Source organism: Sus scrofa, chromosome 2 (genome assembly GCF_054392235.1).
Source record: "Sus scrofa isolate SSC_HxYL_T2T_F1_AM1 chromosome 2, Sscrofa_HxYL_maternal_Yorkshire_Landrace_v2.0, whole genome shotgun sequence".
Classification (NCBI taxonomy): Eukaryota; Metazoa; Chordata; class Mammalia; order Artiodactyla; family Suidae; genus Sus; species Sus scrofa.
The window spans coordinates 52,840,474-52,984,652 of record NC_139384.1 but is presented as its reverse complement, the minus strand read 5'-3'; the positions used below and the strand labels follow the sequence as shown (position 1 = coordinate 52,984,652).

General features: G+C 42.6%; 1 protein-coding gene, 2 long non-coding RNA genes, 2 other non-coding genes and 2 pseudogenes across 7 annotated transcripts; 4 read left to right on the top strand and 3 right to left on the bottom strand.

The window, feature by feature from the left end:
- Window positions 1-6,047: 6,047 nt before the first annotated feature.
- LOC106509418 (uncharacterized) lies at window positions 6,048-33,054 on the top strand. The gene is made up of 4 exons (XR_014837304.1): window positions 6,048-6,336; window positions 17,297-18,156; window positions 20,742-20,881; window positions 32,776-33,054. It is a non-coding gene; the product is annotated as an uncharacterized LOC106509418 (transcript).
- On the bottom strand, window positions 6,179-7,316 carry LOC106509420 (uncharacterized). The gene is made up of 3 exons (XR_001306964.3): window positions 7,200-7,316; window positions 6,650-6,735; window positions 6,179-6,312 (listed from the first exon to the last, which is right to left on the bottom strand). It is a non-coding gene; the product is annotated as an uncharacterized LOC106509420 (long non-coding RNA).
- LOC110259567 (histone H3.3C-like) lies at window positions 15,564-17,213 on the bottom strand (annotated as a pseudogene).
- An 11,136-nt stretch (window positions 33,055-44,190) lies between the features above and the next one.
- On the top strand, window positions 44,191-49,045 carry LOC146405389 (small ribosomal subunit protein eS4, X isoform-like; annotated as a pseudogene). The gene has a single exon (XR_014837302.1). The product of XR_014837302.1 is annotated as a small ribosomal subunit protein eS4, X isoform-like (transcript).
- Window positions 49,046-58,758: 9,713 nt separating this feature from the next.
- SWAP70 (switching B cell complex subunit SWAP70) lies at window positions 58,759-141,892 on the top strand. 2 transcript variants are annotated; one of them, XR_014837301.1, is made up of 12 exons: window positions 58,759-58,932; window positions 82,966-83,106; window positions 103,042-103,215; window positions 115,651-115,878; window positions 117,666-117,812; window positions 119,589-119,697; window positions 122,610-122,791; window positions 129,819-129,926; window positions 132,103-132,905; window positions 138,080-138,837; window positions 140,095-140,191; window positions 140,714-141,892. XR_014837301.1 is itself a non-coding variant. In XM_003122981.7 (12 exons), exons 1-12 carry the CDS (start codon window positions 58,834-58,836, stop codon window positions 140,818-140,820), a joined length of 1,758 nt encoding a protein of 585 aa, XP_003123029.2. In that variant the 5' UTR covers window positions 58,759-58,833; the 3' UTR covers window positions 140,821-141,892. The 2 variants fall into 2 exon arrangements, 1 of the variants encoding a protein (XP_003123029.2); XM_003122981.7 differs by having other exon boundaries at window positions 132,103-132,269; window positions 138,639-138,837.
- LOC146405388 (uncharacterized) lies at window positions 63,928-69,323 on the top strand. Its single transcript, XR_014837308.1, has 2 exons — window positions 63,928-65,425; window positions 65,690-69,323. It is a non-coding gene; the product is annotated as an uncharacterized LOC146405388 (long non-coding RNA).
- On the bottom strand, window positions 99,136-99,242 carry LOC146405387 (U6 spliceosomal RNA). The gene has a single exon (XR_014839275.1). It is a non-coding gene; the product is annotated as a U6 spliceosomal RNA (small nuclear RNA).
- Window positions 141,893-144,179: the final 2,287 nt, after the last annotated feature.

Here is a 144,179-nt window from a genome sequence, read left to right as displayed (position 1 = left end):
TTTAAATTTATTTTTTTTAATTTTGTGTGTGTGTGAATTATTTTTTCTTTTTTGGCTGCCTGTAGCATATGGAGTTCCCAGGCCAGGGATCAAATCAGATCCCAGGCCAGGCTGGGGATTGAACCCTGGTCCCTGTGCTCCAGAGACAACCCCAATCCCATTGCACCACAGTAGACACTCCCACACCTGTATTCTTTTTTTTTTTTTTTTTTTTTTTTTTTTGCTTTTTTAGGGCCACACCCATGGCATATGGAGATTCCCAGGCCAGGAGTCCAACCAGAGCTACAGCCACCAGCCTATGCTACAGCCACCAGCCTATGCCACAGCCACAGAAACACAGGATCCGAGCCGCGTCTGTGACCCACACCACAGCTCATGGCAACACCAGATCCAACCCACTGAGCGAGGCCAGGGATAGAACCCACAACCTCATGGTTCCTAGCCAGATTCTTTTCTGCTGCGCCACGGCAGGAACTCCATCCCACACCTGTATTCTTAACCATGTCCCTAAGCTAGTTTTCTGTTAATGAGACTGTTTCCTCCTATCTCTGATCGTTACCACATTGTATTACCTGCTTTTCCTTCCAATTCTCCCTGTTTATTCAGTGAATATTTACCCACTGCCACCGGATCCAGGTGGCAGGCACTGTTCCTGGCACTGGGGATAAGTCAGTGAACAAAACGACTACCTCTGTCCTCAGAGGCTTACATTCTAAGGAAATATAGATAGTAAACAAAACACACAAATGAAAGAAATACAGAGATCTAGATCTAAATAGCGCTTAAAGTAGAAAATCCAAAGCAGGGAATTTTTGGTGTGTTTGCCTAGGAAAGTTGTTTTGGCTTCTGAGTAAAGATCTGACAGACGTGAGGCATGTACTACAAGTGAGTACAGAGGGGAAAACATTCCAGGAGGAGGAAACTGGTCCTTCAGGTGCGCATGTGCCTGGGTGTTTGAGGAACAGCAAGGAGGCCAGCCTGACCAAGAGGAGTGATGGAAAGGCAGAGCAGGGAGTTCCCGTGGCGCAACAGAAACGAATCCGACTAGGAATCATGAGGTTGTGGGTTCGGTCCTGGGCCTGGCTCAGGGGGTTAAGGATCCTGCGTTGCGGTGAACCGTGGTATAGGCCGCAGACTCGGGTCAGATCCTGTGTTGCTGTGGCTGTGGCATAGGCCAGTGGCTACAGCTCCATTTCAACCTCTAGCCTGGGAACCTCCATATGCTGCAGGTGTGTCCCTAAAAAGCAAAAAAAAAAAAAAAAAAGATAAATAAAAGATCAGAGAGGTGCTGGGGTCTTCAGGGGATGGCAATTACTTCAACTTTTATAGCTGATGATAGGTGGAGAGACAAGGGTAGGTTTTGGTTTTTTTTTCCATGATTTTTATATTTTTTCCATTATTGTTGATTTACAGCATTCTGTCAATTTCTGCTGTTACAGCAAAGTGACCCAGTCACACATATATACACACATTATCCTCCATCATGTTCCCATTGCAAGTAACTGGATATAGTTCTGTGCTATACAGCAGGATCTCATGGCTTATCCACTCCAAATGCCATAGTCTGCATCTATTAACCCCAGACTCCCAGTCCATCCCACTCCCTCTTCCTTCCCCTTGGCAACCGCAAGTCTGTTCTCCAAGTCCTTGAGTTTCTTTTCTGTGGAAAGATTCGTTTGTGCTGCATATTGGATTCCAGATACACGGGATATCATATGGTATTTATCTTTCTCTTTCTGAAACAAGGGTAGGTTTTAAGTAGAGGACTGATGTAGCCTGACTCGGTTTTTAAAGAAAAGAGAGGATTCAAGTGTGACTCCAAGTTTGGGGCTTGAGCAAACAGAAGAATTAACTTGTTTATTAACTGATATGGTGTCTGTTAGAGAAATTACTTTGTGCATGGGGTGTGTGTGTGTGTGTATGTGTGTGTGTGTTTGGGGTGGGGAGGGATGGAGAAGAGTTGGTCAGTGTTGGACATTTGTTTTTTGTTTGGGGGGTTTTTTTTGGCCACACCCAAAACATGTGGAAGTTCCCTGGCCAGGGACTGAATCTAAATCTTGGCTGTGTCCTGTGCAACAGCTGTGGCAACGCTGGATATTTCACCCACTGCCCTGGCTGGGGATCAGCAGCTTCCCCAGCAATCCAAGCCACTGCAGTCTGATCCTTAACCCACACCTTATCCTGCACCACAGCAGAAACACCTGGACTTTTCTATTTGCCATCCCTTTGCACTGGTCAGATGGACAGACAAATGTTTGAGTCTGGAGCTCAGGGCAGAGGTTCAGGTTAGGGATCTGTTTGAGAATCATTGCAGTGATGGTATTTAAAACCACAAGCCTGGAAAAACTCTCTCAAGACCCTATTTTGCTTGTACTTTGAAGATCCTTTCCCCAAAGTGTGGCAGTACTTTAATTTGTATCTTGAAATATTTTATTTTGGAAGTTCCTGTCATGGTTCAGTAGTTAACGAACCCGACTAGTAACCATGAGGTTGCAGGTTTGATCCCTGGCCTCGCTCAGTGGGTTAAAGATCCAGCGTTGCTGTGGCTGTGGCGTAGGCCGGCAGCTACAGCTCCAATTGGACCCCTAGCCTGAGAACCCCCATATGCAGCAGGCCCTAAAAAGACAAAAGACAAAAAAAAAAAAAAAAGAAAGAAAGAAAGAAAGAAAAAGAAATATTTTATTTTGAAACCAATTGAATGTACTGAAAATGAAGAAGTGGCATTTTATGTCTGGTTAACTCCAGCTCTGGGAGAAGGACGGGGTGAAGCAGTCTTTGCAATGTCACCATCCATAGAAGTTAAGGTTTTGTTGGTTTACTAAAGAAAAAAATAGCATACATTTGACTAGATCACTTTAGCTTAGTTTATCATTGTATTAATATATAAAATAAATCATTTTTAAAATATTCAAAATGTTGGAGTTCCCATCGTGGTGCAGTGGTTAACGAATCCAACTAGGAACCATGAGGTTGCAGGTTCAGGCCCTGGCCTTGCTCAGTGGGTTAAGGATCCAGCATTGCCATGAGCTGTGGTGTAGGTCACAGATGCAGCTTGGTTCCCATGCTGCTGTGGCTCTGGAGTAGGCTGGCGGCTGTAGCTCCGATTAGACCCCTAGTCTGGGAACCTCCATATACTACGGGAAGCGGTCCTAGAAAAGGCAAAAAGACGAAAAAATAAAAATAAAAAAATAAAATATTCAAAATATTATGGTATGGGAGAAAAGGAATCAAGTGTTACTCCCCTCCCCACATGCTTTTGCCTCAGGGTCACCTTACTTTCTGTTCCATCTAAACTGGAGCAGTCTCCCACAGATATGAACAAGATTTGTTCATGTCTCTCTGCTCAGATGTTTTCTTATTAGAGAGGCAGACACTAACCAAATGTAAATAGCACATCCCATCACTTCCTGCTCTATTTATTTTTCCTTTTAGCATCTTGTACTGTGTATATCTGTTTATTATCTGCTCCTCTCCATTACAATAAACTCAATAGCTATTTGTGGAAGGAATGAAGATCATAATATTCCTGTTGGAAAGTTGTATGAAGCAATAGTGACTATTATTTTATTGATTTGGTAACTTTATGCATTACAATTTTATTTTTTATGATTTTTATTTTTTCCATTATAACTGGCTTACAGTGTTCTGTCAGTTTTCCATTGCACAGCAAGGTGACCCAGCCACACATTCATGTACATATTCTCTTTTCTCATATTATCATGCTCCATCACAAGTGACCAGACATCACAAGTAACCATACAAGTGACCCAGTGCTATACAGCAGGATCCCATTGCTTATCCATTCCAAAGGCAATAGTTTGCATCTATTAACCCCAAATTCCCAGTCATGCACTACAATTTTAAAACGGTTTTGGGAGTTCCCGTTGTGGCGCAGTGGTTAACAAATCCGACTAGGAACCATGAAGTTGCGGGTTCGGTCCCTGCCCTTGCTCAGTGGGTTAACGATCTGGCGTTGCCCTGAGCTGTGGTGTTGGTTGCAGATGCGGCTCAGATCCCGCGTTGCTGTGGCTCTAGTGTAGGCTGGTGGCTACAGCTCCGATTCGACTCCTAGCCTGGGAACCTCCATATGCCACAGGAGCGGCCCAGGAAATAGCAAAAAGACAAAAAATAAATAAATAAAAACAGTTTTGCAACTTTAGTAGACATGAGGTGCTATGTCAAGGTTTTTTTTTTTTAATTAAAGTATAATTGATTTACACTAGTATATTAATTTCAGATGTACAACATACTGATTCAATATTTTTCAAGGTTGTTTTAAAAAGTTTCAGTATTGAAAGAGACAATGAACATTTCCCCATGTACTCATGTACTAATTTTTTTCTCCTTGTGAGTTGCATACTTAACTTCTTTGTCTATTTAGCTGTTAGCATCTTACTTGTTTTAATTTTAAATTTTAAAAAATTTTATGGCCACCCCCCAACATATGGAAATTCCCTGGCCAGTGACTGAATCTGAGCCACAGCTGTGACTTACGCAGCAACCATGGCAACGCCCGGGATCCTTTAACCCACAGCACACAGGCCAACGATGGAACCCACACCTCTACAAAGACCCAAGCTGCTGCAGTTGGATTCTTAACCCACTGCGCCTTGAGGGAACTCCTCTTGCTTGTTTTTATGTATTCAAACAAGCTTTTATATGTTTGAAGTATTTTCTGCTTGTTATTTGGTGCATTTTCCTTCTTAAAATCTTGTCCAGTTTTTACATTTTTGAATGTTAGTCTTCCTCTGCAGTGTCTTCTATTGTTTCAAAGCTTTGCGAATGTTGACATTTAGCCATAAATCTCTCTTATACTTATTAATATAGTGTTTCTATGACTGTTCTTTAAAATATGTAGAATTTTAATCCACATGGAGTTTATTTTGATGTATAAGTGGAATTTACATTTTTCCCTCCAAATTTTCATTCATTTATCCAAGCATTCCTTACTAAGTAATCCTACCTTAAACCTGTGTTTGGAAATACTACTTTACTGTGTGTCCCATCAGGATTTTAGGGGCATACGTATATTTATTCAGCTTCATTCCTTTCAGTTGACCTCAGCTTCTATTTTTGGCTCTGGTTTCAGCCGTAGCCCTAATAGTACAAAGAGACATTTCGCCCCCTGCAGGCTGCCAGTGGTCTCACAGGACCAGGAAAGCTTGCGGCAGGGCGGAGGGGCGCTCGCTACCTAACACTAGGCCGGATTCGAGGGAGAGAGCTGGAATGGATGTGTTGCTCTGTCTTTGCAGGAGGATTTCGGACCCTTTTGACCGGCTTCCTTCTGTCCAGGTCTCCTGAGGCTTCCAGCTTCCGGGATCGCATGTCTCTAGTACCCAGTAGAGCTGAGCCTTTATGTAGCTGTCACGTGGAGACAGTCTCCTTCGGGTTCTCCCTTTAGCGTCTCTCTTTCCAATTACGTGACCCATGGCCCATGACTCGTGGTTCTGGCCTCCTGCGAGGAATTCGGCGGCACCCAGGCACTGTGCCCTGGTCGTTTCTGGGCGCTGACTTTCCAGCTCACTCAGAAGCTGCTCGCTGGGCCCACGTATTCCCCCCATCCCCCACTTCCCCGACCGTCCCCCCATCCTTCTCAGCACATCAGTGACTGTACCCACTCCTAACAAGCTCACTATTGAAGTATTGTTGAAGCAGACACAGTTCAAATATTTTATTTATTCAACAGATGCACACATACCTACTGTGTGCCAGATACTGTTGTTATATGAGTCAACAGCCCCTGGACTGAGCCAGCCCAGGCCTCCTAGAACCCACCAAATTTGGATGTTAAAGTGGAAATCAGGTCTTTGAGCATCTCAGGGAATGAATAAGGAGCCGGGAAGGGGATCGTCCTGGAGTCGTCAGGGATGGGGAATGGGCTGGGCTGTGCGCCCCTCTCGCCACTGTCTCGGCTTCAATCCTCCAGCCACTGTGGAAGGGGAGGGTGTCCGGGAATCCCACGGCCTCCAGCCTGGCGCCACCCCGCCGGAGCCCGGGGCGGGTTGAGAGCGCGACCCGACAGCGCCACCGCCATCGCGGCGCCGGGTACTACGCCCACCCGCCCCCGGGCAGGAAGACGGCGCGGTCCCCGGTCCCCGCCAGGCTTCCATCGCGTCCAGGCGAGGGAGCTCACAGGCAGGACATTCCGCGGCTCGCCGCGGCGGTGACGGCCGCCTACGCCCGGGCCCCTCGGAACTCCACCCAGGGGCGCTCACCCTGAGAGACCTCAAGGGCTTCGCCGCGCCCTCGGGCCCGCCCCGGTTATTCTTTAGTCACGGGCTGACAGTCCACGTCCGGAAAACCCGGCGATAACTGGAGAATAAAACGTAAATACAGGTGAGCCAAGCAGCGGTTGCAACATTTCCGTGAGAAAACCCCCCGAAAAGCAGGGGTGGGCTTCCCGGTCCGGAGCCCTGCGCCCTCCAGTGCATGGGCCCTGGGGCGGAGGGAGAGGCAGCAGGGTCCACTCCCTTGTAGCCACTTGGGGGACAGCCTTGCTGCAGTTATAGGGGACCCCTGGGACATAAGACCCCTTTTCACGTGCTCCTGGACCGGCAGGACATTTGCCGCCTCTCTAGAGAATATACAGAGCAACAAGTCTTTGAATTAGTATTTCTTTTAAATTAGTTTGTATTTATTTATCACAAACCTGTCAGCAGATGAAAAACAGCATCCACGTTGTCCATCTGGTATGTAAGGCATTGTATTTATTCAGGTCCAGCAGGGGTTCTTAATCTAGGGGTTCAGGGCCAAGTAGGACTTAGGGGTCCATGAAAACCTTGAAATTGTTTCCACTTGGGGGGCTGATGTGCCTTTTTTTCTGGTGGTAAGTTCCTTAGCTTTTATGATTCCCGTTGTTTGGAATCTTAGTTTGATTAAGAAAAACTGGTCTAAAGTTAACATTCAGGTGGGTTTCTAGATTGAGAAGTCCTGATACTAACAGGAGGCCAGAGACCCATGAATCTGGACTCCCCCATGGAAGAGTTGGTCATTAGAGCCTGGACTTGACTCTCCTTAAGACAAGCCCCTTACCCCCCACCCCCCAAAAAAAAACCCTTTGGGGCACAGTTGGTTTCATTTTAAGGCCAAGTTAGGTTCAAGCAGATTTACTTCTGCATTTCTCTTCGCTTAAATAGAAATATCTCTCTGGTGGGTTTTTTCCCCCAGTTAGTCATGCAAACGCTCTATGCATCACTTACCACTGGGTTTCAGCCTCTGGGGCAGCCCTCTGCACAGGCAGGCCTGGGACCCCTCTGCCTTTGCAAAGGAGTGTCTGGGGGAACTTGGGTGCTGACCTCACTGTGCTGGGATTTTCCTCAGGCAATGTGCCCAGGGAGTTAACACGTGTTCCTTTTAAGGAAAAAAGTATACAAGATTTGTTTTTTTTTAATTGTGAAGGAAAAAAAAAAAAAAAAAAGATCGCAAAACCACCCATAATCCCACTAATAGGCCTAATAATAATTTGTTTTGCTTTAAATGTCGGCTCACTTAATGTGCACACATTTTGCATTGCCGTGATTATGGCAACACAGTAATTACATATTGAGAGCTGCTCTGTTTCACAGTCTACTATTTTCCTTTAACATACCATTAACATTTTACTATCTTCATAATTAGTGTTTTTAATGGCTGTATACTTTTTCACCCCACAGGTACATTTCATCATCTCCCTTTGTTGTATGTTTTTGTGGGTTTCAGGTTATTGGGGCAGGGTGGTTATGCCGTGAACTTTTGTTCAGAGAGTTCATGCTGAGGTCTTTTTTCTCCAGCCCTTTTTATCGTGTCTTGATGAACCTGTAAGCTCCAAAGAAATCATCTTTCCCTCCTTCTTTTCTTCCTTCTCTCCTTCCTTCATCCAGAAAATATTTAGTGGATGTCTATTACATGCTAGGCACTGGTCCAATCACTGAGGAATAGAGAAGTAAACAAAACAAAGTCTGGGAGTTCCCAACATGGCTCAGTGGTTAACGAATCCCACTAGGAACCATGAGGTTGTGGGTTCGATCCCTGGGCTTGCTCAGTGGTTAAGGATCCAGCGTTGCCATGAGCTGTGGTGTAGGTCACAGACGTGGCTTGGGGATCTGGCATTGCCATGGCTATGGTGTAGGCTGGCAGCTACAGCTCTGATTGGACCCCTAGCCAGTGCTACCATGGAACTCATATTCTAGTTAGAGGAAGTAGACAGTAAACATACTTTTTGTGTGTGTGTATGTGTGTGTTTAGGGCCGTACCCTCGACATATGGAGGTTCCCAGGCTAGGGGTTGAATCAGGAGCTGTAGCCGCTGGCCACAGCAACACCAGATCCAAGCCACGTCTGCGACCTACTTGCTCACAGCAATACCGGATCCTTAACCCACTGAGCGAGGCCAGGGATCAAACCTACATCCTCATAGATGCTAGTCAGATTCATTTCCGCTGAGCCACGATGGGAACTCCATAAATGTACATATTAAATATTCAGCATTGTATATAAATATTGTCAAATTAATTATAAGTGCAACAGAGAGAAATGAAGTCAGTTATGGGAGATCAGATGTATTCTTTTTTGGGGGAGTAATTAGGACAGATTTTTTTTTTTTTGATAAAGTAACATTTGAGCAGAGATATGAAGGAGCAGTCCTTTTGCACATCCGGTAATGAGTTTCTAGGCAGAAGAAACACAAGTGCAAAGGTCCTGAGGCAGAGGCACGTGCTTGGCAGTTGAGAGAGGTCACTGTGATGGAAGTGATTAGGAAGAATGAAAGAGGATGTGAGCAGAAAGTTGGATTGTACCTGTAGGAGACCATATTCTGTGAGAATAATGGAGCCATTAGAGGATTTGGGCCAGAGGCATGAGATGCTTTAATTTACCATTTAAAAGAATCAATTTGGTAGTTGTGGAGAACAGACTGTCAGCCTTTGGAGGTTGTTAATCCAGGCAAGAGATGATCCAGTGCTTTGTTGTGAGCCACAAGGGAAGTCCGGGATGATACAGTACTTTGGACTGAGGCTGCAGTGGTAAAGGCGATACAGATAGCCTGGGGATGGATCCAGCAGGATTTGATGATGGTTTGAACATGAAGTTGAAAGAGGAGTCAGTGATGACTTAAAAGTTTTAGCAAGAATGGAATTGCCAGTTTTTTTGTTTCATTTTGTTGTTTATTCATTTGTTTGTCTTTTGTAGAGGGAGGCAGGGAATTGGGAACTTAGTTTTGGACCTGTGAAAATTGAGATGTCTGTTACAAAGCTAAATGAATAAGTCAAGTTGAATATAAGAGCTTGCCGCTTAGGGGAGGAGTCAGAGCTGATTTTGGAGATGTCAGTGAACTCATAATATTTAAAGCAGAAGAAGCCTTCAGCCCAGACTTCTCTCCCCAGCCTTTTATCTAGGTGTATCCTTGACATCTCCATTTAAATGTCTAAAAGATAAGAGTTCCCTGTGGTACAGCAGGTTAAGGATCTGGCATTGTCACTGCAGCAGTGACTTGGGTTGCTGTAGTGGCACAGGTTCGCTCCCCAGCCCGGGAACTTCCGCATGCCAAGGGCACAACCAAAAAAAAAAAAAAAAAAAAAAAAAAAGCCTAAAAGACAACCCAAGGTCAGTGTGTCCATACAAAGACATCTGATCTTACCTGCTAAACTGGTCTACCCGCAGCCTCCTTTGTCTCGTCCATGAGGATGCCATTCTTCATTGCTCAGACTAAAGCCTGAACTTTTACTTTTTTTTTCTTTCACCTCCCACATGCAGCCCATCAGGAAATCCTGTTGGCTCTGACTTCCAAGTCTATCCAGGATCGATTCCAAAAACTTCTCACCACCTGCACGGCTACTATCCTGGTCCGAACCACTTAGTTATTTCTTGCCTGGGTTACGGCCGTAGACTCCTACAATTTCCTCTGCTCCACACCCACCCCCAGCCCCAGCAGGCTGTTCTCAGCACAGGATCCCAAGGGAGACTTTTAAAACATGTCAGAGCAAGTCCCTCCTCTGCTCAAAACCCTCCAAAAAGTGCTTATAATAACCCTCCAGGCCCTGTGTGACCTGACCCCAAGGAGTGCCCCTGTTTCTCCTGTTTCCCTCATCATTCATTTTGGTCCAGCAACACAGGGCTCCTTATTGTGTCGCCAACATGCCTGACACACTCCCACCTCACTTCTCTCTACTCAGAACGCTCTTCTGTCAGCTACCCTTGACTTGTTCCCTTATCTTTTTTTTTTTTTTGCAGTTTTTTGTTTTGTTTTGTTTTTGTTTTTGTTTTTGTTTTTGCTTTTTTAGAGCCACACCCGAGGCATGTGGAAGTTCCCAGGCTAGGGGTCCAATCAGAGCTACAGCCACCAGCCTATACCACAGCCACAGCAGTGTGGGATCCGAGCTGCATCTGCAATCTACACAATAGTTCATGGCAACACCAGATCCTTAACCCACTGAGCGAGGCCAGGGATCAAACCCGCATCCTCAGGAATCCTAGTCGGGTTCGTTAACCACTGAGCCATGAAGGGAACTCCTCCCTCACCTTAAGATTTTTGCTTGCTTCACTTTCTCAGCAAGCGTCTTTCACCCTGCCCTCTGATCCTGCTTTCCCTGCTCTTTTTCTTTTTTCATCTAACTTTTTACCTTATAACATATGATTTAATGTATTTATTCAAATATGAGCCCTTGCAGAGCGGGAATCTTTGTCTTCTTTTATTTGCCGCTGTGTCCCAGAGTTCCCAGAACAGTGCCTGGAACAAGGCAGATGCTCAATACATGTTTGTTGAATGAATCAGTGATTGAATGTAGAGTGTAATGATATGAGTCTGATGGCCTCCAAGGCAGATTGTGATGGTGAAGCTGGAATGTGGGAGTGATGGAGCATGTCAAGAGGAGGTATAGGTATAATGCTGAGACTCCTTCTGGGCTAGGTAAAGGGCACAGGTAAAAGATTATGAGGACCTGAACCAAGACAGGGAGTAGAAGTGTGTGTGTGTGTGTGTGTGTGTGTGTGTGTGTATTTTAAAGTATAGTTCATTTACAGTCTTAGACCACAGAAGCATATTTAAAAAGCGACAGGCTGAAAAACTGGAAGTTACATGAGTTCCTTTTGTGGTTCAGTGGTTAATGAACCCAACTAGCATCCGTAACAATTCGGGTTCAATCCCTGGCCTTGATCAGTGGGTTAAGGATCTAGTGTTGGCGTGAGCTGTGGTGCAGATGCGGCTCGGATCTGACGTAGCTGTGGTGTAGGCCAGCAGCTACAGCTCTGATTGGACCCCTAGACTGGGAACCTCCATATGCAGCGAGTGGGGCCCTAAAAAGACACACACATGAAAAAATGGAAGTTACAGAAACCACATAGTTATTTGTTCATTCATTCATTTACTCGGTCATTCATCAAATGTTTTCTCTGTTCCTACAATGTAGAAAATATGAGAAATATCAATGCTGTACCCAGTCAGAGCCTTCCTGAGTTAAGAGGTAAAGTGTCCAAGTGGATGAACGAGGTAGTATATTTCTTGAGCAGAGTATTTGTCTCAGCCTCACAGGGTTACTCACCCAGTACATGAGCTGCCAAGCATCTCATAGGTGGGAAAAATGAAAGCAGAGAGTACTGAATTGGCTGGTAGTTCTCTGGCAAATCCACTTGCTCTTTTGCTACTCAGGGTCTCTGGGTTTGCCTCTGGTCAAGGAGACACAAATTTGGAACGGAGCCCTAAAGCTTCCCAGATAGGAGTTCCCATCATGGCTCAGTGGTTAACGAACCCGACCAGTATCCCTGAGGACTCGGGTTCAGTCCCTGCCTCGCTCAGTGGGCTAAGCATCCGGCATTGTCCTGAGCTGTGGTGTAGGTTGCAGACTCAGCTTGGATCCTGCGTTGCTGTGGCTGTGGCGTAGACCCGTGGCTACAGCTCCAGTAGGACCCCTAGCCAGGGAACCTCCATATGCCATGGGCATGGCCCTAAAAAGACAAAATAATAATAATAAATGTTCCCAGATAGCTGTATTGGGAAGCTGTGTAGGCTGAGACCCTGCTTACTAACCTGCTCTCTCCCTTACTGCTGTGAACTGTCTACGGCGGTCAACTCCTGGGGCAGTGGAGGGAGTGATGGAAAGACCAACCAATTAGATAATTTTGAGAAGCATCTCAGTTAACCAGCAAATCACTGAAAGGACTGAGATGAATGGAAACTGGGATGAATGAGAACTGGGGTTAGCAGAACCCCAGGCTGGGGAATCTGCCCGCAGGGGCTACACGCAGGCAAATTCACAGGACCCTGGAGTCCAGAGGCAGCTGGACGTGTGCAGTTTCATCCTTTACAGTCCTGAGTGTATGTGTGTTTGCATAACTTGTCACGTTACTTTAGACCTTCAAGGCAAGCAAAGAGCTGGATCCTGGCCAGCGTGATGCAGGAGTCTGGCACCCTCACCTTTGACTCCTGTCCATGTCTTCTCCCACTTGGAGGTCTGGTATCATAAAAAGCATCCTGTTTTGCAACTGCAGTTGCTTTATGGAAATGAGATTGGATCGGACGGAGAGACTCACTTTTCACTTTTACATCTTAGTGTTAGCTGAATTCTTAAAATGAGTCAGTTTTGTTATTTAAAAAGTGTTGGTGGTGGCTGTGGCCTGGGAAATAAAGTCACCGATGGCTACAGCTCCAATTGTACACCTAGCCTGGGGACCTCCATATGCCACGTGTGAGGCAAGGAGGCCCTGTAATTGAGTCCTTAGTATTTGGACTTAGACTTTTAGCAAGTTACTTATATTTATTTATTTTTATGGACACACCCGAAACATGGAATTTCCCTGGTCAGGGGTCAAATCCAAGCTTCACCTGTGACTGATTGCTGCAGCTGTGGCAGCGCTGGGTCCTTTAACCCACTGTGCTGGGTGGGGATCCAACCTGAACCTCAGCAGAAACCTGATCTGCTGCAGTCAGTTTCTTAACCCACTGTGCCACAGTGGGAACTCCCAAGTTTTATTTTTTTAAAAAGGAAGCTATGTGGAGTTTTCTGGTGGCTCAGCAAATTAAGAATCTGGTGTTGTCACTGCTTTGGTTCAAGTGACTGCTGTGGTGATCGATCCGCTGCTCTGGCCCAGGAACTTCTGCATGCTCAGGCATGATGGGAAAAAAAAAGGGAATGGACTTTGGCCACAATCTCCTCTTGGTCTCCCTGCCTCTAGCCTTAGATTTGCAGCTAATTAAATTCAACAAAGAATTCATTGATACCCATACTATGGGCAGACAATTCCTGCTGTTGTCTTTGGCCAGCAGTCTTCAAACTTTTGAGCATCCATATTCCCCACAATCATTTTTAGAATTTGTATTATAAGTTGAAATAACTTCAAATGATGTAATTTCTGGCTTATTACATGTATTGACAGTTAAACTGGTATAAAACCTTAAAAATGTATTAATAGAATCATTTTGATGCCCACCATTATTCATTAAAAAAAAAAAATAGGCGAGGTCTTTTTTTTTCCTCACCTTTTTCTATTTTTGTTTTTGGCTATCCCAAAACATATGGAGTTCCTAGGCCATGGGGTCAGAGCTGAGCTGCAGTTGGGACCTACACCAGAGCTGCAGCAACACCAGATTCTTTAAGCCACTGTGCTGGGCTGGGAATCGAACCTGCATCCTAGTGCTGCAAAGAAGCCACTGATCCCATTGCATCACAGCAGGAACTCCAAACAAGATCTTCTTTAAAGCTGGAATTTTATCTTGTCTCTTCATCTTTTTAACTTGTAAAATCTGTTGCATTTCTCCTCAAGGAACTTTATCCTGATGTAACATTTTTATCCTTGAAAGTCTTTTATTAATTACCTTATTATTCTTTTCTGTAACCAAAAAATATATATGAATTTAAATTTTAAAAATATTTCCTATGATTATCAGATTATAGATGTTAAATTTCTTTTGGACTGAATTATTATAATTATTAGTAGCACATAGTTGGTCAAAACAATATAAATGTTATAAATTATGATAATTATTACACATGAAAAAATTTAGTAAGAAAATTTTTTTTCGCTTTTGGCTGACCCATGGCATATGGAGCTCCTGGGCCAGGGATCAGAGCCAAGCCATAGTCATGACCCAAGTTGCAGCCATGGCAACACCAGATCCTTAATCCACTGTGCCAGGCTAGGGATCAAACCCATGTCCCAGCACTCCTAAGAGGCCGCTGATCCCATTGTACCACAGTGGGAATTCCTTAAAAAAAAATTTTTTTTTTTTTTGGCTTTTTAGGGACGCACCCACAACACATGAAGATTCCCAGGCTAGGGTTGAATCGAAGCTGTAGCCACTGGCTTATGCCACAGGCACAGCAATGCCAGAACCTTAACCTACTGAGCAAGGTCAGGAATTGAACCTGTGTCCTCATGGATACTAGTCAGATTCGTTTCCACTGAGCCATGATGAAAATGTTTTAATGAGATAATTGGGCCTATGTTTTATTTTATTTGTTTTTATTTTTTGCAGTCAACGAGAAATTTACTTGCTCTAAAAAAATCTGAGGAGTGTCCATTGTGGATCAGTGGATTATGAACCCGACTAGTATCCACGAGGATGCAGGTTTGATCCCTAGCCTCGCTCAGTGGGTTAAGGATCCGGTGTTGCTGTGAGCCTTGGTGTAGGTTGCAGACACAGCTCAGATCCTGTGTTGCTGTGGCTGTGGCATGGGCTGGCAGCTCATCTCCAATGGGAACCCTAGCCTGGGAATATTGCTGTGCCACAGGTGTGGCTCTAAAAAGCAAAATCAACCAATCAATCAATCAATCCAACATTTGGCATTGTCCAGAAAATTTTAACAAGTTTATACCTAATTTTTATAGCGTTGAACTGCTGAAACTTGTTCACTGAAACATTTTTACTTTATTAATGCTTTACGTCCCTATATTTATATTAAAAATTCCCACACAGGGAGTTCCTGTTGTGGCTCAGTGGAAATGAATCCAACTGGTATCCATGAGAATGCAGGTTTGATCTCTGGCCTCGGTCAGTGGTTTGGGGATCTGTCATTGCCATGAGCTATGGTGGAGGTCACAGACATGGCTCAGATCCCGTGTGGCTGTGGTGTAGGCTGGCAGCTGTAGCTCTGATTTGATTTGACCCCTAGCCTAGAAACTTTCATATGCCATGGGTGTGGCCCTAAAAAGAAAAAAAATAAAATAAAGAATAAAAATTCCCACATAAATGAAAATGGAAAACACTGCCAATACCAGGCATGTGGAAATTCCTGGACCAGGGCTTCAATCTGATACACAGTAGGGACCCAAGCTGCTTCAGTCAGAACACTGGATCCTTAACCAGCTGCACCACAAGGAAACTCCTGTGACAATTTTTTTTTCTTCTTTTTAGGGCCACAACTTTGGCGTAAGGAAGTTCCCAGGCTAGGGGTGAAATTGTAGCTGTAGCTGCTGGCCTGCACCACAGCCACAGCTACTCAGGATCCCAGCCTTGTCTTCAACCTACACCACAGCTCACAGCAACACTGGATCCTTAACCCACTGAGTGAGCCCAGGGATTGAACCTGAGGCCTCACGGATACTAGTTGGGTTTGTTAACCGCTGAGCCATAACAGGAACTCCTACAGTGGATTCTTAAGCACATTCCTGACCTATGCAGCATGCTAGCTGGATGGCTTTTGGCATAATCATTTCTCGTTTGGTATGGATAGCACACAGGCTGTTGTCTTTACCAAGGCCAGCCAGATAGGCCTTTCTTGCCTCCTGCAAAACACCAGTAGTTGCACTCTGGAAGCACAGATTTGTTTTGAAGTCCTGAGCAATTTCTGGCACCAAACCCTCAAAGAAAAGTTTGCAAATCAGAAGTTCAGTGGACTGCTGACGATGTCTAATTTCACCGTACCACGTCTGTAATGATGAGGTTTCTTCACCCCTCCAGGAGAGGGCGCACTCTTGCAAGTGGCTTTTGTAGCCAGCGGCTTCCTTAGGGCTTTACCACCCTTTGATTTGTGGACAGTCTGCTTTGCACAAGCCAGGGTATAGAGACCTCCCTACTTACCTGCCTTGTCCTTGTTCTGGAGCTTCACAAGCTAGAGGCAGCGCTAGCATTCACTTTTCAATTTCTGGGAAGCATACCAAGAAAGGCTTTATCAAGACTTAACAAATTAATAGTACTTATATCTTGTATTCTGTCAGATAGGGGCCACTTATTTAACCCAGTGTACTCAGAAAGAATTAGGAACATAAAAATATTAATTTTTAAGTTCCATAGAGCTCGATGGGTTAAAGATCTGGTGTTGTCACTGCTGTGTCATGGGCTTGATCCCTGGCCCAGGAACTTCCACAGATGTGGCCAAATAAAAATATTAACTTTAATATACCTTGCCAAAACAGCTCACTCTTTTTTTTTTTTCAAAATCTCTTTTATTTTTTTAATATAATGAATTTTTTTCCATTATACCTGGTTTACAGTGTTCTGTCAATTTTCTGCTGTACAGCATGGTGACCCAGTTACACAAACATGTATACATTCTTTTTTCTCACATCATCATGCTCCATCATAAGTGACCAGACATAGTTCCCAGTGCTACACAGCAGGACCTCATTGCTGCAGATCACTCTTGAACAACATGTCTTTGAATTGTGTGGGTCCTCTTACACGCAGATTTTTTCAATAAATATTTGCAAACATTTTTGGAGTTATGAGAAAATTTGAAAAATGTCTCAAACCGCATAGTCTAGAAATATTGAAACATTTTTCAAAAGATAGCTATGTCATGAATGCATAAAAGATATGTAGGTACTAGTCTACTTTACCATTTATTACCATAAAATTTATACAAGTCTGTTATAACTAGTTACAATTTATCAAAACTTAGGTCCATAAACCCTTACAGACCATACCTGGCGCCACACACAGTCCAGAGAAATGTAACAAATGTAAAGATGCAGTATTAAATCACAACTGGAAGTTCCTGTTGTGGTGCAACAGAAATGAATCCAACTAGGAACTATGAGGTTGTGGGTTCGATCTCTGGCCTTGCTCAGTGGTTTAAGGATCTGGCATTGCCGTGAACTGCGGTGTAGGTCACAGACTTGACTTGGATCCAGCATTGCTGTGGCTGTGGTGTAGGCGGGCAGCTGTAGTTCTGATTCGACCTCTAACCTGGGAACCTCCATGTGCAGCGAATGGGACCCTAAAAGGCCAAAAAAAAAAAAAAGTCATAACTGCATAAAATTAATCAGAGTACACACTGCACTACTGTAATAATTTTGTAGCCACATCCTGTTGCTGTTGCAGGGAGCTCAAGAGTTGTATCTGCTTAAAAGCTTTGTGAGGCTAATCACATGTTTTTCATTGTGTTTAGTGCAAAGTGAAGCTTGAGTAACAGCATAGGACTCATACAAAGTATGCTGTGATGCTGGAAGTGCTCTCAAGAAGCAAAGTCATGACATCACAAGAAAAAGTTGAATTTCTTGAAACATACCATAGATTGAGGTCTGCAGCTGCAGTTGCCCACCATTTCAAGACAAATGAATCTTGTGTAAGGACCGTTGTAAGAAAAAAAAAAGCGATTTCTTTTCTGTGAAGCTCATCACTGCAATAACTCCAGTAGGAGCGAAAACCCTGCACTTTTTGCAAGGTTTTATCTTGTATTGAAGATACAGCTCTTACATGGGTGCAAGATTACTATAAGAAAATCATACCTAAAAACTCAAATATGATTCAAGAAAAAGCAGTCATTACATGACAATTTAAAGCAAAAGGAGGAGTTCCCATCATGGCGCAGAGGAAATAAATCTGACTAGGAACCATGAGGTTGCAGGTTCAATCCCTGGCCTCGCTCAGTGGGTTAAAGACCCGGTGTTGCCGTGAGCTGTGGTGTATATCCCAGACGAGGCTTGGGTCTGGAGTTGCTGTGGCTGTGGTGTAGGCTGGCAGCTAGAGCTCTGATTAGGCCCCTAGCCTGGGAACCTCCATATGCTGCGGGGGCAGCCCTAAAAGACAAAAGACAAAAAATAAATAAATAAAGCAAAAGGAAGGTGAAGGATCCAAGGCTGGAGAATTTAAAGCCAGCAAAGGATGGTTTGATAAATGTAGAAAGCTATTTGGCTTTAAAAATGCCAAGACATCGGGAGAAGCATCTTCTGGCAACAAGAGGCAGCAGATGAATTCCCAGATGCATTAAGAAAATCACTGAGGAAAAAGGATATCCATGAGAAACAGGTTTGTTTTATTTTTAAAAATAGTTGATTTACAATGTTTCAGGTATACAGCAAAGTGATTCAGTTTTATGTATTTATCTTCTTTTTCCAATTCTCTTCCAATGTAGGTTATTAGAAGATACTAGATATAGTTCCCATGCTATAAAGTAGGTCCTTGTTATTTATCTATTTTATATGCAGTAGTGTGAATCTATTAATCCCAAAATTCCAATTTTACCCCTGTCCCCTTTGGTAACCATAAGTTTGTTTTCTATGTCTGTGAGTCTATCCTGTTTTGTAATTAAGTTCATTTGCATCACTTTTTTAGATTCCACATATAAGTGATATCATATGATATTTGTCTTTATCTGTCTTTCTTCACTTAGTATGATAATCCTTAGTCCATCCATATTCCTGTCCATGGCATTATTTCATCCTTTTTTAGGTTCCATTGTAATATAAACCACATCTTCTTTATCCATTGCTCTGTTGATGGACATTTAAGTTGCTTTCATGTTTTGGCTGTTGTAAACAGTGCTGCTATGAATATTGGGGTGCATGTATCTTTTCAAATTAACGTATTTGCCTTTTCCAGATAGCTGCCCAGGAGTGGGATTGCTAAATCACATGGGAGATTTCTTTTTAGATGGTTTGCTTTTCTTTTTTTGGCATTTTAGGGCCATGCCTACAGCACGTGGAAATTCCCAGGCTAAGGGTCGAATCAGAGCTGCAGCTGCTGGCCTACACCACAGCCACAGGAACACCAGATCCAAGCCACATCTGTGACCTACACCACAGGTCACGGCAATGCCAGATCCTTAACCCACTGAGAGAGGCTAGGGATCAAACCTGTGTCCTCATGGATACTAGTCAGATTCCTTTCCACAGAGCCACGATGGGAACTCCTATTTTTAGTTTTTAAAGGAAACTCCATACTGCTCTCCATGTGGCTGCACCAATTTACCTTCCTACCAGCTGTGTTGGAGGTGAACAGTTTTTTAATGCAGATGAAATTGCTCTATTCTGGGGTGGGGGGGGGAGAATGCCACAAAGGACTGTTAGTAAGGAATAGAAGTGAGCACCAGAATTTAAGGCAGGAAGAGACAGGCTGACTCTTGAGCCGGTCTCTTTTGTGCAAATCCAGTGAGGATTATAACCAGGACAGCCATTATCTATGGTGATACTACTCCCTGAGCTTTGAAGGGAAAAGATAAACACCAGCTGCCAGTTGTTTGCTTGTACAACAAGATCTTGATGAGAACACCTTTTCTGAATTGGTTCCATTGATGCCTTGTCTCTGAAGTCAGGAAGTATCTTGCCAGTAAGGGATTGCCTTTTCAAGTTATCTTGATATTGGACAATGCCCTAGGCCACCCAAAACTCCATGAGTTCAACACTCGTGGAAGGCATCAAAGCAGTCTACTTGCTCTCAAACACAGCGTGTCTAATTCAGCCTCTAGATCAAGGGGCCAGAAAGACCTTTGAGGCTCATTATGCATGGTGTTCTGTGGGAAGGATTGTCGACACTATGGAAGAAAACCCAAGTAGGACATCATAAAAGTCTGGAAGGATTATACCATTGAAGATGCCGTTGTTATTATAGAAAAAACTGTGAAAGCCATCAAAGCTTGAAACAATAAATTTTTGCTGGAGAAAACTATGCCCAGATGTTGTGTATGACTTCACAGATTTATGACAGGGCCAATCAAGGAAATCATGAAAGAGATTGTGGATATGGCAAAAAAAAAAAAGGGTGAGGGAGGAGTGAAGGGTATCAGGTTATGGATCTTGGAGAAATTGAAGAGCTAATAGAGGGAGTTCTCTTCGTGGCTCAGAGGTTAACGAACTCGACTAGGATCCAAGAGAATGCAGGTTTGATCGCTGCCCTTGCTCAGTGGGTTAAGGATCTGGCATTGCCATGAGCTGTGGTGTAGATCACAGATGTGGCTGGGATCCCACAGTTGCTGTGGCTGTGGTGTAGGCCAGCACGTGTAGCTTCGATTTGACCCCTAGCCTGAGAACTTCCACATGCTGTGGTGCAGCCCTAAAAAGAAAAAAAAAAAAAAAATGGAGCTAATAGACATCACACTAGAGGAATTGATAGAAGATGACTTGATGGAGATTGTTTCTAAACCAGCATCAGATGGTGTGAAGACAAAATAGAACAAGCAGTGCCAGAAAACAAATTGACGTTAGATAATCTGGCAGAAGGGTTCTGATTAATTGACTGCTTCTGACTTCTTTTTTTGACCCTTGTATGACAGAAGCCTGAAACTAGAGCAACTGGTGAAAAAAGGATTGGTACCATATAGAAACATTTTTAGAGAAATGAGAAAACAAAAATATCAGACAAATACATTGTATTTCCATAAAGTTACACGGAGTGCCTGCCTCCCCTTACACCTCTTCTACTTCCTCTACCTCCTCCACTTCTGCCACCCCTGAGGCAGCAAAACCAACCCCTTCTCTTCCTCCTCCTCCTCGGCCGACTCAATGGGAAGATGATGAAAACCTTTATGATGATCCACTTCCACTTAATGAATAGTAAATAATCATCATGCTGTACAGTTAATAAGCATTATCTGCTGTGTATGTGTGTCTTTGTAGGAAAATCTAAAAGCTGCACAGCAAGAACTGTTGGAGATGTTTTTTGTGTCATCGTCCTCATCGCCTATGTGTCCATCACATAGAACATCGTGGGCAAGACCTGTACTGAAGAGGACAGCCTGTCCTTACGTAGGCATAAGGTGAGTTAACATTTCATATAAAAGTCATAAGGTGTTAGTTTTCTTACTGTTTTATAGCTGCTTTCAAAGAGTCACTTCCCTGTATAGTGTGTCTCTCTCATAATTGTAGAACCTGGATATCAGCATATCATCCTAGGTTAGTGGTTTTTTTTTTTTTAAGTAACAATGTTTCCAGTACTGTATTATGAATGTGACTGTAATACACTATGCCATAGAAACTTTATAATGATTCATTCATTACTGTATAAGCTAGACTACTGTGAAGCAATTGTAGCAATTACATTGGGCTACCATAAAGCAATCATATTGCTGCTTCTCTATATATTTATATTATATATAGAGAGAGACACACACACACATATATGTATATATCACACCTCATTTATCCACTTACCTATTAATGGACACTTAAGTGGCTCACATTATATTGCCTATTGTAAATGATGCTGCAGAGAACATAGGGGTGCATATATCTTTTCAAATTAGTGTTTTTGTTTTCTTTGAAAAAATACTTAGAAATGGAATTGCTGGAGTACATGGCAGTTCTATTTTTTTTTTTTTTTTTTTTTTGGAAGTTCCCTGGCTAGGGCTCGAATCAGAGGTACTACAGCTGCTGGCCTGTGCCACAGCCACAGCAATGAGGGATCCGAGCCACATCTGTGACCAACACCACAGCTCACGGCAACACCAGATCCTTCTACCCACCGAGCGAGGCCAGGAATTGAACCCGAATCCTCGTGGATCCTAGTCAGGGTTTGTTAACCACTGAGCCACGAAGGGAACTCCAGTAGTTATATTTTTAATTTTTTTTGAGGAAACTTCATACTGTTTTCCATAGGGCTATACCATTTTATATTCCCACCAACAATGCACAAGTGTTCCCTTTTCTCAGTATCTATCCTTACCAATACCTGTTATCTGTTATCTTTTTGATAATAGCCATTCTGACAGGTGTGAAGTGATATCTTCTTGTGGTTTTGATTTGCATTTTCCTGATGATCAGTGATGTTGAGCGTCTTTACATGTGTCTTTTGGCCACCTATATGTCTTCTTTGGGAAAATGTCTGTACGTGCCTCTAGATCCAACCATTTTTTAACTGGATTTTTAAAAAATATTGAGTTGTAGGAGTTTGATATATATTTTATTTTATTTTATTTCTCTTTTCTAGACCTGCACTTGCAGCATATGGAAGTTCCCAAGCCAGGGATTGAATGGGAGCTACAGCCACTCGCCTACACCACAGCAACAGCAATGCAGGATCCAGCAGTGTCCGAGACCCACACCACAGCTCACGGCAATGCCAGATCCCCAATCCACTGAGTGAGGCCAGGGATCGAACTTGAATTCTCATGGATCCCAGTCAAGTTGGTTAACCATTGAGCCATGAAGGGAACACCCATTATATATTTTAGATATTAACCCCTTAGAGGATATATCATTTGCAGGTATCCTCTGCCATTCAAGTCTGTCTTTTCATTTTGCCAATAGTTTCCTTCACTGTGCACAGCTTTTTTGTAGTCTTTTTTTTTTTTTTTTTTTTGTCTTTTTAGGGCCATACCTGGGCATATAGACGTTCCCAGGCTAGGGGTTGAATCGGAGCTGCAGCTGCCAGCCTATACCACAGCCATAGCAACTTGGGATCCCAGCCGTGTCTGAGACCTACACCCCAGCTCACAGCAACACCAGATCCTTAACCCACTGAGCAGGGCCAAGGATCAAACCCATGTCCTCATGGATACTAGTCAGGTTTGTTACTGCTGAGCTACAACAGGAATTCCTAGTTTGATGTAGTCTTGTTTGCTTTAGTCTATTTTTGCTTTAGTTTCTCTTGCCTGAGGGGATATAGCCCAAAAAAATTGCTACAATTTATATCAAAGAAACTACTGACTATGTTTTCTTTTCAGTTTTACAAAAGTTTCAGTTCTTACATTTAAGCCTTTATTTTGAATTTATTTTTGTGCATGGTATGAGAGAGTAGTCTAGTTTGATACTTTTGCATGTAGCTGTCCAGTTTCCCAGCACCACATATTGAAGAGACTGTCTTTTCCCATTGAATACCCTGTGTTGTAGATGAATTGCTATTTTACTGAATTCATTTATTAGCTCTAACAGTTTTTTTTTTGGTGGAATCTAGGGTTTTCTATATATAGTATTATATCATCTACAAACAGTGACAGTTTCCTTATTGATTTTCTGTCTGGATAATCTGTCCATTGATGTAAGTGGGGGTGTTAAAGTCTCTTACTAGTATTGTTTTACTGTCAGTTTTTTCTTATATTCTCCCAATTTTTGCTGTATGTATTTGGTGCTCCTATGTTGGGCACATATATATTTACAATGGTTACATCTTATTGGATCTGTCTCTTTATCATAATGTCATGTCCTTCTTTATCTCTCCTTACAGTCTTTGTTTTAAAGTCTATTTTGTCTGATATAAGTGTTGCTACCCTAGCATTTTTTTTTGTTTCTTTTCATTTGCATGGAATACCTTTTCCCAGTCACTTTGATTTCAGTCTGTACATATCTCTAGATCCAAAGTGAGTATCTTATAAGCAGTATATATGTGTTTTTATCTATTCAGCCACTCTGTGTCTTTTGATTGGAGTGTAGTCTATCTACATTTAAAGTAATTATTGATAGGTATGTACTTGTACATTTTATTAATTGTTTTCTGACTGTATTTGTAGCTCTTTTCTGTTTCTTCTTCTTTTGCTCTCTTCCCTTGTGATTTGATGACCTTCTTTAGTGTCATATTTGGATTCCTTTCTTTTTTTCTGTATGTGTATCTATTATAGGCTTTTGGCTTGTGGTTACCATGAGGTTCATATATAATGACCTATGAATATATGTGATTATTTAAAGTTAATAATCTATGTGTGAACACATTTTAACAACCCTGCATTTTTACACACATCTCCTATGTTTAATGTTTTCAACATATTTTACGTCTTTTTCTTTTGCATATCTTTTAATTATAATTTGTGGATATAGGTGATTTTACTACTTTTGTCTTTTACTCTTCCTACTAGCTTTATAAGTGATTGATCTACTACTTTTACTATATGTCTGCTTTTACCAATGAGGTTGTCTTTTTACAATTTTCATAATTCTGTTTGTGATCTTTTTTTCCCACTTAGAGAAGTCCCTTTCATATTTCTTGTAAAGCCAGTTTAGTGGTGCTGAACTCTTAGCTTTTGCTTGTCTGTAAAATTCTTTATCTCTGCTTCAAATCTGAATGATAGCCTTACCCAGTAGAGTATTCTTGTAGTTTTTATCTTTCATCACTTTGAATATATGAAGCAGCTCCCTCCTGGCCTGCAGAGTGTCTGCTGAAAAGTCAGCTGAAAGCTTTATGGGAGTTCTTTTTAGACAACTAGTTACTTTTCTATTACTCCCTTTAAGAGTCTTGCTTGGAGTTCCCGTCGTGGCGCAGTGGTCAACGAATCCGACTAGGAACCATGAGATTGCGGGTTTGGTCCCTGCCCTTGCTCAGTGGGTTAATGATCCGGCGTTGCCGTGAGCTGTGGTGTAGGTTGCAGACATGGCTCGGATCCCCCGCTGCTGTGGCTCTGACGTAGGCTGGTGGCTACAGCTCTGACTCGACCCCTAGCCTGGGAACCTCCATATGCCCCAGGAGCGGCCCAAGAAATAGCAAAAAGACAAAAAAAAAAAAAAAAAAAAAAAAAAAAGATTCTTGCTTTATCTTTTTTTTCTTTCTTTATCTTTAATTTTTGCCATTTTAACTGTAATGTGTCTTGGTGTAAACCTCCTAGGGTTCATCTTATTTGAGACTCTCTCTGTTTCCTGGATCCTGTTTTCTTCCCTGGGTTAGGAAAATTTTCAGCTATTATGTCTTCAAATAAGTTCTCTGCCCCTTTCTTTCTCTCTTCTCTTTCTGGTACCCCTAAATACAAACGTCAGTACACTTGATACAGTTGATGTTATCTCAGAGGTTTCTTAAACTATCCTCATTTTTAAAAATTCTTTTTTTTTTTTTTTCTGTTCAGCTTGGGTGATCTTTACTACTCTTCCATTGCTGATCCATTTCTCTGTGTCATCTAATCTGTGTTGATTTTTTTTCTAGTGTATTTTAAATTTTTCAGTTATTATATTCTTCAGCTCTGTTTGTTTCTTCTTTATATTTTCTTTTTAGGGCCACACTCATGGCATATGGAGGTTCCCAGGCTGTGAGTCGAATTGAAGCTGTAGCTGCCAGCCTACATCTTCTTTATATTTTCTAAGTCTTTGTTAAACTTCTCATTGTGTTCATCCACTCTTCTCCAAGTTCACTGAGCATCTTTTTTTTTTGGCTTTTCTAGGGCCATACCTGCAGCATATGGAGCTTCCCAGGCTAGGGGTCTAATCAGAGCTATAGCGTCTGGCCTACGCCACAGCCACAGCAACACAGGATCCATGCCGCAGCCACGTCTTCGACCTACACCATGGCTCATGGCAACGCTCAATCCTTAACCCACTGAACGAGGCCAGGGATCAAACCCGCAACCTCACGGTTCCTAGTTGGACTCATTAACCACTGAGCCACGACGGGAACTTCCATTGAGCATCTTTATTGTAATTACCTTGAACTCTTTATCTACCCAGATTGCTTAATCTCAGTTTCAGTTAGTAGTTCTCTGGAATTTTGTCTTATTCCTTAGCTTGGAACATATTCTTCTGTATCCTCATTTTGCCTAATTCTCTGTGTTTATTTCTATGTTGTAGGTAGGTTGGTACATTTGTCAATCTTGGAGAAGTGGCCTTTTGTTGGAGATGTTTTATGGGACCCAGTAGCACACTACCCTCTGGTCACCTAAGTTATATGCTCTAGGGGTGCTCTCTGTGTGAGCTGTGTCAGCACACTGGTAGGAGGGGATGGGTCCTTGTGTGACTGGTGACAGCCTGCTGGTTGGCAGACCAGCCCTGGTGGGGCAGGCTCTGTGGCTCAGGGGTTCCAGGACTGGTCCTGGCCAGCTAGTGGGCAGGTAAGTTCATAGGGCTAATAAGATAGAGAGGGGACTCCAAATAGTCACCTGCCAGAACCAGTGTCCTTGCGATAGAACAAGCTCCCCAAATTGATTGTGGCCAGCATCCGTGTCCCCAGGGGAAGTTCCATTTGCTTCCTGCTTCTCCAGGAGGCTCTTCAAGGTTGGCAAGTAGTCTGACCCAGGATCCTTTAAAAGTACTGCATGTGAGATTTTGCACGTGTCCTTTAAGAGTGGAATCTCTGTTTCCCACATCCTTCTGGCTCTCTGTACCCAAGCCTTGCTGGCCTTCAAGGCCAGATGTTCTAAAGGCTCATCTTCCAGTACAGGACCTCTGGGCTGGGGACCCCGACGTGTGGCTCAGACCTTTCACTCCTTAGGGAGAATGTCTGCATTTGTGATGATCCTGTCGTTTGTGGGTCTCCTCCCTGGGAGCATGGGTCTTGCTACACTGTGTCTCCACCCTCCCCACCCATCTCATTGTAGTTCCTCCTTTATATCTTTAGTTGTGGAAAATCTTTTCTACTTGTCTTCAGCTCATTGCTCTGTCAACAGTTGTGTGCCTGTGGGTGGGATTGAGCTCAGGGTTTTCCTCCTTAGCCATTCACACCTCCTACCTGAATTTGGTTAACAACCTGATGGTCTCAGGAGATTTATCCCTAGACTTTCCTGAAAGGAACACAGTCATGGATTTCAGCCTTTAGGAGACTCTAAGCAGAAGACCCAGTTGAGCCCCATTGTACCTGTACTTTTGACCTACAGAACTGTGAGATAATCAATGGGTGTTGTTTCAAGTTGTTTCAAGTTTGTGGTGATTTGTTATGGCAACAATAGAAAATGAATACATTGTACTACAATGATTTACATTATATTCAAAGACATTGATCTCCACCACTTTGTCACTATGGGTCAGTCTCTCATGTCTTTACTTCCTGTCTTTTCCAGTTTAGACTCTTTGGTCTGCCATTATATTTATTCCCTTAGAAGCACTCTCAGCTCTCTTGTTCTTTCCCTCTGTTGTGGTGCTGCTCAGATTTGACGGGGCGTAGCCTCACAGTCACCTGAAGGGCCTGTTAAAACGCAGACACCTGGGCCCTACCTGCAGAGTTTCTGATTCAAGAGGTCTGCCATGAGGCCCAAGATTTTACATTTCTTGCCAGTTTTTAGTGATTCTGTTGCTGCTGGTCTGGAGACCACACATTGAGAACCATTGCTTTGCTACGATCTCCCTGATTGAACTCAACCCTCTTTTCTGCACCTGCAACCAAGTAGCTGTATGTTGCTGAAGAGAGAAATCACCATCTGGACTTACTGCTTTACCTTAAATCTGTGATTACAGATGCCCGATGGGCTCTTAACAACTGTCTGGCTGTCCTTTCACATTTCCCTAAGAAGGTCTCTAACTTTCCTCTCTTCTCAATCCTCCAATATGCCCTCATCCCTTAGTTTCAACAGATAACCTCAACCTTTTATACTTCATTGAGGAAGTAGAAGCCAGGAGATGGGAACTCCCTCATCTTCCCACTAATAAAGCTCTAACTCTGCTGGAGGCTGCTTCTTCTCTTCTCTTGTATAGAAAGATAGGTCTCCACCTATCACCAGCAAACCTCTCCTACTCAGCATCCTCTTGCCCTCACCTCTCCAAGACCTCTGCTTCTTTAATCTCCTCCTTTCCCCTATGCTAGGGATTGTGTCAATCTGGTGATTCCCTGTATCCCCATTTTTATTTTTTTATTTTTCATTTTCTTTCTTCGGGCTGCACCTGCAGCCTGTGGAAGTTCCCAGGCAAGGGGTCAGATTGAAGCTGCAGCTGCAGGCCTATGCCGCGACCACAGCAACACCAGATCCGAACCACATCTGTGACCTGCGCTGCAGTTTGCAGCAACACTGGATCATTAACCTACGGAGCAAGCTCAGGGATGGAACCTACATCCTCGTGGATACTAGTCAGATTCTTAACCTGCTGAGCCACAGTGGGAACGCCTCTCCTAATCTCCATTTTTAGCCCTCCCTTGATCCTGTATGTCTCCTGGCCACTATCACATTTCTCCTCTCCCATTCACAGCAGAAGTTTTGTAAGTAAAAGAAACCGTAGTAAGTGTTTCTTCTTCCTCACTTCCCATTCACTTTTTGAAAAGATGCATAGGAAATGTATTTGTTTGTTGACTGACTATTACATTGCATACTTGACATCTGTTGAGCGTTACTTGGTGGTCCCCATTCTCATGAGTTCATGGACAAATCCCTAAACATGGCATTTAGAGCTAGTGACAAGAGCTATACAAAAAAAAAAAAAAAAGCAAAGTGGTGGTTTTCATGACTCATAAGGACATTCAATAAGTACATATTGAGCACCTATAGTGCATCAGGAACTGAGGATACATCAGCGAAAAAGCTAAAGTTCCTTTCCACATGGAGTTTACATTCTAGCTGGAGAATATAGAAAATAAACAAGGACAATAAGAAGGAAAAAATATATATAATGGGAGCTGCTCCCATTGTAGTTGAGCTGGTTAAGGACTCAATGGAATCTCCATAAAGATGTGGGTTCGATCTCTGATCTCACTCAGTGGGTTAAGGATCTGGCATTGCCACAAGGTGCAGCATAGCTAGCAGACACAGTTCAGATCCAGCATTGCTATGGCTGTGGCGTGGGCCCAGCTGCAGCTCCAATTTGACCCCTAGCCTGGCACTTCCATATGCCACAAGTGCAGCCTAAAAATAAAAAAATATATATATGTATATCTATAAATGATACGTGATATAAGGAAAAATAAAGCAGAGAGAGTTAGGGAGTATATCCAGGAGGGTTGTAATTGCAAATAAGATGGTTAGATAAGGCCCCACTGAGAAGGTTATTTGAGTGAAGACTTGAGGAAGAGAGAGGAGCTAGCTGGGCAAATATCCGGGAAAGGACATTCCAGGCAGAGAAAAGAGTAGGAGTAAAGGCCTCGGGGCATGAGCATGCCTGGCTGGTTGAAGTAACTGCAAGAAACTGCAAAGAATGAAAAGGAGTTGGCCTGGAGCTAGGTGAGCAAAGGGAATGACCAAGAGTCATCAAGGAGCCAAATTGTGAAGGACAGAATTTGGTAAACTTTTCTATAAAGTACCAGATAGAGAATATTTTACGCTTTGCAGGCCACCCATGGTCTCTGATACCTATTCTTCCTTTAAAAAAAAAATTTTTTTTTTGCTTTTTTAGGGCCGCACCTGTGGCATATGTAAGTTTCCAGGCTAGGGGTTGAACTGAAGCTGCAGCTGCCAACCACAGCCACAGAAACACGGCAATCCGAGCTGCATCTGTGATCCACACAGCATCTCATGGCAACGCCAGATCCTTCACCCACTGGGTGAGGCCAGGGATCGAATCTGCATCCTCATGGATACTAGTCAGATTCATTTTTGCCACAACAGGAACTCCCCCTTTTTTTTTTTTTGGTCTTTTCTAGGGCCGCACCCACAGCATGCTAGGGATCTAATCAGAGCTGTAGCTGCCAGCCTACGCCAGAGCCACAGCAACGCCAGAGCCAAGCTGCATCTGTGACCTACACCACAGCTCACGGCAATGCCAAATCCTTAACCCACTGAGCGAGGCCAGGGATCAAACCTATGTCCTCATGGATGTTAGTCGGGTTCATTTCTGCTGAGCCACAATGGGAACTCCCCATTTATTTATTTATATTCAATTTTATTTTGGCTGTCCCTGCAACACGTGGAAGTTCCCGGGCCAGGGATCAAACCTTTGCCACAGACCCAGACCACTGCAGCAACTCTCCTGGACACTTAACCTGCTACTCCACAAGGGAATTTCATGGGCCTCTTTTAGATTTTTTTTTTTTAAACCTTTTTAAATTTTTATTTATTTATTTATTTATTTATTTATTTTTGTTGTTGTTGTTGTTGTTGTTGGTATTTCTTGGGCCGCTCCCGCGGCATATGGAGGTTCCCAGGCTAGGGGTCCAATCGGAGCTGTAGCCACCGGCCTACGCCAGAGCCACGGCAACGCCGGATCGTTAACCCACTGAGCAAGGGCAGGGACCGAACCCGCAACCTCATGGTTCCTAGTCGGATTCGTTAACCACTGCGCCACGACGGGAACTCCTCTTTTAGATTTTAAAAAGAATCTCTCCTCCTGTTGTGTGGCCAATAGGCTGATGAGGCAGGGAGGGGTGTTGTATGTGACAGAGTAATCAGGGACACAAGAATTTAGGTTATAATGGGGCAAAATAAACTACCATATAACTTAAAGTCTTAAACAACAAACTTTTATTGTTACTCATCTTCTGTGGGTCGGGGGTTTGGACAAAGCATAGCAGGGCTAACAGTCTCTTCTGGGCCTAGAATGTCCCATATGGCTCCTTCACTCACATGTGTTCACAAATAGCCAGAGTTCGGCTGCAACAGCCACGCTGGGGTCATACACCTGGCAGCTTGGCTCTTGCTGTTGGCTGGATTTCTTGATTCACCTCCAGGTGGTCTTATAGCCTCTCCCTCTTCATGTGGCCTGTCTAACAGAGTAGCCAGACTTCTTACATGGCAGGGAAGGGTTTCCAAAATTGTAGAAGCAGGAGTTTCCTTTGTGGCTCAGTGGTTAACGAATCCAACTAGGAACCATGAGGTTTCGGGCTTGATCCCTGGCCTCGCTCAGTGGGTTAAGGATCTAGCATTGCTGTGAGATGTGGTGTGGGTTGCAGACATGGCTCGGATCCCGAGTTGCCGTGGCTGTGGCGTAGGGCCGCGGCTACAGCTACAATTAGACCCCTAGCCTGGGAACCTGCATATGCCGTGGGTGTGGCCCTAAAAAAGACAAAAAAAAAAAATGTAGAAGCAAAAGTTGGCAGGCCTTCTGAAAGGTTAGGCCCAACACTGGCATCCACTGTGCCATGTTCTCCTATTGAAAGATTCAAGGGGAGAAGCCATTCAAGGGCATGCATATAGGAGCTCTCGTTCCCTAAAGGCCCCAAAAGGATGGACCAGCAACACTGAACAGAAAGTAAGAAATGTGTTAGCAATGGAGATGGTAAGAATTCACTGGCTTCTGGGTATGTTTTTTTTTTTTTTCTTTCTTTTTATGGCTCACCTGAAGCATATGGAAGTACCTATGCTGCAGCTTATGGCAACGCCATGGAACCGACATCCTCACAGAGTCTATGTCTGGTTCTTAACCTGCTGAGGCACGCGGGAACTCCTGGTTTGTGGATATGTTGTGAGAGGATTTGATGACATTGTATGCAAGTGTGAGAAAGAATGGAGTATCACTCTGAGGTTTTCAGGTTGAGCAACTGGAAGGATGCCTTTTACTGAGAAGACTGAGGGAGGGGCAGGGTTAAAGAGATTGTCAGGAGTTCCGACCTGTCATTTTTTTTTTTTTTTTTTTTTTTTGTCTTTTTTGTCTTTTGTTGTTGTTGTTGTTGCTATTTCTTGGGCCGCTCCCGCGGCACATGGAGGTTCCCAGGCTAGGGGTTGAATCGGAGCTGTAGCCACCGGCCTATGCCAGAGCCACAGCAGCGGGGGATCCGAGCCGCGTCTGCAACCTACACCACAGCTCACGGCAACGCCGGATCGTTAACCCACTGAGCAAAGGCAGGGACCGAACCCGCAACCTCATGGTTCCCAGTCGGATTCGTTAACCACTGCACCACGACGGGAACTCCCAACCTGTCATTTTTGAATTTGAGATTTCTATTGAATATACAAGTGAGATATCAAGGAGCAGTTCAATATATGGGTTTGGAGAAGCCTGGTGTGGATATATAATTTTTAAGTCAGTGTATAGATTGTATTTAAGGCTATGAGACAGCTTAAAAGCAAGAAAGGGACATTTCCAGGAGGCAGAAATCAAAAATGAGCCCAATGCTAGTATGGTGAGCAGAATTCAAAGCTGGGACAGGAGGAGTTCCTGTCGTGGCTCAGTGGTTAACAAATCCGACTGGGAACCATGAGATTTCGGGTTTGATCCCTGCGCTTTCTCAGTGGGTTAAGGATCTGGCGTTGCTGTGAGCTGTAGTGTAGGTTGAAGATGTGGCTTGGATCCCACATTGCTGTGGCTCTGGCATAGACTGTTGGCTACAGCTCTGATCCGACCCCTAGCCTGGGAACCTCCATATGCCATGGTAGCAGCCCTAGAAAAGGCAAAAAGACAAAAAAAAAAAAAAAAAAAAAACAAAAAACAACGACAACCAACAACAAAGCTGGGACAGGATAGGTTTCAGGTACCAAGATGCGAATGTTAATGTTGTTATGGCAACAGGAGATGAGGCTTTGGACTTAGAGCTGGAATGAAGGTCCCATGATAAAGTATGAAAGAGCCCACTAAAAGTTTAGCAGAGTCAATAAAAATTAGTACTCTATGGACAAATTTCACAGCAGTGTGGACAAGGAAATATTCCTAAAATTTTTCAGAGAGAAAGAACAGTTTTCTACAAGCCTCAAAAAATCAGAAGTCATCTAGGAATTTGCATTATGGCTTAGTGGTAAATGAACCAACTAGTATCCATGAGGATTCCGGTTCGATCCCTGGCCTCACTCACTGGGTTAAGGATCTGGTGTTGCCGTGAGCTGTAGTGTAGGCTGCAGAGGTGGCTCGGGTCCCAAGTTGCTGTGGCTGTGGTGTAGGCTGGCAGCTACAGCTTCAATTCAGTCCCTAGCCTGGGAACTTCCATATGCCATGGGTGAGACCCTGAAAAGCCAAAAAAAAAAAAAAAAAAAAAAAATCAGAAGGCATCTGAATTCTCACTTTTCTTATGGGAAGCCAGGAGACAATAGAAGAATGCCTTCAAATTACTGAGAAAAAATAATTTTCAACTTAGAATTCTAACCCTACCAAGCTATCAAAAGAAGGTAGAAAAAATATTTTTAGACATGCCAAGTCAAAAAAATGTTACTTCCATTGTACTCTTGGGACACAACAGGAGAATCTGCTCCACTAAAACAAGGGCATAAAACACGAGGGAGGATGAATGGGAACCACAACATCTGGTCTTCATCACGAGAGGTGAAGGAAATCCCTAAGATGACGGTGGAGGATCCAAGATGAAAATGATTCTGCAGGCTTAGAGGACAGCCAGCTCATTCTGGAAGAAGTCAGAAGGCTCCGGGGGAAAGTTCAAGGAGATCCGATAGATAGCCTGCCTAAACTACGCTTGAGAGAAGATTTACACAATTGATGGAACGCTTGAAGACACATCAGGGTAAGGACATAGACAACTAAGCAAATAAAATTTTAGACTTTTGGAGTTCTTGTCTTGGCTCAGTGGAAATGAATCTGACTAGTATCCAGGAGGACACAGGTTCAACCCCTGACCTTGCTCAGTAGGTTAAGGATCCAGTGTTGCCGTGAGCTGTGGTGTAGGTCACAGGCATGGCTTGGATCTTGTGTTGCTGTGGCTGTGGCATAGGCCAGCAGCTACAGCTCCAATTTGACCCCTAGCCTGGGAACCTTCATATGCTACAGGTGTAGCCCTAAAGTTAAAAAACAAACAAACAAACAAACAAAAAACTAGGCATTTTTAAAAAAGAGCAAACAAAGCTAAAATTAAAAATTGCCAGTTGATTATAATATGCATCATGATTTCAGAGATAAAGTCTCTGAATTGTTAAAATGTGACCAAATATACCTGTTAGAATCAAAATCCAGTTGTTCATTAGGAAGGGCCTGTGAGTGGTAAGAATGTCTTAGTTTTTAACATTCTGAGATTTTACCTTCCCTAACACTTGAATACTAATTTGACTAAGTCTAAGTTTCTTTCATTCCTAAGGCTTTTTCTTCAGTTCTGGAGAAAAAAGAACCCCAGTACTTTTTTCCTTCCTTCCTTCCTTCCTTCCTTCCTTCCTTCCTTCCTTCCTTCCTTCCTTCCTTCCTTCCTTTTTTTAATGTCTTTTGTCCTTTTAGGGCCACACCTGCAGCATATGGAGGTTCCCAGGCTAGGGGTCTAATTGGAGCTGTAGCTGCCAGCCTAAGCCACAGCCACAGCAACGCCAGATCGGAACCATGTCTGCGACCTACACCACAGCTCACGTCAATGCTGGATCCTTAACCCACTGAGCGAGGCCAGGGATCGAACCCACAACCTCATGGTTCCTAGTCGGATTTGTTTCTGCTAAGCCACGACGGGAACTCCCCAACACTTTTCATATATTGCTTTTTCTGCCATTTCTTTCCTGCCATTTCTTTCTCAGGAACACCTATTATATAAACTTTTTAATCTGTTCTCCATGTTTTAACTACTGTTTCTTTCTGTTTATCCCAGGCTCTATTGTGAGCTCCTGAGTTCTCTCTTCCAATTCTAATTTACTCTTTGAGCGTTTTCATTCTGAAGTTTCTTCTGTTACAGCCTTTTAGATTTCAATTAGGGTATTTTTCATTTCAAGGATTTCTACTTGGTTATTGTTTTGTGTCACTCTATTTTTGCTTACTAATTTCCTTTTGAAATGGGAGGTGTGCATTCATCTATGAACATTTTCAACATCCTATTTTAAAGTCTTTCTATATTCTTTTACGAATTTCCAGTGGAAATTTGAGAAAATTTCTGATCTGATTGTTAATTTCAAAAGCCATCTTTCTCACAGAGTAGGTTCTTTCATATGGTTTGGCATTACGGTTTGCAAGCTCCCCCCCCCCCCGCCCCCACTGTTTCTTGTTTGTTTGTTTTTGTTTTGTTTTGTTTCTTAATGACCACACTCAGGCGTATGGAAGTTCCTAGGCCAGGGACTGCATCTGAGCCACAGTAGCTGCTGCGGTGCCAATTCCTTTAACCCACTGTGCCTGACTGGGGATCAAACCTGAGCCTCTGTAACTACCCAAGCCACTCCAGTTCTTTACCCATTGTGCCACAGCGAGAACTCCTGCAAGACCTTTTTGAGTGAGAAAAAAAAAATTTTTTTTTAAGTTTTATTGAAGTATAGTTGATACACAACGTTGTAGTAATTTCGGCTGTACAACAGAGTGATTCAGTTATACATAAAGATGCATCCATTCAGAAAAGATTTTTGTTTGATTTCTCTTCTACTTTCTCTCATTCCTTCTCTGTATGCTACTCTCTGGCTCTCTGGATCTCACCCAAGAGTCAGGGCTGTGGATTACAGTCCTCCATCTCCACATATAAGGAATATGGCGTATCTAGTCGTGGACCAGTAGACAACTTGCCAATACCTGGTAGCAAGGTGTCCTCATCTCCTCAGGTTCTAATTAAGAATCCACAGATTGACAGCTGTTTTCTTCAGCTTCTTCTCACAAGCAGTGGAGCCTGCATCAGCCTCTGAGAGCAAGCTGTGAGTTTCAGTCTCCCACACTGAGGTGAGCACTTTATGCCTATAAGGAGCTAGATGCTCACTCAGCTACCAAGGTCTAGCTTCCAGACTTGGAGCCCACACGCCCGAGACACTGGCCCCACTGATCTTACTGTGTTTCTGTTTCATTTCTGGCTCATGAAAATATGTAAGAGTCCAGCTATACCGTTTTTTTTTTGTTTTTTTTTTTCAGGATCGCACCTGCAGCATATGGAAGTTCCCAGGCTAGGGGTCGAATCGGAGCTACAGCCACCAGCCTCTGCCACAGCCACAACAACTTGGGATCCGAGCTGCATCTGGAACCTACACCACAGCTCATGGCAGCGCCAGATTACTAACCCACTGAGCGAGGCCAGGGATCAAACCCATATCCTCATGGATACTGTTGGATTCGTTTACTGCTGAGCCACGATGGGAACTCCCAGCTATATCTTTTTAAAGAATCATTTTTATATTTTAAATGTCATGGCTGGCTGTATGGTTGAAGTGAAGGGGTTTTTGGAGATAAACACTCACTTCCTTGTATTGACATCAGTCTCCTCACACCTGCTTTCTGTCCCCCACACCTCTACTAAAACCACAAAGTCAAAGCCCCTGATGATGTCCAGGTTGCCACATCCAGTGGATGTTTCTCTGTCCTAATCATACTTGGCTCTTTGGCAGCTTTTGACACAACTGCCTGCTCTTTTTTCAAAACCCTCTCTTGGCTACCCAGCATTCTACCAATTCCCTTTTTCATTGTCCTTTGTAGCTCAGAAGATCCACAGTTTTAAGATACTTTTGTCTTCCAGCATTTATTGCTGTTGATGATGGCTTGCTAAAGCCTGTTCATCTTTTGTAAGTAGTCTCTCTTTTTCCATAGGTTGCTTTTAAGATTTTTGCTTCGTTTGTTTTTGCTTTGTTTTTTGTCATTTTGTCTTTTTTTAGAGCTGCACCTGAGGTACATGGAGGGTCCCAGCTAGGAGTTCAATCAGAGCTGTAGCCGCTGGCCTGTGCTAGAGCCAGAGCCACAGCCACAGCAGCGTGGGATCCTTAACACACTGAGTGAGGCCAGGGATTGAACACGAAATCTCATGAATGCTGGTTGGTTTCATTAACCACTGAGCCACTATGGGAACTCCTAAGATTTTTGTTTTGTTTTGGCCACATCTCTGGCATGTGGAAGTTAACAGGCCAAGAATCGAACTCTTACACTTGCACCACAGCTATAACCAGAGCCACAGGAGTGACAATGCTGGATCCTTAACCTGCTGAGCCATGGGGGAACTCCAGTTTTTTTTTTTTTTCTTATGTTTGACGTTTTCCAATTTACCATGATGTCTAGGTATGAATTTATTTATATTTTGATCAATATTTTGTGACCCACACCTGATGGATAGTGTGAATTCAGGTCCCACACCAAGGACAAGCTTGGGGTTTCAGTTTATCATCAATGATTCTTCTTTTTTTTCTGCCAGTGGCAGACTTTCTTGCTCCTTCCCCAGGCTGGTAAGCAGAGTTGTTCTGTCTTCCTGTGGAGAGTAGGTAAGACCTTTATTCCAATTCCAGCTCTTGTCAGGACTTAAGGCCTCATTTTCTGTTGTCACAACAACATTAAAATCCCATCTTTGGAGTTCTCGACATGTCTCAGAGGCAATGAACCTGAGTAGTATCCATGGGGATACAGGTTTGATCCCTGGCCTCACTTAGTGGGTTAAGGATCCAGCATTGCTGGGAGCTGTGGTGTAGGTTGCAGACACAGCTCAGATCTGGCGTGACTGTGGCTGTGGCTGTGGCCAGCAGCTATAGCTCTGAATCACCCCCTAGCCTGGGAACTTCCATTTGCTGTGGGTATGGCTCTGAAAAGACCCAAAAAAATTAAAAAAATTAAAAAAAATCCTGTCCTTGATCTCTAAGACATGTCCTGCCTCAACTTTACATTCTATTTACCATGTTAACTTTGGGTTCCCTTTTCACTTCTAGCATCTGGGAATTCCCCTTTCTTGCTCTCACTCTCAGGTGCATCTTGAGAAAAAATGATCCTGCATTTTTCTTTGTGTAAACAGTGAGTCCTGCCTCAGTTCTGTCAGCTTGTCTTGGTCTCAAGACACTGTTTTGGAACTCAAAGCCAAGAATTTAACTCTTTCTCCTCACTAGTTCTTTTTCTTTTTTTTCTTTTTCAGCTGCATCTGCAGCATATGGAAATACCTGGGCCAGGGATCTAATCCAAGCTGGAGCTGTGACCTACACCACAGCAGCAGTGGTGCTGGATACTTTAACCCACTGTGCCAGGCTGGGGATCAAAGCGGTGCCTGCACCAAGATAATCTGGATCTTTAACCTACTGCACCACAGTGGGAACTCCTCACTGGGTTCTTTTGGGTTGACTTACCTGTGTCAATAAACCTCATCTCCGGGGGAGTTCCCGTCGTGGCGCAGTGGTTAACGAATCCAACTAGGAACCATGAGGTTGTGGGTTCAATCCCTGGCCTTGCTCAGTGGGTTAAGGATCTGGCATTGCCGTGAGCTGTGGTGTAGGTCACAGATGCGGCTCGGATCCTGTGTTGCTGTGGCTCTGGCGTAGGCCGGCGGCTACAGCTCTGATTAGACCCCTAGCCTGGGAACCTCCCATATGCTGCGGGAGTGGCCCAAGAATTGGCAAAAAGACAAAATAAATAAATAAATAAATAAATTAAAAAAAAATAAATAAACCTCATCTCCAAGATCTGGTACCACTAAGTTGGCCCAAATTGACCTTCAGTCAATTGAAGCCAATGTTTAGTACAGTGGGGTTTGGGAATTTCTGACCTTTAGGATAAGTTCAAGTTCCCCAGTCTTTCTTTAAAAATTGAAGTATAGTTGATTAACAATATTATGTTAGTTTCAGGTGTTTTTTGTTTTTGTTTTTCTTCTTTTTAGGGCTGAACCCAAGGCTTGTGGAAGTTCCCAGGCTAGGGGTCAAATCAGAGATACAGAGATACACCACAGTCACAGCAAAGCCAGATCCAAGCCACATCTGCAACCTACACCACAGCTCATAGCAATGCCAGATCCTTAACCCACTTAGCTAGGCCAGGGATCAAACTCACATCCTGGAGTTCCTGTCGTGGCGCAGTGGTTAACGAATCCGACTAGGAACCATGAGGTTGCGGGTTCGGTCCCTGCCCTTGCTCAGTGGGTTAACGATCCAGCATTGCCGTGAGCTGTGGTGTAGGTTGCAGACGCGGCTCGGATCCTGCGTTGCTGTGGCTCTGGCGTAGGCTGGCAGCTACAGCTCCGATTAGACCCCCAGCCTGGGAACCTCCATATGCCGCAGGAGCGGCCCAAGAAATAGCAAAAAGACAAAAAAAAAAAAAAAAAAAAAAAAAAAAAAACTCACATCCTCATGGATACTAGTCAGGTTCGTTACTGCTGAGCCTCTATGGGAGCTCCAGTTTTGGGTGTTTAGCATAGTAATTCAATATTTTTACAGATTATTCCTCAAACATTCTGATCCTAAATACATTCCTAACTCTGTTTCCTGTTATCCTTTTTTATTTCTTTAAAAAAAATTTTATTGAGCTATAGTTGATTTACAATATTGTGCCAATTTCTGCGGTACAGCAAAGTGACCCAGTCATACATACATATACATTCTTTCATCTTTCATCATGTTCTATCCCATGTTTATGGTTTCCTTTGCTGTTCAAAAGCTTTTAAGTTTAATTAGGTCCTATTTTCTTATTTTTGTTTTTATTTTTATTACTCTAGGAGGTGGATCCAAAAAGATATTGCTGCTCTTTATATCAGAGAGTGTTCTGCCTATGTTTTCCTCCAAGAGTTTTACAGTATCTGGCCTTACATTTGGGTTTTCAATCCATTTTGAGTTTATTTGTGTACATGGTCTTAGAAAATGTTCCCTCCCCACCCCCACCCCCACCCTTCTTTTTAGGGATGAACCTGCAGCATATGGAATTTCCCAGGCTAGGGGTCAAATTGGAGCTTCAGCTGACAGCCTATGCCACAGCCACCCAGATCTGAGCCACATTCGTGACCTATCCCATAGCTTGTAGCCATGCCAGATCCTTAACCCACTGAACAAGGCCAAGGATTGAATCTGCATCCTCATGGATACTAGTTGGGTTCTTAACTAATGGGGACTCTTAGAGAATATTCTAATTTCATTCTTTTACATGTAGCTGTCCAGTTTTCCCAGCACCACTTATTGAAGAGACTGTCTTTTTTTTCCATTGCATATTTTTGTCTCCTTTGTTATGGATTAATTAACCATAGGTGCCTGGGTTTATCTCTGGGCTTTCTATCCTTTTCCATTGGTCTTTCATTTCTGTATTTGTGCCAGTATCATAGTGTTTTGATGACTGTAGCTTTGTAGTATGATCTAAAGTCAGGGCGGGAGCCTGATTCCTCTAGCTCTGTTTTTTTCCTCAGGATTGCTTTGGCTATTCAGGGCCTGACCTGTCTTTCAAAGTCTAGCTCAAGTGGTACTCCTACAAAGAACTGGCTAATCTTTAGCCTAAAGTTATCTGTCCTTCCTCTGGATTTCTGTCACTAAGGGAGGCATCTGTGGTATAAAGGACTGAATTGATATCAGAACCTGGTTCTGCTACTCCTTAGCTCTCTTTTTACCTTTCTGAGCCTCAATTTTGCTTATATAAAACAGAGATGGAAATATCTACCCCATGGAGCTAAAGTTTCTTTTATGACTCTTTTGCCTTTTTTTTTTTTTTCTTGGCATCTGTAGCATGTGGAAGTTCCCAGGTCAGGGATCAAACCCACCTCACACCAGTGACAATGCTGGATCCTTAATCTACTTAGCCAGCAGGGAACTCCAGGACTCCTTTGTTTTTGAGTGACAGAAAAACCCAATCCAAATTGGCTCCTATTATCAGATGGCATTTATTGGGTCATATAGGTGAAAAGTCTAGCGGCAGAGATGGCTTCAGGCATGGGCGAAGTCAAAGCTTAAATGATATAATCAAGGAGTTTCTGTTGTGGCCCAACAGTAATGAACCCAACTAGTATCCATGAGGATGTGGGTTGATCCCTGGCCTTGCTCAGTGGGTTAAGGATCTGGCAGTGCCTCAAGCTGTGGTGTAGGTCACAGATGCGGCTCAGATCTGGCATTGCTGTGGCTATGGTGGAGGCTGTCAGCTGCAGCTCTGATTTAACCCTTAGCCTCAGAACTTACATATGCTGTGGGTGCAGCCCTAAAAAGATAAAAATAAATAAATGAATACAACAACGTATAATCAAGACTCTATATCTCTTCTCCTTTCAGCTCTGCCTTTTGCTCTGTTGTGCTTCAGCTCAGGTTCAAAGAGTGGCATGATGACTGGCAGGAATCCCAGGACTCATAGTCTTTGTGTATCAAATCCAGCAAACAAACTTGAGAATCTCTTTCTCAGAAGTCCCAACTAAATTCTCATTGCTTTCAGCAGGTCATGTTTCCATCCCTGAGGTGGTCACTACGGCCAGGAGAAATTGATGCTTGGATTGGCTAGAGCCCAGGAAACTATTCTACTGCAGACCCTGGGGTGCAGCCCTGACAGCACATGGGATCGGAGTGGGTGGGTGGAGGTTCTTCAATGAGAAGTTAGGATACACTTATCAGAAGAGGGAAATGATGCTGATGATAACAGCAGATGTCCACCACAAATGTGCTAACAATCAAATGATATAGGGAAAGTGACTTCAGAAAGTCCCATTCAAATACAAATGATGATTATTCTTTGGTTATATCTCTCTTGTGGCATGTAGCACTTTATTTTATTACAGTCATCAAGTTCATGCTTTATCTCCACTATTGCAACCTGAGCAGCTAGAGAGCAGCGTCTGAGTCCTAGTCATCTATGCAACATTTTAATACTTCTAACTTGGCACCCAGAAAATAGAAAGTACACAATAAATGACTGTGGAATAACTGAATGAGCCTAAAACATAAAGCATTCCCCAGAATTGTGCTAATCCCTAGGCTAAACTCTTAAAAGCTTGGGAGAACTTTACCCTTTTGCTACAGTCATAGGTAAGTCAGCCCTACCTTTTTTTCATGGTGGGGGGTGGGGTGAGAAATAATTTCAGGAAGGTTTGTCCTTGCATTATTTGTTGACCTGGCCAACCTAAGGCTCTCTAGAGAAAAGTCCTTCTGGTTTGCTTATTTATTTATTTATTTGATTTCTGGTTTATTTTTCTCTTCCTGCCTTCACTATGGGGGATTGGGCTTCAGTAAAGTGTGCCCTCCCACTTCTTGAGGCCTGAAGTTCCAAGAAGCTTTGAGTTTAATGAAAGCGAATCTGGTCTCCTGTGTCTCCAAGGTTGTATTCATTTCCTTAGATTTCCTATCTGAACACAGAGACTGGAGCTACTGAGGCCATACTGGAGTTTAGGAAATAAATTCTTAAAAAAGAGGATGGGAGTTCCCTGATGTTGCAGCAGGTTAAGGATCCGGTGTTGTCTTTGCTGTGGCTTGAGTTGCTGCTGTGATTCAGGTTCGATACCTGGCCCAGGAACTTCAGCATACCATGGTCGTGACACTAAAAAAAAGAGGGGATGGAGGACACAAAACACCTCTTGAAATAGTCTACAGGTGACCTCTGCCCCAGAGTTGGCCTGGACCTGCTTTTTGGCTGATTTTATAATAAAGACACTAACTCTTTTCAGCCACGAGTGTTAAGTAGGCAAGGTGATGTGGCTTAACACATAATATATGGAGGCTGTAGAGGCCCACTAATTTTCCACCTCCCCTCTCTTTTGCTGTAGCAATGATGCTAATCCAGGAACCTGGGCACTAGCAGGGGAGAAACAACAGGAATATGTTTTTTAGAGAAGGAAAGTTACATGATTACAGGTATTCTGAACATGGACATAAGCACTGGACCTAATTTCAGTGTTGTTGGAAACAGTGTTTCAGCTCCTGTATATCACAGAAGATTGCTGGAGGGCCAGTGAGGAAGAGGGAAAGAAAATTGTCCAAGGGCACAGTTAGGTCAGGAGTCACTAAAGGAAAATCTGAGCTGGGCAGGTCAGGAGCCTCCAGCCTGCTCCTTGGCAAGCCTGACAGTCCGAGCTGGGTGTTGCTTAAAAGGAACTCCCTATTCACTATTTTCACTTCCTGGACTATCCAAGTCAGTGCACATTCATTTCTGGAAGGATATCCCTTTACCTGACCTCCCCTTTGTGTCTCTGTCACTTCCCCAGTTGGCATTTCATCTCTCTTCCTGACACTGGCTTCCTCTTCAGGGCTCAGCCATGTTCTCGATAACTTTTTAGCATAATGCTCTCCTTGCCTGAACCTGCTGTTTGGCCTCTCTTCCCCACAGGTAGCCACAGGTGCTCTGCCCAGCCACCTGCAGCAGCATGACCTTAGGGAAAGGGCCTGGTCTTGGCAGCTACACAGAGGTGGCTTCTAATCCTGCCATTTATTAACAGCATGCACTTGAGCAAGTTATTTCATTTCTCTGACATTCGGTTTCGTCATCTGTAAAATGGGGATAGTTTATCTTACTGGGTTTCCCTGAGGATTTGATAAGAAGAAGGACCGAGGACAGTGATCAAGTTGACCCTTTTAAATGGCAGCTATTATGAAGAGTGCAGAGCAGGGTGAGATAGACACATTACACAAACGCCACCTTCCCACCTCACCAGTGATAGCATCTGACCAACAGAATCAGGCGTTTACCGTAGCGGAAAAGTCCTGCATAGAGGGAGCCTCTACTTCCTCATTTGTAACCTGCCCTAATGTTTCACAGTCTGTGAGTCAGGAAATTGTTCTTAATATCTAGCCTAAGTTCCTTCTGCTGCCATGTGTCATATCACAATCATTTAAAAATAACACACAAAGAAACCCATGAAAATGAGCAGATTTTTCTATGAGTCAGAAACATTCACAGGCCTCGGGTTTTACTCTTATCTTTAAGAAACCAGGGGATATTTGTTGTGGGACTCCTGAAGACCAGGCTCTCCTGGGAAGCTTCAAAGAGGTTTGGCAAGATCTCTGGAGACCCATGTCTTGTTTGGACCAGTGATTTCAGTCTCTCTCCCTCGCTTTTAATTTTTCGGTTGCAAATGAATAATTGATCCTAATGTATAAAGCCTGGGAACGTGGCAAAAGAATTTAGTAGAACTGATCATGTTGGTAGCCAATGACATAAAGGCAACTTGGTTCTAATAGCAAGGACTGAAATGAAAATTGCACATCTATCATTGCCATTTAAGCAGATGACACTAACCAGTCCCATGCAACTGATTATTTTGTTAAACTCTGTGTGTGCATTTGACAGCTAATCCTTCTTGCTGGGCTATTGCTATGAATTACATCTTTTCAGCTATGTGTCCCCAAATCTAAGTGTCTAAGAAGCACCTGCGGGAGGGAAAGGTTTGCAAACTTGCCAAATGTCCACTCTGTGGATGTGCTCTAACCTATGCACTGAGGTTGCAAACTGGCAGCCTGCGGACCACAGACAGCCTGTAGATGTATTCTCTTTGGCCCCCTGTTGTTTTGTTTGAGTAGGTTACCCTAATCTACAGCATCACATGATTCACCTGATCCAGGTTTCTGGCTCTTCTTGAAAGAGGGAAGATCTGGCAACACTTAAGCTTCATTTCTTCATAGTGGCATCACCTGGTCTCTGTGGGTCCCTGTAGATGGACCACCATTTCCTCCTGCTTCACTCCCCTTCAGTTTCCTTTATGTGTGGACCCTGTCTGGGTTATGAAGGCATTTGAATTGGGGGCTCCTGGCTTGATAAAGTCCCCTTTGGTCATTGATAGAGAGCACAGCTGCTGATGATCTGTTCCTTGGAGCACTCTAGCTCTCTTTCTCCAGCAGAAGCCAACGTTTATGATTCCTACAGGTATGTCTTCCCTGACTTTGTAATAAATGCCACAGGTGATGACAAGTATCATGTTACAGGTGGGCTCTCACATGAGGTTAAGAGTATGAACCTCTCTTTGAAATTCACCTCACCACTGTTTCTAGGTTCCTCAAAGTCCAGGAGGGCTTTTGTCTGTGCAGAGGAACATTCTCTACAACTTCCAGTCTAACCGATGCTCATCCAATTTATTTATTTATTATTTTTATTACTCAAATGAATTTATCACATCTGTAGTTGTATAATGATCATCACAATCCAATTTCACAGGATTTCCATCCCACAACCCAAGCACATCCCCTCCACCTTCCCAAACTGTCTTCTCTGAAGACCATAAGTTTTTCAATGTCTGTGAGTCAGCATCTCTTCTGCAAAGAAGTTCAGTCTGTCCTTTTTTCAGATTCCACATGTCAGTGAAAGCATTTGATGTTGGTGTCTCATTGTATGGCTGACTTCACTAGATGCTCATCCAATTGATATGCCTCATCAAAAAACTAATACATTAAGGAGTTCCCGTTGTGGCTCAGTGGTTAATAAATCTGACTGGGAACCATGAGGTTGCTGGTTTGATCTCTGGCCTTGCTCAGTGGGTTAAGGATCCAGCGCTGCCGTGAGCTGTGGTGTAGGTCACACCACCGCCTTGCTGTGGCTCTGGTGTAGACCGGTGGCTACAGCTCCGGTTAGACCCCTAGCCTGGGAACCTCCATATGCCATGGGAGCGGCCCAAGAAATGGCAAAAAAGATGAAAAAACAAAAACAAAACTAATACATTAAAAAGATTTTCTTAAACTGCAGTTTTACATTTAAATCCTGTTATAAATTGTTTCTTTGGGAATAAAAATAACAGAAAGCCCTGACTCAAAATGGCTTAAATAGTAAGGAAATGTGTTATCTTACATAACATGAAGCCCTGACGTGGGCTGATTCTCTTGATTCTGCGGTACCAGCAGCACCCTCAGGCTTGTCGCACTGTCGCTGCTGCATTGATATTATCATATCCAGATGCAAAAATTCAGAGGAAGTAGGACTCTTGTTTCTCTTTGGGGGGACTGTGGAAACCTCTCCCCCAAGCCCCAGAGTAGGCTTCAAATCCCATCTCATTGGCCAGAGTTGTGTCATGTGCCTATTCCTAAGCCCATCACTGTATTGGCAAGGAGAATGGGACCACCAGTTGGCTTTGACTAATTATTTCAGAGTGCAATGTGCCATTATGATGATCACATTACTTACTTTTTTAAAAAAATTTTTGTGTGTCTTTTAGGGCCACACCCACAGCATATGGAGGTTCCCATGCTAGGGGTTGAATTGGGCCTATAGTCGTCAGCCTATGCCAGAGCCACAGCAATGCCAGAGTGGAGCCGCATCTGTGACCTACACCACAGCTCACAGAAATGCCAGATCCTTAACCCACTGAGCAAGGCCAGGGATTGAACCCATGTCTTCATGGATGCTAATCCGGTTCGTTAACTGCTGAGCCATGATGGGAACTCCCACGTGACTTACTTAAATTCCCTTAAACAATCCAAACTATAATCACAAATCCAATAAGACTGATTCCTCACACATTTCAAACATCCCAGCGTACCAAATAGCAGACAGAAACCCGAAGATAAAATCATTACATTAAGTCCATTAAAATATTAAAACCAAGGATTTAATTTCTTTTTCATTACCTCTCTACTAAGAAGTAATATTTACTTGAATACTTTTCTAGGGTTACTGTAGCTTTTCTAGACTCCAAATTAAAATAACGCTATTTCATACTGGCCGAGGTTGTAGGTAATTTATATAGGTTGGGGTTACTTATAATTGCATCTTGGCTGGAGCAGAAGATTTGGTGGCACCTAATAAACCTGAGCTGATGTGTATCAGGCAGTCCTCCCATCTTTTATAACACCTTTGAGATAATATTGACATACCATACTGTTCATCATTTAAAGGATGTAATTCAATAGCTTTTAGTTTACTCAGAGTTGGGCTACCATCACCACAATAAATTTTAGAGCATTTTAGAGTTCCCATCGTGGCACAGTGGAAATGAATCCAACTAGGAACCATGAGGTCGCAGGTTCCATCCCTGGCCCTCGCTCAGTGGGTTAAGGATCGGGTATTGCTGTGAGCTGTGGTGTAGGTCACAGATGCAGCTCGGATTTGGCATTGCTGTGGCTGTGGCTTAGGCCAACAGCTAAAGCTCCAATTAGACCCCTAGCCTGGGAACCTCCATATGCCTCAGGTGCGGCCCTAAAAATACAAAAAAAAAAAAAAAAAATTAGAGCATTTTCATCATTCCACTAGGGAACCCACTAGGAGTCACTCCCTATCCCCACACCTCCTCCAAGCCCCAGGCAACACCAGTCTGTTTTCTGTTTCTAAGGATTTGCCTGTTCTGGATGTTTCATACAAATGGAATGATACGCTATGTGGAGACTGAGACACTTTTAATCATTAAACGTATTCTCTCCATCAGTGGCACTTGTCATGCCTATACATTTTACAGTGGATTTCCTGAAATTATGTATTTTAAAGTTGTGCTTAGTACAGATATACCTCATCTTATTGTACTTTGCTTTGTCTGCGCTTCACTGATATTGCACTTTTTACAAGTTCAAGGTCTGTGGCAACCTTGTGTTGAGCGAGTCTATCGGCACCATTTTCCCCGCAGCATTTGCTTACTTCATGTCTCTGTGTCACATTTCAATGATCCTCACAATACTTCAAATTTTTTCATTATTATTATATTTGCATGATGATCTGTGAACAGTGATCTTTGATATCACCATTGAAGAAAGATTATGCCTCACCGAAGTCTCAAGGGATGGTTAGCATTTCTTAGCGATAAAGAATTTTGCAGTCAATGCAAGTATGTTTTTTAGACGTAAGAATGTTGCACACTTAATAGACTACAGTATAGTGTCTACATCACTTTTCTATGCACTGGGAAACCAAAACATTCATGCGACTCGCTTTGCTGCCATATTTATTGCAATATATTCCTTATTGTGGTGATCTGGAACCCAACCCACAGTATCTCTGAGGTATGCTTGTATTATATGATTGGTTGTACTGCCTTTGGAATGATTGGATATATAAACGTGCCTTATATATTAAGGATTTGCTCCCTTCCTTTCTTCCTCCATTCCTTCCTTTCCTTCTTCCTTTCTTCTTCTGCAAACAAGTGTTGAGCATCTTCTCTGAATCAAGTATTGTGTCAGGCACTGAGAATCTAATAATGATCATGCAAGTGGGCTCTTCCCCTCATGGACTCTGAGTTGGGTGGAGGTTGCCCTTCCTCCTGATGACTTAAGGAGGTCATGCCATGTGGGCGCTGCTGAGGACCACTCCAGAACTGTTCAGTGGGTTCTTAGAGTAGCTTCTTTCTCCTTCTCACATTTCCAGTCTTTCCTCATCTCTCCTACCAACAAACCATTGACATACTATCTTCAGGTATATAATTAAAACTGTTTATGAAAACGTCTCCATATGTGCTTAATTATCTTACTATCACAATAACAACTCATATATCAGATTTGCTTTGTTACCCAGTTTTTGTTATTGTTGTTGGCCTTGCTCACGGCATGCGGAAGTTCCCGGGCCAGGGATCAGACCAGCGCCACAGCAGCAATCTGAGCTGCTGCAGTGACAATGCCAGGTTCTTAACCCCCTGAGCCACCAGGAAATTTTGTTACCAAGTTTTATTTGCTTATTACACTAAACTATTCATTTGTCTCATATTTATACTTAGAATCTTCCCCCCAAAAGTTAAAATTGAAGCAAAACACAGGTCATTTATAAATAGCCAAGCTATAGATATTAACGGATAAAAAAGCTTTCCTGGAGTCTCGACATTGTCTCCATGAGGATGCAGGTTCCATCCCTGGCCTCACTCAGTGGGTTAAGGATCCGGAGTTGCCACAAGTTCCGGTATAGGTCACAGATGCATCTTGGCTGTGGCTATGGCTGTGGCATAGGCTTCAGCTGCAGCGCCAATTCAACCCCTAGCCCAGGAACTTCCATATGCCGCAGGTGAGGCCGTAAAAAGAAACAAAAGAGAAAGAAAATATTTTTACAGTTGAGCAATAAATTTATTTTGGGCCAAAAAAAGAATGCAAACAAATTTGCATCAGTGAAGAGACTTCTGAATGGTGATAGATGATTCAAATAAAGATTATAAAAGAGAAGAGGTTATAATCATAGATTTGGTGAGGGGGTAAAAAATTAAGGAAGTAGCTCTTTTTGTGCCTAGCGCAACCATAGCTCGTGGTTCCAAGAAACATCTTGTCCCAAGAAGCATCTGGAGCTAGTAGCAGCTCCAAAGCATTGGATGCTGGATAAACTGACTGGTGTGTTTGCTCCCCATCCATCTATCGGTCCCCACAAGCTGAGGGAATGTCTCCCCCTCATTATTTTCCTAAGGAACAGACTTAAGTATGCCCTAACAGGAAATGAAGTAAAGAAGATCTGCATGCAGCGTTTCATTAAGATAAACGCAAGGTCCACACTGATATAACCTACCCTGCTGGTTTTAGTGATATCATCAGCATTGAGAAGACTGGAGAGAATTTCCATCTGATCTGTGACACCAAGGGTCGTTTTGCCATTCATCGTATTACACCTGAGGAGGCCAAGTACAAGTTAATGCAAAGTGAGAAGGATGTTTGTGGGCACAAAAGGAATCCCTCACCTGGTCACCCATACCATCCTTACCCTGATCCCCTCATCAAGGTGAATGACACCATTCAAATTGATTTGGAGACTGGCAAGATGACTGATTTCATCAAATTTGATACTGGTACCATGTGCATGGTGACTGGAGGTGCTAACCTGGGAAGAATTGGTGAGATCACCAACAGGGAGAGACATCCTGGTTCTTTCGATGTAGTCCATGTGAAAGATGCCAATGGCAACAGCTTCACCACCCAGCTCTCCAACATTTTCGTTATCGGCAAAGGCAACAAACCATGGATCTCTCTTCCCCGTGAAAGGGTATCCGCCTTACCATTGCTGAGGAGAGAGACAAGAGACTGGCAGCCAAATAGAGCAGTGGATAAAATGATCTGTAGGTGACGTGATTGGAAAAGTCTTTATACTTAATTAATGAAAGATTATTGCATTATGGAGTTCCTGTCATGGCTCAGTGTTTAACGAATCCGAATAGGAACCATGAGGTCGCAGGTTTGATCCCTGGCTTCTCTCAGTAGGTTAAGGATCCAACGTTGCCTTGAGCTGTGGTGTAGGTCGCAGACTTGGATCGGATCTGGTGCTGCTGTGGCTGTGGTGTAGTCTGGTGGCTATAGCTCCAACTGAACCTCCACATGCCATAGGTGCAGCCCTAGAAAAGGCAAAAAGACAAAAAAGAAAAAAAATTACTACATTAAAAAAATGTAAGTATATGGCATATTAAATAACTATGTTTTTACATTAGAATAATTTAGAGTTGGGTAAAAAAGGAAGGATTTAATGGGGACTTAGAAAGAAAACTGATGGGGACTTAGAAAAATATTCTTCAGGTTTGTCACTTGTGGAAACAACTTCGTTTACTACCTAATTGATTTGTACACCCAACATCTAGATTTTGGATTCTACTAAGCTCCTTTAAAAAAAAAAAAAAAGTCTTTTTAAAGTATAACCAATTCCAGGAATTCCCATTGTGGCTCTTGGGTTAAGAACCTGACTAGTATCCATGAAGACGAGGCCTCGCTCAGTGGGTTAAGGATCCGGCTTTGTCCTGAGCTGTGGTGTAGGTCAGACATGGCTCAGATCTAGCCTTGCTATGGCTGTGGTATATGCTGGCAGCTGCAGCTCTGATTTGACCGCAGCCCAGGAATTTCCATATGCAGAGGGTTCAGCCCTAAAAAAAAAAAAAAGAACCTCCCCCCCCCAAAAAAAAACCCAATAAAGTGTACCAATTTCAAGTATTGGAGCAGCAAAAAATGAGGAGAGGCTTGTAACATCCAAGAAAGGGATGCCTCCAAAAATATTTGAAATAATGCTGATTGGACAATGAAGCCAATATAAACAGGATTCTCACTGGCCATCTTGTGATTCTTTTGAACATCAAAAAAGTATAAGAGGAGTTCCTGCTTCAGTTCAGGGTTGAGTGGTGGCTCAGGTCACTGCTGAGGTGAGGGTGTTATTCCAGCCTGGTGCAGTAGGCGAAGGATTTGGTGTTGCCACAGCTATGGCATAGGTCACAGCTGAAGCTCAGATTTGATCTCTTATCTGGGAACTTCCATATGCCAAGGGTGAGACAAAAAAGCAGAATAATAATAATAATAACAGGTTTGTTTGTTTGTTGTTTTTTTGGTCTTTTAGGGCCACACCTGGGGCATGTGGAGGTTACCAGGCTAGAGGTCCAGTTGGAGCTGTAGCCACCAGCCTATGCCACAGCCACAGCAACGCCAGATCCAAGCCGTGTCTGCGACCTACACCACAGCTCATGGCAACACCGGATCCTTAACCCACTGAGCAAGGCCAGGGATCGCACCCGAGTCCTCATGGATGCCAGTCAGGTTCATTAACCGCTGAGCCATGACAGGAACTCCAGTAATAACAGTTAATTATAACATTTGTAAAGTCCATGAGTCAAAGTGAAACATTTTTAAAAACTACATAAAAAGGTAATTATAACACAAAAGGAGGCTAAATATATAAAAAAATTAATTCTTTTAAATTTTCAAAGTAAGTTTTAATATTTTTGGCTGCTTTGTTTCTTGTAGTAAGTATATTTTGTGCATTTCTGGGGTTCAGGGCAAGCTACCCCAAAATGTGCCTCAAGGGCATGTAGAGATTTTGAAGTAAAGTTACTTAAGGATGAGCCAATGTAAAGAGGGACACTCTGATCCTCCCCTTTGTCCCCCTAAAGGAGAAACTAAATCTCCTATGTGACAGGTACACTTGCTGCCTCTGGAGGTAGAAGGACACCCTTATTACCAGCGGTGAAGCATTCAGACCAGGAAGGTTATATAAACAAACCTAGTTACTTCTTTAATTGACTACTCCAAGACCAATTAGATTCTTCACTAACTGAGCATCCCAAACCTAAGTTTCTTTGACCTGTCAATTGCTCTCAAATTTATTTGGTTTCATCTAAAATGTATAAAAGTTGCCTGCTTTGGCCACTTCTTAGATCCCATTCCTATGGGACCTCCATGTATATGATTTAAAATTTATTTCTTTTTTGCCTGTTAACCTGTTTTGTGTCAATTTTATCATTAGTCCCACAGGAATTCAAGAGGGGCAAAGGGAGGAATTTCCCCTTCCCCAAGAGCATAAAGTATAAGTATCTATTTCTCTCAGTATAATGAGGGAAGAATATATACAGGAAACAGAAATAAGCCAAAGAACTATGTAAAAAGCAAAAATTGTCCTAAGTACAGGAAAAAATGATCAACCTGATGATCACATAATAATCACGTAAAAAGGGGGTCTGATAATGTGTTACAAGATGGTGCATCAATCAGACATTATAAAGACAGTAAGCTGACTCCACAGTCTCAATCCTTTGAATTCTTGGAAGTAAAATCTTTGGATGATTCTACTAATATTTCAAAGGTTAGAGGAAGGGAGAGATGGAGAAAGACTGGAAATTTGAGAAGGAGCAGGCAGCTACTCTGAGGATACTGTTGCCCACTTCTGGAATGGTCCTCAGCAGCATCCATGTGGCATGGCCTCCTGAGCTCATCAGCAGAAAGGACAGGACCTCCAGCCAACTCAGAGTCCATGAAGAGAGGGATCAGCCTGCATGTTCACTGTTGGATTCCCAGTGCCTGGCACAATACCTGATACAGAGAAGATGCTCAAGATACTTATTTGTAGAAGGAAAGAAAGGAAGGCATGGAGGAGGAAAGAAGATAGTGAAGAATGAAGGTTTTTTGTTTTGTTTACATTGCTGATTTTTCTTCCATCTTTATTGAGGTATAATTGACAAATGAAAAGAGCATATATTTAAGGCGTATGACTGGATGTTTTGATATATGTATATATTGTGAAATAATTTCCACAGTCAAATTAATTAATATATCCATCACCTCAAATACTTTATTTTTCTTTTTTCTTTTTGGTGGTGAGAACATTTAAGATCTAAGCCTCTAAGCAAATGTCAAGTATACAGTACAGTATTGTTAACTGTATTAACTTCTGATCTCAGAAGTCCCAGGCTGTCACTTCTACCATGTTCTATAGGTCAAACAAGTCACTAAGTCCAGCCCATATCCAAGTAGAGGGGAATTAGACTTTACCTCTTGCTATGAGGAGCATATGCATCTATAGGGAGGGATGGAGTTAATGGCAATCATCTTGGAGACCATCCACCAGAATCTTCACCTCAGCCCAGCCACCACAACTCATGTATCTTTGATGGAATTGGTTTGAAGTCCAGGATATCATAAAAATCAGGGTGACTGCAACTCTTCTGCCTCTGAAGAACTGTGAATTTGAGAGAAAAGTTATTTGTCCCATCACTTCCTGTGTTGGGGATTTCCCAAGACCACCCCCAGTTTTGATAATTCACTAGGAGGACTCATGGGACTCCGCATATAGTCATACTCATGGCTAAGATTTATTACAACAGAAGAATACAGAAAGGGAAAAAGCAGATGGGGAAATGTCCAGATTAAACCAGAGACAACTTTCAGAGTTCTCTTCTGGTGGAGTCACACAAGATGTCCTTCATTTCCCCAGAAAGGCATTGTAAAGATGCTTGTGGAATGTTGCCAACCAGGGAAATTCATTAGAGACCCAAGGCCCAGGATTTATTGAGAGTTAGTCAAGTAGGCAGCCTCTGTCTGTCCTGTACCTAAATTGTACCCAGAAGGAAGACAGATTTCAGCATAAACCCTATTGTTTGTATAAACAATTTAGGCATAGATAGTCACTTTATTCAATTAATGGTAGGAACCTTCCCGAAATCTATGTTCCCAGTTACAAGCCAAAGGCAAACATTATAAGCAGATTTTTCTTATGTTAAACAGTCAGGTCTGCTCTGTTAACTCTTTTTGCATACTGACCAACATGTGATAGTAATATAGGGACAGAATAACTACCACAAACAGTCCCATTCAAAAAAATGGAGGGAAGAGGCATGTAGCAGTCACTGATCCATAGCAATTCTGAAATCCATCCAGGCACATGTTTTAGTTCCTTGATTAAGACCTAGTCCTGCTTCACATAAATGTTTCTCTGTGATTCTTGGCTCTTCCCTCTGGGCTTTTGGCTCTGCACTTAGTCATTTTTCCTTTTATATAGAAAAATAGAAATAGCTTGTGTTTGCAAACAAATTGCTCTCTCAGCCAGCTTCCCACGCATATAAATCTGGGACTCATGAGGCCTCTTTTCATTTTGCACTATTTCTGTTCTTTTCAGTCCAAGTTGATAGTGTTTTTACCAACACAATTTTCTTAACAACATTGTGGGTTTCTAGTAATTGCATTGGGCCACATCTTAAAGTCTTTTAAAGCCAACCTCCTCTCTTCTTTGGGAATCAAGACACTCTAAGATAATGCTCTTAAAAGTATTAAAGCTTTTTTTGTCTAATTGGGAGTGTCTATGAAGCATACCTTTCAGTCTTGTATCTGTTTCCAAAGCTGAAAAAAAAATCCCGAGATGATTTTTACCCACACTTACTTGAAGTTACTGGATTTAATCTTTGCTTTTAGGCTATTTCCTGCTTTGAGGATCTTTTATCAGGAGAGACTGGGAACTAAAAACAAATTTTTTTAAACATTTAATTTTACTTTATTTGTTTAGTTTTATGGCTGCACCCATGTCATATGAAAGTTCCCAGTCCAGGGACTGAGTGTGAGCCACAACTGCCACAGCTGTTGCAAGACCAGATCCTTCAACACATTTACACCAGGCTGGGGATCAAACCTGCACCTCCACAGTGATCTGAGCCACTGTAGTCGGATTCTTAACCCACTGTGCCACAGTGGGAACTCCAAAACAGTTTTATTTTTGAACAGTTTTATTTTTTTTAATTTATTTTTATTTTTGAGCATATCTTGGCTCCTTTACAGTCCTTCTAAATTTTACTTGAAAACTGAACAATTCTATCTTTAGTTCAACTCCATTCTTGTATTTTTGTCTTGGACAAATTGAATAAGCCAGTTGGCAATTTCAACATTATGATTGGAGATATCCTTAGCGGAGTTCCTGTCATGGTGCAGTGGAAACGAATCCGACTAGGAATGACTAGGAAGCCCTGGCTTCCCTCAGTGGATTAAGGATCTGGTGTTGCCATGAGCTGTGGTGTAGGTCATAGACATGGCTTGGATCTGGCATAGGCTGGCAGCAACAGCTCCAATTAGACCCCTAGCCCGGGAACCTCCTAGGTGTGGCCTTCAAAAAGACCAAAAAAAAAAAAAAAAGGAAATATCCTTAGCTATATCTACATTAAGTATCCTTATTACTTTTCATGAGATAGATACGCTTTCTATTTTTCTACATTAGCTCAGGCAACAGTCCTGCCAAACTTTTTACCATCTATAACCTTTTGTTCGACTCTATTAGTTTGCTAGGGATGCCATGATAAGATACCACAAACTAGATGGACTAAACAATAGAAATGTATTTCTCATGGTTCTGGAGGCTAGAAATACAAAATTAAGCTACCAGAAGGGTTGGTCCCATCTAAGAGCTATGGGGAAGATTCTCTTCCATGCCTGTCCTCTAGCTTCTGGTGATTTGCTGACTCTCTCTTGTGTTTCTTGGCTTGTAGACTCATCATCCTAATTTCTATCTTCATATTCTCATGTCATTGTCCCTGTTTGCTTGTATCCAAATTTTCTCTTTTTATAAGGACATCAGTCATATTGGATTAGGACCCACCCTAATGACCTCATTTTAACTGGCTTGCCTCTATACAAACTCCATCTCTAAATAAGATCACATTCTGGAGTTCCCATCATGGCATAGCAGAAAAGAATCTGACTAGGAACCATGAGGTTTTGGGTTCAATCCCTGGCCTCGCTCAGTGGGTTAAGGATCTGGCATTGCCGCGAGCTGCGTGGTATAGGTCACAGATGCGCCTGGGATCTGGCGTTGCTGTGGCTGTGGCGTAGGATGGCAGCTGTAGCTCTGATTTGACCCCTACTAGCCTGGGAACCTCCATATGCTGCGAGTGCGGCCCTGAAAAGCAAAAAATAAATAAATTAATGAGTAAAATAAAATAAAAATAAAAAGATCACATTCTGAGGTACTAGGGATTAGGATTTGAACATATGAATTTTGAGGAGACACAGTTCAACTCAAAGCACCAGCCTCCCATAACAAGTCCCTCACTGTCCTTTAAAACCTTTGCTTGAGATCCTTTTAGCTCCTGCTACCCTTTGTTCAAAGCCAGTGGCACATGTTTTTTCTTAGCAGTATCTAACTTCACAAATGTCGATATCAGTTAGGGGCTGCTCAGAGAAGCAACAACACTAATGAATACAGGATTTATCATAGGGATTAGATACAACACAATTGCAGGAAAAGCTAGGAAGAAAAAGTCTAGAAGGAGATGGCTAGAGGATAACAGAAAAATCACTAACAAGGGATTACAAAGGAAAGCTGGTGGGAGTTCCTGTTGTAGCTCAGCAGGTTAAGGACCCCATGTTGTCTCTATGAGGATGCCAGTTCCATCTCTGGCCTTGTTCAGAGGGTTAAGGATGCAGCGTTGCTGCAAGCTATAGTGTGGGTCACAGATACAGCTTGGATCTGGTGTTGCCATGGCTGTGGCTTACGCAGGCAGCTTCAGCTCCGATTCGGCCCCTAGCCTGGGAACTTCCATATGCTTCAGGTGCAGCCATAAAATACAAAGAAAAGCTGGTGAAAAGTCTATGGAAGGCTCTAGCCTCTGCATCCAGAAATAGGCCTGAAACTGATAGGTCATTACGTCTAGCAGTCGGGAAGACAACTTGGGTTGACTTGGGGGAAAGTGAGGATAAATTGGAATCCACAAGGACAAACTGGAACCTATGGGACAAAATGCAACCCATAGTTATATCTCATGTTGATGATGCGGGTGGTCTGCAGGAGAAGTTGATGCCTTTTCCACAGAACTACCAATGTGCCTTGCCCCAGAGGCTTGGGAAAGCTGAAATAGGAGATGCAGGAGAAGCTGAAATAGGAGATGCAGTGGGAGCTGGAGGAGCTGGGACCAGTTGCTGCTCTACCCCAATAGTGTGCTAGCAGGTCAGTAATAAGTTTACAGTCCACAGCTGGTATCCAGCAGCTTCAGCTCCCAACAGCAGCTTCTTCACTTACTCTTTTCAAATCTTACACAAATTTCTCTTATGACCAATCATATCCTGGAAGCAGAGTGGGGAGGGAAATATGGGGAACTGAATTTCAGTTTAGTTAAATTGACACAGCTCAAAACCACCGTATGAACCAACTATCAGCAGTTGCTAGGTACCATGATGCTGTGTCTCTATATGAGACACATATATAGAGTACTGCCTCTTTCAAGCCTCGTAGCGGTTTTGCAGGATAAATATTAGCATCCTTATTTTGCAGAGGAAGAAACGAAGCCTCATATTTTCTCGTAGGTAAGCAAATGCTGGAGCTTGGATTCTGCCCTACATCTGTGTGGTAGCCAGCTTTCAAGATGGGCCCTTAGTGATTCTTGCCTTCTGATATTCTTGCTCTTTTGTAGTTCCCCTCCTACCTTAAATAGGGCTGACCTGAGTAATAAGTAGAATATTGCAGAAATAATGATAAATGACTTTTGAGGCAGGATCATAAAAGATATTGTAGCTTTCCCTTTTCTCTTTCTTGGGCCACTTGCTCTGGGAAAACCAGCTGACATGTTATAAAAACATCCAAGTTGCCTTTGCGCAGACTCATATAGGGAGGAGCGGAGGCCTTTTCCAAATGATTTCTACAGTACCAGCCTCTCCTTCAGATGACTACAGACCCATATCTGGATTGAAACCTCTAAAGAGCTCTCAAGCCAGAACCATATGGCTAAGAGGCTTTTAAATTCTGGACCTACAGAAAGTATGAGATAATGTTATTTTTTTCAGCTCCTAAATTTTGGGTTAATTGGTTATGCAGCAATAGATAATTGATAGAATCCGTTAGGTTTCAAAGCATTTCCTTCCATCATTTTGCTTTAACAGTTGCTCAGATTATGAGAATGGGCATTGTGAAAGAAGCAGGAATTTGAAAGTTCCCAATGTACTGGTCATGTGACACTTCCCCCCCCCCCCCCAAAAAAAAGCTTTGAAATACCTTTTTGATCCTTCCAGAAACTGAGAGAAAAGGAGGAGTGTCATCTAGTGGTTAACCTGAAACTTGAGAATTAGGAGGGTTTCTTTTTTTGTCACTACCCAGAAAAAGCTGAACTGGCATGAAGAAATTAGAGGTTAAATCATGTGTTTTTGTTGACTGGCAGACTTGAGCTGGTGTTGGGGAAGAACGATGATAGAAATTGGATTCTGGCAGAGCAAGAAAAGCCCTGACAAATCGTGAAGTGGGAAGGGCCTCTAGGACTCTCACAGTGAGAGACCCATGTCCCTTTGCATCTGCCCCTTCCCCTTAACTGGGTCACCCTTTTTCTTTGCCCCATCAAGTTCCCTTTGGCCTCAAGCTCACTGAAGCAGCTCCTTCCGTTTCTGCTCTTTTCATATCACTCTTCCTTTTGATGCTCTTTTCTTTTTAATATAGTGCATATATGTGCATTTAGGAACATAAAAGAGTAAAACAAAACCAAAATTCATCTGAGAACCAGCCCGTTTTGAAAACTTTCCGTATTTGTTCTTCTCTCCATTTTTTCCAGATTTGGTCTTGCATTGGAGATGCAAGGCACTGTGCCTGGTGATTTAATCAGACTGGAGTCAGCCAGCAGTAGTTATTATCCTAGGATGTGAGCCCTAGGAGAAACCTTCCAGAACATCTAAAGCACCATGCTCATTTCATACATGGAGGGAGAATTTGAAGCCTAAAGAGCTCAAGCGATCATTGTTAACAGGTATTTAAGTGAACATTAAAACGAGGAGGATGCTCTTCTAGGCATAGATAGGCTCTTTTAAAAGGTTCACCCATTCTGATTAGTAAGATGGGTGGAGTGATTTCCTGGGGTCCTTCCAGATCTGCTATTATGCAAGCACAGAAAAACACCAGGAAAGAGCAGCACTATCCACGTCAAACCCTTCTTAAATTGTCAACAGACCCTCAACAGCTGAGGGTTACGAAGAACAGGTTGCCTGACCCTCTGACTTCTAAACCCACCTTAAACCTTGTCTTTGTCACCGGAGTCCACTACACAGTAGGCATCATGAAATGTTTGCGAAACTAATGAACCAACTTCCCTCGAGGCCCTTCCCTGCTTCCCCTCCTCCCTCCCCTCCCACTAGAGGCTGTGCTTGCATTTGAGCCCTTCTCTGGGGGCTTCTGGGGTTCTTGTCTGGTCTTCTCAGACAGTGACTCCGTATCCGGGGAGGGCCCAGGGCTCTCTTTGTCACTTCTGGAAGCCGGCTGAAGCCTAGGAAGCTGCTTACCCCGACTCATATTTTTCCTCGGGGTAAGAGCTCTTGTTGGGGAGCATGCAAGCTCCGAAAATGGCCCGATCTGGTCTTGGGAACCCTGAAGGGTTGCATAGTGGCGTTTGCCGTCCGGGCTGGGAAAGAAGGCCAGGCGTTCCCAGGGTTCAGGGATAGGTAGAGCACCGGACCCCGAGCTCACACTGCGAAGCGCTATTCCCCGCGGGCGCCCAGAGGGCGGAGCCTGGCGGGGGCGAGGCCTGCCACGGTCAGGTGACTGCGCGGCGGGCGGTGGCGGCAGAGGCCAAGGGGCGTCAGACGCACTAAGTGGCTGGCGGGGCAGTTGCGGCAGCCGGGATTGCAGGATCTTGGCCATGGGGGTTTTGAAGGACGAGCTGCTCAAGGCCATCTGGCACGCTTTCACCGCACTCGACCTGGACCACAGTGGCAAGGTTTCCAAGTCCCAACTCAAGGTGGGTGCCGCCCCCCTCCTGTCCCCCATGCGCCCCTGCCCGACGCGCTCCACTACCCCCGGGTGGAAGCCGACAGGCTGGCGTGACCACAGGGAGTGGCAGGCCGGAATGCGGCCGAGTGGCCTGCTCGAGGTGGAGGGAGAAGAGACCAGGATTTGACTTTTTTTTTTTTGCGTCCCTCCTGGCTTTCGTGCTGTGCGCTCCAGCCGGTGCCTTAGTCCTTTCAGGGCTCCCCATGAGCAAGGCACTGCGGGGGTGAGGGCTCTGAGGCGCGAGCCGGGCTGCCTTTTGGAGCGGGAGGCCCGGAAAGTTTCAGACTCAGGGCGGTGGGAAGCTCCCTTAGGACACCCATCCAGAGTTTTCTTCTTACTCTGGGAGAAGAAGGGACTTACCCAAGGAGTCCGTGCAGAACCTTCGAAGGCGCACGTTCCGCCCCGGGGCAGTCCTCAAATTGGTCAGCTGCACCCCAGGCAGCCACGCAGTTCCGAGAAGGGAGAAGTGCCCCAGAGCCCGGCCCCCAGCGGCCGCCTCTTTTGGGGCGCGTTGGCGGTGGGGGACGCTTTCTGATTAATGAGGAAGACCTAGCGTCCTCATGTCTGGAACGAGTGAAGGGTGTGTCGCGTCCCTCAGGGACCCTAGTTCCGGGTGAGGAGCTCTGATCCGTTCAGCACCCTGCAAAAGCAACTGCTGTTGTAGAGCCTTTACTGTGATTGCCAAAGGGACCTTATCGTTAAGTGAGAGTATAAGGTATAAATAAAGAAATGCTTGTAAGTTGAGTAACCCCAAGCAGGGCAATCGGCACTTAGCCAGGAGAAATTGGCACCTTCTTGAAAGTGTAAAATATGGAAACGGACAAGTAGAGCCATTCATAGGCATTTTTAAATATACACATTTTGGATCTGAATGTCTGGTTTTCTTAGCCTCTTCTGGGAGTGAATTTCTGAGGATTGAATTTGCTTTATTTTGTGCAGTAATCAGGAGGTTCTTATGACTAGTGGCTTTTATGGCGGTAGGATTTAGCATTCTGCCTGTCTTTCACTCTCCTCTCTTTTTCTCATTCATAAAATCATAGTCTGGAAGGATGCATGGAGATCATCCACTTAATCTTCATTTGACTTATTTTTTTTTTAAATCAACATAAAGTTGACTTGGTGGATGGTTCCATGAATTTTAACATATATGGATTTGTATAACTACTGCCAAATCAGGGTTCCATCAGCTCCATCATCCCCTAAAGTTCCTCATGCTGCCCCCTCTTCCTCAACTGCTGAAAATCAATGCTCTGTTCTTTTTTTTTTTTCCCCCAGTGGCCAAACCTGGAGCATATGAAAGTTCCCAGGCTAGGGATTCAGTCTAAGCTGCAGCTTTGACCTATGCCATAGCTATAGCAATGCCAGATCAGTGACCTCTTCTTGATTGCTGTAGTTTTGTCCTTTCCAGGATGTTATTGAAATGGAGGCATACACAATGTAATCTTTTGACACTGGCTTCTTTTACTCAGCCCAGTGCTTTAGGAGTCACCTATGTTGTGTGTATCAATAATTCTTTTTATTGTGAAGCAGTAGTCAATTTGAATGTGCCATATTTAATCCATTCACCCTTGAAAAACATTTGTGTTTCCAGTTTTTGATGATTATGAATAGAGTTGCATTTTACTCTTTACTGTTTTTACTTTTGATTGACCTATACTACTGTGTTTAAAGTCAGTTTCTTGTAGATGGCATGTATTTGGGTCTTGTTCCACCCAAACCCCCTCAAGGTCTTGCAAGACCCTGACCTTTCACAAATAATATTTCATTTATTAACCTTGGCTCAGAGATGTTAAACAAGCAGCCCAAGATCACACAGTCCAAGGTGGTGAAAGCAGCAGAGCCCCCCTCCCTGCTTGGGTCTTATTTTTTTAATTAATTCTGACAATCTGTCTTTTAATTGGTTTGTTTTAGACCAATTGCATCTAATTATTGCTGTGGTTAAGGCTACTGTTTTACTATTTGGTTTCTGTTTATTTTGTCTATTTTTTTATTTTTTTCCTCCTCCAATTAATGACATAAACGAAATGTTTCCTATTACTTTTGTTGTACAGGTCATCTTTGTGGCTATATATAGAAAAAGTGTCCAGAGAATTCTTTACTGCAGGTTTGGGAGGAAGTATTTAAACTCCCATCCATAGCTTTTACCCACAAGATATTAATAATGCAAGTGTGCAGTTGTGTTTTGTGTCTGTGTCTGCTTAACTGAGAGATTTGGAGTTCAGTTCGGGTTATCTTGCCAGTATTTCTGGAATTGGAAATATTAAAAAGTTTCTATTTACTTCTCTCCTTTTTGGAGTTTTGTCTCTAAAGGTCTGTGTTCCTTGACCATTGGCTAGGAGTGGAGTTTTTGCCTTAATTTGTTCATTCACTCGTTTGTTCACAAATAAACTTTTGTGTCTGCTCTGTGTGAGGTACTATGCAATTTTATCAAAAGATTAGTATTTTTTAGACTCTTGAGAGTTAATATCTCTTTGGAGAATATATCATATAACTGATTTATTAAATAGCTAACTAAAAATTACATATCCAAAATGACGTTATAATTTGTTGCTTTGGGGGGAATTCTCATTGCGGCTCAGCAGGTAATGAACCCAACTAATATTCATGAGGATGTGGGTTTGATCCCTGGCCTCATTCAGTGGGTTAAGGATCCGGCAATGCCATGAGCTGAGGTGTAGGTCACAGGTGCAGCTCGGATATAGCATTGCTCTGGCTCTGGTTTAGGTCGGCAGCTGCAGCTCTTATTCAGCCCCTAGCCTGGGAACTTCCAGATGTCACGGGTGTGGGCCTAAAAAGAAAATTAAAAAAAAAAAAAAAAGAAAGAAAGAAAAAGAATTGTTGCTTTGGGGAGTTCCCCTGGTGGCCCAGTGGGTTAAGAATCTGGCATTGTCACTGTAGCAGCATGGGTCACTGTTGTGGGGTGGTTCGATCCCTGGACCCAGAACTTCTGCGGGTATGGCCAAAAAGAAAAAAACCCCAGCATTTTGTAAAACTATATGGATATTCTAAAATACTCTTGACACTTGTCTTTTTTAAGTTTCCTTCATAATTTTTGACGCAGTGAGTGGTGACTCTTCATGTGTTAGACACTATGCCTAATTTTAAGGCAGATTTGGTAGTGAGGATGGGGGGGAAACACAAATTTTTGCCTTTAAATGGTTTAAATTTTGGTAGGTAAACTAAAAGAATAGGTAACCATTAGAGAAGTCCCTCTCTCTGTCTGTTTCTCTTTTTCTCTGTCCCTGTCTCTCTCTCTCTCTGTGTATACATGTAGATTATGTTACTCAGACCATTACCCCATCCTTTAAAAATGTAAGATCTGGTGGGAGAGATAAGAACTACAGAAATACTATTGGAAGGAAGATGTTGCATGTGACAGAAAGTAAGAGGCCATGAGACCAGACTTCTTACTGGTGGAACTACTTCATGCCAAAAAGCTTTGACATGACCTCTGAAGAAAACTAGGATGTGGTTATGTGGAAATAGGAGTAAGCCCCTTCTCTTCATTCATTCATTCATTCTTTTATTCATTCTTTCTTTCAGTGGATGTTTATTGACTGTTCTTAGCTCTCTGGGATCCCTCTGAACTATTGCAGGCAACAGGAATTAGGCAGGCATTTATATGGACTTCTTTGGAGCTTATATTTTGATTGGAGTGTAGGATATCAATATGTTTGTGTGTATATATATAAGAAAGAATTTTTGAGGTCCTTGATGGATGGGTGTTTGAGGTCCTTGATGGATGGATGTTTAGCTGTAGAAAATGTCCTTTAGTTAATGTGAGCTGTTGGTACGGGATCTGGTAGTTGAAGCTTGGAAAAAGAAGAGGTTTGATGATGGCCTTGGGGAATGGCTGGAGTAGGGGGTGAAGGGAAGAGTGGGAGCCCAGGGGACCAGAAAAGAGAGATAAGAACCACTTTGGAGCAACAGTGGTGCTGAGGAAGAAGAGATTCTCAAGGAAGACATGGTCTCTTATCTTTAGAGTTAATTTAATATTGTTATTAAATTGGAGATTGTAAAGCAATGGTTCTTCCCTGCTTAGCTCAAAAACTATTTCTTCTTTTCTAAAAAGATGTGAAAAGTTTAGTGTGTTCGCATTGTCTTGGGAGTAAATTTATTTTTTGCTCTTAAACAGATTACTTTGTAGTATAGTACTCATTTAGATAAATGTGTCTGGGTCATTACTATAATTAGTAAATATTTTCCTTGAGGCCCCTCTGTTTAGTACAAAAAGCTTAATTTTTATACCTAAATTTTGTTTTTGACTAATAGCATATTTTGAATAAAACAAAAATTACTACATGTGTAAATTTTGAGACTTAAAATACAAAGACAAAATTAATGTAGGAAGGATTCATTGCAAACAGACTTTCATTAAACTTAATAAGATAAAAATATAGGAGTTCCCTGGGGGCCTAGTGGTTAAGAACCTGCTGCTGTCACTGCTATGGCTCAGCTCACTGCTATGGTGCGGATTTGATCCTTGGCCTGGGAACTTACACATGCCTTGCGTGTGGCCAAAAAAAAAAAGATAAAAATACAGAGCACAGAATTTAAAAATTGCTTGTGACTTACTACATAAGCTACTATAGAAGCAATTGTTGAGTTTTCCTCTAGTCACTGAGATGTTTCCTTGTCAGAACAACTAGGCTTAAGGTCATTGCAGGTCAGTATCTTGATCTTTATTAAAGTACCCCTACCCCACCTTCATGCCCTCCAAAAAACAGGAAACTACCTCTGCCTCGTTTCCTGACCTTGATTTTTTCTCCCTCTTCCAGCCACATTACCTGTGATTTCCTTGAGCTTCTTCCTTGCAGTCTGCGCACCCTCTCCAGGGGTCCTCAGTCTCTTTGGCTTCAGTTGTAGCATTTCAGGCTCCCCACCTGAATTGCAGCTGTTTAGGTCTTCACTGCCACAGTCATAGAAGTCACCCCCATAGAAGTCATCAGCTATATTAGCTTAATTTTTTTTTTTTTTTTTTTTTTTTGTCTTTTTGCTATTTCTTGGGCCGCTCCCCCAGCATGTGGAGGTTCCCAGGCTAGGGGTCTAATCGGAGCTGTAGCCACCGGCCTACGCCAGAGCCACAGCAACGCGGGATCCGAGCCGCGTCTGCAACCTACACCACAGCTCACGGCAACGCCGGATCGTTAACCCACTGAGCTCATGGTTCCTAGTCGGATTTGTTAACCACTGCGCCACGACGGGAACTCCTTTAGGCACATTCTTTACTTGCTTTTAAACTTGTTTTCCTGAATAGTCCTTCCTTCCTTAGAACAAACTGTATAGCTTAAGACTATATTCATTTTGAATGCAATTTTAGTATACTCTATGGTAGCTGTTGGGAGATTAAAAACTATTAAGAGAGATTTTAATGGAAATTTTTCTTTATATCTATAGGAAAGTACTATGTAATAAATATCATTGAGCTTAATGATAGAAGTTTTTTTCACCAACTTTTCGCCTTGGTTTTGATGTTTGTGCCCTTCTTTTGTTTGTATTTTTTCTTCTTTTAATGAGGGACATTTGTCTGTGGAGTCTGTATTTAGGACATTTTATTAATATGCCATGTGAAACATACATTGTTACTTGTAGGTTATGATGTAAATTTGCAAAAGTCCTAAGTGAAAAAGGTATTGGGCATGTGTTATTTGAAGGAGAGGCAACAATTACTTTCTTCTCCACTGATTTTTTTTTTTTAAACACAATTATATGTTTTTTGTTTGTTTTTTAATGGCCACATCCATGGCATATGGAGGTCCTCAGGCCAGGGACCTATGCCACAGCTGCAGCAACACTGGATCCTTTAACATACTGTGTGGACCAGGGATCAAATCTGTGCCACTGCAGTGACCTGAGCTGCTGCAGTCGGATTCTTAACCCACTGCACCACAGTGGGAAATCCTCCACTGATATTTAAAAATTATATTCAGATTATTTAGAATTTAAATGGTTTTGCAGAAAGATACTAAATCTCCAGTGTTACCTAGAAATATATGCAATTCTAAGAAGATGAAAAGGTGAAGCCTATCATTTGAATAAAAGTAAAAGAAACCCTTTGAAAATTTCATATATATGCATGGTATAAATTTTATAAAGTTCAAAAGGGCATTTACAAAAGTGAAAAGTAAGTTTCCTCTAACTCCTGGCTCACGCTATTTGCCTGCCCTGGAGGAAACCATTATTATTAGTTTTTTTATATTCCCTCCAGAAATCAAAATGTACCTCAAAATTAAAACTCTTATTGTTGCAGTAAGTGTTGTCTTATTAAATATAGCAAAATATAGTGATATTTTTGTATATACTATGGTTGCAGTGGGAATTACATGTCAGTGTTAGATATGTCTTGAAATAAACTTACTGGCTTTGCACTTTTATCCTGTTGTTTTTAGAAACACAGGGATTTGTTCGGTTTTATTTTATTTTATTAATTCATTTATTTATTTTTCTTTTTTGGCCACCCAGTGGCATATGGAGTTCCTGGGCCAGGGATCAGATCTGAGCCACAGATGGAGCCTAAGCCGCAGTTGTGGCAACACTGGATCCTTGGCCCACTGTGCTGGACTTGAACATGCGTCCCAGCTCTCCCAAGACACCACCAATCCCATTGGGCCACAGCAAGAACTCCTCTATTTTAAATTGTGCCCTTTTGGGAGTTTCCTGGTGACTCCGTGGGTAAAGGAGCTGACATTGTCACTGCTGTGGCTTGGGTTTGATTCCTGGCCCAGGAGCTTCCGAATGTCTTGAATGTAGTAAAACAAAAAACAAAAAATGTGCTCTTTTTTTCTGGCTGTGCCTGCAACATGCAGACCTTTCCTGGCCAGGGATCAAACCTGCACCATAGCAGTGACCTGAGCTACTGCAGTGGCAACACCTGATCTTTACACCCTGAGCCACATGAGAACCCCCTAAATTGTGCTCTTTTGAAAAGCGCTTACAACTAGCGAGGATCTAAATGAAAAAATTTTGAGGAACAACACAAGTAGTTTGACTCTTGATTCATTTCTCAATGATAGATTTTCAACTAAATGTTGATTTTTTTTGCCCTGCAGTTGGTTTACATATCTTGTGAATAACGTCATGTGTTCTATTCCCATATAGGCATTTAGCCTAAACAGTTTTTTCACTTTGCTAGCTAGAAAAGTAATTGAGCCAGGTCTGTTGAACATAAAAAGGAAGCAGGTGCAGTGAAGGGCTTTTATTGTGTGAAGCATAATGTAAAAGATTTGGTTAATTCTTGTAAACTTGGCATGTGTAGTATTCCCTCCCTAATCTTTGGTGTTATGTTTCTGTTAACCCCTGTGGTTAAAATTGCTTCTGTTCTAAAAATCTAATTGAAAAACATCCCCATTTAGAGTATCAAAGCATGACTCATGAGTGAGCCTGTGAAGTTCTCTGTAAATATTTTGTATATTCCACCAAAATGAAACAATAATGAGAGCTCTCCCAATAAAATGTGTAGAAGAGACATTAAAAAATCTTAACATGGTAATAATGGATTCTGGATTGTTTCCTTTTTCCATTCCTTACTGGCTAGAAACTTTTTGATGAGATAGCTCGGATGTTTTTTGTTTGTTTTTTTTTTAATGCATGTGAACTTGTGCTTTATTGAAGATAATATACAATCTGTGAGGCACTTTTATGTGTGTGGCCTTCCATCTTAATAGGCAGTACATTTCTCATCCTATGATTCAGAGGCTCTTAACCTTCCTGATCCTCATTTTGTATTTCCTTTGGGGTCTTACCGGCAGTCCCAGAGGGACATAGTGGCTGGAAGCTAGAAACAGAAGAAGCTTTGAATGACCTTTTCTTACTTACTCACTTTGCCCTCATAGAGTAGGTATTTCTCGGCCCCCTCCCCCCACAGGAGGGTTATTCCGCCCCCCTCACTGATTATTAGCTTGTTAGAACTCTGGGAACTCTTTCCTCCTCAGTCCCTCTGATGTGTGTCCTTGTTCCTTCCTCCAACTTAAGTCTAGGGTTGCCTTTGCCTCAGCTTCCTTTATGTTCCCCAAAGCTTCATTTTACAAATCTGTTTTTCTTCTCTGCTTTTGCTGTATTTCCTTTTTATTCTACCTTTGGATTCCTTTTTTTTTTTTTCACCCCAAATCTGTGTCTGCTTGAAATTGTGCTTCTCAGAAATTGATTCATTTTTTAATTGCGGAAAGATATTTAGGAGTAAATCTGCATGTAGTAAAATTTCATATAAGGAGATTTTTGTTGTTGTTGTCCTTTTAGGGCCACACCTGTAGCATATGGAAGTTCCCAGGCTAGCGGTCAAATTGGAGCTGTAGCTGCCAGCCTACGCCAAGGCCACAGCAATGCCAGATCCCAGCCGCATCTGGAACTTACACTACTGCTAACAGCAACAAGGGATACTTAACCCACTGAGTGAGGCCAGAGATCGAACCTGTTTTCTCATGGATGCTAGTCAGATTCGTTTCCGTTGAGCCATGATGGGAACTCTAAGGAGGTCTTTCAAGCAAGACGTGATTTTTGCAATATTGGAAGAACTAATCTTTTCATCTTCAGATTCTTCCGTGCCTTCTCTACCATTTGCTTCTTTAGGAATAATTGGCTTTACAGTCACCATGGTATGCCAACCAGAAATGACAGCAGTTAGGATAAAAGTTGTTCTGTTGGATGGACAATGTCGAAGGTATCATATTTCACTGGATAGGCAGCTCTGGGAGGATGGAGCACTGTCTGTGTAATGAGGCAGCACATCCTCATGAGTTTTTTTTTTTTTTTTTTTTCCTTTTCTTTTTTGCGCGCACCCATAGCATATGGAAGTTCCTGGGAGAGGGATTGAATCTAAGCTGCAACTGTGACCTATGCGACAGCTGCAGCAATGATGGATCCTTGAAACTGCTGCACCAGGCTGGAGATGGAACCCACGCTGCCACAGAGACAATGCCGGATCATTACATAACTGTGCCACATCAGGAACTCCAGTTCTTTTATTTATTTTTCAATTTTTTTTTTTTTTTTTTTGCTTTTTTAGGGCCACACCCACGGCATATGAAGTTCCCAGGCTAGGGGTCAAATCTGAGCTACACATCCCAGCCACAGCCACAGCAATGCCAGATCCAAGCCATGTCTGCAACCTATATCACAGCTCCTAGCAATGCTGGATCCTTAACCCACTGAACAAGTTCAGGGATTGAACCTGCATCCTCATGGATCCTAGTCGGGTTTATTACTGCTGAGCCACAATGGGAACTCCAAGAACTCCAGTTCTTTTAATTCATTGGATGTTGGTTGTCTCAACCATGTGCTGTTACATTGGAGTTGAGAGCAGGAGCTGGTGGGCAGCTGACGTAACTCTCAAGTGACTTCCTTAGCGATGGTTTGAGAAAAGGCTTGTAGGTAATCAGGCTGTTAGTAGGTTGAACTAGGTTGGAATTCTGAAGTTCTTCATTTGGGTGACTTTGGGGAATTTGCTTTGCTTCTTGTAGTTGAAGATTATCTGTTAGGTGGGAAAATAATAAGACATGTTAACAACATGCTTGCTTGAATGGATGGAACTTACAACCTTTATGTGTGACAACAAGACAATTATTAGCCACCTATTTCTTACAAACACTGAATGTTGAAGAAAATTGATCTACAAAGCAGTGCAAAAATGTGAAGGTTTTAACCTATAGCTTTTGTTAGGGACCATGGGAAAGTGAAAAATATATAATATTGTCCCTTACTTTGAGGAGAATATGGTTTAGTAAAGAAGCTAAGACATGAAATGACTACAAGGTAACGTATAAGCAAATTCAAGAAAGTGTGGAAAATGAGTGCTGTAGGCCACATTGTCCAGTACATTAGCCATTAAGCACATTTGGCTATTGAGCATTGAAAAGTGGCCAGCCCAAATTGAGATGTGTACAAATATAAAATATACGGATTTCAGAGACTTAGTATGAGAAAAGAAAGTAGGATATCTTTTTAATTTAAAAATATTGGTTATATGTTGTAGTTATAATATTTTGGATATATTAGTAAACATAATTTCACCTGTTTTTACTTTTTTAAAAAGTGGCTATTAAAATTCTTTAATTCCATATGTAGTTTCCATTATAATTCTATTGGATGGAGCTGCTGTAGAAGTTTAAAAGGAATAGAGAATAAGATGCATACAGTTGTAGACAAGAAATATTTCATGACACGACCTGGCAGTCCCACTCCCGGGCATATTTCGGACAAAACTTTCATTCAAAAAGCTACATGCACCTGTATGTTCATTGCAGCACTATTCGCAATAGCCAAGACATGGAAACAACCTAAATGTCCATTGACAGAGGAATGGATTAAGAAGATGTGGTTACATATAAACAATGGAATATTACTCAGGCATAAAAAAGAACAAAATAATGCCATTTGCAGCAGGACAAATGGAACTAGAGACTTTCATACTAAGTGACGTAAGTCAGAAAGAGAAAAACAAATACCACATGGTATCACTTATATCTGGAATCTAATATATGGCGCAAATGAACCTATTTATAGAAAAGAAACAAACTCATGGACATGGAGAACAGACTTGTGGTTGCCGAGGGGGAGGGAATGGGATGGACTGGGAGTTTGGGGATGTAGGATGCAAACTGCTGCATTCGGAGTGGATAAGTAATGAGATCCTGCTATGTGGCACAGGGAACTGTATCTACTCACTTGTGATGAAGCATGATGGAGGATAATGTGAGAAAAAGAATGTATGTGTGTATGTGTGTGTGTGTGACTGGGTCACTTTGCTGTGCAGTGGAAATTGACAGACATTGTAAATAAACTATAATAAAAAATTTTTTAACAGAACTATTTCATGGAGTTCCCTTGTGGCTCAGCAGGTTAAGGATCTGGTGTTGTCACTGCTGTGGCTCTGGTTACAGCTGTGGTGTGGGTTTGATCCCTGGGCCAGAAACTCCTACGTGCAGGTGTGGCAAAAAAATAAAAAATGAAAAAGAAGGAAGGGAGGGAGGGAAGGAGAAAAATGTTTCCTGGAGGAGATAGAAATCTGCTGCTTCTGGAGGGAATGGGCAGGTGTTGTTCGGTACAGTCTCGGAGGGTGGCAGATGTGGTAGTGGTGTTGTAGGTAAGAGCAAGAGCTGAAGCTTAGAGTATCTGTAAGCTGGAAATGTGACTAGAGCAGAGTGTTTTGAGGCGTGGTGGAAAATTGAGAATTAAAGGAATATGATTACCTTTTAGATGGATTCATGCTTGTACGGAATAGATGATTAATATGTATTTGTTGACAATGTTAAAATGAATAGTTTAGAACTGATCCTGTAAAGAGGGGAAGTTATTAAAACTTTTTGGGTAGATGTATGACAAAGGTAGAGTTCTGAGATTATTCTTTTTGTTGTTTATTTGCTTTTTGCTTTTTAGGGCTGTAGGTGCAGCATATGGAAGTCCCCAGGCTAGGGATCAAATCAAAGCTGGAACTGCTGGTCTACACTGCAGCCCCAAGCCCCACCTGTGACCTACACCACAGCTCACAGCAACAATGGATCCCTGACCCACTGAGCAAGGCCAGGGATCTAGCCCTTGTCCTCATGGATATTAGTTGGGTTCGTTTCCACTGAACCACAAAGGAACTCCTATTCTGTGTGTGTGTGTGTGTGTGTGTGTGTGTTTAGGGCCACACCCCAGGCTAGGGGTCGAATCAGAGCTGCAGTTGCTAGCCTACACCACAGCCACAGCAACGTGGGATCCGAGCCATGTCTGCAACCTATGCCACAGCTCCTGGCAACTTGGGATCCTTAACTCACAGAGCAGGGTCAGGGTCTCATGGATACTAGTCAGGTCCATTACTGCTGAGCCACAGTGGGAGCTCCTCTGAGATTATTCTGATGACGTGGGTAAGAGGCTGGCGATGGAGAGACCAAATGGGAGGTTGCTGTGAAAGTTGATGATTGCTAGGCTGGGATGGTGGCAGCAGGAATCAAAACCCATATGCTCCCTACTCTCATGGAGCTTGACATCTTGTGAGCAATATAGACCAGCGAGAGTTCCCATTGTGGCACAGCAGAAACAAAACAAAACAAATCCGACTAGGAACCATGAGGTTGCAGGTTCAATCCCTGTCCTCGCTCAGTGGGTTAAGGATCTGGTGTTGCCGTGAGCTGTGGTGTAGGTCGCAGACGCAGCTGACATCTGGTGTTGCTGTGGCTGTGGTGCAGGTCGGCAGCTGTAACTTGGATTTGACCCCTAGCCTGGGAACCTCCTTTTGTTGAAAAGACAACAAAGATGAAAGGAAGGAAGGAGGGAGGGAGGGAGGGAGGAAGAGAGAGAGAGAGAGAGAGAAGGAAAGAAGGAAAGAAAATATAGGTCAGCGAACCAACAATTCAAATATAGTGAGATAAAGAAAGTGTACAGTGCTGGGGAGCACAGAAGAAGGGAGCCTACCTAGTCTGTGATGAGGATTGGAGGAGTTAGGTCAGAGACTGCTTTTAGGGGAGTGGACATCTGCCAGTGACTTTTGTGTGTGTGTGAAGCTCCTCTCTAGGAACATCTATGAAGAAAGATTTGGAAAGTAAATCCCTTGGCGGAACAGGAAAGTGTCAGGAGAGAGAGCACTGGTTAGAGTCAGGAGACTAGTCTTGGCTCTGTTAGTTGTGTGGCCCTGGGCAGTTTCTTCTCCTGGCTGGGTTTCATTTTCTTTTTTTTTTTTTTTTTTTTTTTTGTCTTTTTTTGAGCTGCACCTGTGGCATATGGAAGTTCCCAGGCCTGGGGTCGAATGGGAGCTGTAGCTTCCAGCGTATGCCACAGCCACAGCAACCCCAGATCCAACTCGCATCTGCCACCCACCCCACAGCTCACGGCAATGCCGGACCCTTAACCAACTGAGCGAGGCCAAGGATCGAACCCATGTCCTCATGGATATTAGTCGGGTTCGTTACAGCTGAGCCATGATGGGAACTCTCTCATTTTCCTCGTTTGTGAAAGATGGGGGAGCGAGATCTTCAGGGCTTAGCCTTCTGATTTAACTTTGTTGGCTTGCTGTGTTTACGACCATCCTGTTGGTGAGTGCTTGTTATACAGGGACTCAGGAGGGAGAATGGGATCACTGCTGAGGGCAGGGAGCTCTGGTTTCCCCAGCCTCATGCTCTCTGGTTAGCCTTACACCAACAGAGAAGGTCACTCAGTGTAGAGAGAAATCGGGTCCAGAAATAGGACAAACTAAAAGTTAAAAAAATACAAGAAGAGGAGAGTCCCTAGTTTTGTTGTTAAGGGAATGATGGTACCAAAGTCAGAATCCAGGTGGGAGACCTGTTTCAGGGAGAAAAGTAGTGATTCTCCTTTGGATTTTTTGGATGTGAGGCAAATTTAGCATAGAAATCTTTAGTCTCAGTGATGTAAACCAGAGCTCATTTGGAAGGTCAAGACCAGCAAGGGGTCTGAGAGTCATTAGAATAGAGGTGACCAAACATTGCCGGAGTTATAACACTTTTTAAGATGAATAAGGGGAAAGAACTAGGGGCTGGAAATTGGGCTTTGGAAAATGTCCAGATTGGGAGAATGAAGGTTAACATTGGTGACCCCGTAAAGGTACCTTCATGGAGCAGAACAGAGTTCTTTGTAGTATTTAGAAAATAATATGCCATGGGACCAAAAAAGGTCTTAAGAGGAGGGGATGATCCAAGTGCCAAGGGCCAGAGACTTGGGAGAGTGACTTGTTTAGAAGGTATTTGTCCCACATTGTGTTCTCCAGGAAGCAGATGCTGAGATAGAGTTGGGAGTGCCAAAGGGTCAAAAAGAAGTGAAAAAGAGAGGAAGCAGCATTGGGAAAAGGAGCTGTCAAACCGTAATGCAGACTTGACTAAACCTGGAGCTCTGGAGGGAAGATGGCCTGTTAGAGGAAGCCTGTGTTGGGGAGAAATGGTACCACCACCTTGCTCAGGCATTGGCTGTGGTGGACCCTAAAGGTACCAACAGCTGGAGGTTCTCAGCTAACCACAGTCCCCATAGCTGGGCAGCAGTTCCTTTCTTGAATGGCACAGCTCTGTGTCTGCCACAGAATCTTTTCAAAAGGCAATTTTGTGAGATTTATAGGGATAACAAGCAGCCATGGTATAGTGACTGGAAGGGGAAGAGGGGACAGTGGTCAGAGGATGGGGCAGCAGAAGTAGATCTCAGGCTTGTGATCTTTATTATCACCTTGGATGTACACTGTGGCTTCACATCTTCTTTTGGAGAAAAGTGTACTTAATTAAACCATCTAATTTCTCCATCTTCTACTGTAGAATTCTCTCCCATATACTTGTTATTCATCTTGAGTCCTTTCCTCAAAAATCTTTACTGGGATCTTGAGAAACTGGACGGCTTTACTAGATCTCAAGTCAAATGAGTCATGCCTGCTAGTTCTGGTAGTGTTAACTAATGAGACATCTTATAGAATGGTGGGAGAAGGAGATACAGAAGCTTACTGGAGTTAAATCTTCTTGGAGTTCCCATCGTGGCACAGTGGAAACGAATCTGACTAGGAACCATGAGATTATGGGTTTGATCCCTGGCCTCGCTCAGTGGGTTGAGGATCCGGCATTGCCGTGAGCTGTGGTGTAGGTAACAGATGCGGCTCGGATCTGACGTTGCTGTTAAGTGTGGCATAGGCCAGCAGCTACAGCTCCAATTCGACCCCTAGCCTGGGAACCTTGGTATGCCACAGGGGCGGCCCTAAAAAAAAGACAAAAACATTTTTTTTCCATAAATATAAAACCGTCACTTTTTCCAGTTGTAAAGATAATGCATAGGATAGTCAAACAATGCTTTAAAGTGTAGAGACAAAGATAAATTCTATCACCTGAAATTCAGCCACCAACAGCAGATGCAGTTAACTTTGCAGTGATTATCTTGCTAACATCTTTCTCTCACTCCTTCCCCATCCTTTCTTCCTCTCTTTCCTTTATCTCCCTTGCTGCCTCCATGCGTACACATGCATGCACACATGTGTATATACACATAGATATATATCCTTTTATATAAATGGGGTGCTGTTTCATCTGCCTTTGTAACCTCTTCGCTTAAACAGTGTTAGGGTCATGTTTCCATATTAATGCCCATGGATGCAGACACCGTCATCCTTTATAACGGCTGAGAGCTATTTCAGTGTGTTGATGAATCATGCTTTATTTAAGTACTTGCCTATTCTCGGATATTTGAGATGTTTTGATGTTTTCAGCCAGGGTTGCTGCTAAACTTCCTACAACGGGTAGAACACCACCCCAATTTCCCAAACAAAGAATTATTTGGCCTAAAATGTCAGTAGTGATGAAGAAAACCTGCTCTATACCTTCTCCAGTGTTGGGGGTTTGGCAATTTTAACTCCCCTATATCTGCTCAAATACCAGGTATTGTTTCTCACACAAAAAGTAGTAGCTTTGGAGTTCCCACTGCAGCAGAGCGTGTTAAGGATCTGGCATTGCTGCAACTGTGACATAGGTGGCATTTGTGGCATAGGTTGCAGCTGTAGCTCAGATTTGACCCCTGGCCCCAAAACTTCCATTTGCTGTGGGTACAGACAAAAAAAAAAAGTAGCTATTTTAATTTACGTTATATTAATTACTAGTGAGGTTAAGCATCTTTTCCTATATCTATTAGTCATTAGCTTCTTTTGTGAAATTTTCTATTCACATCTCTTGTCCATTTTTTTTAATTTATTTTATTTTATTTGTCTTTTTTTTTTCTTTTGCCATTTCTAGGGCCACTCCTGCAGTATATGGAGGGTCCCAGGCTAGAGGACCAATCAGAGCTGTAGCCACAGGCCTCCACCAGAGCCACAGCAACGTGGAATCCGAGCCGCGTCTGTAACCTACACCACAGCTCATGGCAACACTGGATCCTTAACCTACTGAGCAAGGCCAGGGATTGAACCTGCAACTTCATGGTTCCTAGTCGGATTTGTTAACCACTGAGCCACTATGGGAACTCCTCTTGTCCATTTTTAAAATCAGGTGTTCATCTTTTATTTTTATCCTAGGAGTAATTTGAATATTTGAGCTCTTAGTCTTTTTTGTTTGTTTTTCTATGGTGTCTCTTTTTATTTATTTTTTGGCCATGCCCATGGAATCTAGAAGTTCCTGGGCCAGGGATCGAACCCTTGCCATAGCAGTGACTCAAGCCCCTGTAGTAACAATGCTGGATATTGAACCTGTTGAGCCACATGGGAACTCCCTATGGTGTCTCTCTCTCTTTTTTTTTTTTTTGTCTTTTCTAGGGCCACCCCCGCAGCATATGGAGGTTCCCAGGCTGGCGGTCGAATCAGAGCTGCAGCCACCAGCCTATATTAGAGCCACAGCAACGCGGGATCTGAGCCGCATCTGCAACCTACACCACAACTCACAACAACGCCGGATCCTTAACCTGCTGAGCAAGGCCAGGGATTGAACCTGCAACCTCATGGTTCCTAGTCAGATTCGTTAACCACTGCACCACGACGGGAACTCCAAAGGTGTCTCTTTTTAAAGGGAAATTTAAGAATTTTTATGTGGTCAAATTTACCAGTTTTTTTCTTTTTGATTCCTAAAGAGGGCTAAATTAGAGAATCATCCAAAATAACTTATTAAAGGTGGTCTATTTAAAATGTAATCCAGTGGCATATAAGGTAGTTTAGTGGCATCTCTTCTGTGGATAGCATCACAGCAGATAGGTTTTTGTTTTGTTTTGCTGCACCCACCGCTTGTGAAAGTTCTCAGACCAAGGACTAAACCCACACCACAGTAGCGACCTGAGCCACTGCTGTGACAATGCTGGATCCTTAACCTGCTGTGCCACAGGAGAACTCCCCACAGCAGATGGTTTCGAGTTAGATATCCTGCCTTAATGTGTCTATAACTGTTATGGTCCTGAGTCTTCTCTTAGCCATATGCTAGTCACTGTGAAGGATATGGAAAAAAAGCGTTAGGCAGGGCTTCCTTCCTCATTGAGCTGCAGTTAGTTATTTGAGCTATTACTAGTATATGAAACAGAATTCACTTAAGTGTTGAATAGGAATTCAGTGGACAGAGAGGGTGATAAAGATTTCCTGAAGTTTATGCAGAATAACCCAGACTTGAAGGTTGTGACGACTCCAGGCAAAAGAGAATGTTTCCAAGCACAGGGCCAGGTTGTGGGCTGGGCAGTTAGGAGATTTGGGCTCTTGCTTCTGATTTGTTACTTATCAGTGTGGGCCTGAAGCAAGTCTCAGGCCCCAGTCCTTTTATCTGTGAAATAAGAAGATAGGAGTAGGATATTGCCTCAGAGTATTGTCATTATTAACATATTATGGTTTTACTGTTAAAAGAGAATTTTTAGAATTTGTTCAGCATGTATTGAAAGCTTTCTGCATTCTGAGTAGCATGCTAGGTGCTGTGGGAATGCAAAGGTAGGTAAACCATGGGCTTTTTAGAAATTTATAGTCCTAATGGGAGCAAAAAAATCTTGTGCGCTGGTGTAAAACCTGAAACACAGTGTTTTTGGGAAATGCAGACTATCTTGATTTTGAGTGGTGGTCAGAAAAGGATGGCGTTTATATTAGGTAGAAACGGTAGGGCTTATTGGAGCAGAGCCTTGGAAGGGGCAGAAGGGTGGTACAGGGCTTATTTGGGGGTGCAGTGAATACACTAGTTGGGCTGGATTTGTACAGTAGGGACAGAAGGAAAAAATAAGGCTAGAAAGGTAAAGTGGGGCTGGCTTGCCAAGTGACTTAACTCCAGAGCGGAGATTAATACCATCTTGGTTTTTTGCTTCTTTGTTTTTGTCTTTTTGTCTTTTTAGGGCCACAGCCACAACATGCGGAGGTTCCCAGGCTAGGGGTCAAATCAGAGCTGAAGCCTCCGGGCTACACCACTGCCACAGCAACTTGGAATCCAAGGGAGGCCAGGGATCGAACCCATATCCCCATGGATGCTAGTCGGGTTTGCTAACTGCTGAACCACGAAGGGAACTCGACCTTCTTGGTTTTTCCTGCTGTAGACTTCTGATGACTTAGACAAGGTGATAGGTTAGCCATGCTTGCAGAGTAATTTGGTAAAAGTGTCTAGGATGGTGACTGCATTCAAGGACTGAGTCAAAGATGACTTTGAGATTTCTGAGGCTGAATACAATAAAGATAACATAGGAGAAGGCAAGCCTTAAGTGGTGACAGGACAAAGGCATTTGTCATTTGTCGGGAAGGGGAAAAGGAGTGCTGTGATGAGGGGCGGGACTTCTATGAAGACAATGCTCTTAAGGCAGGGCATAGCGCTGGTAGGAAATTGGTCATTCTGGTTCATTGTTGGGAAGAGTTTTCTGGTAATTCGCCATTAGCTTGAAATTTTATGAATCCAACAGGAATTTTCACGTTTTAAGAAAACATCGCCCATTATGAATTATAGTTCTGTAATTGTGTTGGTTCAGATAAGCTCGTTGGAATAGAGATCCCCACCCCCTTTTTCTCAGTGTTGAGTTTTAACCATTACGCACATCCTGTAAAGGGAAACAGCGTGTGACTGGGGAGGAGGGCTCATGTCAGAAAACTTTTGTAATCTCTACATCTTTGGGAGGGAGGAGGTTAAGCATCATGCACTCACATGTGTTCAAACACTGTTTAGTCGTTCATCATCCTTGATTTCTTTTCACGATAGTTGGAGCGAAATGCTTAAAAAAGGGTAAATGGCAAACCACGGAACAGGAACAGACCACACGAGCGGTTAATTAGTCATCTCTTGTCAGTGGGGGCCCTGCAACGGCAGTAGCAGACAGCTGTGAAGGAACTGGAGCAATGAGGGTCTGGCATGGACATGGATCTTTTATTAAAGTAACAATAGTTTATTCTTCAAATCGGGGAATGAGAGCAAAGTTGCCTAGCAATTATGTAGGCGCCAAAAGAATGGCCTTTGGAGGAGGAGCAGGCATTTGAAGTGGGATAAATTCAACTTTCTCAAGAAACTTGTGAACACTGATTAGAGTGATTCAGGCACAGTCCTTGGACAAATCAAGAACTTGAGGTCCTCTTTGCTCCTCATCTGCTTTCCAGCGTCCTCATCTGGGGAGAAGACCAGTGCGTTTCTTGGAACAGTTTTGCCCAAAGGTGGCTGCTGGGAGGTGAGGGCTTCCAGAAAGTGAATGGTCCCAGATTTCTAGGCAGAGTAGTTCTTCACCACTGATTGAATTTGGCTCCACTGAAGAGCTCCAGCCATCTTGTTGGGTGCTGGAGAGCTGACTGGGTGAGCTGAGGGACACCAGCCCATCACTGCACCTCAGCAGCAACATGCATGGTTGGCCAGTCACTTTTGTATAGGCAGGGCTCTTTTTCCAGAAGGAGAAGGAAGGTGGCAGGGCATGGAAAGGGCACCAAAGTACAAGGTTTGGGTTCTACTCCTGGTTTCACTGCACGTAAAACCCTGTGACTGGGGGACATCACCTCATCTCTGACTCAACCGCACCATCTATAAAGCAGCAGTGATAGCTACTCTCCAGGGGCAAGACCATACCAACTAATGGGTGATGTGAGTCTACTTTAAAAAACACAAACTACTATATAAGCTTATGGAGCTTTGACTTCTTGTTATTGGTTTATATTCTGGGCTTCAAGGATTTTTTTCTTCATACAGTTTACTTTTTTTTTTTTTTTTTAATGGCCGCACCTGCGGCATATGGAAGTTCCCAGGCTAGGGGTTGAATCAGAGCTGCAGCTGCAGGCCACAGCCACAGCCACAACAACTTGGGATCCAGGCCACATCTGTGACCTGTGCCTCAGCTTGCAGCAACATGGATCCTTAATCCACTGAGTGAGGCCAGGGATGGAACCCGAATCCTCACCGACACTACGTTGGGTCTTTAACCCACTGACCCACAGTGGAAATTCCAACTTTACTTTTTTTTTTTTTTTGGTCGTCTTTTTTTGTCTTTTTAGGGCCTCGCCAGCAGCATATGGAGGTTCCCAGGCTAGGGGTCGAATCAGAGCTGTAGCTGCTGGCCTATACCACAGCCACCAGATCCGAGCCTCGTCTGCAGCTGATACCACAGCTCACAGCAGTGCCCGATTCTTAACCCCCTGAGCGAGGCCAGGGATTGAATCTGCAGCCTCATGGTTCCTAGTCAGATTTGTTTCTGCTGTGCCACAAAGGGAACTCCTCTACTTTTGAATTTGAAAAAAAGTTGAGATTCTGTCTAGGCTTTTTAAAAAAATTGCTGATAATTTTTGTTTAAAGTGTTTATAGATAGCACACAGTTGCTGTTGGGTTTTTTTTTTTTTCTTTTCTTTTCTCTTTTAGTTACAAACCTTTTCCAATTAGCTGTTATTCAGTTGTTATTTTGTTTGAAGAAGACTTCCTTGTTCTAGGTCTTACTAGCGATGAAAAAGGCTGAATTTCTGATCTGAGCTGTAGTTCCTTCTGCTGAATTCATGAAATGAGTTTGGGTTGACAGTTAAGGATTGGGCTTAAAAACTTTTTTTTTAGAGACAAATCCCCAACTCTTCATTTTGCACTGAGGATACAGAGACTAAGCCAGAAAGGAGTGAAATATTCCAGTATTTTAAAAAGGGAAATGGCAGACCACTGCACAGGAACAGACGAATAGGGCTGGTACTCAGGTCTTCTCCTTCAGGGTCCTTTACTGTAATCTGCTGCCTTCCTCACAATTTGCTCAACTAACTAAAGGTGGTTAAGGAAATGATCACTGAATTCAGTTACCCCTGTATTTAACAAAAGTGCTATTTAGGAAAAGAAACTCATGGACTTGGAGAAGAGACTTGTGGTTGCTGGGGTGGGGGATGGACTGGGAATCTGGGGTCAATAGATGCAAACTGTTGCATTTGGAGTGGATAAACAATGAGATCCTGCTGCATAGCACTGGGAACTATATCTAGTCACTTGTGATGGAACATGGTGGAGGATAATGTGAGAAAAAGAATGCGTGTGTGAGAGAGAGACTGGGTCACCTTGCTGTACAGTCAAAAATTGACAGAACACTGTAAACCAGCTATAATGGAAAAAATAAAAATAATTTTTAAAAAGTGCTGTTGAACTGTTCAAGGCTAAAGTCTGGAGTTTCAATCCTCATTGGGATCACCGGATTGAACTAAAGCACTTGTCACAAAGATGTTGACTTTAGAAAACTAGAAACATAATGCTCCTTACTCCTGGAGAGTATTGGGCCAAAGATTACAAAACCTGAGTTCTAATCTCAGTACTGTGAAGTAACCTTAGTCAAGAAAAACAAATTTAATCTCTTTGAGCCAGTACTCACCATCTGTGAGGCTAAGAAGAATAACACTATGTTTTTAGTTGAGGATCTAAGATACTTAAAGAGAAAGAGGGTGGGGGTAGAGATTGGTGTCTGCCTTTTGTACCCTGAGGATTTTGTATTAATCAATTACTTTCCTCATGTTTTTCCTCTATATGGAGAGCCTTCCCATTGCCCTTTTCCTGTCCAAAAGTTCTCCTTATTTTAAGGCCTAGGTTATACTTCACTTCCTCTGCGAAGTCACTGTAGCAACACGATTCTTTCTGGACTCATTTATTGCCTTTACATATTACTCCTCTGTTAATCATGTTACTTTGCTGTGGACTAAGTCTTCCTTTTATACCTAAATCTTTAGGGAGTAAGTTCATGTAGCAGAAAGAGTATGGAATTGGAGGATAAGTAGATTTAGCTGTGTGATCTTGAGCTGGCCATTTAAAAAATATGTATATATATTCAGTTTTTTAAATAGGTATTATATGTTTTGCATAGGTAAATTGTTTTTCAAAAACTTAATAAAAAGGGAGGTTTAGTGAGAAATCTTTTGCTCCGGGCCTGCAATCAAACTAGCTTTTCCTGCCAGTTATTCATTTCTTATATATCTTTCTATTTATTCTTCCCTTTTCTTTTACATAAAAGTTGAGATACTCTATTCAGTCTTAGCGACATTGCTTTTTTCACTTAATTTATCTTGGAGATCTTTTTCTATCACAACACAGCGAGTTCCTCTTTGCTCTTCATGTTTTATGGAGGTACCATAGGTTAACCAATGGTTGGGAATTTTTATGTGGGTAAAGTCCCAAATAATTTTAAAATTTGAATGACCTTTGAGCCTTATCTGAAGACTGTGCTCTATATTTCCTCATTTCTCTAAAAACTTATATTTCTATAGTATGTTGCAGTCTTTAAACACTTGACGTTCTTGAAGTCGATCCTCACAAAACTTCTTTGGGGGCAGATAATTACTGTATAAGTTTAAATAGAGAAAGGAGATACCTGTTTAGGATTTTGCTGATTCTGATGCAAGATTCAATACAAGCTGCCCAGTGCCCTTTTCCTGTGCTCTACTATTCGCAAATGGAGGGTTTTCTTGAGAAACACAGCCGGCTTTGTAGGGGCTGATAAAAGTCTTCATTACTTCATTTATAACCATTTGTGAGTTTACTTCCTTCACTTTACTTACTTCCTTAAAACCAGTAGAGCATGTAGAAAAAGATCTCTACATAAATGAAGCTTTGAGAAACAAATGTAGAAAGAAGATATGCAAATGTTCTTTTTATAGATTATTTTTTCATCTTAAAAAACTCTAACCGAAATATGTTTGTACAGAAAAAAGTGACTTGCTTAATGGAATTCAAAGTGTTCATTAAGATGAATGTAGCTCCTTAAGTGATTTAAATGACTAGGGCTAAGAAAAATAGGGAGTCTTTTAACCTAGGGATTTAATGAAATATTGAATAGGGATTTAACAAAATATTGAATAGGGATTTAACAAAGATTCTCAGTTAGAGGAAGTATAGCCTTAGCTATGTAATTTGACCTATTTAGAATGCACACATGAAATGGAAGGGATTTAAGTTTTATTTTTTAATTTTCACTTCACGTGAAACAAGACTAGTCCTGAAATAGCCCAGGCTGCTCACACTCGGCTGCCTGCATGTTGAAGTATGCGCTTGGCTTATGAAATACAAGAATGCAAATTTTCTGCAGAATGTTTTCAGCCACTTTGGTGACTCCTGACATATTTCTGCTATTGATTTTTCTCATAATTCTAAACTGGGCCCTTGATTTCTTTCTCTTTTTATATTTATACTCTTTTATACTCATTCTGAAAACTAACCTGGTGTCATAGAATTGTAGAGATGTTTGGACGTTTAGAGAGTCCTAATTAATATTTGATATATTTATATATTAACTTGGCTCTTTATATTCAACAAAAAGAGGAAGCTGAGGCCCAGAGAGCTGGTAGCTGGCTCAGGTCAGCCACTTGTCCAGAAGCCCTGGCTGTAGCTCTTTTCTCTAACAGCTCTAATCACCTGACACTGCTCTGAGGGGAAATTTAATTTAATTTTATTTATTTATTTATTTTTATAATTTTTTTTTTTTTGGTCTTTTTTTGCTATTTCTTGAGCCGCAGTGGTGTGGCTATTTCTTGGGCTGCGCAGTGGTGTGGCTGTGAGCAAATCACAGAACCTTTTTTTTTTTTTTTTTTTTGGTCTTTTTGCCATTTCTTGGGCCGCTCCCGCGGCATATGGAGGGTCCCAGGCTAGGGGTCTAATCGGAGCTGTAGCCACCGGCCTACGCCAGAGCCACAGCAACGCGGGATCCGAGCCGCATCTGCAACCTACACCACAGCTCACGGCAACGCCGGATTGTTAACCCACTGAGCAAGGGCAGGGACCGAACCAGCAACCTCATGGTTCCTAGTCGGATTCGTTAACCACTGCGCCACGATGGGAACTCCGAAATTTAATTTTAAACACATTCTCTTGCTCTCTCCTCCCTTTTTCTTTCCAGTGTGGGCCAATTAATAAAAGACTACAAGGAGTGGGATAGTCCCAGGTCTTGCATGGAGCCTGGCTCATTGTAGGCATGTAAGAGAGACTCATTTGAAGTGAACCTGAACTGGGGAGGGAAGGACAGACACTGTGGCTATCAAGTAGGAAGCTGGCATCTGAGCAGTGGTCTCCCCATGTTTGCTAGTTCATTCTCCGTCTTTCTCTCTCCCAGCAGGGAGCAGCCAGTTGTGTTCGGACAGTGACGGTGCCTAGTGCTGGTTAGTGGATGCCTCTAACCTACTCTCTTTCCCTCTTAGGTCCTCTCCCATAACCTGTGCACGGTGCTGAAGGTTCCGCATGACCCCGTTGCCCTTGAAGAGCACTTCAGGGATGATGATGAGGGGCCCGTCTCCAATCAGGGCTACATGCCATATTTAAACAAGTTCATTTTGGAAAAGGTATGCTTCGAACCTCTTCCTGCTTACAGTGTTGTTCGATTTGCCGTTTCAAGTGGGCCCCATGGCCGCTTGTTGGTGAGTTCACTAAGCAGTTTGGGTGTAAAGTATCACGGGATAAATCAGAAAGGAAAGAAAGAATGAGAGACTGACAGTGCTTCCCAGATCCCTCTCCAGTGTCTTCTAAAACGTGGTTTGACATTTTTGCACCTTGGCTCATATTTTGAAATATAGAACTGTGTTTTGTATTAGTCTGTATCTTTCTTTTCTCAGGAACCTTTTGTTTCTTTTTAATTTCTAGTTCCACCTGTACTGGCAGTGATTGTTAAAGCTATGATGGGGTAAAGTGTGATGTCTTTATATAGATATTATACAGCAAAGTTTTTATCCTAGACTCTTCCAGGTACCACTGGGATTTTCCTCTGGGGTATAAGTAAAGATGCTTCAAAGACCTCTTATGTGTTTGGAAGTCAAATATAACCTATTGGTATTTTCTGCTGGGTTCAGTTTTCTTCTTGGTTTGGATAATTAGAAATTGACACATTAAAGTGTTGAATTTAATGTTCTTTTATTTTTTAAAGGAACTTATCTAAATTGATGGTACATTTAATTACAAACATTGGTGGTGAAAAAATTACCAAAGGTAGCTTGTTATTAAATAGGAAATTAATACAGAAATATATGAAAGAAAAAGTCTTTACTCTTTTTAGTCTGACTCTCCAGAAGTAACCACTGTTAACCATTTGATGAATATATTTGCTGACCTTTTTATATACATGCAAACTCACACCTATACAATACATAGTATTTTGTTTCTGTGCGATTAGGATCATGCTACATATAGTTCAACTTAATTTTTTTAACTGAACGATATATCAGTGTCATCTTTCCATATCCTGTACATTTAGTTTAGATATGAAAGTCATCATAGATAGACGTGAAGGGTTGGGAATTCCTGCTTTTGCTTATTTGTAACACCAAGCATGAAATACTGGATATTTGTCAAAAATGGCTTTCAAAAAGCGACAGTGATGATATTTTAAAATTAAAAATAAAATATATTTTAATTTTTTCCTGGTGGCTCAGCAGGTTAAGGATCTGGTGATGTCACTGCTGTGGCCATGGTTACTGCTGTGGTGTGAGTTTCATCCATGTCCTGGGAACTTTTGTATGCCAAGGGGGCAGCCAAAATAAAACAGAACAACTAAAAAAGCTTATTTTCAGGAGTTGCCTGGTGGTCAGGTGGTTAGAATTTAGCACTTTCACCACTGTGGCCTGTGTTCTGTCCCTGGTCTGGGAACTGAGATCCCACATCAAGCTGCTGCATACTGCAGCCAAAAAAAAAGAAAAAAAGAAAAAAAAAAAAGGTGCCTATTTTTCCATCACCTAAATACCGTAACTATTGACATTTTTTTCTATATCTTTTTGGGGATTTTTGTAGCTATTTTTATGTTTTGTTTGTTTGTTTCTTTTTCCTGCACCTGCAGCATATAGAGATTCCTGGGCCAGGGATTGAATCTGAGCTGCTTCTGCAACTTACACCACAGCTATGGCAACACTGGATCCTTAGCCCACTGTGCCAGACTGGGGATTGAATCTGTGCCACTGCAGAGACAATATTGGGTCCTTAACCTGCTGCGTCACAGCAGGAACTCGTATAAGTCTTTTTATAATTTATTGTCTTTTTGTAATAGCAAAGTACAGTCATTAAACTTTATAGTAATAATTTAAGGTAGTGGTTTGGAAAATGCCAAAATTTGGTCAGCATTTTTTTTTGTCTTTTTGCCATTTCTGGGGCCACTCCCACAGCATATGGAGGTTCCCAGGCTAGGGGTCTAATCGGAGCTGTAGCCACAGGCCTAACCAGAGCCACAGCAACGTGGGATCCGAGCCGCCTCTGCAACCTACACCACAGCTCACAGCAATGCCAGATCCTTAACTCACTGAGCAAGCCAGGGATCAAACCCACAACCTCATGGTTCCTAGTCAGATTCGTTAACCACTGAGCCACGGTGGGAACTCCTGGTCAGCATTCTTTTTAAAAATCACATTATATTTTTCAGAAAATTTGCAGCAAAGATTGTCAAAATTACAGTGTGTTCCCTTAGATAGTATTCTTGGTCTTTTATTCCATATCAGCCTCACAGTACATTTTTTTATTCTTTTTTTTTTTTGTTTGTTTGTTTGTTTGTTTTGTCTTTTTGCCATTTCTTGGGCCGCTTCCACGGCATATGGAGGTTCCCAGGCTAGGGGTCTAATCGGAGCTGTAGCCACCGGCCTAACCAGAGCCACAGCATCTCGGGATCCGAGCCGCATCTGCAACCTACACCACAGCTCACGGCAACGCCGGATTGTTAACCCACTGAGCAAGGGCAGGGACTGAACCCGCAACCTCATGGTTCCTAGTCGGATTCGTTAACCACTGCGCCACGACGGGAACTCCCATTTTTTTATTCTTTATTTGTGTCTGTGTGTGTGTGTTTTGTATGTATGTATGTCATGCGTATATATATATATATATATATATATATATATATATACACATACATATGTATAACATATATTTTTAAGTATTTCCTCTGCAGAGATTGCCTTGGTCATGCTTTAATTAGAATAGACTGCAGAGGGAGAAACCACACCATAATGAAATGTAAGGCTTAATCAAACTCACAAAAGCCACATACTGTGTGATCCATTTTATGTGACATGTTCATAATAGGCAAACACATAGAAATACAAAATAGATTAGTAGTTTTCAGAGGCTGAGAGAAAGTGGGAATGGTGAGTGATGACTCATGGCTTTGGGATTTCTTTTAGGGGTGATGAAAATGTTTTAGCGTTAGTGACTATGGTTGCAAAATCTTGTGAATGTACTAAAAACTGCTAAATTGTACACTTTAAGGGTGAACTTTATAGTATATGAATTGTATCATGGTAAAAAAAAAAACCTTAAATTATAAAAATACTGATGTGTGAGATTTCAAAGTTTCATGATGCTGTACTATTTTTTGGAGCTTCTTTGGGCTGCTGTTTATTGTTAGGTAGCTCATTTGTGTTCTGTGGTTGCATTATAAGTAAATACATCTTTATTATGTTTGTGAAGAAATTCTTTTTATTTAGCAAAGTGTTCCCCAGCTTTATTGAGATATTATTGACACTTAATGTATGTATGCAAGTGTAAGATATACAATGTGATGATTTGATACATGTATGTATTCTGAAGTGATTATCACATTAAAGTTAGTTGTGTTAAATTGCCTCCCATTAATCACTTTTTTCTCCACTGGTGATAACTTTTAAGATCTACTCTCTTACAACGTTCAAGTATGTAATACAATATTGTTAACTATCGTAACAATGCTATGCACTAGATCCCTAAAATTTTCTCATCTTTTTTGTTTTGTCTTTTGTCTTTTTAGAGCCACATCCGTGGCATATGGAGGTTCTCAGGCTAGGAGTTGAGTCTGAGCTATAATTGCCAGCCTACACCACAGCCATGGCAATGCCAGATCTGAGCCACGTCTGCGACCTACACCACATCTCATGGCAACGCCCTAGATCCTTAACCCACTGAGTAAGCCCAGGGATCAAACCTGCAACCTCATGGTTCCTAGTTGGATTTGTTTCCACTTTGCCACAACAGGAACTCCAAAACTTACTCATCTTAAAGCTGGAACTTGGAGTTCCTGTTGGGGTGTAGTGGAAATAAATCCAACTAGGAACCGTGAGGATGCGGGTTTGATCCCTGGCTTTGCTCAGTGGAGTATGGATCTGGCATTGCCGTGAGCTGTGGTGTGGGTCGCAGATGCAGGTCAGACCCCATATTGCTCTGGCTGTGGTATAGGCCGGCAGCTGTAGCTCCCATTTGACCCCTAGCCTGGGAACTTCCATATGCTGTGGGTGTGGCCTAAAAAGCAAAAAAAAAAAAAAAAAGCTAGAACTTGTACCCTTTGACCAGCATCTCCCCATTTCCCCTACTCATCAGCCCCTGACAACCACCACCATTCTACTCTCACATTTCTTTCATTTTTTTATACATTCTACATGTAACTGAGAACGTATAGTATTTGTCTTTATCTTAAAGAAATTCTTTTAAACATGATTAGTTATAACAGCTTCAGAATTCTTGAGTATACCATCTGATATTTCTCCATTAATTTAAATAGAAGCCTAGAAGTTTTGAATACAATCATAGTGGTGAGAACATTTAAACTCTATTAACAACCCTTAAGACAAGTGGTTAATGCATGATGTATGCCAAGATCCCACAGAAGGGGTCAAAAGTAGGTATATCCCCATTTTTTTTTTCTCTCAATACCTATTTTAATCAAATTTAGGCCTTATGACCTAGAAACAAGACAGTCTACAATGGAGTGTCAAACCCAGGGACTCCTTTTCTCTCTGTCTTTAGGATAAATAACATCTACTTCCCTAATTTTTTCCCTTTAAGGTATGTATTAGCACACTGGCATCATGGACTTTAAATAAATAAAAACAAAAACTTGTTGTCTTCCCTACTTTTTAAAATATAAAAACATATTTAAAACATATACTATGACCTCATTGTATTTTTACTTTTTTTAAAAAAAACTTCAGTTTATTTAAACTAAAATCAAAACCAAAATCAGTTCACTCAGTAAATATGTCTTATATTCAGCAACTATTTGATGAGCTACTGTTTGCATGTATTTAATCTTAAAAATTGATGTCCCCATTAGGCTCAGCAGTTTAGGGACCCAACATGGTCTGCGTGAGGACCTGGGTTTGGTCCCTGGCCAAGTGGGTTAAGGATACAGTGTTGCTGTGAGCTGCGGTGTAGGTCATGGATACGGCTCTGATCTGGTGTTGCTGTGGCTGTGGCGTGGGCCTTAGCTGCAGCTCCACTCAGCCCCTGGCCCAAGAACTTCCATGTGCCTCGGGTGCGCCCTCAAAAGAAAAAAAAAAAAAGAAATTTAAGGACAATAAGTAGAGTTATATCTGCTATTAAAATATATGGAACATCCCGGGAACTTCTCAGAAGTCTAGAAATTGCTTGTTTTTCAGTGCTAGAATTTGTATTGGCTGGTGAACAGAGAAACATGGTTTAATATCTCACAGTGCTGTACCCTGATACCACATTTTGTTCTCCTTGATGTCACTTTCTTTAAACATCTTGAATTTTAAAGTTTTAGAGTATCTTTTGTTTCAGTATTTAGGTATTTAAAAGTTCTGTAACTGGGGGGAAATATAGCAATATTTAACAAATCCAAAATTAGTCACTAAATTTGGAGAAAAACTTATTCACACAGTGAGTAAGGATGTGCTCAAACAGTGAGCCCTTGTTTATTATTGCTTAGCCACCTGGAGTGGAATTTTGCCAGACCTTCAATCCAAATAAAGCAGCCAAGGTTTCCATGGTGTGGGTTTAAAATGAGCAAAGATTACTGCCTTGTTTTGAAACTTGGTTGAAAAAAATGCCAAGAGTAACTGAAGAATGTTAGCATAAAACTTAGTGATTGTCATCAGTTATGCAAAGAAAATATGAAATAATGATCAAACACTTACAAGAGGTGCTTTCATATATACAGTGTTTCATTTGAGCCTCATGGTAATTCTATGATGCGTAACTGGAGTTCTTATCCCCATTTAACTCAGGAGGAAATAGAGCATAAGGTTACCTAGCTAATAAGGGGCAGATAGATTTTGAACCTGAGCCATTTAACTTCTAGCCTAGTGTTCATTTAACTCTATGTACTATTGAGGGATTAGTTACTCCCTTCCAGAATTAATATTTTTTTCCTGGATGTGTCGGCAGGGGTGGAGTGGTTTAAGAGCCGTTCTGATCATCTCAAACTATCTGAGTTTCTGTCTGGTTCTCTAAGTTTTTTCCTCCAGTGTTTTTTATTTGTTTGTTTGTTGCCCTTTTTGTCTTTTGAGGGCTACACTCGTGGCATATGGAGGTTCCCAGGCTAGGGGTCTAATCGGAGCTGTACCTGCTAGCCTGAGCCACAGCCACAGCCACAGCCACAGCCACGCCAGATCCAAGCCGAGTCTGTGACCTGAACCACAGCTCACGGCAACGCCAGATCCTTAACCCACTGAGCAAAGCCAGGGATCAAACCCACAACCTCATGGTTCCTAGTCGGATTTGTTTCCGCTGCACCACAACGGGAACTCACTTCCAGTGTTTTAAGATGATTTTTTTTTTCCTCTTAATTAGTACTTGGTATTCCTTAGTGTTTATTTTAGTCATTTTTTCCCCAGGTTATTTGAAAGGTTATCTGCCTTTGCCTAGGAGAATTACTTTGAAGGGGTTGAGACTAAGAGCAAAATTATAGTGAAACTTGCTTTGCAAAAAGTAAATTTTCCCTTTTGGTTTCTATATTTGCTTCTTCACAGAGAATAATTCCTCTTGTTCTTCACATTGACAGAATTGTTTTTGGCTTTCCTGAGATGTCAGATGATAAACATGTCAGTTTTTGTATCAAATATTTTGACCGCTGATTGTTAACTTTTTTTGTTGCTTGTCTGTTAAATTCCTTCTTTAGTAAAGAATGGAATTCTGTAAATATCTATGAAGAATTTTTTCGTTAGCTTTTCCCACCTCCTTTTGAGCAAAAAAACCCCACTATGCCTGGATTATCTGAGAATGAATAATTGAGGAAAGTGGTATATTGTTACCTTTTTGCTGTTGAGCCCAAATAGGCTACATAAAAAACGTGTTATGCTTTTGCATGTTTATGAGGCAGTCTTAGTCTTTCAGGAGATTTAATAGCCTAGTAGGCTTTTTTGGTCCAAAGCACTGTCAGTTCTTTTCCCTGATTCTACACATTAAAGGTTGGCCTGAGCTATGTGATTAAAAACCAAAAATCTGTTGGCAGTACCAAGTCCTAATTGGGGAATCCACTGCTTTCTAACATAATCTTTTTTTTTTCTTTTTTTTTTTTGTTGATGGGGGGGAACATACATATACACACTCAAAAGAAAAGCACAGAAACTTTTTTTTTTTCAGTATAATGTCTCTTTTCTAGAGTCTAGCAGTTTCTGCATTCTGTTTTCCTAGGCTGGGCATTTATACTTTCTTATCAGATGCTTGCCGTTCCTGTGTTAGTTATAGTTCTTCCATAAAATGAGTTTTCAGATTTTCTGTTTGTGGAATGAGTATATCTTCAGCACTAAAAATATTGTCAAATGTATGCCTGACAAGTATTGTTTAATAGAAAGTGGTACTGCTCTTAAACACCCCAAACCAATGCTTTTGCCTGGTTCTCTATTATTGTCCTTTAGTCTATGTTATTTTTTCTTTCCCTGTTGCTTGAAAATTATTAATTTGATACAGTGGCCGGATTGGATTCAACATTGTCATCATATTTGTGAAGTTATACGGAACTAAAAACTTCTGAGTGATTAGAGAGGTTCCATGCTGGGCACTGTGGATGACCTTAACACCATTTAACACTTTGGCCAGCACTGTAACTCTAAGAGCGATGTAGTTTAAAGAACTATTGTTTTAAAAAATAGTAGCTTTCTTTAGATATAATTAGATATAATAGATATAATTCATATACCATACAATTTAGCTATTTAAAGTGTACAATTTGGAAAAGCTAGACAAAACAGAGAAGATTTGCAGTTCCTGCTTTGGCACAGTGTGTTAAAGTGGCAGTGTGTTAAAGTGGCATAAGTCGCAGTGGTGGCTTAGGTTCGATCCCTGGCCCAAGAACTTCCATATGCTGCGGGTGAGTCCAAAAAAGAAAACAAAGGTGTACAATTTGGTGTACAATCGCCAAAAATCAATTTGGTGATTTTTAGTATAGTCGTGTTTTTGTGCAACCATCACTACAATCAATTTCAGAATATTTTCATTACTGTCCCTCAAAAAAACCGTACCTACCAGCACTTACTCTTTCCTCCCCCACGGCCCTAGGCAACTATTAATCTGCTTTCTGCCTCTATGGATTTGCCTATTCTGGACTCATACACTATGACTGCAATCATAATATATGATCTGTCTTGGCGTTCCCTTTGTGGCTCAGTGGTTAATGAACCCGACTAGTATCCATGAGGACTTGGGTTCACTCCCTGGCCTTGCTCAGTGGGTTGAGGATTTGGTGTTGCCCTAAGCTGTGATGTAGGTCACAGACGTGGCTCAGACCTGCTGTGGCTGTGGCATAGGCTGGCAGCTGTGGCTTCAGTTCAGGCCCTAGCCGGGAAACCTCCATATGCTGTGGGTGCGGCCCTGAAAAGACAAAGGACAAAATATATATATATCATACATATATATACATATATATGTCTTCTTTCACTTAGCATCATGTTTTCAAGGTTCATTCATGTCTGTAGCACATAATGGTACTTCATTTCTTTTTATGGCTGAATAATATACCATTGTAGTTATACCACATTTTGTTTGCATATTTATTAGGTGATAGACATTTGCGTTTTTCTACTTTTTGATTATTATGAATTTATTGCTGTGAGCATGCATGTTCAAATTTTTGTATGGATGTATATTTTCAATTCTCCGCTATATACCTAGGAGTGGAATTGTTGGGTCATGTGCCAACTCTTTGTTTAACCTTTTGAAGAACTGCCAAACTATTTTCCAAAACAGCTGTGCATTTTAGTTTTCTATCAGCAGTGGATAAGGGTTCTAATTTCTTCATATCCTCACAAACATTCTTTTTATTATAGCCATTCCCATGGGTGTGAAGTATGTATCTTAGTGTGTTTTGATTTGTATCTCCCTGATGATTAATGTAAAATACTATTTTTAAAGATCCTATTTTTTGGAGTTCGAGTCATGCCTCAGTGGTTAACGAATGCAGAAGGACGTGGATTCGATCCCTGGCCTCTCAGTGGGTTAAGGATCCAGCATTGCCATGAGCTGTGGTGTAGGTTGCAGACGCAGCTCAGATCCCCTAGTTGCTGTTGCTGTGGCTGTGGCATAGGTTGGTGGCTATAGCGCCAGTTGGACCCCTAGCCTGGGAACCTCAATATGCCAAGGGCACAGCCCCACAAAAACAAAAACAAAGATCCTTTTTTTTTTTTTTAATCATAAAGGTAATAAAGGATGTTGTTGAAATTAAGGAAAAAAGAACCTTATTAAGAAAATTTGTATCACCTATAACTGTACCGTAGGAGATGCAGTCACTGTTCACATTTTGATATGTTTGCTTTGAGGGTTGGTTTTTTTGGGGGGAGGGAGAGGGGGTCCAAGGTTATACAGTGGCTTGATGTGGAATTTCAGTTCCCAGACCATGGACTGGACTCTGGCCTCAGAGGTGAAAGAGCCAAATCCTAGGCAACTAGACCACTAGGCAACTCCCTGAGTTTTTATTTTTAAAAATACATTTGTATATATATATTTTTTTAAGTTGGGATCATGTTGAACACTTGATAATAATATTGCCTGTTTCATGTCATTCAATTACAAAAAACTTTATAAGGATGCTAACATTTGTTTAGAGTCTATTGTATATCAGGTGCTATGCCAAATGTTTTAAACAAGTGTTCTAATTAAGTCTTTTTGTCGTTGTTGCCAAGTCAAAAGTTATTTATTTTAAAATATCAGTAAAATTGATTAACCTCTATTTTGGCTAATTAAGAAAAAAGGGAAAGTAAACAAGTTACTAGTGTCAAGAGTGAAAGTGGGCTCATCCCTAAAGGTCTAACAGATATTAAAAGGATAGTAAGAGAATGCTGTGGACAAATTTATGCCAACAGTTTGAGAACTTAAATGAGATAGACAAATTACTTGAGAAATAGAATTTACCAGAGTTGACACAGGACAGAATATAAAACCTGCATAACCCTATGTCTATTAAATAAATTAATTATCAAAACATTCATGCAAAGAAAACTCCAAGTCCAGATGGTTTCACTGGTGAATACTCTAAGTCATTTAAGGAAGAAATGACACCTATCTTACACAAACTCCATCAGAAAACGAGGAAAAGTGAACAATTGCAGATTTGTTTCATAAGGCCAGCATAACCCTGATATGAAAATATGAGATGAGCCATTACCAAAAAGTACAGAACAATATTCCTCATGAACATAGGTTTAAAAATACACAACAACTATTAGGTCAGTGAATCTAACAATATGTAAAATGATAATATATCACAATCAAGTGCAGTAAAATCCTTGGGAGGCAAGATTGGTTTACTACTTTATGTCAACTCTGTAAGTTAAATATTATCATTACCACCATTTTAAAGATGAAGAGATGGATCATGGGTTAATTTGCTTGCTTAAGGTCACCCAGCTACTAAGTGGTATTCAGTGACTGTATAATAGCTTTGTACCATGACTTTATAACCATTCCCTTTTTGGTGGACTTTTAATTTTTTCCCCACTCTTATAAATAATAGCAGGTATGTTAGGTAAATTTTTATCTAACTCCGATTCTCTTGTTAGCATAGATGATTTGAAGTAGAATTAATTCATAATTTCTGAGGGAAAAAATCTGTAATCAATTTCTAAAGCATCAAATTGGCCAATTTCCCTGTCTTCTGAGAATTATCTCTGTGTCTTGAAATGTCTAGTTTTAGAGACACAAATGAATTTAGTTTTGTAAATACTTTTAGTACTTTGAGTCGAAGTTGAGGTGATATCTTACTCTTCATATGTATGATTTTGAGGTCAAGTAATTATATGTTAAAAATAAAAACAACTTGACGCATTTCTTTCTAGGAAATTAACTTCCTTCTGGATACCTTGAAACTACTAGCAGCCATTATTAATAGATATGAGACTGTTGACTTAATAGGTGTGAAATAAACTGGAATTTTAAGTCGGAGCACTGTTTGTAATTGTAGATGAGGTGCTGAATGGAATCATGGATTTCTAGACCTTTTATAGTTAGAATGGACCTGGAGACCATTTCACTTTACAGATTTATTTTAATTGAGGTAGCATTAAATGTTGAATTTGCACCCTTCAATGGCTTGCTATTGTTTTTAAGTAAGTCCAGCATCCTTATCAGGGCACAGAAGCCCCTGTTCACTTTGGCCTCTGCAACCTCTCTAGCCTCCTCTTCTTCCTCTCCCCTTGTTATCAGGGCACAGAAGGCCATATTCAATTTGGCTTTTGCAACCTCTACCTTCTTCTTCCTCTCACCTTCTTGTTTAATTCAGTGAGACTACCTTGGCCTTCCTCAGATAACCAAGACTCTTCCTGCTGCACAGCCTTCAGACATGCTCTTCCTCTGCTGTTAAGTTTCCCCCACCTTTAACATGCAGCTAATTCCTGTTCATCCTTTAGGTCTCGTTTTGATTGTCACTTCTCAGGGAGGTTTCTCCACATAGCACCCCACCCATTCCAGACCTAACCAGCTTTCCTGTAACGTATGCTTACAACCTTTCGCACTTTGCCTTCTTACCACAATTTTCATCGTATAGGTGATTGTGTTACTGCGGTATTGTTTCATATCTTATCCCCCAGGAGTGTGAGTTCTGTGATGAGAAGGACTGGTTTACCACTGTCTAACTCTGTTGATTTTTATTCCTTCATGTGCAGAAGTTTTTAGGTTTGATGTAGTTTTGTTTATTTTTGCTTCTGTTGCTTATGCTTTTAGTATCATATCTAAGAAGTCATTGTCCATTCTAATGTCATGGATTCCCCCCCATATTTTTTTCTAGGAGTTTTATGCTTTCAGGTCATACATTTAGATCTTTATTCCATTTTGACTTAATTTTTGTATATGGTATAAGATAAGGGTCCATCTTCATTCTGTTGCATGTAGATACTCAGGATTCCCAACACAATTTGTTGAAGAGACTCTCCTTTTATCATTGCGTGGTCTTGGCACCCTTCTTAAAGATCATTTAACTGTATACATGAGGGTTTATTTCTCTGCTCTTTATTCTGTTTTATTGGCCTATATGTCTTTCTCTAGTCCAGTGACATACTGTTTTGATTACTGTATCTTTGTAATAAGTTTTGAAATCAAGAAGTATGAGACCCCCAACCTCATACTTCTCAAGATTATTTTGACTATTATGGATCTTTGAAATTCCATGTGAATTTTAGGATGAGCTGTTTTGTTTCTGCAGAAAAAAATGTCATTGGGATTTTGACAGGGGTTCCACTGAATCTGTAAATTGCTTTGTGTAGTATGAACATTTTAATAATATTAAGCCTTCCACTCTGTGAACATAGGATGTCTTTCCATTTATTTGTGTTGTCTTTAATTTCTTTGAGTAATGGTTTGTAGTTTTTAATGAATGAGTCTTGCCTCCTTGGTTAAGTTTATTCCTGAGTATTTTATTCTTTTTAAAAATTTATTTATTTATTTATTTTGTCCGTGGTGTACAGTGGCTTAATGTGGGATCTCAGTTCCCAGACCATGGATTGAATCTGGGCCGTAGCAGTGAAAGTGATGAATCCTAACCACTAGGCCACCAGGGAACTTACTATTTTATTCTTTTTGATGCTATTGCAAATGGGATTATTTTCTTAATATTCTTTTCAGAATGTCATTGTTAGCATATAGAAACACTGGTTTTTGAGTATTGACTTTGTATCCTGCAGGTTTTCTGAATTTATTAGTTGTAATAGGTTTTTTTTGGGGGGGGTGGTTTTTTGGTGGAATCTCTAGAGTTTTCTACATAAGAAAGAATATTTTATCTGCAGTTAATTTTACTTCTTTCTTTCTTTCCAATTTGGATGACTTTATTTCTTTTTCTTGCCTAGTTATTCTGGCTAGGACTTTCAGAGCCATATTAAATAGAAATGGTGAGAGTGAGCATCCTTGTATTATTCCTGGTCTTGGAAGAAAAGCTTTCAGTTTCCCTCTGTTGAGTATAATATTAGTTGTGTTAGTTGTGGACTTTTCATATATGATCTGATTTTGGTTTTTTGTTTGTTTTTTGTTTTGTTTTTTGTTTTTTTTTGTTTGTTTTTGTTTTGCTTTTTAGGGCTGCACCTGTGGCATATGGATGTTCCCAAGCTAGGGGTTGAATTGGAGCTATAGCTGCCAGCCTATGCCACAGCCACAGCAAATCAGGATCCAATCCTCGTCTGTGACCTACACCACAGCTCATGGCAGCTCTGGATCCCTGACCCACTGAGTAAAGCCGGGGAACGAACCCACATCCTCATGGATATCAGTCAGCTTCATTTCCCCTGCACCACGACGGGAACTCCTGTACTTTTTTTAAAAGGTATAAATGTCATCATTTAATATGCTTTTACCTTTGAGTATGATTAAACTAAGGAATAGAAGATTAGAATTTGGAGAACAAGCGGAATAGACAACTTATTAAAATCAAGTAAGACAAAACTTAGATCAAAAAGCCACTACCTATTTCTTGGGAAAACTAGCTTATGGAGAATTTGCAGTTCGGATCCCATTGCAGTCTGACTTATACCCAGACCTCTTGGCTGTCTTGAAGGTAACTAACTAATGACCACTGAATTACAACACCAACAGTCTTTTCCTTTTCTTTTCTTTTCTTTTTTCTTTTTTTTCTTTTTTTTTTTTTTTTTGGCTGTGCCTATAGCATGTGGAAGTTCTGGAGCTAGGGAACAAATCTAAGCTATAGCAGTGACAATGCTGGATCCTTAACCCACTGTGCCACCTGGGAACTCCCTTAAAACGTTTAAAAGATTTTCTTAATGTCTCTGTAGCACTTGGCACTTCATTAACCCTTCCTTATTCGTAGTTTCTCTTTCCATGGGTTCAGTTACCTGTGGTCAACCGTGGTCTAAAAATATTAAATAGAAAATTCCAGAAATAAAGAATTCATAAAACTTTTAATTGTGTATTCTGAGTAGTGTGAGGAAACCTTGTGCCTTTCTGTTTCGTCAGGCCTAGGACATGAATTGTCCCTTTGTTCAGTGTATCCCACCCATTAGTCACTTAATTATCAGCCACTTGGATTATCAGATTGACTGTCATGGGATTGCAGTCCTTGTGTTCAAGTAACTCTTATTTTACCTAAAAATGGACCTAAAGCCCAAGAGTAGTGATGCCATCAATTTGGATAGACCAAGGAGAAGCTGTAAAGTGCTTCCTTTAAGTGAAAAGGTCAAACTCCTCCACTTCATAAGGAAAGAAAAAACATTGTATGCTGAGATTGCTAATGTCTATAGTAAGAATGATTCTTCTATCCATAAAGTTGTGAAGAAGGAAAAGGAAATTCTGCTGGTTTTGCTGTTGCACTTGAGACTGCAGAAGTTATGGCCACATGGATAAGTGCTTAAGGATGGAAGAGGCATTAAACTTGTATAATGAGAGAGAGACCACATGCACATAAATTTTATTACATTGTTTATAATTGTTCTGTTTCATTATTGATTATTGCCCTCATCTCTTACTGGGCCTAATTTATAAATTAAACTTTATCCTAGATGTGTATGTACAGGAAAAAACATGGATGTATAGGGTTCGTAATTACCTGCGATTTCAGGCGTCCACTGGGGGTCTTGGAACTTACCACTCATGGATAAGTGGACACTACTGGGTTGATCAAACCTTCCCCTTACTGTTTCCTCACTCAGTTTTCAGGCTTTGTGGTTTTCCTACCACTCTGACTGTTTTTTCCAGTCTTCATAATTCCTCTTCCTCCTTCTCTCTTTGTAAGTATGCCGATCCCTTGAGGTTCTGTTTTTGATTCCATTTCTTTTCTCATTTTATGTTTTCTCTTGGTGATCTCATTGACCATCGTGGCTTCAGTCATTTAGCTGATTCACAAATCTGCCTCTCCTCTTAGGTTACAGATGATCTCTGGACGCCTCCATCTCTGTGTCTTAGCAGAACTACAGCTTGAAGATTCACATAACTGAACACCTGAGCTTTCTTTCTTCCTTGTTTTTTTGTCCTCTTCCTCCAGTGGCTGTTCCCCAAACGTGGTTGGTATGCTGCTCTTCCTGTGCTTTGGCTCATGCCATTTCCTTTCCTATCCTTCGGAATAGTTGTCCCTGTATTCTTCAATATACTTCAAGGTCTGCTTCAAATGCCATCTTTTCTTCAAAGTACTAATCTGGGCTGCAGATGATCTGTTTGTTCTTTGTTCTAAAATTGAGCATTGCAGCACTACATGCAATAGCCAAGACATAGAAACAACCTAAATGTCCATCAACAGAGAGTCGATCAAGAAGATGTGGTACATATACACAATGGAATATTACTCAGCCATTAAAAGGAAAGAAATAATGGCATTTGCAGCAACATGGATGGACCTAGAAACTATCATGCTAAGTGAAGTCAGTCAGACAATGAGACTGACTTCAAATGCTATCACTTACATGTGGAATCTAAAATAAGGACACAATGAATTTCTTTGCAGAACAGATACTGACTCACAGACCTTGAAAAACCTGTAGTTTCTAAATGAGACAGGTTGTGGGGGGGGAGAATGCACTGAGGGTTTGGGATGGAAATGCTATAAAATTGGGTTGTGATGATTGTTATACACTTATAAATGTAATAAAATTCATTAAGTAATTTTAAAAAATAAATTCTATTTTTTTTTTTTTCTTTTTGCCCTTTTCTAGGGCCGCTCCTGCAGCATATGGAGGTTCCTAGGTTAGGGGTCCAGTCAGAGCTATAGCCACCAGCCTATACCAGAGCCATAGCAATGCAGGATCCGAGCCGCATCTGCAACCTACACCAAAGCTCACAGCAACGCCGGATCACTGAATGAGGCTGGGGATTGAACCCGCAACCTCATGGTTCCTAGTCGGATTCGTTAACCACTGTGCCACAACGGGAACTCCAAAAAATAAATTCTTAATAAAATAAAATTGAGGGTTTCCTACAGGCTATATTTCTTTTATTTTTTATACTGATTGATTGATTGTCTTTTTAGGGCTGCACCTGAGGCATATGGAAGTTCCCAGGCTAGGGAGTTGAAGCTATAGCTGCTGGCCTACACCACAGCCACAGCTATGAGGGATCTGAGCCTCATCTGCGACCTACACCACAGGTCATGGCAACACCGGATCCTTAACCCACTGAGCACGGCCAGAGGTCAAACCTGTGTCCTCATGGACGCTAGTCAGATTCGTTTCTGCCGAGCCACAAAGGGAACTCCTTTTTTTTTTTTAAATATGGAATGCTTCACAAATATTAATGTCATCCTTGCCCAGGGGCCATGCTAATTTTCTCTGTATGGTTCCAGTTTTAGTATATGTGATGCTCAAGTAAGTACCCTCCAGGCCATTTTTTTTAAATTATAAAACTCTTTGTGATTTCATCTGTTTGCTTTTCTAGACATAAAGCCAGCCACTCCCCCTCAGGAACTCTAAAATTTACCCATAATCCACATAGAATCACTTCTTCCTCAGGACAAGGCTGTATGCTTTTTTTTTTTTTTTTTTTTTTTTTTTTATTATTTTCCCACTGTACAGCAAGGGGGTCAGGTCATCCTTACATGTATACATTGCAGTTACAGTTTTTTCCCCCACCCTTTCTTCTGTTGCGACATAAGTATCTAGACATAGTTCTCAATGCTATTCAGCAGGATCTCCTTATAAATCTATTCTAGGTTGTGTCTGATAAGCCCAAGCTCCCGATCCCTCCCACTCCCTCCCCCTCCCATCAGGCAACCACAAGTCTCTTCTCCAAGTCCATGATTTTCTTTTCTGAGGAGATGTTCATTTGTGCTGGATATTAGATTCCAGTTATAAGTGATATCATATGGTATTTGTCTTTGTCTTTCTGGCTGTATGCTTTTGTGCACATGTCATTTCCCCAGAGTAGCCTGTCCTCCACTTAATGCATCTTAGGAGTGTGGGTGGATAGAGTTGAAGATGGTGGCTTTTGAAACTAGTCCTGTAGGAGATCCCGTTATGGCGCAGTGGAAAAGAATTCGACTAGTAACCATGAGGTTGTAGGTTTGATCCCTGCCCTTGCTCAGTGGGTTAAGGATCCAGTGTTGAGGTGAGTTGTGGTGTAGGTCACAGACGCAGCTCGGATCTTGTGTGGCTGTGGCTGTGGCTGTGGTGTAGGCTGGCAGCTGTAGCTCTGATGCGACTTCTAGCCTGGGAACTTTGATGTGCCGTGGGTGCAGCCCTAAAAAGCAAAATAATTTAAAAAATTTTTTTAAATCTTTTAATTAAAATTTTTTTTTAATTTTAAAAAAGGAAATGAAGAGAAAAGAAAAAAGAAAAGCAGCAGCAGCCATTACTTTATCTTCGTGGGGTCATTTGTGTATGAAGGTGGCGTGGGAAATGGTGTCAGGCTGAGACAGGTGCTGAAGGCAGAGCACAAAGGATAGCTTCCTCTCCAAGGGAACTGGCTTGCCAACCACCAATTCTACCTAGAGAATGAGAGAAACTACTTCTTGCAGCCAACTAGTGATTTCCTTATAGTACACACACACCTTATTCATCTCTCTCTCAAAAGAAACTGCTTTGCTCATGTTGACCTGTCGCCCCCTCTGCCTCCTCCTGTACATTTTCCGTATTATCCTCAATGTCGCTTTTGTTTTTTATTTTTAATTTTTTTTGCTTTTTAGAGTCGCGCCTGCAGCATATAGAGGTTCCTAGGCTAGGAGTTGAATCGGAGCTACAGCTGCCGACGTACGCCACAGCCGCAGCAATGTCAGATCCGAGTCACTTCTGTGACCTACACCACACCTCGAGGCAACACCAGATCCTTTACCCACTAAGCAAGGCCAGGTATTGAACCTGCAGCCTCATGGTTCCTGGTCAGATTTGATTCCACTGCACCACAATGGAAACTCTCAATATGGCTGTTAAAGTGTAGGTTGTGTATGTTTCTCCCTTCTACTCTTTCAGTAGAGATAAATCCTAACTCCTGAATATGAATTATAAAGCTCTTCATGATCTGGTCTTCACCTACTTCTCTAACCCAGTTTGTCACTGTGCCCCATGCAGTGGACGTTTGTCATTTTTTGGGTCTGTCCAGGATCCAAACTCTTTTCTTGTGTTTGGGAAATTCCACAGTGTCTTGTTAGAGGACAGGACCTGTCTCACATCTCAGATATTGAAAAGTTTAGATACCCATTCTCCCTGCTCCCTGGCAACTAGGGCATAGGAATGTGACCCAGTCTTAGCCAGTGGGACTTTGAATCTCCAGTGAACGACACAGAGGATACAGAGGATCAAGGACTGGGTCAGAGGCATCAGTATTATATTGTGTTATATTGGCAGTGGCGCCTCCCCCCCGCTGATCCCATGAGTGGTTTCAATGGCAGTGCCAACTTCCTAGCCTGGATTGGTAATAATGGCTTAGTTTCAGAGTCTAGATTTTTCAGCCCTGGTGTTGGATCTTTGAGGTCACCCATTGCTCTTTCAATAAATTCCTTATCTGTTTAAAGGAACTCAAGATTCTGTTGACCTTGAGTTTCGATTATTTGCACTTAGAGCCTTGAGTCATACCGCCCTGCAGTACCAAGTGCCCCATTCACATTAATCTTTCTGCAGTTCTTCCAAACCAACCATGAGCTTCCACCTATGAGCTTTCTCTTATTCAGTTCTACCTGGAAGGTTCTTTACCCCATTCTCAAACTGTTTTGATTCTTTATGGTCCTTTAGGACTTTGCTCTATTATGTCACTTTTTCTGCAAATCCTCCCCAAATTCTTAAGATTTGGTTAGCTCCTCAGTGTTCCCACAGAATCCTCTGCTTGCCTCTATTATAATACTTATCACACTATATTGTAATTGTCCTGACATTCCTTGGTGATGTGGGCTAGCAGTATATTAAGTGTCTTTGCTTTGTCCCTGGTAGATAATAATTACTGTCTAAATGTTATCTGCTGAATGAGTGGAAAACTATTGAATTATACACTGTTATATTAATATTTGTCTATTTGCACGTCTATTTTTCCTAATGAACTCTGAATGTTCTAAGAGTAGGGATCAGTTCTTCTTCATCTTTATAGCCTTAATTTGTAGCAAGATTTATTTGGCTCATAATTGATATTGAGGGAATGTTGTATGCACGATTGAATGACTGAGTGGCAGAGCTGTCTTTTTAGAATTTCAGTTAAACAGCTCTTCCCCAAAGTAAGTATCTTCCTTGGGGAAGATATGTGGTATCTTATTTACCATATAGGTAATGATGAGATATCTGCATGTGGCTGATATTGAGTAATTGACATTCTCAACTCCTCTGTGCTAGAATTGGTGATCTCTTTAGAAGATAATGTTTATGCATGAAAAAAATAGCTATTTCACAAGCCAGTAAATATGTGCCAGATGAGTAATATGGGCAGCTGTTGCTTCAGTGTTAGACTAAATATAGCATTCTTTTTTTTTTTTTTTTTTTTTTTTTGGCTTTTTAAGACTGTACCCGCAGCACATGGAAGTTCCCAGACTAGGAGTCAGATGGGAGCTGCAGCTGCTAACCTACGTCACTGCCACAGCAACATGGGATCCAAGCCACATCTGAGACCTACACCACAGCTCAAGGCAACGCCAGATCCTTAACCCACTGAGCAAGGCCAGGGATCAAACCTGTGTCCTCATGGTTGCTAGTTGGGTTTGTTACCGCTGAGCCACGATGGGAACTCCTAAATATAACATTCTTTTTTCTTTTTGTCTTTTTTTTGTCTTTCTTAGGGCTGCTCCCTCGGCATATGGAGGTTCCCAGGCTAGGGGTCTAATTGGAGCTGTAGCCGATGGCCTACGCCAGAGCCACAGCAACAAGGGATCCGAGCTGCGTCTGCAACCTACACCACAGCTCATGGCAACACCGGATCCTTAACCCACTGAGCAAGGCGGGGGATCGAACCCGAAACCTCATGGTTCCTAGTCAGATTCGTTAACCACTGAGCCACAACGGGAACTCCCCCTAAATATAACATTCTTAATTAAGCCTTTGGAAGTGGAATTTCCTAAGCAACTACTTAGGAAATGGTTATTGGTTGATCGGATTGATTTAAATGGAAGCCTGTAGTTGGCTTTGTCTTTTTGTTTTGCTTGGTTTATATACTGCTTATTCGGGACTGGTTCATTGGAATTTTTCCTCACTCCTTTTTAGGTCCAAGACAATTTTGACAAGATTGAATTCAATAGGATGTGTTGGACCCTCTGTGTCAAAAAAAACCTCACGAAGAGTCCCCTGCTCATTACGGAAGATGATGCATTTAAAATATGGGTTATTTTCAACTTTTTATCTGAAGACAAGTATCCACTAGTGATTGTGCCAGAAGAGGTAAGATGTGACTTTGGGAAGTTTATCATGGCCATCTTAGCATTCAGTAGATCTCACTTCGAAGTATTTGTGTTAATTCACTGTAGTTATGGAAGGAAATCCTGTACTAGTGTTTTGGGATCAAGGGGAAAATAGCTTAAATCCAAAAAAGTCCAAAACTTAGTGATTTGGGGTCATGCAATAACCCAGTAACCCTCAAGATTGCAGACAGGGTGGGACTCTTCCTTTCTAAATGTCTATAATTATGGATGAATCCATAGTCATGCTCAAGGAGTCTTTATTCAGCATAAAAGACAACATAATTTTCTGTCGACTTACATATTGGCAAAACCACAAGAGCTGGCTGAGTCAAGCTACATAGGAAACACATAGGATCCAAAATGCTGCCCCCAAAGCTGCTTTGCAAGAGGAAATACTACCCTTGTTTCAAAATCTAGGATGAAGACTTTTTAAAAATACTTCCCAAAGTAAATGCAAAAAGGACATTTGCTTATTTTGTTCTGGGTTATTTTCCCTGAGCTTCCAAAGGAGGGAAAAAAAATAAAGGTGTAAAGTTTCTGTGCCCTTCCTGTGCTAAAAAATGATACATTTAATACATGCTTATTACAGTAGTAAGTTTAGAAAAGACTATAATATACAGATTAATCAGCTGCTGTCCTCCCCTTAAAAAAGTGATCTGTAATCCCCTAACCTTGGACAGATTATTTAACCTCTTGAGTTTTAATTTTCTCCTCCATAAAATAGCGCTCCTGGAGTTCACCTGTGGCACCATAGGTTAAGGATCTGGTGTTGTCCCTGCAGCGGCTCAGGTTGCTGCAGTGGTATGGTTCGATCCCAGGCCTGGGAACTTTCACACACCATGGGTGTGGCCAAAAAAAGTAGATAGGGCTCATAACAGTGTTTAAGGATTGTGGGGCTCTGCATTTATAGGACTTAGTAAATGAAGTAAGTCAGAGAAAGATGAATACCATATGATTTCATTCATATGTGGAACAAATAAAATAACTGAACAAGCCAAACAAAAACATGTAGCTACAGGGAACAGAGTAGTGGTTACCAGATGGGAAGTGGGGGTGGGGAGGGGGAAATAGGTAGAGGTCAGCTGTATGGTGATGATGAATCTAAATTTTTGGTGAACACACTCTAGTGTATACAGAAGTAGAAATACAATATTGTATACACGAAACTTATATAATATTATAAACCAGTGTTGCCTCAATATGAAATCTGAAATTAAAAAAAATAATAATTAAATAAAATTGTGACGAGGGGAAAAAATAAATGAAGAATTTAGCTTAGTTCCTGGCAGGTAATATATACTTAGCTCCTATGATATTATTGTGTACATTTTTGTATACTGATCTGCTCATTTCTGTAGGATAAATTTCTAGCAATGGAATTCTGTCTTAAGAAATGCACACTTGCAAGGTAAGAGATGAACGAGGCAGCATTGCCCTTCAGAAAGACTGTACCAATTTATGCACCTGTGAGCAGTGATTGAGGGTGCCTGTTATTACCGATCCTGCCAATAAGCAATCTGGTCTGCGATTCATGTCCAGGTTAGGAAAATCCATTTAAAAGTTCACACTGCAGCATTTTATTTCAAATTAGCAAGCATTTATTGACTAGCAAGAGTAAATGAGGCAAGAGGAATACAAAGTGAAAAAGATGACTTCCTGCCCTCAAGGAATCTGCAGTCTGCTCAAGAAAAAGAAAAAAGTCAAGTGTCGTTCAAAGCAAAATGAACTACCTCTTATAAGAGATGCAAATACCATGCAGATACCGAGAAGGGAAGGCTTTATTCCAGCTTGGGGAAAAGTCAGGGATCAGGGAAGGCTTTTTAAGAGAGGCAATATAGTGTAGTGGTTAAAAGCAGGGTCCTAACCTTTTTCTGTAAAGGGCCAGCCGGTAAATTTTTGAGACTTTGTGGGCTTTCTGGGCCATATTGTGTCTGTTGCAGACACAGACACTCAGCTCTGCTGTTACTAGAGTGAAAGCAGCTATAGGCCACAGTATATTGTTGTACTTTAATAGGATTTTTATTTATGGATGTTGAAGTTTGAATTTTGCATAATTTTCATGGACTGTGAAGTATTGTTCTTTTGATTCTCCTCCCATCACCCAGCCACTTAAAAATGTAAAAACTATCCTGCTGTATAGCACAGGGAACTATATCTAGTCACTTGTTACGGAACATAATAGAGGATAATGTGAGAAAAAGAATATCTATCTATGTACGACTGGGTCACCTTGCTAGATAGTAGAAATTGACAGAACACCGTAAATCAACTATAATCGAAAAAAATAAAAATCATATCAAAAAATAAAGAGTTCCCACTGTGGCTCAGCAGAAACGAATCTGGATCCTATCCATGAGGACTCAGGTTTGATCCCTGGCCTTGCTCAGTGTATTAAGGATCCGGTGTTGCCATGAGCTGTGGTATAGGTTGTAGATGCAGCTCAAATCTGGCCTTGCTATGGCTGTGGTGTAGGCCAGCCGCTACAGCTCCGATTCGACCCCTAGCCTGGGGACCTCCATATGCCGTGGGTGTGGCCCTAAAAAGACAAAATAAATAAATGTAGGAATTATCCTTACAGCATGGTGTATAAAAATAGGCTAAGAGCCAGATTTGGCTGCTGAGCTGGATTTGACTCATGGGCTGTAATTTGGAATTTCCTAATTAAGAGTATGGAGTCAGGTTTCTTGGGTTTGAATTTTGGCTCCATAATTCTACTAGCTGTGTGACCTTGGGCAATTTACTTAATTAGTTTTTGCTGCAGTTTTCCTCAGCTGTGAAATAAGGCTAATGATAGTGTCTCTCTCCTACTGTGTTTGTGAAGATCAAATGAGAAGAATGCCTGACCTTAGAAAGTGCTCATTAAGTGTCAGCTATTATATTTAGGGGAAGATAGCACTTATCCTAGGCTTTAAGGGATGGGAATAATTTTGACTAATGGAGAAGGCAGAGGAGAAGATTTCTGGGTGGAAGGAAAAGTGAGCAAGGTTTTATGTGGCAGGAAAGCAAAGCAAGCTCATACCTGAGATGAATGAGGTATCCAGCTTGACTGAATTGCCCATCTTAGAAACAGCTAGACTGACTGATTTAAGCCAAAAAGGATTTTTTTTAAGAAGATAGTGGGTAGGAATTCCCGTCATGGCACAGCGGAAATGAATCTGACTAGGAACCATGAGGTTGCAGGTTTGATCCCTGGCCTCATTCAATGGGTTAAGGATCTGGCATTGCTGTGAGCTGTGGTGTAGGACAGCAGCTATAGCTCCAATTTGACCCCTAGCCTGGGAACCTCCTAACACCCCCCCAAAAAAAAAGATACTGGGTAGCTTACAGAATGGCTAAGATGGCTGAAAAACCAGGTGTGGAGGCTGTGCAGCCTGGAATGACTCCAGTGAGGAATCACAGGGAAAATGGATGTTATGCTTGTACCATGGACCCTGTACTTGTACCTCTGGCCCTGCACACCGGTGCTGCCCAGGAACTCAGATCTTCTGCAACTGTTCTTGGTGCCACAGATCGTTTTCTATGCCTGCTTCCCAGTCACAGGGCCTGATGCATCTAATTTTTATGCCCCAGGTTAGGTGCCATGAGCTGGCTGCTAAGGAGGCCTGGAAAGAATCTATTTGTGTTTTTAGCTTCCACATTGGGAATTCCCCAAACATGAGAAGGGGGTTAGATGCTGAGCAGTCAAAAAGAAGGACAGGAGTTCTCACTGTGGTGCAGCGGAAATGAATCTGACCAGTAACCATGAGGTTTCGGGTTCCATCCCTTGTCCTTGCTCAGTGAGTTAAGGATCTGGCATTGCCATGAGCTGTGGTGTAGGTTGCAGATGCGGCTCGGATCCTGCGTTGCTGTGGCTGTGGTGTAGGCCGGCATCTGTAGCTTCAGTTAGACCCCTAGCCTGGGAACCTCCATATGCCATGAGTGTGGCCCTAAAAACCAAAAAAAAAAAAAAAAAAAAGAAGAAGGACACATGTCCCTTCTAACTAGAACATGATGGCTGTGCAGAAGAGACATGTTTCAGATCTGGGCGAGTGGGATGCACTGATGTAGTAGAGTTGTTTAAAGCATGGTCTTTGAAATCAGACTGCCAAGTTTCAATCCCTCCTCAACCACTTTTCAGTTCCATGACCTTGAACAGATTACTTTATCTCTCTGTTTGGGTTTCCCCCTATGGAAATTGGGGATAACCACTTCCTTCCTTGGACTCTTGTGAGGACTAAAATAGTTGATGTATGTGAAGCATTTAACTTAGTGTCTGGCCTCATGATAAATGGTTACTAACAGCATGTGTCTGTGGATGTGAATGAACGGCAGGGTGATGAGCAGTTTGGGGATATGCTGTATGCTGATGGGTTTGGTACCTTTGGGATTTTGAGTGGAGCTGCCCAGTTTCAACCAGAAGAGCATGTCTAGAGGTGTGAGGGACCAGGGCTAGAGACAGGGGCAGGGAAGCCATGGGAGTAGGTTGGATGCAATGGATTTGGGAGAAGCGAGAGCTGAGGACAGAATCTTGGGCCCGTTTCTGTAACAGAGGAAGGAAGTCAATTTGGTAAAGGAAGCTGAATCGAATAGCCTGAGGTGGGAGAGTGTTGAGTCACAGGTGCCAAAGAAAGAAATAGTTCTAAGAAGTGGAAAAGTAGCTACAGGCATTAGATGCTATAGAAAAATTAGCGAGTGAGAAGTTGCACTTAGATCTAACAGAAAGGTGGTCATTGGCAATCAAGGAGAAGGCAGTTTCACTACTGTGGTAAGAACAGTTTTCTTAGTGCTTAATAATAATGATGATGTAATTATGCACTTACGTTAAAGGGGAAATAAAAAATAAAATATTCTATGGAATTTTTGTTCTTGAAAATTGCCTTATTTAATACGGAGGTGTATAGAAGGGAATAGAATATTGCTAGATGTAGAAAAAGATATACCAGTGGTATTTTAAAAATCTAGGTGCCAGGAGTTCCCGTTGTGGTGCAGCAGAAGTGAATCTGACTAGGAACCATGAGGTTGTGGGTTCGATCCCTGGCCTCACTCATCAGGTAAAGCAAGACACCATCAAACTTCTGGAAGAGAACAGAGGCAAAACATTCTCTGATATCAACCTCATGAATATTTTCTTAGGTCAGTCTCCCAAAGCAACAAAAATAAAAGCAAAAATAAACCAATGGGACCTAATCAAACTGACAAGCTTTTGCACAGCAAAAGAAACCAAAAAGAAACCAAAAAGACAACTTACAGAATGGGAGAAAATAGTTTCAAATGATGCAACAGACAAAGGCTTAATCTCTAGAATATACAAGCAACTTATACAACTCAACAGCAAAAAAGCCAACCACCCAATGGAAAAATGGGCAAAAGACCTGAATAGACATTTCTCCAGGGAAGATATACAGATGGCCAACAAGCACATGAAAAACTGCTCAACATCCCTGATTATTAGAGAAATGCAAATCAAAACTACCATGAGATACCACTGCACACCAGTCAGAATGGCCATCATTAATAAGTCCACAAATAAGTGCTGGAGGGGTTGTGGAGAAAAGGGAGCCCTCCTGCACTGTTGTTGGGAATGTAAGCTGGTACAGCCACTATGGAGAACAGTATGAAGGTACCTTAGAAATCTGTACATAGAACTACCATATGACCCAGCAGTCCCACTCTTGGGCATATATCCAGACAAAATTTTCCTTAAAAAAGACACATGCACCGGCATGTTCATTGCAGCTCTATTCACAGTAGCCAAGACATTAAATCAACCCAAATGTCCATTAAAAGACAATTGGATTAGGAAGAAGTGGTATATGTACACAATGGAATACTACTCAGCCATAAAAAAGAATGACATAATGCCATTTGCGGCAACATGGATGGAACTAAAGACTCTCATACTGAGTGAAATAAGTCAGAAAGAGAAAGACAAATACCATATGATATCCTTTATAACTGGAATCTAATATATGGCACAAATGAACCTTTCCACAGAAAAGAAAATCATGGACTTGGAGAATAGACTTGTGGCTGCCCCGGGGGAGAGGGAAGGGGTGGGAGGGATCGGGAGCTTGGGGTTAACAGATGCAAACTATTGCTCTTGGAATGGATTTACAACGAGATCCTGCTGTGTAGCACTGAGAACTATGTCTAGATACTTACATCGCAACAGGACAATGGGAGGAAAATTATGTATACATGTATGTGTAACTTGGTCCCCATGCTGTACAGTGGAAAAAAATAAAGAAAAAAGAAGTAGAAGGGAATAGAATATTGCTAGATGTCGAAAAAGATGTACCAGTGGTATTTTAAAAACCTAGCTGCTGTTGGAAGAATTCATTAGTAAAATTGCTAGTGTCTTTTTCTTAAGACTTATTTTTTTGGTCTTTTTAGGGTTGCACTTGAGGTATATGGAGGTTCCTGGGCTAGGGGTCAGATTGGAGCCCCTGCCACCGGCCTATGCCACAGCCAGATTCGAGCCACATCTGTGACCAACACCGCAGCTCATAGCAGCACCGGATCCTTAACCCACTGAGTGAGGCCAGGGTTTAAACCTGGATCGTCATGGATACTAGTCAGATTTGTTTCTGCTGAACCTCTAGGGGAACTCCATTTTTAAAGGCATTTTGTAATTACACCCAGTGTTCAAAATTTGTGTTTTCTTTGGAACTGGAGATGGGGTGGGTCTCTTGTCATCTTTTGGTTCTTTCCATCACTAAAATATTCATGGTGGACTTGAAAGTGACTTTGTCCTGATTTCAGAATTAGAAATTAGTGAGCAAGGAGACTTACCTTATTCCTCGAAGCAGCCCTTACTTGACGTGAAGGTCTTGTCACTGGCTTTATTTACTTATGTATTTATTGGCTGCCCCTGTGGCTTGTGGAAGTTCCTGTGCCAGAGATCAAACCCATGCCACAGTAGCAGCCCGAGCCACTGCAGTGACCACACCTGATCCTTAATCTGCCACACCACAAGGGAGCTCCTTGTCTTTGATTTTACATCATCACTGGGTCACAGGCTGTGGAGAGAGCCAGTCAGTATCAGCTTCCTGACTCCTGTGCTTAAGACACTCGAAACATTGCTGCTCCAGGTGACCTGCAAAACTGAGACCCACATAAGACTTGATGTGGGCCATGACTTTATGTTCCCACCTAGAGCCCAAGCCAAGGCTCCAAGCTTGCTTGCCTTTGTCTTTTCAGGCTATCAGGAATTTCTGGTCCTCTCCTAAACAAGTTAATCTCATTTGAGAATAGCCTCTTTTTGCCTAGTCAGGATAGCCAGGGAGCATACCTTGTCATGTCATTGTTTGGACTTACTGTGTTTGTTTGTTTGTTTTTCTTTTTTGGCCACACCCTCGGCATGCGGAAGTTCTTGGGCTAGGAGTGGAATTGGAGCTACAGCTGCTGGCCTACACCACAACCACAGCAACTCGGGATTTGAGCTGCATCTTGTGGCAATGCCAGATCCTTAACCCACTAAGCAAGGCCAGGGATCAAACCCACATCCTCATTGATACTAGTCAGGTTCGTAACCCACTGAGCCACAACAGGAACTCCCTATTCTGTTGTTTTGAAGTCCTTAACTCCTTCAGCATTTCTTCTGATTAGAAGTGGAATTAGAGTGAGTTGTAGAGATTATTCAGGAGTACTTCTGTGGGGAAAGAAGGGATTATACAAACAGATTTATGTGGAATTGCTTTGTCTGGCTGTTGAACCAGCCTCCTAAGGTTTAAAATATGGCCTTGTGTTTATTGAGCTCTTAGCACATCTCCTGGCCTTTGCTCAATCACTGAAAATTCAAGGTCACACATTTTGTGAAAAACACTAGAGTGTTTCTTTAAGGTGTCCATTCTTTCTTAGATTTTGCTTCCTTCCTAAATACTTTAATAGTATTTAAAAAAAAAAAACGGTATTTTCAACTAGTTTTAGACTTACAGATTTTAATGAAAGTTGGTATGAAAACAGATACATTTAAAAATAAATTTTGAAGTATGTCTCAACTTGACATGAGTTTGTTTTGTCCTATTACTAAAAATTTTTAGGTTTTGTTAATTTAAAGCAATTTTTAGGTTTTCAGTCATTTATCATAATAATTATTTGCATTTTAAGTCCAAAGTGTTTCTCTTTTTTAAATTTTTATTAATTTTTTTCATTACTTCAGACTTTATCCTCCAACTTTAATTAATACTATGGAAGATATAAGTGGTAGTTATGTGAATAACAGGTGGTATAAATAAGTTTGCTTTTGATTCAGTTTCCCACCACCTAGAAAGTAGTATCAAAAATAATGAATAAATAAAGTGACTTCCTATACAAATGTCAAGAAATAGCATGTCACCATTTGAGATGGTTATGTAATTTTTGTCAAATGATATTCCTGAAAATGCGTGTCTGTGAAGTGTAGTTTTTACATTAGTATACATTTCCTACAGTGCCAAGAACAAAACAGGACGTGACCATTGCTTATTTGGAAGAATTGCCTTTATGCAATTAAATATCAAAACCTGAAATAGTTTTAGGCGATCTTTAGTATAATAAAGTCCGAACTGTTATTAGTCATTAAAGGCCTTCTTTCATCATTATAGGGAAAGAACTTTTAACAAGTTAATTTTGGAGCCAGAGGCCTGAAAAACCACATGCAGCTCGAAAGTTTATTCTTTGTTATTTTTGGTTCAACTAGCCTTGGAAGGAGGAAGTAAGCTGCTTCCTGAAACTGAATGAGCTCTTAGAATTGATGCAGCCCACTCAGACCAACACAGCAGCACGTGGTTTATTATTTAGTATACTCCAATAGTTGAGAATGGGAATGTTTGTCTCCCCTTGGCCCAACAGAATGAACTAAGAGGTCCGTAAGTTATTTGGTTATGATAAGTATATGTTTGTGTTTGAAGTCAACAGGAAGTGAATCTCGATTAGTTGCTCTGCAGTCCCTGGAAATGCTGAGCAGATGCTGGGTGCTGGTGGCAGACTCTGAAGGGTTGGGGAGAGCACCTTCAGAAGGTTCAGGATGAGCCTGGGAAGCTGCCTCTACAGCTGAGCTTGCTTCTACCAGGAAACATTGTGAAAAACTACGAGGAATTGAAGCTCCGAGTGTGAGGGGCCCGAGTTCATTCCCAGGGGTGGGTGAGGAAAAGTCAAAGCTATTTCCTGACTTGGACTACTGCTAATGGTCCGTTGAATGCAACAGCTTGTCACGCCTACTTGTTGTCATCCTCTCCGTCCATGCGGTCACACCCGTGACCTCACTACTAAAACTTCTAGTAGTGCTTATACAACCTTTATCCCAGGTTATTGATCAGGCAGCATGGGCCTTCTTTTTGGCCCTTGAGAGACTGAACTTCTGTGCATCATAATGCCTCTAAGGTGTTTTGCTTTGGTCATTTATGTAACTGACTTTCTTTTTTCTCTTTGTTTCTTTTTTACCGTCTTCTCTTTTCTGTCCCATTCTCTTCTTCCCTCTTCCCTTTCTTTCTTTTTTCTTTTTATGGCTGTACCTGTAGCATATGGAAGTTCCCAGGGTAGGGGCTGAATCGGAGCTGCAGCTGAGGTCTTCGCCACAGCCATGGCAACACTGGATCTGAGCTGCATCTGCTACCTACGCCACAGCTGCAGCAATGCTGGATCCTTCAACCCACCACACCGGGCCGGCGATTGAACCCTCACCTCCACAGCAACCCAAACCACTGTAGTCAGATTCTTAGCCCACTGTCACAGAGTGAACTCCTTTTAAATGTCCAGAAAGAAAGAAGTAACATTGATGGAGTACCTAGTAGGCCAGACATTGTGCACAATGTTCAGTATTTGTCCTATTTTATTCCCGTAGTAGTTCTATGTGAGTATTATGCTCATTTGATAGATGAGAAAACTGAGGCTTAGCTTAGTTTATTTCTGTTTCATTAATTGAGCTCCACTGCATTCTCTGTACAATGCTGAGTTCTGGAGGTTCAGAAATGAATGGGACATCATCCCTCCTATAAAGGAATTCGGAAAAATTAGCCAGCGGCCACTATGTTAAGTGTAGCAGTAACTTTGATACAGTATGCTGAGTGCAGTGACATAGAAAAGGAACACTTGACCTGGGTCAGAGCAGTTTTACTAGAACAGAGCTTCTGCAACTTAAATGTGCATCTGGAAATATGTGGGATTCCTGTTAAAATGCAGATTCTCCTTTTGGGGTCTTTGGGGGGAGTATGAGATCCTTCATTTCCAACAGCCTTCCAGGTGATGCTAATGCTGCTGTTCCACATTTTGAACCACTTTGAGGGGGAATATTCTAGATGATGTAGGATTTGAACAAATACCAGTTAGCCAGGTAGAGAAATGGGGAAAGGTAATCTAGACATTCAGGACAGCTTGGGGAAAGGCACAGAAGCATAAGAAAGTGTGTTAAATGGGTAAAGTACTTTAATCTGTAGCAGGTATTGGCAAACTACAGCTTGCTGGCTGAATGCAGCCCATAGCCTGTTTCTGGATAGCCCACATGCTAAGAATAGTTCTTACATGTTTAAAGGGTTGTTAAAACAAACAAGCTAACAACACCCCTAAATGAAGAACATGTACCAGCGATGTGCACAGGCTTAACTATTTTCTTTTCTTTCTTTCTTTTATTTGTTTTTTTGGGGGGGGGGGGGCTGCACCTGCGGCATATGGAAGTTCCCAGGCTAGGAGTCGAATCTGAGCTGCAGCTGCCGGCCTACGTCACAGCCACAGCAATGTGGGATCTGAGCCACATCTGAGACCTACACCACAGCTCACGGCAACGTCAGATCCTTAACCCACTGAGAGCAAGGCCAGGGATCAAACCAGCATCCTCATGGATACTATTCAGGTTCCCTTCCACTGCACCACAACAGGAACTCCTCAGGCTTAACTGTTTTCTAGCCAGCCCTTTACAGAGCATGCTTGGGATCTGTGGTGATGGTGGTATGGGAGTGTGAAATCTATAGTGGAACTTGGCCAGAAACATGCTAGACGTAGTAGGCAGGGGATGCTTATCAGGGACCAGAGGACACAGAGACTTGACCTGTGCCCTTTAGGCGGCAGGGAACCAGGGCGGGGTTTATGAAGGGGAAGTCAAAACAGGAGGCTTTTTGTCACTGATTTGATGTAAGGGATTGGGGAAAAGGATCCTGGCATGGATGAATCATGTTACTCCCAATTGAAATCAATAATAGGACAAGCCATTTGGAAGGTAGAGATGATTTTTTCAATTTTGGACATGTTGAGTTTGAGAGAACAATGTAGACTACCCCAGACTTTTCAGAAAATTAGTTCTTTTCAGTATTATTGCCTCACTGTTTTCTCTATTATTATTTCAATAGCAGTATTTTCTTTTTTTTTCTTGTCTTTTTTTTTTTTTTTTGTCTTTTTGCCTTTTCTTGAGCCACTCCCATGGCATATGGAGGTTCCCAGGCTAGGGGTCTAATCGGAGGTGTAGCCACCGGCCTACACCACAGCCACAGCAACGCAGGATCTGAGCCGCATCTGTGACCCACACCACAGCTCACAGCAATGCCAGATCCTTAACCCACTGAGCAAGGCCAGGGATCGAACCCGCAACCTCATGGTTTCTCGTCAGAATTGTTAACCACTGCACCACAATGGGAACTCCTCAATAGCAGTATTTTCTACTATTTTACTGTACACAGCTGTGTGTTTCAGGATTTAATAAGCCTTTCCAGCCTGGGCTAGTAATTCCTCCTTCTTTACAACATTGTCAGTGTTCTAGTGGGAAGAAGCAACATGAATTTCAAAAATTTGTAAATTGAGGACTAACTTGTACATACTGCTTTGAGATGCTTATTTATTTTAGTGTGTCAATATTGGTTCAGGGGAGTTCCTTTTGTGGCTCAGTGGTTAATGAACCCGACTAGTATCCATGAGGACGAGGGTTCAATCCTGGCCTTGCTCAGTGGGTTAAAGATCCAGTGTTGCCATGAGCTATAGTGTAGGTTGCAAATACAGCTCAGATCGAGCTGTGGCTGTGGTGTAGGCCAACAGCTACAGCTCTGATTTGACCCCTAGCTTGGGAACTTCCATATGCCGCGGTGTGGCTCTAAAAACACAAAAGACAAATATTGATTCAGTAAAATTAATATTCTGATATGTTGAAATTCAGCAGAGGGTAATCAGATCACATCAGTTTATGTATGATAGTGTATGTGTGTGGTTTGCTTTAGTTCTATATACAAATACGTGGTACTGTTAAAGGGGTCCTCCTTTTTAAAAATTCCTTTACTTGAAGGTAATATAGAAATCAGTAGCATTTTTTCCATATCCTTCTCCCTGGTAGTATCATCATTCTTTAAAGACATATTTTGGAATTATAAAAGAATATTTCCTGAATTCACCATATCAGTATAAATAATAAAGATACATACCTAAGTTAAAACAATTTTTTTGGCTAGGAAATAATACTTTTTTAATCTTTATATAGATTGAATACCTGCTTAAGAAACTTACAGAAGCTATGGGAGGAGGTTGGCAACAAGAACAATTTGAACATTATAAAATCAACTTTGATGACAGTAAAGATGGCCTTTCTGCATGGGAACTGATTGAGCTCATTGGAAATGGACAGTTTAGCAAAGGCATGGATCGGCAGACGGTGTCCATGGCAATTAATGAAGTTTTTAATGAGCTTATATTAGATGTTTTGAAACAGGTAAGAGTCCTGTAACACCGTTTCTCCTCACCTTTCGACTTTGACGTGTTTGAAATAAAACAAATTTTTCATCACAAAGATGAGTATAAGTCACTTATGCTTTTATACTGATTTAGGATAGGAATAAAGCTTCTCATTTTCCTTGTCTTGTGTTAGACTCTCTTTATAAAGAATCACCAGTGCCGTTTTCAAGTACAGTTAACTTTGAGAAGTTCGTCTTTTGAAGACCTGCTTAAATGATCACATTTCTAAAAGTACTTTGATTTCATGTGTATATCCATACTCATTCACCTTAAAGATCCCATAGTGTGTTGTTGTTGAGTGAAAAAAACAGATGGAGCAGCAAGTTCTTGTGGCCCCTTTTATGGAATAACTTGTGTATAGTGCTGCCCAGAGGATGAGTGCCAAAGTGTTATTGTATTATAATTATTATATATTATTTTTATCTATTATTATTATTATTTCATCTTTTTAGGGCCACCTCTGTGGCATTTGGAGGTTCCCAGGCTAGGGGTCGAATCGAAGCTATAATTGCTGGCCTACACTACAGCCACAGCAACGTGGGATCCGAGCCATGTCTGCAGCCTACACCACAGGTCACAGCAACGCTGGATCCTTAACCCACTGAGTGAGGCCAAGGATCAAACCTGCATCCTCATGGTTGCTAGTCAAATTCGTTTCTGCTGAGTCACAACGGGAACTCCTATATATTATTTTTATAAAATCAGAAAGATACCCTTTACTTTTGGGAAAAAAATACCTTTATATAGTAAAGTTGCATTTTTTTTTTTTTTTGGAGGTTTTTTGCCACACCCAGTTAATCCTCCCCACCTACTTTTGCCTCCTGTTATTATCTTGGAACAAATCCCAGGCATTTTATTTTATCTAAAAATATTCCAGTAGGTATCCCTAAATGATAAGGAATTAAAAAACCCTCACAGTGCTATTAATGTTCGGAGTCCTGAGTCTCTTATTATCTTTGTATAGCTTTTGGTGGGGAAGTGGGGAGTGGCTATCTCAGAGTGTCGAAATGTCTCTGTAAACTTTTTTTTTCTTTTTTCTTTTTCTTTTTTTTTTTTTTTTTTTTTGTCTTTTTGTCTTTTTAGGGCTGCACCTGAAGCATATGGAAGTTTCCAGGCTAGGGGTCTAATCGGAGCTGTTGCTGCCAGCCTACGCCAGAGCCACAGCAATGCAGGATCTAGCTGAGTCTATGACCTATACCACAGCTCACAGCAATGCCGCATCCTTTACCCACTGAGCAAGGCCAGGAATCGAACCCGAAACCTCATGGTTCCTGGTCGGATTCATTTCTGCTAAGCCACGACGGGAACTCCTGTAAACTTTTTTTTTTCTTTAAAGATTTTTATTTTTTCATTATAAGTTGATTTACAATGTCCTGCCAATTTCAGCTATACAATAAAGTGACTGAGTCATATATATGTGTGTATGTGTATACACACACACACATTCTTTTTCTCACATTATCCTCCATCATGCTCCATCACAAGTGACTAGATACATTTCCCTGTGCTATACAGCAGGACCTCATTGCTTATCCACTCCAAATGCAGTAGTTTGCCTCTGCATGTGCTTGCGTGAATTTGAGTGCAGTGCCCTGCCTTCATAGCTCCTCAAAGGGTTTATGATCCGCAAAGGGTAAGAACCATTGATATTCATGTATTGGTGACCCTACATCAGATCATGGAGTAGGCAAGAATATCAAGGAAGAGGTATTAGCTCTTATAAATAAAAGGACAGGCATTCATATCAGATTTAATCTTTCATAGGGTTACATGATGAAAAAAGGCCATAGACGGAAAAACTGGACCGAACGCTGGTTTGTACTAAAACCCAACATAATTTCTTACTATGTGAGTGAGGATCTGAAAGATAAGAAGGGAGACATTCTCTTGGATGAGAACTGCTGTGTGGAGGTGAGTCAACTGTTAACCTCTGTCCAGTGCTGCCCCCTGCTGTTCAAGTAGTTTATCTTCCATCTTCTAGACGCTAGAGCCTTAAAAGTAATCTTAAAATTTGCATTTCCAAAATAATATATGCTTACGGTTGCTATAATTTCTGAACCAAAACTTAAAGATACCTGACAAAAACTTTTTTTCTAATGTGAATTTATTTTTTTGTCTTATACTTGAGGACAAGGTATAGTGATTAATCTCATTTATTTGTACATTTAAGGAATCATTTATTGAATAAATGGAGTCATAAAAAAGGAAGTAAAGAAAAAAATTTCAGGATTTCCCATTTTGGTGCAGCAGAAACGAATCTGACTAAGAACCATGAGGTTTCAGGTTCGATCCCTGGCCTCACTCAGTGGATTAAGGATCTGGTGTTGCCTTGAGCTGTGGTGTAGGTCGCAGACGTGGCTTGGTTCCTGTGTTGTTGCAGATGTGACCCCTGATTAGACCCCTAGCCTGGGAACCTCCATATGCCACAGGTGTGGCCCTAAAAAAGCAAAAAAAAAGAAAGAAAGAAAGAAAGAAAAATTTTAGTAAGACAGTATTTGAAATCATGAATATGCCAGAAAATCTGGACCATTTTTGAGCGTAATAAATAGAACAAAAGAAGATGTGAGCGTTGCCATCGAATGGTTAGAGTGACTTTAGGATACTTTATTCACAGGGGCTAATTCTGTAAAGAAGTGAAGTCCTCAAGAACATAAAGTTTAGAATTTTTATTTTTATTTATTTATTTGGCCTTGCCATGGCTTATGGAAGTTCCTGGGCCAGGGATTGAACCCTCGCCCATAGCAGCAACCCAAGCTGCTGCAGTGACAACACTGGATCCTTAACCTCCTGCACAAGGGAACTCCGAGTTTTTAATTTATGTCTGATCTATGACCACATCTGTATTTGTTGAAAAACATTTGAAATACCTAAGATCCCATTCATAAATGATAAGATGTTTTGGTGGATGAAATGGTTCTGTATTAATGTCATAGGGTGTGCAGTGCCCAGTCAGGGGTCTTAGATTCAGCTAAACATGGAGACTCATACAAGATTACCATAAGCCGTACCAGTCTGCTTATAAGGATATGGCATGGGAGCCAGAGCTGGTCTGCCACAGCATCCCTGGTGCAAGGATAGGAGAGACGCATCTGGAAGGTGTGGGAATCACCCTGGGTTAGAAGCCTCATTTCTCATGGGAGTCAGTACCTACTGTGACAGGTACATGGGTGTATCCTCCAGGGTTCTTGTAAGAGGTGTGCTCAGGTACGAAGGTTGTTGCACTCAGGAAGGCCCAAAGCCTGGCCCATCAGGTGTTGCTGATTCTCCCAGTCTAGATGTAATATACTAACCAGGGGACATTTTTATTGTAAATAATGTCCTGGGGGCAGCAGTAGTAAATCAGTAATAACTCCTTTCTAGGTGCTTCTTGTGTAAATAATCAAGACTGAAATTAATCTAAGTGTGGTCTTTTTAGCACCACACTTGAAGCATATGGAAGTTCCCAGGCTAGGGAGTCGAATCAGAGCTACAGCTGCTGGCCTACACCGCAACCACAGCAACTTGGGGATCTGAGCCACATGTGCAACCTACACTACAGCTCATGGCATCGCCAGATGCTTAATCCACTGAGCAAAGCCAGAGATCCAACCCACGTCCTCATGGATACTAGTAGGGTTCATTAACTGCTGAGCCACTATGGGAACTCCTGGAAAAAATGCTAAAGACTCATCTTGCTTTCTATTTTAGTCCTTGCCTGACAGAGATGGAAAGAAGTGCCTTTTTCTCATAAAATGTTTTGATAAGACCTTCGAAATCAGTGCTTCAGATAAGAAGAAAAAGCAAGAGTGGATTCAGGGTAAGGTAATTTTTATTATCTGTCATGATATAACTTGAGAGCTCTGACTTGGTTTTGAATCTCATTAAAGATATGTAGCATTGTTTCCTCATAGTCTATAGTTATTTCTATGTGAAACATAGTAGCTAAAAAAAAAAAAAAAAATTGAGAGGAGTTCTCAAATTTTTCGTCGATATCGTTTGTCTAATGAACTTGTGGAGAAGTTATAAAATGGACATTTTAGGTTTTATTTACTCTTACTATTTAAAGAATATGGAATTTGCCCCCCCCCCTTTTTTTTTTGTCTTTTTTTGCTATTTCTTGGGCCACTCCCGCGGCATATGGAGGGTCCCAGGCTAGGGGTCTAATCGGAGCTGCGGCCACCAGCCTACGCCAGAGCCACAGCAATGCTGGATCCGAGCCGCGTCCTCGACCTACACCACAGCTCACGGCAACGCCGGGTCCTTAACCCACTGAGCAAGGGCAGGGACCGAACCCGGAACCTCATGGTTCCTAGTCGTATTCGTTAACCACTGCGACACGACGGGAACTCCTGGAATTTGCCCTTTTAAAGACCATAAAGAATTTTAAAATGGCCCTTTTGAGTATTTAGTAATTATGTAAAACAAAAGAGGAATTATGCAGTAGCTTTTGACCTACTTCAAGTACTTTTCAAGATCTGTTGCTTTCAAAAGAAATCACTAGTTTCAAATAATTCAACTTTTACCTAAACTTTTATTTCAAATAATTGAACAATTTTTTTTCAAATAATTGAACAAATCAACATAAAATCTTTTGATTTCATGATTTTTAAACTAAAGTACCACTCCAAAATTAGAGAAGAATGAAACTCTGCATTCGTGGTTTTCTTTTTTCATCATGGAAGGGGAGTCTGAATATTATATTCTTGAACATAGATAAAATTGTTCTATTGAAAAATTGTGGTCATTTTGATGTGGTTTCAGAGTTTAAGGCAAATCTACCTGGTTCTGAATCCTCTTTTCTGTGTTGCTGTGGGTGAGTTGGGACTTCTGTGTCAGCTTTCCTCCTCTGTGGAATGGGGCTAATAACAGGAGCTACCTCTTAGGGTTGTTGTGAAGGTTAGTAACTAGATAATGAAGATATGCTTGCATATCTTTAAAAAATGACACAGCATTGCAAAAATGTTTGTAATAGAGTGCAAATAACTTAAATGTCCCTTAATTGGGGAATGGTTGAACAGTTTCTGGTACAGCTACACAATGGAGAATGGCATAGTACTTTATATCTAGTGCTGTATGTGCTGATATGGACAGCTCTCCAAGATAAAGTAAGTGGGCAAAGCAAAGGTCTGAGGGTGTGTTATGCCAACATATGTGTCCACAGAAGGTGGAGGGCATATGCATATGTTTATTTGTGTAGCCTTTAAATACCTCAGGAAAGATACACAAGAAATTTTTAGCATTAGTTGTGGAGTGGGGAGTTCAGTCCTTGGGGATAGTAGAATGGAGACTTCATCTATGTCCCTTCACATTTTTAGATTTGAAGAGTGTGAAATTATTCCCTATTTAAATAATTGAAGGGTTTCTTGGTGGCTCAGCAGGTTAAGGATCCAGTGTTGTCACTGCTGCAGCATGGATCACTGCTGTGGCATGGATTTGATCCCTGGCTTGGGACCTTCTGCATGTCTCAGGCACAACTGGAAAGAAAAAAAAAAAGAGAGAGAGAGAAATTGAAACAAGCAGGAAAGAAATCAGACTTCATATGAGGATTAGATAATGCGGGAGATCCCAGTGTGGCTCACTGAGTTAGGAACCTGGCATAGTATCCATGAGGATGTGGGTACCATCCCTGGCCTCGCTCAGTAGGTTAAGGATCCAGTGTTGCAGCAAGCTGCGGCATAGGTTGCAGATGTGGTTCAGATCCAGTGCTGCCTGGCTGTGGTGTAGCCATCACCTGCAACTCTGATTCAGCCCCTAGCCCGGGAATTTCCATATGCCACAGGTGTGGCCATTAGAAACTAAATAATGCATATAAAGGGTGTGTGTGTGTGTGTGTGTGTGTGTGTATATACATATTTGTATAGCCCTTAAATATCTCAGGAAAGATACGCAAGAAATTTTTAGCATTAGTTGTGGAATGGGGAGCCCAGTACTGGGGTGATAGGAGAAGAATGGGGATAGCAAGTGCTAATGGTAACTGCAGGTATCATTATCACCTCAGGGAGGGAGTGTAGAGGCAGATGGTTTCATAAGGCTTTGATGAGAAGCAGGTAAACACAGCAGGTAGCAAATCAGATACCAGGAACTCTGAATCCTAGTCCTTTCTACGTCTTGTTCTTATTTGGCCTTTTGGGAAGTTGAGAGAAGGGAGTTGAAAGTATTGTTTTAAGTTCCTCACATGTGTGTCAGATTTTCTCAAATCAAACAACGGTTTAAGCACAGACAGGCAGTTATGGAACCCTGGAGCCAGGAGGGACCTCAGAGATGATCTCTCTGATTTTAGAGATGAGAAGCCAATTCTGTTAAGAAGTTCTGTGTCTTGGGAGTTCCCGTCATGGCTCAGTGCATAATGATCCTGACTAGGATCCTTGAGGATGCAGGTTGGATCCCTGGCCTTGCTCAGTGGGTTAAGGACCTGGCATTGTCGTGAGCTGTGGTGTAGGTCACAGCTCGGATCCTGAGTTGCTGTGGCTGTGGTGCAGGCCTGAGCTACAGTTCTGATTCAACCCCTAGCCTGGGAACCTCCATCTGCCACGGTTGCGGCCCTAAAAAGACATACGCCAAAAAAAAAAAAAAAAAAGAGGTTCTGTGACTTGCTCACAGCCACACCACTGCTTAGTGGCTAGATCAGAATCTATCCTGGGGCTTTGATTTTCTTCCCACTATGCCATTTATTGTTAGGCTCACAGAGACTAAGGGGTCCTCCTCTTTTTTCTCCTACATCTTTCACAGCCATCCAGTCTACCATCCATCTGCTGAAGCTGGGCAGCCCCCCACCACACAAAGAAGCCCGCCAGCGTCGAAAAGAACTCCGGAAGAAGCTGCTGGCTGAGCAGGAGGAGCTGGAGCGACAAATGAAGGAGCTCCAGGTGGCAAACGAAAACAAGCAGCAGGAGCTGGAGGCAGTGAGGAAGGTAGGGGTGGACCTCAGCCGGGCTCTCACTTCACTGCTGAAGCCACAGCTGCCTTATCTACCAGCTTTGGTTCTGCCAAGACTAGTTAATGCAGCTGTAGGGAGATGTTTTGAGTAAACTGTGCTCGCAGGAAGTGTATCTAGACCACTACTGGGACACGCTGGTTTCTCAACCCTTGAGAGTATGAGGGTCTCAGGGCAGCCTTTCATTGATTAGAGAAGACAGTATATGAATTTTGTCAGAGAAAGACGAGGAATTATAATCCCCTCAGGATGTCAAGGTCCCTTTCGGTGAACTGGACGGGATCGATTGCTTTTTTCAGTTTTCCCCCTTAGCTCCCATCTTGACTCATGAGGATCTTGGAAGACCCTTAGTGTTGGAATTGTGGGTTTTGGAGTTCCTGTCGTGGCTCAGCAGGAACTAACATCCATGAGAATGCAGGCTCGATCCCTGGCCTTGCTCAATGGGATAAGGATCCAGAGTTGCCATGAGCTGTGGTGTAGGTCGCAGAGGCGGCTCGGATCTGGTGTTGCTGTGACTGTGGCATAGGCCAGAGGCTATAGCTCCGATTCCATCCCTAGCCTGGAAACTTCCACATGCCATGGTTGCGGCCCTAAAAAGACATAAGACAAAACAAAAGAAGAGGTTCGGTGACTTGCTCACGGCTCTAAAAAGACAAAAAAAAAAAAAAAAAAGGAGGGAAGGAAGAAATAATGGGTTTTACTTATTATTTGGAGTCAAAGATACTTTCTGGGTCAGCTGCTTCTTCCATATCAGGGCTAGGAGGCCAGGTACCACCGGGTGTGTGGGATAGTTGACATTCACTGGGAAATCTTGTTCTTGCTTGTGTATGTCATGGTTCTGGGCATGGTCTTTATGTGGGGCACCTTTAGGTTGAGCCTGTCTGCCTTGAATTAGTGTGCACCTGCTAACCACAAGCTCAGGTACGCTCTTATGTCTTCCTGTGTAGCACCTGTGCCCTGGGATGTGGGGATTCTTCATAGTTTAAGACCCCACATTCCTGGTGGGGTTCTCCCTTTGCAGCCCCTGAAATTGCAACACTGCTGATCACAGCAGGATCTCCAGAAAATAAAGCCTTTTCCCCGCAGTGGGTTAAGGATCTGGCGTTTCTGCCACAACATGGGTTTGAACCCCGACATGGCATAGTGGGTTAAGAATCTGCATTGCTGCAGCTGCAGCATAGGTTGCAGTTGTGGCTCAGATTTGATCCCTGGCCTGGGAACTTCTATATGCCACAGGTGTGGCCAAAAAAATATTTTTCTACTAGTTTTACAGCCTTAGGAGCCATATGGGTGTACAATCTTAGAAACGGTGGTTCCTGTTTAGCACACCTACTTTCTAAAAACAGCTCCCAGGTCTTGTGCTCTCCCCTCTCTTGCACCTTGCCTCTTTACACTGCCTTACATTTTCTTTAAAAACTCCCTTAATGGGCTGGGATAAACACGCCTCCTCCATCCACTGTGCATATAGCAGAAGTGTTATGGAGAGGAGTGGGATGGGGAGCTGGGCTTGGTGTCCTTCTTTGGTGATTTTGAAAAATTAGGAAGTAGGTCATAACAGAGGAGAGAATGAAATATACATATACAAATAATTGCATATACAAATTGCATATACAAATAATTATCAAGTGAAGACCCCTGAAACGTCTAATCCAGGTTAAATAGAATATTGCCAGTGTTTTAGAAGCTCTGGTACCCTTTTTTGTCTTTCTTTCTTTTGTGTTTTTAGGGCTATACCTGCAGCATATGGAGGTTCCCAGTCTAGGGGTTGAATCAGAGCTGTAGTGCTGGCCTGTGCCACAGCCACAGCCACAACAACTCGGGATCTGAGCCGAGTCTGCAACCTACATCACAGCTCACAGCAACTGCAAGATTCTTAACCCACTGAGCGAGGGAGGCCAGGGATCCATCCTGCATCCTCATGGATACTACTCGGGTTCATTAACCACTGAGCTATGACAGGAACTCCTCTTTCTTTCTTTTTAATTAAAAAAAAAAAAAAAATCAGGGAGTTCCCGTCGTGGCGCAGTGGTTAACGAATCCGACTAGGAACCATGAGGTTGCGGGTTCGGTCCCTGCCCTTGCTCAGTGGGTTAACAATCTGGCGTTGCTGTGAGCTGTGGTATAGCATAGGTCGCAGACGAGGCTTGGATCCTGTGTTGCTGTGGCTCTGGCTTAGGCTGGGGGCTACAGCTCCGATTCAACCCCTAGCCTGGGAACCTCTATATGCCGTGGGAGCGGCCCAAAGAAATAGCAAAAAAAAAAAAAAAAAAAATCAGTACAGACAGTACAAACAGTAAGATTCATGGTTTATGTATATAAATTGGCCGTAGTACCAATTCCAACATGTGTGTTTGTGGGGGGGTGCCCCAGACACTAGCTGGGTGTCAGAGAATTGAACTCAGTTCTGATCCTGTCTGCCAGTTTTGTAGGGTAATGTTTTCAATCAAACTGGAAAAGTATTCAGTCGTTATTTCTTCCAATATTTTTCCTACTCTTTTCCCTCTTTCTTCTCCTTTAGATACTCCTGTTACGTGAATGTTGATGTCCTTAACAGTGTCCCACATTTTTCTGAGGGAACTTTCTTTTCTGTTCTTGAGAATACATAATTTCTATCACTCTATCTTTGATTGATTCTTTTTTAGTTCTTTATTTTTTTAAGGGCCACAAGTGTGGCATATGGAGGTTCCCAGGTTAGGGGTCAAATCGGAGCTGCACCTGCTGGCATACACCACAGCCACAGCAACGAGGGATCCAAGTTGTGTCTGTGACCTACACCACACAGGGCAGCACCAGATACTTAACCCACTGAGCGAGGCCAGGGAGCTAACCCTCATCCTCATGGATCCTAGTCAGGTTTGTTGAGCCACAACAGAAACTCCTGTCTTTGATTCTTATAGCCCAAATGTATGGGTGAGGACCTCTAGTGAATTTTTCATTTCAATTACTTTTTATCTCCAGAATTTCCATTTGGTATTTTTTAAAATGTGTTTTTTTTTTGTTTGTTTTTTTTTTTTTTTACTGTTGTGTCATCTGTTTGATGGGATATCATCATGTCAACTATGCCTTCCTTAAGAATGGTTTCTTAAGCTCTTTGAACATATAATAACTTCTTTGAAGTCTTTACTAAATCCAGCATCTGGGCCCCATCAAAGGCGGTTTCTAGGAGTTCCTTGGTGGCTCAGTGGGTTAAGGACTCAGCATTGCCACTGCTGCGGCTCTGGTTATTGCTGTGGTGCAGGGAGCTTCCTCATGCCATGGGCGCAGCCCCCCAAAAAAGGCATTTTTATATTGCTTGTTTTTTTTCCCTTGTGTATGAGTCACTTTTCTTTTGCTTTGCACATCTCAAAAGTTCTTGTTGAAAACTGGACTTTTTTTTTTTTTTTTTTTTTTTTAATTTTATGGCCATGCCCATGGCACATAGAAGTTTCTGGGCCAGAGATTGAATACGAGCCGCAGCTATGACAACTGCAGGAACTCTGAAAACTGGATATTTTGATTTTTTTGTCTTTTTTTTTAGGGCTGCACCCAAGGCATATGGAGGTTCCTAGGCTAGGGGTCTTATCGGAGCTGTAGCTTCCGGCCTATACCACAGCCATACCAACACCAGATCCGAGCCACCTCTGGGACCTACACCTTGGCTCACAGCAACACTGGATCTTTAACCCACTGAACAAGGCCAGGGATCGAACCCGCAACCTCATGGTGCCTAGTCAGACTTATTTCCGCTGTGCCACAACGGGAACTCCAAAACTGGACATTTTAGATGGTATATTGTAGCGACTCATAGCGTCCTCCCCTCCCCAAAGGGGTTGTCATTATTTGCTCATTTGTTTAGTGACTTGGCTGGGCTCTTTCAGGGAAGCCTGTTCTCCTCATGGTATGTAGCCTCTGTCTGTCCTCTGAAGTCCAATCTCAGGCATGTACACAATGCCGTGGGATGGCCAAGGTGTCAGCAGGGCTTTTTTTTGTTTGTTTTTGCATATTCTTTTCTTTTAATTTTATAATGATTTTAAAATGATTTTTTCTTCCTTTTTAAAATTTTTATAATGATTTTTATTTTTTCCAACACTGGTGTATAGTTTTCTGTCGATTTTCTACCGTATAGCAAGGTGACCCAGTCAAACATACATGTATACATTCTTTTTTCTCACATTATCATGCTCCATCATAAGGGATTAGATACAGTTCCCAATGCTATACTGCAGAATCTCATTGCCTATTCACTCCAAAAGCAATAGTTTGCATCTATTAACCCCAAATTCCCAATCCATCCCACTCCTTCCCCCTCTCCCTTGGCAACCACAAGTCTATTCTCCAAGTCCATGATTTTCTTTTCTATGGAAAGGTTCATTTGTGCTGTATATTAGATTCCAGATATAAGCGATATCATATGGTATTTGTCCTTCTCTTTCTGACTTACTTCACTTAGTATGAGAGTCTCTAGTTCCATCCATGTTGCTGCAACTTCTTAATCCAATCATCTGTTGATGGACATTTAGGTTGTTTCCATGTTTTTCTTGTATTCTTAAGTACAATTTTTAAAGGTTACACTCCATTTACAGTTATTACAGAATATTGGCTATATTCCCTGTGTTGTACAGTACATCCCTAAGCCTATCTTACATCCAGTAATTTGTTATTTCCCACTCCATCACCCCTATATTGCCCCTCCTTCTGTCTCCCCACTGGTAACTGTGAGTTTGTTCAGTATATCTGTGAGCCTTCCTCTTTTCTGTTGTATTCGCTAGTTGTATGTTTTAGATTCCACATCAGAGTGATATCATACAGTGTATTAAGTAGTATTCTGGGGTGTGTGTGTGTGTGTGTGTGTGTGTGTGTGTGTGTGTACACCCTATCTTCATTATCCAGTCTTCGGTTGCTTCCATATCTTGGCAGTTGTAAATAATGCTGCTATGAACATTGGAATGCATTAATATTTTTGTTTTTCTTGGGTATATATCCAGGAGTGGGATTGCTGGTTCATATGATAGTTCTGTTTTTAGTTTTCCGAGAAACTTCCATACTGCTTTGCAAAGTGGCTTCACGAATTTACATTCCCACCAACTTACATTCATCAATTTACTGTGTACAAGGGTTTGGTTTGGTTTTTTGATATTGAGTTCCATGAGCTGTTTGTATAATGTTGGCTTCAATCCCTTATTGGTCGTATCATTTGCAAATATTTTCTCTCATTCAGTAGGTTGTCATTTCATTTTGTCAATGGTTTTCTTTGCTGTGTAAAAGCTTTTAAGTTTAATTAGGTCCCATTTGTTTATTTATTTATTTTTTTGGTTTTTTCAGGCCACACTTGAAGCATGTGGCGGTTCCCAGGCTAGGGGTCAAATCAGAGCTCCAGCCGCTGGTCTATGGCACAGCCACCACAGCACGGGATCCGAGCCGTGTCAGCTAGAGCTCACAGCCATGCCGCCAGATCCTTAACCCACTGAGCAAGGCCAGGGATCAAACCCACATCCTTATGGTTCCTAGTCTGGTTTGTTAACCACTGAGCCACAAAGGGCACTCCCCATTCATTAATTTTTTATTGCCTTTACTCTGGGAGATGAAGCCAAAAAAATGTTTCTGTGGTTTATGTCAAAGAGTGTCCTGCCTATGTTTTCCTCTAGGTGTTTTATAGTATCTGGTCTTGGATTTCAGTCTTTAATCCAGTTTGAGTTTATTTTTGTGTATGGCAGCAGGGCTCTGTCTCGGATCTCCTGGTTAAGCTGGCTGCCTTTGTTGGTATCACACCCTGCTGTGCATCTCGCAGTGATTGCGCAGCGATTGCTCTTTTGTTTTTGACAATGCCCTGGAGCCTAAACTTGCCCCACAGAATGATACTTAAATTCTGGCCCACCCATAGTCCTGGAGGCCTGTCTTTGAGACTTGTTTCTACTTGGGGCCTCTTCTTTGCTTCCTTCTGTTGGTTTCCCCTGTCAAAACTTCTAGCTGGCCTGTGGTTTAGTTTGTTGGTTTTGTCAATGGAAAAAGAATATATACACAACCTGAAAGTTGAGGGTTATATTTTATTTGGGGACCTTACTGAGGACTCTGGTCTGGGAGACAGCCTCAGCCCCCAGGAATGGTTGGTTCCAAAGAAGTAAGGAGAGAGCCTAGATATATAGGAGTTTTGGTTGGGGAAAAAAGAATAGTTAACTGCTGATCACATAGAAGATATTTCGAGTTAATGATCTGAGTGCTTTCTGTATTTGGGAAGATACAGATCTGGGCTCATTAAGATTATTTCTTAGGTATGCATCTTAACTACTTAGGGCTGGTATCCTCTTTTTCTCCATCCTAAGTTCCCCTCAGGATGCATGTGCCACTGGGGCAGCTACAGTGGCCGATGGCTTGATGGAAGGCAACATTTTTCTGCCTGCACCCTCCTCGAGATACCATAGCCCTAGACTGAGAACTGAGGAGAGAGGGAGCCCTGTGTCCTTGGTTCTGTGGCCATGGGGTGGCGCCTCCTTCTCACTGACGTGGGAGGGGCAGAGATGGAGCTGCAGTGTGGCTCAGGTGACACAGACTTTTACTGTTCTTGCTGAGATCTAGTTGATTTTCTTGCAAAAAATGTTCTTGTTCAGATAATTCCCAGAAACTTTAAGTGGTTGTTTTGCCACCCTTTGGAAAGTCAAGCTCTGGGAATAGTTTTAAGGAGTGATCGGAAGATGACAGAATTGTTTAGGACCAGCTCAAGCAGTAGATTCGACCTTACGAATGATTTGCAAGTGAATGTAACTTAATAACTGTACTAAATGACTAAAATTTTCCCTGAAAGATGTTCAGACCTATTAGGAGTCATTCAGTTACCCAGTTTGTTTCGCGTGTTGACTGGGGAAATTGTTGCAGTGGAATTCCAATGGATCCGCCCGTTTTTAATTCCCTCTTTATTGAACCTTGAGAATGTCTGGTTTCCCCCATAATATTTAAGGTGTGATCATTTCTCTCCAGACACATTTCCTCTGTAACATTTCCTGCTTTTCTTTGGATGGGTTTTTGGATAGAAACTGGAAGAAGCAGCATCTCGGGCAGCAGAAGAAGAAAAGAAACGCCTTCAGACTCAAGTGGAACTTCAGGCCAGATTCAGCACGGAGCTGGAGCGGGAGAAGCTTGTGAGTACCATACACCAGGGGACACTTGCTGCTTTAACTCGCAGAGCCAGCCAGGTTGGCAGAGGGGCAGAGGCCAGCCTGTGGGGGTGAAGGGGCCAGCCACCCAAAGCCAGTCTGAATTGGTGGAGGGTAAAGACCTGGGAGGCTGGAGTGAGGCCGTGTTGCTAGCTTGGATCTGCTGCTGGCTGGCAGTGGGCTGTTGGGGAAGTTACGTTTGTTATGCATTCACTACCAGTTTATCGAGCACCTGCTGTGTGCTAGGCACTCTGCAAAGGATGCGAAGGTAAACCTTGCTCTTGAGACTCCCAAGTAGACATTTACGGAATGGGGTGATATGTGATGGGGGTAGGGAAACCATATGTCCTGGTTTATCTGGGGCTGTCCCTGCCATCCTGGTATAATTTTCTTTTTTTTTTTTCTTTTTTTTTTTTTTTTGTCTTTTTTGTCTTTTTAGGGCCACACCGCAGCATAGGGAGGTTCCCAGGCTAGGAGTCCAATTGGAGCTATAGCCACCAGCCTTTGCCACAGCCATACCAATGCTGGATCCGGGCCACATCTGTGACCTACACCACAGCTCATGGCAGTGCTGGATCCTTAACTCACTGAGCGGGGCCAGGAATCGCACCTGCATCCTCATGGATGCTAGTCGGGTTCGTTAACCACTGAGCCACAAAAGGAACTCCCATCCTGGTATAATTATTAATAGCATCCCTTTCATCCCTCAGAGTCCAGGCTTGGAAAAGCAATAGCTCTGGAAAAAGCAAGCTAAGTTCCATGACAGTTCTCCTCTGTGATAAGCCAGAGAGGGGGTTCTGAAGTCATGAAAACACATGCAGCTGGACTGCTGCTGCTGGCAGCTCTGACTCATCCGAGGGGTTCTCATCACCAAGGGCCATGCTGCTTCAGGTGGTGAGCTGGTCAATTGGAACCCAGGTCTCCTCACACTGAGTTCAGCGTGTGGGAGAGGGCTGAGCCCAGGGCCTGTTAAACAGGGGCCGTGACAGTTCCTTCAGCAACTTTGTGCTGCTTAGGCTTGAAGTAGGGGCGTTTATGTTGAGAGAGGGAGCTGCAGGTGATGGGGAGAGGGTCCTCGCTGTGTGGCCAGAAGATCTGGGTTCGTGTCCTCACTGCTTCTCATGAGCATGAGTTTCTCTTTTTCATATTGGAGGGGGGTAGTAGCCACATCATCACTCATGATCTTGTGGCTACTTGTGTTGCTTATGAGGGTAAAGTACACTAATGCAAGTGAAACATATAACATCGTGTAAGATACTACCTTTAGGATGTCCTTGGCTTTTAACTTTTTTTTTTTTTTCTTTTTTGGCTTTTTGTCTTTTTTGGGCCACACCTGCAGCATATGGAGGTTCCCAGGCTAGGGGTTGAAATGGAGCTGTAGCCACTGGCTTACACCACAGCCACAGCAACACAGGATCCAAGCTACTCCATAGCTCACAGCAATGCCAGATCCTTAACCCACAGAGCGAGGCCAGGGATCAGATCTGCATCCTCATGGATGCTAGTCGGATTCATTAACTGCTGAGCCACAATGGGAACTCCTTTGGCTTTTAACTTTTAAGGCAGAGATTCAGAACTCCGTAATCCAGATAGAGAAACCATAAACTTGTTCGAACACTAGTTACATGCTTGAGGTCCCTCAGGGCTGGAGGTGCCCTAGGGAGGGAGAACGGGGTGCCAGGCAGCCAGCTAAGTGTAGGGGGACTCACTACAGCCCAGTCAGTCTTTCCTTTCCCCTCTGTTTTAACCTGTTGACTGTTCTGACTGGGAAATGTTTCATTCCTTTTAGAGAAGACTCTGCTGGCAAAGAGATTGTGGCTTTAAGACAGGATGGACTTTAAAGAGAAATTACACAGGGAAATACTTGTTTCTTGAGTCTGAAATGTGGAATGAAGGGGATGAGAGGGAGACCAGGGCAGGAGAACAGCGTGTGGGTTGTGGTTTATGTGGCCAGACTCTTTGGTTGTGGTCTTAGGTCTTAGGTATGATGCTCTCGCTTCCTTCAGCTTCCAGGAGTGAAGGGCAGGGCCCAGCCCACCCTGATGGGCTGGAGCTCTGTGCTGTGGCCTTACTCTGGATGATGGATGGTGGTGGAGCGGGAGGCTTTCCCTGAGGGCAAAGTCAACCCCAGCTTAAACATCAAACCCTTTTATACCATCAGATCAGGCAGCAGATGGAAGAGCAGGTTGCCCAGAAATCCTCTGAACTGGAACAGTATTTGCAGCGAGTCCGGGAGCTGGAAGACATGTACCTCAAGCTGCAGGAGGCCCTCGAAGATGAGAGGCAGGCCCGGCAAGATGAAGAGACTGTGCGAAAGCTTCAGGCCAGGTGCCGGATCAGCCCGTCTGCTGTGCTTTGTGTGCTTTGCCTGGGCTCCTACACTTTCTCAGATTGACTGACTCTGCTGGAGAGGGAGGGGCAGCTCTGCCAGATTGGAGAGATCCCGGAGGCTGGGCTGGCTGGGTTATTTATTCCCACTCCGTTACTTCTGGGCTAAAGAAAGGCCTCTAATCTATTTCAGAGCAGTCAGATGGATATGTTTGGTGGTTACCCTTAGTCATATTCTAGAATGTCCGTGGACCCAGGCTCAGCCCTGGTGAGAACCTGCTTTCTTCCACACGTTCCAGGCCCCAGAAGGCCCTTGTGTGGAGGTAGGGCCCTCTTTAGGCCAGAGCTGCAGCCACTGTGCAGGATAATGAAGAACTAATCAGTTTTCATTTGGTATTTCAGGATTGGTGACATGCCTTAAATAATTATTCCTTGAAAGAGGTTCTTTTTTTTCTTAGAACTTTTAAAGTCAGGTGTACTATGTAATAGTCATGATCTCAGATGAGCACACCCGGTGTTTGGTCTTTGGAGCAGTAGGGAGGAAAAAGTAGAAAGAAGACCCCAAAGAACAAAAATTTTTTTTTTAATATTTATTTATTTGTTTGTCTTTTTGCCTTTTCTAGGGCCACTCCTGCGGCATATGGAGGTTCCCAGGCTAGGGGTCGAATCAGAGCTGTAGCCACCGGCCTATGCCAGAGCCACAGCAACGCGGAATCCAAGCTGCGTCTGCAACCTACACCACAGCTCACGGCAATGCCAGATCCTTAACCCACTGAGCAAGGCCAGGGATCGAACCTGCAGCCTCATGGTTCCTAGTCAGATTCGTTAACCACTGCGCCACGATGGGAACTCCCCAAAGAACAAATTTGATCTCCCCTCTCCCAGTTTTTTTTTTTTTTTCAGGCCAAACTCATGGCGTACAGAAGCTCCCAGGCTAGGGGTCCAATTGGAGCTGCAACTGCCGGCCTGACCACAAACACAGCAACATGGAATCCGAGCCACATCTGCAACCTACACCATGGCTTATGGCAACGCCAGATCCTTAACCCACTGAGCGAAGCCAGAGCTTGAACCCACATCCTCATGAATACTAGTTGGGTTCTTAACCCACCAGCCACAGCGGGAACTCCCCCCTCTCCCAGTTAACGTGCTTCCCCACTTGCTTTTTTCCAGACATCTGGTCAAGGGAGGCAGCACTAAAAGCTGTGTTCCCTAGGCAGCAGCTGTCAGTGCAGACACAGCTTAGGCTTTGAGCTGTGCCCCCCTTTTGGGGACCAGCTGTGGGATGACCTGGGGTAGATTTTCCGTGGCTGCAGTTCCACACAGGGAGCAGCAAAAAATGTTCTTTGAATCTTTAGGTGGGAAGGAGGAAGGAGGTTTCTTCGTTACATATGTTGCCAAAAATGACTTCAAAAATAAATCACCTAGGTTTTGAACATTTTAATTTTATTCTGTTAAGGAAAAAATGATCTTCTAGGTAGAAAATTAAATGCTTGGCCTGTTGCCTGGCACTTATGGGTCCCACGAGTGTGCGTTTTCTGTCCTGTGGTGTTAAACAGGGGTTGGGCACCACCACCCAGTCATTCCTGGGCAGCGATGTTCACACATCATCCTTTGCCCAGGAGAGTTTGATCCCATGTGACTTCTAAAGAGAGACATTCCAAGGGGCACTAGATGGTTTTGAGCCTTCTCATCTTCTGTGATATGTAAAGAGTTTATTTATTTTGTCTTTTTAGGGCCACTCCCAAGACATATGGAGGTTCCCAGGCTAAGGATCAAACCAGGGCTGTAGCCTCCGGCCTACACCACAGCCACAGCAGCATGGGGTCTGAGCAGCATCTGCAACCTACATCACAGCTCACGGTAACACCGGATCCCCAACCCACTGAGCGAAGCCAGGGATCGAACCCTCGTCCTCATGAATCCTATTTGGATTCGTTAACCACTGTGCCATGACCGGAACTCCATGTCAAGAGTTTATAGATGGCCATTATGCAGGGAATTCACAGAATTCACTATATATATTTACTTCTCTGAAGTTTTGAGGGAGATTAATTATGACAGCAGAAATTAGATCACAGCGAGAACCAATTAACTCTAGAAATTGATTAAACTTTTAGTATCTCCTGTTTACAGAATGAGTGAATTTTTTTTATAATAATGCACTGTATACATATACCACTGCACTTATTTATTTAAAAAAATTTTTTTAATGGCCACACCTGTGGTATGTGGCAGTTCCCAGGGCAGGGATTGAATATGAGCTGCAGCTGTGGCAGTGCTGGATCCTGTAACCCACTACACCCGGCTGACAGTTGAAACCATGCCTCCACAGAGATCCGAGCTGCTGCAGTCAGATTTTTAACCCCCTGTGCCATAGCAGGAACTCCTGAGTGATGTTTTGAGTAAGACAGTTTTGGATAATTGACACCAATAGTTTTTAACCAGTGGTAAATATCAGAATCACCTATAAAGCTTTAAAAAAATACATAGGTAGGGCCTGTCACAAATTTGCTGAATCAAAATATCTGTGGGTAGGAGTCCAGGCATGAGTATTGTCATTTAAAAAGCTCTGGCTAATTATTTTGCGCAGCAATTTAAGTAAATGGCAAAGTGGTGTCAACCTTTTGAATGCAAGTGTAATTACTACATACAGCTCTGCTCCAATAAGCTGAAATTACTGCACAAAAACGAACTACTTTTTCTTGGTGCGGTAAGGCCATTTTATGAATTTTAGTACTTTAAATTGTTTTTCTTTCCGCCTAGTGTTTGGAACTTGAAATGGACAGATGTGCCCCCTCTAGCGGTCATTCTTTTAAATGATTTTTATTTTTTCCATTATAGCTGGTTTACAGTGTCCTGTCAATTTTCTACTGTACAGCAAAGTGACCCAGTCATACATACATATATGCATTCTTTGTCTCACATGATCCTCCATCATGCTCCATTACAGGTGACTAGATATAGTTCCCAGTGCTACACAGCAGGATCTCATTGCTTATCCATCCTCATATACTCTCAAGCAGCCTTCATGAAATATCCAGAGCAAAGGCGGTAATAATCCCCCTGTAATAATACGAGCTGATATTGTTCAGCACTTACAACATTTTAGGTATTTTTCTAAGTACTTTATGTGCATCATCACATTTAATGGATCAGTAAACCTTTGATAGTGGTCATAGTCCCTTGTTCCTTTACCATAAATGAGGAACTGAGGCAGAGAGGTTCAAGTCTTTAGTCAGGGGTCTTGTTTGCTAGTCACAGAAACTGGATTAGCTGGGTTAGCTAAAGCAATAAAAGAATTTGTTGGATGGTTCTTGAGAAGTTTGCCAGTTCCTCAGAAAGGCAGGTGGCCAGGCCTTGAACACAGGCAGAAGCCAAGGGAGCTGAGCAGCCCAAACCAGGGCACAGGAGGAGTCCAGCCAGGGTGCCACTAATGCTGGGCACCAGCAGTCGGCTGGTCATTCCTGCCATCACTTGGCACTAGATGTTGCTGACGCCAGCAAGATGAATTCTCCACTGTCTCTGCTGCTTTGTGTCAGTTGCTTTGGACTCTAAGTTCCAGGAAGGACACCTGCTTAGCCAAGCCTAGCTCAGACTTCCACACACCCTGACTGCCCAGGGCAGGAGGGCAGGGGTCTGGCCTGTGGTTTTGTTTTGTTTTTCTTTGTTTTAGGGCCGTACCTGTGGCATATGGAAGTTGCCAGGCTAGGGGTCAAATCAGAACTACAGCTGCCAGCCTATACCACAGCCATAGCAATGCGGGATCCAAGCTGCATCTGTGACCTGCACCACAGCTCACGGCAATGCCAGGTCCTTAACCCACTGAGCAAGGCCAGGGATTGAACCCACATCCCCAAGACACTATGTTGGGTCCTTAACTCACTGAGCCACAATGAGAACTCCTGGCCTCTGGCTTTTGGGGTGGGAGATGGGTACTACTTTCCATCAAGACTCCCACTGGTGGCAGAGTCCCCAGACACATGAAGGGGGGTTCAGTGCTGGGCAGCCTAACCTCCTGCAAATGTCCACTGCCCTTAAGACTTCCAGAAACGGGTCCTTCCAGTCTCTGTTCAGTGTAGAAAAGCACACGGGGGAGCTCCCTTCATGGCTCAGCGGTTAGCAAACCCGACTAGGATCCATGAGGATTCAGGTTCAATCCCTGGACTCTTTCAGTGGGCATTGCCATGAGCTGAGGTGTAGGTCGCAGACACTGCTCAGATCCTGTGTTGCTCTAGCTGTGGTGTAGGCTGGCAGCTGCAGCTCTGATTCGACTCCTAGCCTGGGAACTGCCACATGCCGTGAGTGCAGCTCTAAAAGGCAAAAAAAGAAAAAAAAGAAAAGCACATGAAAGGTGCAGACTATTTACACACTGAGTGAGTGAATGCCCTGTGTGCTGGTCAGCCTGTACTGGCAGGGTCGTGTTCACTGTGGATGTCACGCTCCGAGAGATGTCTCCAAGGGAGCAGACTGGCCCTTTGTGGAGCTCAGGATAAAGGGAGGGAGAGTGCATCTTAGCTGAGGAAGAACTTTGTAAGGATCAAGACTTCCCAGAAATAAACCAGCCTGGTTTGTGAAGCAGTAGCCCATTGCACAGAGTTGGAGAACCACCCTGCAGGATGCTGCAGAGGGAATTTTTATAGAGGTGGGGAGTTGAGGGAGTCAAATAGGGGTTGTAGAGTCTGGTGCTTAACTTCTCTGGGTGTTGGTTTTAGAAATGCAAATGCTCTTGGGTAGTGGTAACTGGTTTGTCACTGTAGTTCTGACTGTCAAGCCAGCAGAGATACGTCCTGTCCTGAGCAGGGGGCGGGGCGGGGGGGGGGGGGCGTTGTCTATACTTTGGGCTTGGGCTGCATGTTAGTTTTTTTAATACCTGCATAGCTAGATATTCTCAGATAGGTAGCTTGTTATTAAAGATAATATGTTGAAGTCACACAAGCCTAGGTTGAAATCCGCTATTACCTGTGCGTCATACTTTTAAACCCTTGGACTTCATCTGTGTAAGGATAATAATACCTTGCAGAATAGTGAGAGGTTAGTGCTAATGAAGATATACAGCCTGATATGCGGTACTCGGTCAGTAAATGGTGTCTGGTTTTATTCTATCTCTTATCAGCTCCTTCTTCTCTCACTGTAGTTAAATTGTCAGCTTTTTCTTTGGTAATAGGTTTTTACTAGATGAAAAATGTTTCAATGTTGTAGCAGCCAGGCAAACTTCAAAAGTGGCCCTTTTGAAGTGCCTGTCAGGTGAATGACCTAGTCCAGGTCACTTTACCTTTGTGCCTCACTTTCTCCATCTCTCAACTGAATAATAATAGTGCTTAAGGAGTTCCTGTTGTGGCTCAGTGGTTAATGAATCCGACTAGAAACCATGAGGTTGCGGGTTCAATCCCTGGCCTTGCTCGGTGGGTTAAGGATTCAGCATTGCAGTGAGCTGTGGTGTAGGTTGCAGACTTGGCTTGCATCTGGCATTGCTATGGTTCTGACACAGGCCAGCTGCTACAGTTTCGATTGGACCCCTGGCCTGGGAACCTACATATGCCCTGGTGTGGCCCCAGAAAAGACAAAATAATAATAATAATAATAATAATAATAATAATAGTACTTAAGGAGGAGCTCCCATCATGGTTCAGTGGTTAACAAACCTGACTAGTATCCATGAGGTTGTGGGTTCAATCCCTGGCTTCGTTCAGTGGGTTAAGGATCTGGCATTGCCGTGAGCTGAGGTGTAGGTTGCAGATGCAGCTCAGATCCCTAGTTGCTGTGGCTGTGGTGTAAACCGATGGCTGTAGCTCTGATTTGACCCCTAGCCTGAGAACCTCCATATACCATGGGTGCAGCCCTAAAAAGACAAAAATAATAACAACAATAATAATCATAGTACTTAAGGATTAATGGAGAAAATACACTTTGCTCTGGGCCCATTAAGGCATCCATAAATGTTATATTTATAATTTTTTTTTCCAATAAAGGGTGAAACAGAACATAGAGTGGAACCTTGCCTGCTTTGTGAATATGGGCCTCTCCAGCTCCTAGTTTCCTTCCTGTAAAATGAAAGGTGGGGAGTTCCCATAATAGGATTGGAGGCATTGTGGGAATGCTGGGATGCGGGGGTTCAGTCCCCTGCACAGCAATGCAGGTTAAGGATCTGGTGTTGTCAGAGCTGTGGCTTAGGTTGCAACTGTGGCTTGGATTTGATCCCTGGCGTGGGAGCTCCATATGCCTCGGGGGTGATCAAAAAAGGGGGAAAAAAAAATGAGAAGTGGGTTAGATGACCTACAGCCTTCTCTGCTGCTCTGACTGGCTTTGTCACCTGCTGGCCAGGTGTGGTGACTTGGAGGGTCTGGTCCTGATCTCTCTGCATTGCAGGTTGCTGGAGGAAGAGTCGTCCAAGAGGGCTGAACTGGAGAAGTGGCACTTGGAGCAGCAGCAGGCTATTCGGACAACGGAAGCAGAGAAGCAGGAGCTGGAGAACCAGCGCGTCATCAAAGAGCAGGCCCTTCAGGAAGCCATGGAGCAGCTGCAGCAGCTCGAGCTGGAGCGGAAACAAGCACTGGAGCAGTACGAGGTCATTAAGCCAATCCCTGCAAACCTGTACATGGAAATTCTTAACGCAAACTTTTTTTTTTTTTCTGCTTTTTAGGGCCACACCTGCGACATATGGAAGTTCCCAGGCTAGGGGTCGAATTGCTACAGCTACCAGCCTACACCACAGCCACAGCAACGCAGGATCCGAGCTGCATCTGCGACCTGCACAGCCGCTGACAGCAATGCCAGATCCTTGGCCCACTGAGTGAGGCAAGGGATTGAACCCATATCCTCATGGATTCTAATCGGATTCATTAACTGCTGAGCCACGAAGGGAACTCCAACGCACATGTTTTAAAACAGAGGAATGTTTGGTTTGCTGTAAGAAGCTGTGTAAGAATTTTGCTTAGCTTTAAGTAAGAAGTTTTTACAGGCATTGAGGTGTCACAGAGTCCAATTCAGGAGACTGAAACCACATGGTCATTTAAACAGGGAAAGTTTAATCTAAACAACAGTTCACTACCACAGGGAATTACCTGCTAAGCAGCAAAGAAAACTAAGAATGCAGGGAGGGCAGGCCCAGGAGGCTGCCACTGCCTGGAGGGCTGAGGCCAAGTACCCGGGGAAGAAATGCCTCTGGAAGAGGGTCCCCCTGGCTCTGTGCCCCTTAAGTCCAGCTCTGTGGTCCAGTCTTCCTTGCAGAGGGTATGGCCTTGGCCTAGGGAATGGCAGAAAAGCTCAGCGAGGTGCCATTGACGCAGAATCCACCCCCTGGGGCACTGATGGAAGCTCCCCACAGGGGTGGTGCTGAGAAAACCCACTGGAGTGGGTACCACGTGTGTCCCGTGTGTCACAGGAGCTGCCGCAAAGAGCACCGTGGAACCCAGGGGCAAAGCCCCTGCCTCCTCCAGGGTCCTGCCAGCCCCTCCACCGGTGAAGCCTAAATGGTGCCAGCTGGCAAGGGAGAGCTGTCCTGGCGTCACAGGCAGGACAGCCAAGAGTGGATTGGGAGTTGAGAGGCAGTAAGCCGTGACTAGCACACAGGGATCTTACACATTCATCTACAGTTTGTGTGAATTAGGTCCTCTGAGTGACTGGGGAATGTGGGGGGTTACTTAACTGCTCTGAGCCCTAGCTTCCACATCTGTCAATTGGGGGTAATAATAGTTCCTGCTTCTTGTGGCGGTGACAATTTAATGAGATAACCCCCCGTGTATATGGGAAGTGCCCAGACATTATAACTTGGGTCTTAAGCTGCTTGTGCATTTGCCTAACCTAAAAGCTGCTTTTGTTCCAGGGGGTTAAAAAGAAGCTTGAGTTGGCGACGAATAAAACCAAGAGCTGGAAGGACAAAGTGGCCCAGCATGAAGGATTAATTCGATTGATAGAACCAGGTAACACACTCTTGGAAGCACTTGGATAAGTTTTTCTTGAAAAACCTGCCCTCTGACAGATAAGGAGGCCTGGTTAATCTCCTTTGTATACATCTTCAGTTGTATAAAGGCTGGCATGACCTTTATGGATGTTTCATAGAGAAGAAAAAAAAGTCGTAAAGTTAATCTTTTGGGGGAGTTCCAGTCCTGGCACAATGGAAATGAATCCGACTGGGAACCATGAGATTGCAGGTTCGATCCCTGGCCTCGCTCAGTGGGTTAAGGATCCGGCATTGCCGTGAGTTGTGGTGTAGGTTGCAGACGCGGCTTGGATCTGGCGTTGCTGTGGCTCGGGTGTAGGCTGGCAGCTGTAGCTCTGATTTGAACCCTAGCCTGCAAACCTCCATATGCCTTGGGTGTGGCCCTAAAAAGACCAAAAAAAAAAAAAAAAGACAAAAAAAGTAATCTTTTGTCTGTGAGAAAATAGTAATGTTCACTGAAGAATATAATTCTTCCTGTGTCTAATGCATGTTTGCCTCTTAGGTTCAAAAAACCCTCACCTGATCACTAACTGGGGCCCTGCAGCTTTCACTCAGGCAGAGCTTGAAGAGAGAGAGAAGAGCTGGAAAGGAAAGAAGACCACGGAGTGAGCAGAAGTCACGTCACTTATGTAGGTTCCAGTGTAGCTGGAAAGCTTTATGCTAAAGGCAAGAGGACCTGGCTTTGCTGCTTCTAACTCTTCTTCCTCCAGCGCCTCCTATGGGCTCAGTATAGTAAAGAAGGCTTTTTATTTATCTGCCTGCAAATCAGGGCTTACCTGAAAAGAACAAAAAAGGCAACCTCGGCAAGCTCTTTCTTTTCCTCTCTCTCTGAAAACTTCAGCTTCTGAAGATGCCCCTTAGCTCCTGCAGATTCTTGTCGGAAGGAGGCAGCGCACAGACAGTACAGTGGTGCCCGCATCCATCCGTCCGTCGCAGCCTGTGGCCAGGAGCGGGGAGGTGCTCAGGTCCCTGGGTATCAGAACCCCTGCAGGCTGGGGCAGTTGCTTTTTTGGCAGCTGTTTCCTCCTCCGAGTGATTGTTTCTAAAGAGGCCGGTTTGCCTGCCATGGCCACGGTTGACCTGGAATGCCTCGGACCATTGCTGCTCGGCTGGAGAAGCGCCTTCTCCAACACGTGGAGCCTGCTCTGAGTGGTTGCAATCTGTGTGTTTGGTTGTGCAGGTTTCTCTCTAGTGCAGTGTGACTGATTGGCATCCTGGCTCCAGCAGCACTATCTCAGAGAGGCAGAAGTCTTTTAAATAGTGCTTTGGCTGAGATAGATACTTAGGAATCAAAGGACACAGAAGTGAACTAAGTAAATCCCCTTTGGAACGATGTTTTGATACTAACTGAATTCTTCCTAATATTTAAAGTGGTGTCAACTGTCAGGAGGCTGGCAGACCCTTTGATTTTAGTTTTGTAGTTACTGTACAGAACGTTTCAGGAGTGTGTGAGCACTGGTCCTCATCAGGCCTTTTCCTTCATAAATAGGGATTTGATCATTTCTAGGAATTACACATGAAAAGTTTTAAAATGTATTTTTGTGACATGCTGTGTTGAGAGGGAACAAGTATTTATAATTTTTCAAACATTTCTACCTAAATATTGTACAATGTAATATGCTGAACTTCCTTAATTTTTTGGCTCATTTTCTAAGATATATTAAAAATCTTTTGTATGGGTTTTGTTTGGTTTTTGCTTTTTTTAGCAAAATGAACTCAAGAAGAAAATAAAAGATACCAGAGAGCATACATTTTAAACAGATTTAATAGGAGGAGTTCCCATTGTGGCTCAGTGGTTAATGAACCCAACTAGCATTTATGAGGACACAGGTTTGATCCCTGGCCTCACTCAGTGGGATCCAGTGTTGTCATGATCTGTGGTGTAGGTCGCAGACGTGGCTTGGATCTGGCATTGCTGTGGCTGTGGTATAGGTGAGCAGCTACAGCTCCGATTCGACCCCTATGTTTCTCTAAAAAGACGAAAGAACAAAAAACCCCACAAAACCTGATTTAATAGAACAGGAGGATAAGTGTGTGTGTTTGTGTGCATATTTTCACATAATGAGAGGGACTTGGGTTTAGGGACACTTCCTGAAAACACTGGGTTTGCAGTTCGGACCCCCAAACCAAGGCCATCACGCCGTTAGTTATGGCCTCAAGTTTGGTGTTTGAGTCACTCCTGTGGGAAACCATGGCGGATGTGTCAGCTCACAAACGGGAACTTACAAATGACTTCTCCCTCATTGTTGCTCTTACCTCCAAATCCTCTTACCTCTGCTTTTCCCCGAATCTTCTTTTTATTCCTTTCGATTTTCTTTTGGTTTTTCCCAGAGTAAACAGTGCGGGTTTTTTTGTTTGGGTTTTATACAGTTGCCAAGATTATAATGCCTCTTGTGGACCAAGCAGGCCCACTCAGTCCAGCCTGATTGTGTCTTGGAAAGCTGATCTTTTCCTTCTAGAGGAGAGAACGCATCGGTTGGTGTTTTGCTAACTTGTTTCTCTCATGTGGTAGTTCTCGACCAGAGATGGTTTTGCCTTTCCTTTGCCCTAGCAGATGTCTGGAAGGGTGGTGTTCGGAGACATTTTTGGTTGTCACTAAAGGAAGTGATTCTGTCACCTGGAGGGTGGGGGCCAGAGATGCTGCTAAATATCCTACAATTCATGAGATAGTCCCTGCAACAAAGAATCATCTGGCCTGAGATGTGGATAGTGCCCAGGCTGAGAAAGCCGCCTCTGCAGAAAGGCAAGTTCTAGGTCCAGAAAGCAGTAGGCTCTTGGAATCAGGGTTTTCCCTGGAGCAGCACCAGGAGTTGACCTCTTTGGTATAAATGGGGCACAAGTGGGAGGAGCCCTGGCTCACCCTGTGTGGGGCCTTGTGCTTAAGAAACTCTCTAGGAGTTCCCCTCATGGCTCAGTGGTTAACGAACCCAGCTAGTGCCATGAGGATACATGTTTGACCCCTGGACTTGCTCTGTGGGTTAAGGACCCAGTGTTACCGTGAGCTGTGATGTAGGTCACAGAAGAGCCTTGGATCCGTGTGGCTGTGGCTGTGCTGTAGGCTGGCAGCTATAGCTCCAACTGGACCCCTAGCCTGGGAACCTCCATATGCCTCGGGCACAGCCCTGAAAATACAAAAGACAAAAAAAAAAAAAAGAAACTCTCTTAAGTGCCTTTTTGACATAGGTGCGAAGGGAATTGCTTTGGATGTGCTTTAATGTCCTCCTGGGATGCAGGTTGCTGAGGCATGAAATGGAAAGCTGCCGTGACCTTGATTTCTTCCCACGAGTGGCTCAGCTCAGGGAGGCGCCGCTGGAACCATTCGGCAGCTGGTGAGGAAGGAGCGCTTAGATTTATGGCCCTGCTGGGATGTGCTTTGTGGAGCGCTGGTGCCTTGTCCCACTTGGCAAAGCCTCCATCATGCCTTGGGGGTCATGCCAGCGAGGCACAGCTGCCGTCCTGGAGCAGAGATCAGGTGACCTCAGGCCTCAGAGAGATGGACAAGAGGCATGGCCTAGCTTTTGCCGCTTCATAGTAGGGACTCTGTAAAAGAATCAGTCTCGCGAATACTTTAAGATCTGTTTCTTTCCTCTTGCTCTCTCTCTACTTTCTCTGCTTTTATATTCATTTTGAGACTTGTAAAGTCCCCCCTCAACTTTAGGAAGCTATATGATGATAGCTCCTCAGGCTAAAGACCCTACGGGGCAGCAGTTCCCCCTGGGGAAATGAGGCACGTGGCCACCAAAAGACCCTGCAAGGAGGTTCACAGCAGCTTTGTTCAGGATGGCCCCAGCCAGCAACACCCCAAGTTATCAGCAGAGAATAGATCAATGAATGTGGAATATTCAGACCAAGGATACTATACTTTTAATTAAAAATACGGTCCCTGAGAGAGGCAGCATCATGGATGAATCTCACAGATAGGATGTTGAGCAAAGGAGCCACAGACCATACTCTGTGATACCATTGAT

Coding starts and splice junctions, on each gene's coding strand:
- SWAP70 (XM_003122981.7), top strand. CDS start 58,834: ATGGGGGTTTTGAAGGACGAGCTGCTCAAGGCCATCTGGCACGCTTTC. Junction 122,792..129,818: donor AGCTGGAGGCAGTGAGGAAG/GTAGGGGTGGAC, acceptor GTTTTTGGATAG/AAACTGGAAGAAGCAGCATC. Junction 140,192..140,713: donor AATTCGATTGATAGAACCAG/GTAACACACTCT, acceptor TTTGCCTCTTAG/GTTCAAAAAACCCTCACCTG.